The sequence below is a fragment of the Platalea leucorodia genome (genome assembly GCF_965183815.1).
Source record: "Platalea leucorodia genome assembly, chromosome: 2".
Taxonomy (NCBI): Eukaryota; Metazoa; Chordata; class Aves; order Pelecaniformes; family Threskiornithidae; genus Platalea; species Platalea leucorodia.
The window spans coordinates 17,551,496-17,667,859 of NC_138824.1; the positions used below are offsets into that span (position 1 = coordinate 17,551,496).

At 39.5% G+C, this 116,364-nt stretch overlaps 1 protein-coding gene across 3 annotated transcripts; it reads right to left on the reverse strand.

Annotated features, from left to right (window-relative positions):
• Nucleotides 1–7,091: 7,091 nt before the first annotated feature.
• On the reverse strand, nt 7,092–92,258 carry CWF19L2 (CWF19 like cell cycle control factor 2). 3 transcript variants are annotated; one of them, XM_082333461.1, is made up of 19 exons: nt 92,131–92,215; nt 87,391–87,432; nt 78,274–78,384; nt 77,452–77,571; nt 76,020–76,127; nt 73,507–73,626; nt 71,870–71,963; nt 70,624–70,739; nt 68,344–69,062; nt 62,964–63,060; nt 60,255–60,344; nt 36,077–36,202; nt 34,676–34,813; nt 18,973–19,185; nt 17,741–17,857; nt 13,354–13,509; nt 11,888–11,968; nt 8,808–8,909; nt 7,092–7,612 (listed from the first exon to the last, which is right to left on the reverse strand). In XM_082333461.1, exons 2-19 carry the CDS (start codon nt 87,397–87,399, stop codon nt 7,472–7,474), a joined length of 2,658 nt encoding a protein of 885 aa, XP_082189587.1. In that variant the 5' UTR covers nt 87,400–87,432; nt 92,131–92,215; the 3' UTR covers nt 7,092–7,471. The 3 variants fall into 3 exon arrangements, with proteins under 3 accessions (XP_082189587.1, XP_082189586.1, XP_082189588.1); XM_082333460.1 differs by lacking the exon at nt 87,391–87,432 and having other exon boundaries at nt 92,131–92,258; XM_082333462.1 differs by lacking the exons at nt 87,391–87,432; nt 92,131–92,215 and adding an exon at nt 91,840–91,919.
• Nucleotides 92,259–116,364: the final 24,106 nt, after the last annotated feature.

The following is a 116,364-nucleotide window of genomic DNA, read 5'->3' on the forward strand; positions in this document are numbered from 1 at the left end:
ACACACAGCTCACAGGTGGACACATAAAAGTGTTTTAACGTTGTGCTGAATCCCACCTGCAGTGTGTAAAAAAGACCTCTTCCCATTTCAAGAACATTCACGAACAGCAACAGATGGAAACAGAAGAAGTGTTGCTTTGCAGCAAAGGGACACTTGCTTAAGTCTGAGATAGAGAATCTACCACATCCTAAAGCTCCTGAAATGTGGTGACAGCCTTTAAAGGGAGAAAAACAACTCAGGAATTAGAAATTTGCCACCTTACCTTCTGATCCTATACGATTACCAGATAGTCAAGTTATGTGCAAGTCTGAGTACAACCTGACATTCGTTCTTCTCCTAGGGCCCTGCAAAAAATATATGTATCTGTATCGGTTTTGGCTGGGATGGAGTTAATTTTCTTCATATCAGCTCATATGGTGCTGCATTTTAGATTTGAGACCAAAACAATGCTGATAACACACGAATGTTTCAGCTATTGCTGAGCAGTGTTTGCACAGCATCAAGGCCTTCTCTGTTGCTCCCCCTGCCCCCCCCCAGTGAATAGACTGGGGGGGCACAAGAGGTTGGGAGGGGACACAGCCAGGTAGATGATCCAAATGGGAATGGTATTACAGGAACATCTGATTTTTAGCCCATTTTTTCCCCATGGAAACACAAAATATAATCCTGGAGTTCATATCCACCTCACCTTTCCCAGGTGATATCGGCTTCCGACTCTTCTAAAGCCACCCTTCCTATTGCTTTTGCTACTTGCGATGCCCACAGCACCCACATCCATAGCAAGAATAATGGTATCAGAAGTTGCATGCAGCAAATCCATCAGCAACGACCAAAGTGATAGCAGGGAAACAGTTTAGCCGGTGTACACAAATATTCAGGGTGCACATGGATGTTGAATCATGGACAATTCAGATTAAGGAGTAGGAAGACAAACGTTCAATGATTAGAAGAGTGAATACTGGCATAGGTTGTCCAGGAAGGCTGTGGATTTTCCCTCTCAGAGATCTTCATAGAAAAAACAGATCTATGAATGCCACAAATGTAGCTGATCTTGTCTTTGGATCAACTAGATAGTTTTATCTCCTGTCCTCCTCCTCTGATTCTATGAGTGCTACAAACCGGTTATGAAAGGCTTAAGGTTTACTTAATACATTTCATAAATCCAGTGTTAAGTACATGAACAAGTAAAGTTGTCATTCCTTTAATGTACTTAAAACTAACTCCTCCTTATGATAAGGAACGTATTTTGACATGAAGGGTGTAAAGCCCAGTTTAACTCTAGAGAAATCATATTAAGTCTCAGCAGTTGTTCTCTAAATGTGATCAGTACATATCCTAATACATACAGCGACATGGAGAACCCGAGTGCTGGTACTATAACGAACAGTAGCCATGCCAGCTTTTGTACCTTTTTTACTATGAAACAGTAGCAAACCCTCACTGTCAACCATGCGAGAGGGCGATTCAGGCAAAGACCCAGTATTTTAGTACAGACTGGTCAATCCTAGGGGCTGACTGGCTGAACCAGCCAGTCCTGGCAAATACCTGTTAGGTCTTTGCAGGTATTGCCAAGACGATCTACCTAATGAAAGAGCAGCTTGGATAAGGCAATGAAAACCTAATTCCTGCAACAGCAGCCGGGAAAGAAAAGAAAGGGACTGAAAGAGCACAAGGTCACCATTTCTGATTAAACTTGCCCATGTTAACTCTAAAGAGCCTACATACTCATTCCAGTTGGAGATGCCATCATCCACAAAGCCACTATTACTGTCAGTTGTCTTCTTCCACCTCACAGGCAAGTTCTTGGACCTACTAAACTGGGGTCACACATTCAAAGAGTTGTTCAGCACTGAAAGGGAGAACGTTCGAAGAGCTCGAAGAGGTATAATGCTTTCCAGCAACTACAAAGCACGCGCCTGGGGCTGGCTATAAAAAGCATCTAGAGACATGACAGATCAGTTGGCATTCCCAAATGAAGCCTTGTAAACCTGTGACAGCAGCTATGGGGAAGCTGTACAGTCATAACTGTGTATTTATGACACATTAAATACATGTCAGCTCTGTTAGCTGTTCATATCTTGTCTTACAAGTGCTGCTCCAAGCCATTTTCACATAAAGTATCAGAATTAAATAAGATCTTAAAATCACAGAGGAAAGAGCTGGGAGAGACTTTGAAAAGTCATCGTGTCCTGTCTCAGGAACAGACAAACTGTACCCATCTATCATTCCAGATCGACACGGGACCAGTGGTTGTGCATTAATGACCAGAAATCACAAATCAGAAGATCTTGAATAAAAATATCGCCCTCGAAGACACTGGTCCATGAAGAATGCCTTCAACTTTACTCTAAAAGGTTAATTACGCTTGTTGTTTTTTGCCACATTCTTGGTTTTACTGCACGTATGCTCTAAGATACTTGCTTTACAAAAGCCAAAAATTGAAAAAGAATGAATTGATGGATTTTCAAGTCTAAGAAAGAACATAAAGCAGGTTCATCAGAGCCATTTCAGGCCACCAGCTGCCCTCAGACCATATGTACAAAGGCGCACACAGCTTGGGCATTGTGGAATGAGCTTGTTACATCTACCCACACATGAAGAGCTCAGGCTGTGCTTTCTCTAATGCAGCCAACAGACTCATTTCGTGCTGCATGATGTGCCTCTGGGCTCTCTGCATACAGTGCTTAGATCACACCTAGGAGGCAGGACACCAGGGAGGGTAAAGATGCTTGTAGTTAAAGATGCCGTGCAATTAAGCAGTCCTTTTAAATCATAGTTCTAGTACTTCACAGTCACTTTGTTATCAGTCTCTGAATAAACAGAGACAGCGGGGCAATTGAGCAAGATTGATTATTGAGCAGGATACAAAGTTTAAAATACAAATTCATGAACTTCTACAATGATAGGTAACTCTTTTCCAAAGATTTCCTTGGGACAATCCTGGGATTGTATTATTAGCTTCAAAATCTGGGACCTGAGGAGAGCTTTAATGTTCTTTTAGAACCAACTTCCAGTGGTTCTTAACTTGGGGGTAAAATTTACACTAGCCTCCCTGCAAAGGGTGTAGCAGCATGACTTTCTTGCATGTTACCCTTCCTTCTCACTTTTAACAACATAAACAAATGCAACATGTAGAAAAGCAATGTCACCACACAGCTACATCAATATGCATGTGGGAATTACGATGTTAGCAGGCTTGGATTCTAAGGTCTGTTCCTTCATGCTGGATTAGGCTGCCTTGATTTGTAAGGGCTAAAAATGGCACTTTTAGCTAGGATATTAAGGATCTTGTTTCCAAAACAGCTATGCTTAAAGTAAGAGTATAGCAGCCTGGGTCTCCACATATTTTCATCCAGCAGTCCAGCTGGAATTAGAAAGAGAAAACATGCTTTACGATAAAAATACAGATGCAGGAGACAGGAAATGCTGAGGAAATTTTGACCAAAGACAGAACCCTTAAGGGACCCATCAAAATGCTGCTTCTTTCATAGATTGCAAGAGATTTGTGATCTCTTGCCATGAGAGTTACTATTTATTTTAACATGCTATTTTCCAGTCAGAACTTGTATGAAATTTAAAACAAGGTGGTTGAACTCAATATGTAAAATCCCACTAAATCTCATTTGATTAGGACTCTGGGAATAACTCATTCTTTGGATTCACGAACAAACTGGGAAAAAAATCAGCCCAAACAAACCTAAGATTGAATGTCGCTATACTGATTTTCTAGCAAAGCAACAAAAATCCACATTGTTCTCTTTCAGGTATTTTAACAAGTACAAAGCAACAATCCACCACTGTTACACCAGAACTGCACTAAATGCAGCATCTCACTGTCTTACTCCAAAGGAAAACATAAAAGAAGGGAAAAGCAAGTGGAATACGGACATATATGAGAACTACCCATCTGGAAGAACACCAGTAACTAGCAGAAAGCCTTGCTTTCCATTTAAGCTGAGTTTACCGCAGCTTCCATCAACCTCATTTTACATTACCTCAGTTTACATCAACAGATGACTTCAGGCAATCCCCTTGACATCAACCAACCACTGGTTATGGATAAGGATAATGATACCACGTCAGCTTTTGCACTTCATTTTGTAGCTAATGGTGTGGTACAAAATCATGGTGCTTTCCTTCAATTTGAGCAAAAATAACCTCAAAATGTGGGTCCTTAATATGAAGACAACCACCTCATGCATCAGGCAGCTTTCTACAGCAACTGCATGGGCCTGGGGAATACCAGGTTGAATAGTACAGCCTGCGAAAAAGCAAAGAAGAACGTGAATATCCCACAGGAGCCTGTTTAGCTCCTTTTCCCCAAGACAGACCCAGGCTGGGAATCTTCAAGGTATCAAGGCCTGAGGCAGATGATCTGCTTGACTATAGCATCCATCCTGGTTCTCTCTAGAGAGCTTAGTGGCAAACATAATTGAATAAAAAGCTCTGGAGTCTGAGTTCCTGCTCAGACCTCACCCAGGGCTTGCTCGAGCAGCAGCAATGGTGCTGTGCTGACGCAGCACGCCTTCCTTGAAACCGCTTAAAGACCTGGAATGCAGGTAAGAGGACGCAATTTCTTCAGCATAGCAAGGAAACACAAAGGAGGGGAGTACTCTGAGCTGGAAAAAGCTGACTTGATAGAAGGGAAACATGGCATTTTATGCCAGGCCCTGAGCAGAAGAGTAGCAGCACATATTACGTCTAAGAGCCTACCTGTCTGACAGGGCAGGACATGGCCATGTTCTAACACCTGTTAAATCACACACATAGATTCACTTGAAGAGAGAAGTTCTCTTTCCTCCCCAGCTACACCAAAGAGTACATAGGAGCACATTTATAGCAATGTAAGAAATCCAGCTTCCGAACCCTGTTGTCCCTAAAGACACCTGAATTTATATTTCCCACTTCTTAGTGCCAAAAGAATTTAGGTACTGGGTATTCTTCCAGATGAAGGAGGTCTATTTAAAATATTTTAATATTTATAAGAGTGAGGACTGAAGTCTAAGCATACCATGCCTTCCACATAAGTGCCCTAACAAGCTGTGTTCACTCTCATGGCCTCATGAATATTTAGAGATACTTATGAAGAAAAACAGCTTAACCTGAAGATATGCATGCCTGATCTGTGACCAGTTACAAGATAACTATTCTCACTGTATGTGGTAAGCACAGTCCCCCATTCTGAAAACTTCTAATACAGTAAGACACATTTTCCTGTATCACTAGCTTGAGATTGTTACCCTTACTCCATATTTCAGAGTCCTTTCTGGTCCAAAGAATATCAGTAGCTTTGCTGAAACCAGAATAATAAAATGTGCACAGACCATGAGTCAGAGAGGAAGACTGTTCTATGTACAAGCCAGACATCCTTTGTGAAACACAGTGCTTCCCTTGAGGAACACAAATTTTGAGCAGAAGTGATACTTAGAAAAATTGCATCTCCAGCACAGCATTGGATAAAGCCTTTTCCGTGGCCTTAAAAGACAAGTCACCTCTGCTGCTTCCCGGCTATCCTCCAGGGGAGCAGATGAGACTGGAGGCAACATACGCTTTCAGAGAAAACAATTTTCAGTCATGCTTTACACCACCAAAGACTGCACTTTACCTAAACTTGCTTCAGCGTTACCACACTTTAAGCAACTACTAGCAGCTACTATTTTGTGTCCTATTCGCTCTGTAATCTCCCCAGCAGCCTAAGGAAGATCAAAACTTACAGGAGAACAGTAGAACTGGCCCTTTTATCCATGGCTTGCTGGTGAAAAATAGTACAAATCAGACATTAAATTACTACAATTATCATGACAGCTTATTTTTAAGTTATTTCTCTTGCAGTGACACAAATTTACATAGATCCTACAGAAAATAATTCACAACACAGCAGATTTCTACCTCTACCAGACTTATTTTCCAAAATAAAAAAAAAAAAAAAAAGAAAAGTACTAGCTCTTCAGGAAAGTTGCAAAAGGCCACCAAGGGACTAGAAATGAACACTTATTCAACCCTGTCATATTTAGTGATCCATTTCTTAATCTGAGCAGTTCACAATAGGTATAGAGCTGTATAGGGCCACTTGCACAATGCCTTAACCTCTGCTATGCTACAGGTCTTCCACTTGCCACTCAGAGCCTTTCCCTGTAGCACTGCAGTCTTTAGTTTGCAAGTTTGCATCCTTCCCCATGTCCACTCGGAGGACACTGTGGCAATATTTTCATCCTTGTCCTTCTGCCCTTGTTCTGTTCTCCCAGCTCTGCACCTGCAAAGCCCGAGCCTGCTATGTCAGGTTTCCCATGGAAAGTGATTGACTTCGATGTAAGAATCTCCTATTTCCCCCCCTCACCCTTTACTACTCCCATTTTGTAACTTTTACACAAGAGAAAAAACAAAACCTTGTGAATAACACAGTAGACAGTCGTCCTTTAAATAGCAGACAGGCATTTCCCAGTGACATCCAAGCACAACGCTTAACAATCAATTAACGTGCAACTCTTGAGGCTGATCAGCGCGTGCTGCAATCAGCGCTAACAGCATCACAAGCAGGAGCGACCAGCAGGGAGTTTCCCAATGAGAACTATATTGTTACTATCAGAAGAGTACTATGGCGGACCACCTGCCGCACTAGAGAGGGCGCCCAGCGGAGAGGAGTCACCTGGGCAGATCCCTGAGATGATTTTCTTCTTTTCTGGCCATTGGAGAGTGCTTTGCCTTAAGGTTCTTCACTGTTCCTCTCTCTGCCTTTTTTGTTGGGTTTTTGTTTGTTTGTTTGTTTTGGGTTTTTTTTTTTTTATTGTCATCATAAGTAACTGTTACCATAAGTTGTCATTTGCCATCAGCTGTGGACTGTCTCATCATCCTTTGTGCAACAGGTCAGCTTGAAAATACTAATTCATATTGAAAAAAAGTACAGAAAATGGCATTAATTCTTGTGCAGAATTAAGCACAGGTTTATAAAGCAGCAGGTTTATCAATCACACTTGAACATTTGTATTACTGCAATGGCCTCAATGAACACAAGGACTCAAAATCAGAAAATAATTTTCTGTACCGCTTCCTTCTGCAACAATGTATTTGTATTAATCAAAATGTTCTTAAAATTTACACCATTTTCTACAAAGTCACCGTGACAATTAAGCACTGGCTCTATGCTAAATACAATATAAAAAAACCAGTTGCCTCAAAGATACAAGAACTCCAAAAGCAGAAGGTACATTTTGAAGAATTCCAATAGCCATATGGATATTATTTTTTTGGCTCAGTTAAAAAATGAAAAACTAAAAACACTGTACACTTGTGGTTTTGCAGGTTCATGTGATCCACACAGTGTCTAAACCAGAAACAGGTAATCAGCAATTAAACAATATCCTTGGGTTTAAAATATATTAGCAATACATAACACACTGGTGTTATTTTTAACATATGAAATATCCTTTCATATAATTTATGGCTTATATAGTCCTTGACTGCTGGGATGTACTCATTCTTTCTTTTTGGTAAAGTCATATGGTTTCCACCACTGCGCAAACTGCAACACCTTCTTCCTCTGATCCTCAAAATTCTGTCTGATTCCTTTTCTCCAGAGCCGCGGTTCCAAGTCCAGCATGCCACCAATGATTTCCTTTGCAAGTAGAACAAAGATAGATAATGATATATGCAAAATTACCATATCACTTAACACTATTTTACCATAGAATACATCATAGAATCATAGAATACCAAGCTGGAAGGGACCTCAAGGATCATCTGGTCCAACCTTTCTAGCACAATCTAGACGAGATGACCTAGCACCCTGTCCAGCTGAGTCTGAAAAGTGTTCAGCGTAGCAGAGTCAACCACTTCCCTGGGGAGATTATTCCAATGATTGACTGTTCTCATTGTGAAAAATTTACCTCTCGTGTCCAATCGGAATCTCCCTGGGAGTAACTTGTACCCGTTACCCCTTGTCCTCACCATCTGACTCCCATATATAGAAATATATATTTTCAAATGATGAGATTATTTGTCACTGTTTTCTTCAAGTACTAGTTATTAAAACTGGAAATTCTGAAAAATATACTAATTCAAAAATTAGAACTGTAGTTGTTAGATGGTTGCCTCAGCAAAATTCTTTTAAGTACAGCATAGCAATGCACTGCATAAATATCCTAACATTGCAAGACTGTTAATATATTAGTATATTCGTGACTAAAAAGAGAAAAGTTCAGAAAAAAGAAAGCTGACCACTTTGCTCTTCACTCTTCTTGAAATAAGTTGTATTTCTCCCCAATCACTCTTAATGTTTTTGCAATATTGACTCTTTCAATAAATGACTGCTGTGCATAATAAAGAACGGAAGATTTTATTGCAGCTCTTCCTGTATATACTATACTCTATATACATGGAGTAATTCAACGACACATGTATTATACTAGGAGTTGTCTGTGAGTCTGTATGTGTATGCACCCTAATTTATACAAGCAGAAGCCAGTGCACCTATGAGAGAATACTATGGTCATGAAAACCCTTTTTTTTAAATTCTTCTTCTTCTTAAATAAATGCAAGTATTTTCCATCTGTTAGACTATATGTCAAATATTTAGAGTTCCTATTAATTCAAAAGAAACATGGATCTAGATCACATTCTGAGTATCAGCCAGTGAAAAAATCAATTATTCCTTTATTCAACAAGCTAAGTTATATTGACTCACCAAGAAAAGCCAGCTAATAAACTGGGATAAGGTACATCAAAGTGACTGTTCTGGCAGCATTTGTTTTAATTACTTAAATTTACAAAATAGAGTATAATTGGTAAATTGATCTTTTACACGACAATACCTTTCCAAAGTAATGCGGGAACTTGTGTTGATCTTCAATGACATGAGCAAATCCTCCTTGAAGGCCAAAGTCCACAGAAAAGTATGGTAATCCTTTAGGAACCTATACACACAAAACCACATTTTTAGATTTAGTAAGCATTTAGTTAGCATTTAGTAGGCATTTAGTTAACCTCCCTACAACTTAATGAATTTGAAAGTGGTTTTACAGTTGATACTATCACATTTTATTTTAAACCACCTCTCAAACCAAGTATGTATAGTATAAAATTGAAACAGTAAAACAAATAAGCAGGGGAAAGAACAACACACAACAACTAGATAAAAAGACACTGAAAACTGGAAAGATTGCTGGGTGGCAGAACCTCCAGAGGACACCGCTGCAGCAGCTGGTAAGAGACGGGGAGGGAGCAGACAGCAGCATCCACACTGAGCAAATGCCTTCCTGACTCCACGCCTCTGAATTACATGGGTTGAGTAGAAATTTTAAGACAAACACCAGCAAGTTGCATTTATTAAAGATAAGGTGTTGTGTGATAACAGGAAATATTTACCCAGAGGAAACCTTGACGCTCGGGGGGGAGGAGAAACACTGCTATGGAGAATACACTACCAGAAAACCCCACTACATGACTGGAAGTTATCATTAACTTGCCGAATCAGATAATTTAATAATTCAGTCAGCCTACAGAGGAGACACTGGTTATCCTGCCACAAGGAAAGATACTTCAGTCTGACAGAGTGAGAGGTGGATTCATTTATTGCTACAGTATTGCAAGGAATTTCTGCTGTTTCACTGCAACAAGTTATTTTCCACTCTTTTAATTGTTGAGGATGTTTCTGTACAGATAAGATTTACAAAGCCTCAAATTCATAAGTGTTTCCTCTGCTACAGTCCAAATAACTGCGCAATTTTCACAAAGCATACTCCATATATTGCTTGAAAATTCACTCTAAAAATAATTTACAATTTAATACAGAGGGGCAATGTAGCATAGCAAGAAACATAAAACATTTTAAACTAACTAAAAAAAAAAAATCATTAAATAAGGAAAAAATGGCTCAGCGGGTGAGACCTTAAGGAAAAGGTCAGCTTTATCTTATTTGTGTCTAGCAGTGTATCGGGTCTGGCTGGAATGGAGCTCATTTTTGTCCATTTCGTCCATTTTTGTCCACAGCAGCCCATATGGTTCTGCGTTTTGGACTGGTGACTAAACCAGTGTTGATAACAGGCCAGTGTTTTAGCTATTGCTGATGAGTACATGCTGCTAGGTCAGCTCTCCTGGCTGTGTTGACTCCCAGCCCATTGCCCACCCCCACCTCCCTCGCTGCGGGGAGCAGAGGGAGAAGCAGAGAAGGCCTTGATGCTATGCAAGGGCTGGATGCTCAGGCTCTGCCTCTGGACACCATAGTCCCAATTTCTGCATACAATCCGCTCATTAGATGATGTCTCAGCCATGTCTGACCCTCCTTCCAGGCACCACCATCTCCTAATACAGCTCTCCAACTTCCCAGACCTCAGCTTGGTCTCTAACCTATACTCTCATATCTTCCTGAAGGCTATAGGCAGTTCTTTTACCCTAAAATAATGTTAAAATCACACAACTGTGTAACAATTTACACTCACATGCATTTTATTAATTTAAAGAAGTGTTGTGGCTTAATCTGAAAACTGGGCTACTTTCAAATGGGAATATAATACAGCCACAAAAATGTATGGCTAAGATGCTTAAAGAAATCAAATGTTCTGATGCCCTACCATGTCTCAAGAAAATTATACTTCATTTATTTGTGACAGATATTGGCTTTCCCTGTTTTGAAACACCAGTGAGCAGAAGATACCCAAAACATACCTATGTCTGTTTACATCCACCTTAAGTTTAAAGTCCTCCCTAAGTCCTTGCTAAAAAGTAATTGAATTCCTTCGTGTTTGCACCCAACAGTGCTAGCGAACAACTATCTTCTTTAAAGCAGCCTCCTATATACAGAAAACTACCATCACATCCCATTTCAGTCTTTTCTTTCCTAGACTGCACAACCCCTAACCCAGTTTCTTTAGTTAAATTTTCTAACCTATGCTCTCCTGTTCTGTAACTGTCTTAAAATGCTGTGCCCGGAACTAGACACAAATTTTCCAGGTGAAGCCTCACCACTTTGAATAAGGTGACCCATAACTGACTCCCATTACATTTATATGACATTTCAGCTTACGTGGCAGAATAAATTTTGTCTTTTTGCTACATTTGCTGCCACTGTTGGTTTAGTTCAAGAGTCATCACAATATAAAAAAAACTCTCCTACTATACAGCCACCCAATCCCTTACTCTTCTGTATTTAATTTCTCTCTCTCTTTGTCATATCAGGCTTCATGTCTCATTATTAAAACCCGTCTCCTCTTTCTCCTAAACTAGGATTTTTTTAGTGCAAAGGTGCAATATTTACTAAAAGACACTTTCAGAAATTAAGTATTATTACTACATAGTAGTAAACTACTTGTGGTAAAGTCTATGTACCACACATCTTTCACTTTAGTATTAAAAAGATGGAACAATCTTTGAACCTAACAGTTTCAGCATTATTCCTTTAAGATTTGTATATACAAAGATGTTTCAGCTTAGTATCCACAAGGCAGAGAGAGTACTGTTTCCCTGTTTTAGAAAAAAAGACTTATAATAATATTTATATTTTTGCTTCATAAACTTGGCAACACAAAAGGCTGTTCTAGGTCAGTGAAAAAGACACATCATTTTTTTTCCAGGAAAGTAATTTGCAAATCTTTGATCTACCTTAATTCTTAAAGTTAATCAAGAAAATTATGCTGGTACATGTCCTCAAAGTGCCAGGTTTGTTCTCAACCAATGCTTGCAGCTCAGTCCGCCTACTGTTGAAATAAATGGGAATCTTTTCCCTAATGTCAGTTAGGAGTTCAGTCAGACTCTTAATTCTCATCAAGCTTATGCCATCTCCTGATCCACTAATCTAATTGTGTTCCCTTTCTTCTCTCTTTGAAACAGTTAATAACAAAAAAGGATGAGAAGAATTTGCTGAGAAATTCAGCATTCAATACATTTCATTACTTACAGATTTCCGAATATCTTTTGAAGAAAGATCAATTAACTTCTTGTTCACGGACCACTCTTCATCAGACTCCATTATAGCTTTCTGTAAAATCATTTTATCTAAATGTGAAAGTAGTCCTTCATACAGCAAGCAAAGAACTAACTTTTCAATGTAGTGAAGTACATTGCACTGCAAGTACCAATTATTTCTTAACAAAGTAACTTTATTTTTGGCAACCTCTTTGATTTCCAGAACTTACATACTTTATAAAGGCATCATATAATATCCTCACACTCACATAATTCTATTCCTCTTTTTTTTTTTTTTTTAAATTTAACTTTTGCCTGACGCAAATTATCTCTAACAATTCTCAACTAAAAGGTCACATTCTCTTTTTACTAAGCTTATACAAAACCTCTTATGAATTCATTACAGTATATTAGCCTTTTTTCTTTTTTAAACACTAAGAGAAGAATCCAGCTTAGAAGGCTGATTGCGCTTAAAAACCTTTAAAGCTGCCTCTGTATCCCCCATAGTATGGAAGTGGGTACAGTGTAGCATAGTGTAGGTATCTTTTAAATTTCATTTGCTGTGTATTTTAAAGGTGGAAACTTCTGAAAGGAAGTTTTATGCACATGACATTGCATTAAATCTTGTACTTCATCTTTCCTTTAGCATTCAGACAAAACATAAGTTTTACCAGCATTTGAAGCACAGCAATGACATCAACCAGGTGGAGAGTTTCAAATGTGGTAGAAGTTACTGCATTGCTGTTCATCATACTGACTGCTCCACTTCATCAAAAAACAATCACGTTATTTATTTCCCAAACACAAAAATAGTATTTCAAAGAGCAAATAAAATAATTTACTTATAAAAGGCAAATCCAGTTGCTGAAAGCCAAAAGGTTTCAGTTGTAGGCAAAAGGTTCAATGAGCCTTTCCTTACAGGGTCAGTGGAAAGAGACCAGAAAAGCTATAGAAGAAATATCTATCATGCTCTCTAATGTTCATCAGAGACCCAAGACACGTGTAAAATTTGGGCCTACTGAAATAAAATGGGGATGAAACATTATATATTGGTATTTCTTAAAACAGCTGACATTATTCTTCTCATTTTATGGTTGCCAAGGCACACGTATGGGGTTTTAAGTTTATACTACAGGACTTAATTGAGAAGTATTGCAATCCCTACAGCACTTCAAGAAACTACAGTTCTCTCATCTTCTTCCAGTATTTTTCAGTGCAGTCAGACTTGAGGCAACTACACCGTGCCATACAGCTCTTCCACTGAGGACTTGAAAAACAGAATTACCTCACAGGGCTTGTTTTAAGATCAAGGAATAGGATCAAAGAATGGATCAAGGAGTAGGATCAAAGAATCCATCTCTTCAAAAATAGTACTTGAATATCAAAAAAAAGTTTTCCAGAAATAGATGAATTATGATAAATACATTCAAATTACCTAAGAAAAACATTTTCATGTACCTTAAAGTAGATTGGAGCCACATCTCCTACTTCTTTTGGAAGAGGAATGCATTCATATACCATGTGATACCGTTTCCTCATACTCATGTTTGTTTCTAGGAACACACAGTCCAGGTTTTTAGCTTCAAACATTTTCACCAATGCATTTCTGAACATCTGTTTAAGTAAAAAAGTGTAATTTGAGTTAGCTTTTCAAAGCTTTCAGATATAATATTTTATATTATTTCACTATATTATACAATATACATATATACAATATATACATTATATTCATAATAAACTCATAATGAAATGGATAACAGCAGCAATCATACTAGGAAAATTCCATATTATTCAACAATTTAACATGAACTGTATTTCCTAAGATACAAAGATAGGAAGTCTAGAAAACTATTGTGAAATACACATTATAATTAACACTACAGACTCAGTTTTAATAAATACCACATGTTTTTACAGTTGAAATTAAAACTATCTTGAACTTCATAACTGTGATGCTCCATAAAACAGTATGGCTTTAACAGTAGGTCCCAAGCTTACAATTTCTAAGTTAATGTCTTGGTTTGTATTGACTCTAGACACCATTATCCTTCCACCCGTCATTCCAATGACACAGTTTTTAAAAAAAAAAAAAAAAAAAAAAAAAGAAAGAAGAAATTTCCACTAGGCATACTTGACCTTTAAGGAAAATATTAACGTTGCCTCCAAAGAAAGCCATAGCTATAACCACCATCTTCACTGTGTGGAAGCTGACCAAATGCAATACTGTAATACATCTGGCCTCAGTGTTACCAGTTCCCCTTAGAGATTAGGTTCTGCACCTATTCAAAGCGCATTTCAATTTATAATTCTGCTACCTCCAGTGTCAGGGCCCTGCACACACTCAACAGGCTCTGCAGCCTCTCGTACCTGCCCACGCAGATGGGCAGCTCTGACGTGAGGCAGCTATAAGCTGGCGTCAGACACAGCAGAAAGCTGGGAAAAAAAGAGCAGTGAGAAGCGGGGCCCTGGCCCCCCTTCACTCCTGGGCTGCAATTAAGCTCAGGAGCTCACTGTTGGTCTTTCCTGAGCTAAGTTTCAGGGATGCCTGTGCCCAGCCATGTGCCTGGCTGATCTTGACCCTGACTTGCTGACTTGACCTTGAACCTAACTCATCCCTGCAGACTTGTCTGGCCATCACTGGGCTATGGCTGACCCTGCCTACCATCATGGCACCTGCTCTCTTCTCCTGGCTTGGGTACCATGGGACTGCACCTTGTCACTGAGGTGCCTTCCCCCACCTGCCCTGCCCATCACCTTCCACCCACCCCTGCCTTGCCTTCCCTGTGGAGCAGCCCGCTCTTGCCGCTCCCTGACTCTTGGCAGTTGGTATCTGTATCCAAGATATGCAATAGCATCATTCTACAGCTTACAATATCGATGCTGAACTAAACTATCAAGCACAAGAGATTATTTCAGAGACTCATTTGGACTCATCTTCAAATGCACAAAAGATCTGACTTTGTGACCGGGTGAATGTTTCTGAAAGTGTCTCAAGATCTTGAAAACTGCTTTTTTCAAAGGAAGATTTTTATATTATACATGCTCCTTATACCATTTCCACAGTGTAAGCCAAGAAATCACTGAAACTGGATGAGCCTCATAGACCACAGGTACCATAGCTCTACAACTCACATAACTCATAGGTTGTCCTTTTTGCATTGATTTTTTTTTTCAGTTAACAATGCTTACAAGTACAAACAACACAATTAAAAGGCTAATCCCATCTAAAGGTTTAAGATTTCCTATGTAAATGGAAAGTTGATGAATCAAACACGCATAAGCAAATACACATATTCATAAACATCAACAAGTACTGAAGTAAAAGAGATGGAAAACAAATCACTACCAGGTTTTCAATGCAAAAGGACTAGAAATTAAGCTCTCTTCTCCCCACCCCTTTGTCATCTTGTACAATATGAATCAAACTAAACGTCTAAGAAACTTGGCCAAATATATATCTTAACCAGGTATTTAAGCTCTCCAAAGCAGGCCCTTGTACCCTGAATTTTTCCTCACAAAGAAGCTGCTCCATGCTGTGACAAGAAAACGCTACCACCCTCCCCAACACAACCGATGAAACACAGCTTGAAGATACTGCCCAGCGAACAGATCACTGTAGCATGACTGATAGGGGACTTTACTGCGCAGAGCAACAGACAACTCTGAATTAATAGCTCGTTGTCTTCTCCCCCTCACCCCGGCCCCCAGACCTCTGCTTCTGAAATACATCAAAGCAAGCAACTGCAGCGAGATAAGAGAAACATTAAACCAAAGGCTGGGAAGGACTATTACTTAGAGTTGCTACCCTGCAATATCAACTGAAATACAAATCCACTGAAAAGCCTAGAATATCTGCAGATGTTAGCTAACATTTCCCAGACTGCAATTTCTTGTTTTTAAATACATTGCACTTTTCCTCCAAATTCTGAGCGGGCCAAAACATCAAGGATAATTAGCGTTGGAAAGGACAAAACCATCCATAAGAGCAAATAAGAGGGCTTGGCTTATGCTCAGATGCACATGACATTGATACATGTAACAGTTCAGGCAATACAGGACATGTAAAGATTTATCTTTTCATATTAAAAAAGTTACATGCATATTTACTTTAGCAAGTGAGAACGTCAGTCTAAAACACACAATATGTCAAATTCAAGTGCCTGAAGGCATACAGTATAAAAGAACTCTTCCTGCTTTATTCCAACATATCTTAAAAAAAAAATCCCAGCAAAAATAGTTAGCAAAAACATGTGCTCAATACAACATTTTATGAATATTTAAAGTGTGATAATTTTTTTTCCCCTCAACAGCAATATAAAATACTGCTCTGACATCAGAAAGTTAGTTTAGTCTCTGAGTAAATGTATGCTCATACTCCTGCTAAAGTCTTCCAGACTCCTCCTACGGAACTACATAGAAGCTGGAAAAAAAAAAAAAGAAACAAACAAACAAAAAAACCTGTGTCCATCACCTCCCAAAGTACTTTGTTGCAAAGAAATGTTTAAACTGCCTATGAATGTATTCACAGGGTCAATGGATAATGGTTTTACCAACTAGTTGCATTTTCTAGTGCGGACAAGACTAGTGCTGAATACAGGAATTGCATTTGCTTATCTTTTCTTTATCCTATTTTCCTTCTCATGCAAATTTAGAAGAATTATCCTCTATTTAGTTAAAAGAGGTTAGGATAAAGCGAAGACATAGAACAAACACATTTATCACTTTTCCACATGCTCTGTTGTTCCTCCTGATCCCTACTTGTTGTACTTATTTGCTTCTTATCCAACTTTCTTAGGCATTTCTGTCATTTACAAAAGAACTCCTTTCCCTTCCTGCTTGGGAGGAACATAATTACTAGGAACCACTGTATAAAAAAATACATCAGCTATGAGAATCAATGCGGGGAGCAAATGTGGAAAGTCAGAGAATCCATCTTCCAGGCTTGAAGCAAATTACTTAAGCCATTTCAAACTCATGAATTAATCTGCTTTTAAATCTAAGCAACTGCAAGCAACGAAGCCTTTCTCTAGTCTGAAATAGTATCCAATATTTTGATATAAGTGGTTGCAAGTTGTTTTTCCCTTGTAATAATCCTGATGGCAGGGGGGAAGACCAATCACTGTCTATCTCTTAGGCAGAACCTTGTTACATTCCTCCCTTGATTTTCCTTTTCCAAAGAAAACAGAACTCAAAACCTTCAAAATGTCTTCACAAGAGAGTTGGAAAGCATGACCCATCGTGCTTGGCACTTTATTCTAACAATTCTTTTCAAAAAAGTAGGAAATTGGATTCTAACAGGGACCTCACTGATTTGAAGAAGAATGAGAGAGTTCTCTCTCAATTGACATTCACCCAAAACCCAGATTAACTTAAAAAAACTGAAGATATGTAAACAACATATGTTCAGCTTATGTTTCATTATAAGTGATCCTTCTGCCCTGACAATCTTTTTCTTTTCCTTGGCACTCCCAAGGAAACCCTAACTGCCAAGCCAGTTATTCCGCTTTCTGTAAGGGATCAACTGTACCTACGTCACCCCCAAGAGATGTTTCTCTAACCTGGTTTCAAAGACCTTCAACAACAGAGGTTCTGCAGCATTCCAGGCAACTCTTTCTAGTGTTTACTAATGAGAACTTTTCTTCAGTGTTTACCCTGTATCTCCCTTTTTCAATTTTTGACAACTAATTTTCATCCATAATGCGAGAATGTTCTGCCCCTTAGTGGAATCAGAAAAGAGCTGCCAGGCTGGAAAATAGGAAAATAGGTACTTATGACAAGTATATTATTATTCAAAACAACAGTATTTTACAAAAATGTTAGAACATGAGACAGTTTCTCAGCTGACCTGGATTTCTTCCCAGATGTCTTCATCCAAAAGAGTGGCTGCAGTATGGTGCTGCAGAGGGGCTATCAGGCAGTGACCTTCGGTAAGGGACTGGTTGCTTGGTAGAGACAAGTATACCTATAAAAGCAAACAAAAACTGAAATGCCCATTTTTCTAGCGTTAAAAACCTTCCCATTGCTAAGGCTAAGAAACACATAATGTGCTAAAATTCAAACCAATAGAAGCCATTACCTTCTAATTACAGAAAGGTACTAGTAATTTTAGTGTTTTTAAAAAAGGTTCCATTATCCGTCGGTAGCTCCAGTGAACTAGTAGTATCCAGACAGCAGCTCCACTAACAAGGCAGTAATATCAGCCTAATAGACCAACTGGTATCCTAACTATTGTGAAATCGCACTGTTTAGTCCATTACAATACATTTTTTATATAGATATGTATATCTGTATGTATTTTTAATAAAAAATAATTCATATAAAAATGCATACAGATACATCTCTGCATATGTATCTATTAGATATATAAACACATATATATACACACAGATACATATCTGTATGCATATATATATATATATATATATAAAAAAAAATCTATCCATACAAAAAAATAAGTGCAATGTACCATAATACATAGCTATCCGTTTAATTCCTTGGTCTATAAAAAGTTTCAAATCAAATGAAAAACATCAATAATAAAAGAAAACTTAGGAGAAAGAATGACAAAAAAGCCTATACTGAAGCATTTCATATGTTATAAATCCAAATATTTATGCAACTTTTAAAAGCAGTTAACAGAAACAAGAAGGTTCCCCATATCAAACTTCTATTTCAAAGGATTTTAGGCTTAAAAATGGAATTCTCCACTTAATTTTCTTTCATACCACTGAGATACAATTCTTCACCAGTTCAAATTTCCTCCAGTGCAGTGTGATTTAGTCTTCCACAAATCCACCTACAGTCTAATCTCTGCACTCAGATCTTTCATTATTGCTCCTGTCTTCCACAAATCTGAAGTTCTGATATCAAAGATTAGCTTTATAATTCATGACAGATTTATATCTTCTTCTCCCTCACCCTTGAGAATTTGTGAAACCAGTTGGAAGGGCAAGGAAAATAAGATGCAGAACAATAAATCATTTCACAGAAGCAATTTTGTTCTTAATCTAACATTAACACTGCCTACCTTTATTTCTTTTTTATTTTTACATTTGTGTTAAATTGCTATTTTCTTACCTTGGTGCCAATTGCAATAATAAGATGTTTAGAAAGTTCACTGCTATCAAAGCAGTATGGGCACTTTTCCATGCGTGCAGCAAGCTGCTGGTGCTCACGTATTGCTTTTCTTCTTTGTATTTCTTCCTCTTCCCCACTGCGCGCTCTTTTGGCTGCTTTAGAAACAAACATGTCATCCAGAGTGTAGTACTCTCTGTCGGTTTTTTCCATGAGCTGAAAAGGTACACAAAAAAATTGCATGTATATATAAATAAGCAAGAAAAAAATACTTAGCTCTTTGTAGTACCCTTTATTGAGAAAAGTAAGCATTGCTTCTTTCCATATGGCACCTGCAACACATGTAATCATCAGGTACATCTGACAGCAGTCATACACAATCTCAGACAGCATAGGTATTAAAATATAGATGTGTGACAGCAGTGAGAAGAGTATATTACTATATTTCATCTCAAGTTAAGGGCTAGGTATTTCAATATTATCTTGACGTAACTTCAGCTTTAAATAGATGCACAATTTTTTAAATCATATTATCATATATTATTTCGGTCTTCCCCCTCCTCCTCCTCTCCTGTTACGACTATCACTATCCATTAAATCATCTCTTGTGAAATAACTAGACCATGACTCTGCCCCTCATATTCATATTCTGTGAAAACATGCCAACACTTATGCTTATCAAGTGAACAGTACTAAGCCACTTTGTGAAGCAGTCTTTGTCTTCAATATTTAGTCTTTCTTGAGTGCACCTGTTGCTAGATACGGATAACGAACACAACTAGCACATTACCAGAAACAGGGCTGAAAGATCCACAGGTTTTTTGTTTGCTCATTAATTGCTACATTTTAGTTAAATGTGCCACATTTAAAAGGAAACTCAGAAAATAATAAATTTGCTATGAAGACATGCTTGAGGGTCAGTGGTATCTTACAGTATCTTAGTAGTGGAAACCCACACAAACTGTATACATCTCACCTAGACGATATTTGCGAGGGATGGAGTCTGTAGACAGGAATTGGAGGAACTGAAGGTGACACGAGGTGACAAGGTAAGAAGGTGGGCTTACGGCAAGAGCAGCAAGAGAAAATGAATGGAAAGGAAAGCTATAGCATTAGGCTTTATCAATCTTTTTTTATTTTGATAACAAACAAATCCCATGACAGCTTGCCTAAATCAAGACTTAGCAAGTCTTGATTGTAAAGATTAACTTTTTAAAGGACTAACGAAAGTATTTCTCTATTTTCTGCATTGGCTGCTCTACACGGCTTTAAAATGATGTGCCATTAATACCCTAAACATTCGAGACATATAGCTAAAGCAAATGTAAAAAGCATTGAAAAGAATTTTTTCAAGTTTTTCCCTTTAAATGAAATCCCAGTACTGCAGTACTTTTATGCTATACTTGACTGTAATTTTACCTTGAATCGTTTCAGTAATCTCCTTATCAAAATGACAGGGAGAAAAATAAAAAACATTACACTATACAGATTTCTTGATATTGGAGGTGCTGGTCCTTCAGAGTCTTGACAGATTCATGGACGAGTATTTTTGCTCCAAGAATTGCTAAGGAAATGGTAGAGGTGTCTTCACAACAAGTCCTAATATATTTTAGAATACTGACTGGGGTAGCCCTAGCAAAGGACTAATGTCAGCTGAAGGCATTTTGAAGGCGTACTGTCATAATTGAAACACAGTCTCCAAATAAAAGAGAATCTTCCAAATATCCCAGGCATAGTTTGTGTAGATAATCTGCTATGAAAAGAAATTAAGACTTTATTTTGTAACTTTCCCCTCAGAACATAGACAACAGCTCTTGCTTTTCCTGAACACTGCAATTCTCTAACACGGACCAATAGCTTATTTTGTATATGCTCAGTACTTTCATTACCAAACAACTGAGGAGCAGCCTCCTTAATATTACTTTATTCAGTTATAATATGTTTAACTGCTTATGTGCATTTCCTACTGGAAGCCACTGCAGACTAAAATCAACAGTTCAATACTTCAACTCTGTTCTTGTTCTGTTTTACTACAATGCTGTAATCTGTATTTAAAATAAACAGGATATTCCTGAGCTGTAGAAAAACTATTTAGTGGTTTGGGTGTCAAAAATCAAGTCTTTGTTCTTCTGTCATATAATCATAAGAAAGGCAAAACTGGAGCTTCAGTAGAAGAAACACCAATAAGCACTACCTACAGAATGGCACCATTTTGTTATTACCAAAAGTGAAGGTTTACTTTTCTTTTTTTTAAATAAAAAAAAATCTGCCATGAGAATGCAAATACAGATGAAACAAGACAGCTGGCAGACTACAAAGAAAAGAATGGAAATCAAAACACTTTGGATATCAGGAGTATCACATGCAGCACAGCATACCGTTACTATTTTGCTTTGCTTGCACTTTGAAGTAGTCATGGAAATTCCTGGTTTGTTATGCATGATCTCTTTTAAATAGTAGTACTTCTCAAAACACCTTAAAAATACTCTACAGATCCTCTTATGAAAGTCCCTTGTGTCACAGGAACACAAGTCAAGAATTCTGTCTAGTGATGAAATAAATGTTCTTATTAATTAATATATCTTATTAAATGGGCAGGATGATGTCTGTCTTTAACAGTGGATAAAGTGCTATATACAGTGAGACACCTGGGACCCAAAAGAGAATGCTCACCTGAAAAGCAGTGAACTTACTTAAAAAAGTACGTGCTGTCTAAAGACCAGATTTGGTTTCTCCTGGTACAGTTATGACCAACAGAAGATCACTACATTTGAAATGGTAATTCAATAAGACCAAAAAGAAATCAGGTTGCTGTTCTTCAGGAATTGTACTTTTCTGCATTATGTTCGATGCAATATGAAAAAATATTCATAATTCAATGACTTAAACCTAAGAGTAGGTCTGAAGCAATATAAAGTCCAATACATGACCTTGCGTGGAGTCAATGAAAACAAGTACAGCTCAAGAGACTCAAGAAAACATGCTACAAATGCAACAAAAAAAAAAAAAAAAAAAAAAAAAAAAAAAAGGAAACGGAAAAAACCAAACCAACCAACCAGCCACTGGCAAAAGTTGGAGTCACCCAGAAGAATGGTGAAAAAATTCCCAGTTGCACCAGAAAGTTCTCCCAGTTGCTTCCTGGAAATCCAACAGTGATATTAAACAATACCTTCACTTCTTCGCTTCTAAACAGGCTACATATATAAGTGGAATCATGCGTATACACCACTCGTTCAACGTAGGCTCTTAGCGCAGCCTGGATCCCACCCAAGGTCTGTGCATCAGGCTAGAGTAAGTCAGTGGAGAGTCTTAAACAAAATTTTGGATTTTTCCTGGAAATAAAAAGATGCGTAGAAGAGTTCTTCATACAGCTAGAGGCCATGGGAGCAAGACAACATTGCAACTCTGGTTTAAGATGTCATATATGTTGGTAAACAGAATTAGATGAAGCACATTGGGGAAGGAAGTAAAATGAACTTAAGATTACTTTGGAGAAGGAACAAGAAAAGGTAAGTGGCAATGCAGCTTTTTGGGAAGAGAAGCCCTAGTAAATGGATATTTAGAGAACGAGTACTCACAGATCAGGTTCAGACTACCTCTACCAAAGAGTCTCTACCAGCAACAAAATTATAGATCTCACTGTAATACTAACAAATAACAGAAGATAATAAGGAATGCAAAGCAGTTCAAGAAACCAACACCCCAGCTTCAAAGACATTAGATAAGTGCTTGAAATAAGCAGGGTCTAAGAAAAAAGTTATTTTAAGCATTTCAACTCGCTTGTGCAATAAAAAAAGCCTAGTCACTAATAATTCAAGTCCAACTGGATGCTCTTCAAGCATTATACCCTTCCCTTGCTGAAGAAAAACAGAGAAGAAAAAAGTGGAAAAATGAGGGGTTATTTTTTTCCCCTTTTTCACACCTTTAAGGAGAAGTTTATGAGACCTTTATTCAAGTCGTAAGTCCAGCACATCAATGCACAGTGTCATTATATTGCAGTTCTGAGACAAAGAGACCAAGTTATAGATGGCCACCCTGTCCCTGCATCTTCATTTCTTGTTGTGTTTTATCACATCCCTTAGATGACTTTAAAAGAGTGTTAAAATGGGATATATTTTCACCTCTAAAAACAACAGTCATGAAAGGACTAAGAATTTATTTGCAACTCCCATATTACCACAGCGTCCTTCCAACATACCTCAAAACAGTTCAGGAAGTACAGAAACTAAAAAGAGGAAAAAATATCATCCAGCAAGAATTGTGTATTCCTACTGAAATAAGATACAACATGAATGTAAGTGGGAAAATCCATTCAGCAATGTTTTCTGCCTTAAAAACAAACAAAAAACCATGAAAGACATTTAGTCTGCAATATTGGAATAGTAGCAATGAACATCACTAACATATTCTTTGCCAGAAGCAATGAAGAAAAAATGTGGGTTTTTTAAGGGCATAATTCCTTAAATATGATTATCCCTTGAATCCTACAAATGCCAAACATAAATGCGTCAGAACTGAAATAAAATAAAATGTAGCTGCTACCACGGCAGACTAGAGAGTACTCTTCAACTGCTACTCTAAATATTGGCCTTTTTGAAAAGTTATTCAGGAAGAAAATGGAAATGTCTTTCAAAAAATTTATACTCTTACTTTGACAATAAGATGCCCAGTGTGTTCTGCCAATTGCATTATTTGGCTATAACAAAATTTCTCCAAACAAGTTAAAGGGGAATTGAAAGAAGAGAGTGTTCTCCAAAATGTTCGAAGGAAAGCAAGTAATCACTTAAAAACTGATTTCTTTCATACGTATCTTCTTCCATACAAAGGACAGAGCTAGTACAAATCCAAAGAAGGAACTATGCTGATGTATTAGATTTGCTGGAAAGCTGTTGTTCTGCATCAGCTGAAGCATCACACCTGTTAAACCTGAAAGTCAGTGCATCCTGGAGGTTGTGGATTTAATTCCCTCACCGTGCTGGATGCTGTGCTCGCTGTATTTCAGGTGCTGCACAGAGACCGGTAAGAAGCAGGTAGTCACCTTTATATATCAGTTTTAAGTTGGGGTGTCTTAAAAAACCATCACTGAACTGCCTAAAGTTAATATAAGAAATTCAGACATCTATAAAAATAACGCACCTGAAGTCCTTGTTTCTACCAGACACTGGCCAAAACCAAGAGCTAACCGAAACTGATGTTCTCATAAGACTGATCATCTCCACAGCCCCTTGGCTTCTCTTTGCTATTTCATGTTTTTGTTCTGGGCTCATCTGCACCCTTTATTTTCCAACTTTTCCTTCTCTTTTGGCAAGCACCAGTTAACCAGAGAATACACAGGAGGCTTTAACACGCTTAGCACCAGGCAAAATGACATAGCCTCCTACACCTCGCGGTGCAATTGTACAACTGTGAAATTTCTACCATCCATCTGACAGGGGATCCATTTTCCACACCCAGGATGCAGTTTTGGTTTAACCAAGAGGGACGGCTTCACAGTTTTGCTTGCCCTGGCCAAGAAAGGCCTGTAATACACAAACATTTAAACAGCAGCCAGGGAAGGTATCCAAACTTTTTTCAGGAGCAGATAAAAATCATTCTTAAGGCTCTCAGTTAGACAGATCTAATGTGTGCAAATGTGACCAAAACCCAAAAAACAAGGAACTAAATCACTAACCATTCAGCACAGGAATCCAGAAAGAGATCAGCATCTGACTATGCAAAAATGAGAATGATTTGAGAGAGGGAAAAATTACAACGTTATATTTGCTGATGAAATCCTTAACATTATAATTAGCATGAATAATATGAATATATTACAGGAATAATTTCTTTATATATTATTCTTTTCATAAAATAATTGATATCTTTTTTCATTTTTTACATTACTGAAGCCATTAGGCACCTTGGCACGGGGCTACCTCTGAAAGTAACTCTTGTAGATCTGTGTCAGGTACACTCCAGGGTCAGCCTCATTTTCTGCCAAGTATTCAGATTGATGGAACTGTATCTCATAGCTTAATTTTAAACTGATTCTGTTTTTCTTATTGCTACAGTAAAACCCCTAGAGTCTTATACACTGCAGGCTGCCTACACACTCCATCTGAAGCGTGCTGCACGTTGCGTCTCCTCTCTCTCCCTCTGCTGCTATTACTTGCTCTTTGGGTGCGCCCTCTGGAAAGAAAGCCCTACTAAAGAATTTAATATCATTGTGATACTGAAAGGAAACCTCAAGAGACTGAACTCCTAATCACGAAGGATTATTCCTATATAATACCCTGAGTATGCTTTTTCCCCCTCTTCAAATTTCCTCTGAAATTTGAGGATGAAACAGGAAATTCCATTAAACGCAATTAGCACGGTAACAAAATACACCTGCATCTTTCTAATGTGGGTTATTTTCAGCTTTTTTGTACGCATACTTTTCTGCTTATTTTCTTGTTCTATTTTGTATGCAACTATTGAACTTCTGCTTTTCCTTGCTAACGCAATCACAGTTAAAGTTATTTCCATATAAGCTAGTAAAAGTGCATCTGCTTGGAAAATTTGTGAAAAAAAGTCTATAGATTGTATAAAACGTATCAGTTTGGTTTTAAATTGTCATGGCAACACTGACGTCTTCAACTTTAAATGACAGAGTTAATATTTGTGGAATGTTGTACTCATAATATATTTTGGGAAGCTGCAATAAAGAAGAATAAACTATTATTTTAGAATATAAACCTGAGTGACATATGAATACCTCTCATCACATTTAAATTTATTCAGCATTTAGCACTTATTGTTTACAACAAAATCACCTCAGAAAACAGTCTTTCTGATCTCAAATAGCATTTGCTCAAGCCAAATCAAGGCAGAATTTTATCATGTTAATTTTATTACAACTCCAGTCTCCCTATGACCACAGACATCTGAATTTGTAGGTTTAGTTCAACATATAATTCAGCATATAGGCATTTCCCAAACCTATCATCCCAGTGAAATAAATAATATGTTAAACACGTAGTACGAAAGGATTTTAACATATCTATGCACAGACTGCTTTTAAGGCCTATGACAGTGACAGGAAAATATTATGAATCATGTTGATGAGCAAGGTAGTTCAGGATTGCCTTTGAGTAGCAGAAGTCAAGCAATAAACAAACAGCAGAGTACTGCTCAATGGTTAGGGACCCATGCTTCTTTTTGCCTCAGTTATTTGAAATGAAAACCGTAGATTTTGCTATAATTAGTTATTAGGACAGATAAAACTTTATATGCAAGTCAATGAAATGAAATGTAAGCCAAACAAAATACCTTTAGCCACAGAATTCTGCTATTAAAAGTGTGATTAGCATTTAACCTTACAACTATCCCTGGCCATAACTTCAAAGCCTAGAAAAGGCTATCCTGCACAAGTCTTCATTTGCAACGTATCTTGTAATTTTAAGATAATTCATGAATAAAGCAAAATGCTTACGCAGCCATTTAATATGGGCTGCTTCCACACAGTTCCTCCTGTTCCAAGGTTTTCTTTCCTAATCCAGCTGTCACTGCTGTTGATTTGTTTCCACAGGCAGGAACAGCTTTAACTCTGTGTCCACACAATATACACAGAGAGTTGTTTAGTGCATTGAACTGAAATGTAGCGGAACACGCAACAAGGTGCTTGAAATTATTTTCTCTTGGTTTTTCATATTAATTTTTTCCCAGCAAACCACGCACAGCATAGATCTTTAAGTAAAAAGCAACAGTGCACCAGAGCTTTGTTAGTTTTATCCTGTGTATTAAATACTGTGCTAGAATGGCTTCACCATGTGAAGAAAGAGAAGAAAAAGCTTTTAAAATGTTTATAGACTATTATTTTGGTTTCTGGTGATGGAAATGCAAGGATGTGCAACAGGTAGGTTTGCACAGCAAGTAAAAATGATAAGGCTGAAAGCAATTTTCCATTTTACAGACTTCAGAACCAAGGAAAGGCAAAATGCAAATTTCCTTTTTGCAAACCTGTAATACCAGCATACCTCTCTACTAAACCCATAAATGAAGGTCAGCATTACTAATATAGTTCTGTATTTTTCACTGCTTAAATTCATGTTATGGATTGCTGCAGAGATTTTTAAATAAAATGAGTTTATGGCCAAAATTTAAATGGTCTGATGAACAATACAACTTAATCTTTCTCACTTTCTTTTAGTAAAACATAATCAAAAAGAAAAAAAAATGCCCTAGTAGAATTTATGCATACAAACAGAAGGAAATTTCTATTGAGGTAATGTTCTAGAGACTAATTGTCTCTAGACATCCACAAGCATCTATTGACATAAGTGAAAGGATTACATAAGTCTTAACAACATGAATTTGGGAAAATTGAACTACTTGCAATAGTCAAGGGCAGAAGGAACTACAGACAGGGTACTTAAAGTAATCAGTAGTGAAAACCTAAGACTTCACACATATTTTGTACTCTAAAACCAGCAGGAAAAAAAATCATTTTTTAAATAATTTGTTGACTTTTTTGTATCCTATAGTCATGCTTCTGTAGCAGGGAGACCCCAATCTGCTTTCCAAGCTGAAGAAAGAAAAAAGTAGAAATACAGTAACTTCAAACAGGTTTTTTTTCTTTAGGTGATTAGGAAAGAATCAGACTCTATGGCCTGCTTTTTTCCATACATCAATGATTAGTGTTGGGTTTTTAATTTTTATTTTTAAAAAAAAAAAAAGCTTTTTCGCCACTGAAAATTAAAGATTTGAGGCTTTTTCCTTGCGTTCCTAAGTTTGACATAATAGCATGCATGGGACAGCTGTGGGAGTGGCTGTATTTCAAACTGTTTGAGATAACTGATGTCCACATCAACCTGCTGTGAACAGAAGCCAAAAAGTAACAGGAGATAAGAGTCTCAAGTACCACAGGGCTGTATTAGAACCACAACTAGAAGAAAAAGAATGGCCAAGAGGGGAATGACAAATCTGAATTTGCTTTTCATCTAAATTTAAAACATAGGCTCAACAGTCAAACAAATAGCAAGGAGATGCTATATTCCCTCCACTTGATCTCATGGAGCTCTTGAGAAAAGGAAACTTTACAGGTGGGAAAAGACTTGTGAGGACAATTATGGCTTGACCACAACAGATGTTTAGTCTGTGAATCTGAGTGGGAGTCAGGCATGAGATAACGTCATATAGACCTTCATTTACCAAAGGGATTAGACAGAGGTTTCACAGATAGAGATTTTGGATCTACATACTGACATTTCTTCCAAGCCCCATTTAAGAAAGCAAATCCTTTTATGAATTATTTCTTTCTATTTCAACATCCCCAGCTCCCTTACAAAACTGCAATTATGTCATTATCTTCATATTCATAACAACAAGCCTGTATATCACTTGAAATACCATTAAAACACTAAATATCAGGAAAGGAACATTCAGGTGGAGCAGAGCACTCAGCTGTGCAAAAGCCGTAAAATATGCTAGTCTGTCTTTCTCATTCTGTTCCCATTCGTGAGAGCAGTGCCCATTTCCTCCATCCTCAGCAGCCGTGCAGATGGAGTTTTCTTTTTGGCATAGCCTGGGAAAGTGATAAAAGCCCTGGGAAAATCCATAAAGAAAATAATAGTGCTGTAGCCTACATTCTTAGAAGTAACTACAGCTGGCCACAGCCACAACTGCATGGGAAATTACACTGCTGGCTGGTCCAACACATCATGGGAGCAGGAGCAAACACGCTGCCCAAGACGGAGGTGATGGAGACAAGGGAGGGTTTAGGCTCCTCTGTTCACATTGGTAAATTCACACTGGATTAAAGGTGGCAATAAGGGTGATGACACTGCATAACCAAAGAGTTGTAAGGACTGGAGAGCCACCTTGCTGCCAGACACTGAACATTCACTGGACTGAACAAGATACAGACAATACGGAAAAAAATAATCTGACCATAAGACAGAAGCTCAAAACAAAAAAAACCCCACAGACATATTTGGCTATATTATGGCAGTAGAAGCTCCTCAAGTTTGTAGTCTAACTTTTCTTGTTACTTGTGGAGCAGCCAGTAATTTTAAGACAACTAACAAATGCAACAGATTAAAAAAAAATTATTTTTGGTAATTCAAACAAATTTTGGTTTGTTTTTCATTCAGCTGAAAAGAGGCATCCACCTGAACCTAAGGATGAGCCACCCTTCAAACATCCATTTTCCCGCAAATTATGTTGGCATCAGGGTTGACATTAGAACTTACGGAAGCAAAACCAACACTGTAATGAGAAGTAACTGTGCAATAGAGATCCTTAAAGGAAGGCTGTTGGTAAAAATATACCCTGTATTTCATTCTTTAAGAGCACATGCTTTGTCTGCAGTGGATAACTTCTTCTATCCCAGTAGCCACGCCTGAGAAATCACAACACTCACTCAACAAAAGCAGTTCAGACTGATAAGATGAATGAAATTATTCAACAGAATTTAAGGGGTAGGATCTCCCTTCTCTCATCCTAGGTAGGATATAATTTATAGACTTTCAGCAGCTTCCTCCCACTGCTCTTCTGAAAGATGACAGATTCATTTTTGTAGATATGTTTTCTTCCTTCTCAAATGAAGGTACAAAGAGAAAGTAATTCGTATGTGTCAAATTTGCGTACTATGTTATCAAACTAAAACTGAAAAGGAGGTTTGGTTGCTAGACTTTCTGCTGGACGTAAAAACACCTTGATGAGTACTCTCAGATGCAAGATTTTTGAAGATTGTCTCACTGAACTCTGAGATCATAATGCAGATACTCTCTGTAGTATAGGTTTATAAAGTACATGAAGAAACCATCTAGAATATCTGTGATCACACCTAAATTTTTCAGACTGCTTCCAACACTTCAGCGCTAACACTGATCTTGTAATGCTGTGAACAAGAATGCATTCTACAGACATGGAAAGACATGGAAAACTCAGGATGCCTAGGAGCCAGTTTCTTAATTTAGGATCAAGAAACAACCACCATCTGGAGAAGACCATCACATTTTGTGGTGACAAGAGCTGGGAATCACCTGTACAGAAACTATCAAAAGCATTTCAGATTTTAACAGAGAAGAAGAACTGGCATCTATGATTGCTTCTTTTTGTGAAAGCCAAACAAAAATACCTTCAAAACCTAAACGTGACATTGCATGGGACTGGAGAACTTCAGTACCATGAATTAAAATTTGGACAACTAAAAATCCATTGCAACAGATTCCGTGTACAGCCAAAAGAGAACAACCTCTTGAACAGTAATTGACAAAAACATCTACCTTGAGCACATGCTCCAGCACACTTAGCTAGTAAATAAATAATATGGCTCAACCTTAAAAGATTAGTCGAGAGCTAGCTATTCATTCAAGAAGCTTGTTCTAATAAAATAACGTGATGTAGTGCATCTTTGCCCAGTAACAAAAAAGAAACACAGCACGTAGCATCTGACCCAAAGCTTATTGAACTCAGTAGGAACTTCAGAGCCTTCCCAAACTAAAATAAAGCAGTTGCATAAGCCAGGAAACACAATACCTTCTTGTAACATTATTAAAAAATTTTATCATTAAACAAAACAAAACAAAAAACCCCACAGGAAAGACACCTTTAGAATGAAACATACTAAAACTCAGCTGCTTGCTCTAACCCAGTGTCGTCACTTTATATTGCAAAATCCATCTCCAGCGATGGCTAAAACGTGTGGGTAAAAGCATAAACAAGGCACGTAGAACTGATGCTTCTGCTAAACTCTTGAGGCTTTCAGCATTTCACTGTGGAAATCATGAGCCAAAATCCTACCTAGATCGTCCTATTTAATATCTACCAATGAAACTGTACTTCACAAAGGTGCTGTATCCTTTTTCCTCCCACTCACAATTAAGGTCTCCACAGCATCTCATGCTCAGCGCGAGTTCTATAATTTCCTTCTCCACTGAAAAAACAAACAAACAAACAAACCAACCAACCCCTCCTTCATGTTAAACTTTGCTCTGTGACCACTTCACATATGAGAAACAAAACCAGTTGTTTTCTATTAAACTTTTATCTTAATTGTGTGTTCTAGTCTACCAGCTGCCTTTTTTCCCTGACCAAGCTGAAGAAATTTTGGCTTACTTAGGTTTCCTTCAAATGGCCACCATTCTGTAGCTTTGACCACAGGGCATGCTTTACGAGCTTGGGTAGCATTCAAGCTATGGGTGCACCACGAGTGCACTACAGTAGCCTTATGTGTTTTAAACTAGTCCTCAATTCCCTTTTCTCACAATCCCACCTGCACTGAGACGATGTCTGCAGATTCACAATGACTCTCGAATGAAGCAGTAACAGCCTGTTGTGGTATATGCCCAGTTCACTCAGCTTCACGATTACCATCATTTTGCATTCATCAACCCTGACTTTCATCTGAATTTACTGCCTCAATGCCTATGCTGTGATCCCTTTCTCCTTATTTGAGAGGTCTATAGCATAATCTCCTGTTTCTGAGCCAGACATCTTAATTCCTTTTATACCCATAATGTCTGTCACACAGCATTCAAAATAGGACAGATGACTCATACCACTAAAATATATACGTCTCTCCAGCGACTCTCTAAACTGAATCTTAAGAATCAGTTCAGATATAAGTTTCACAGTGTTAGAAAAATCCCAGCTTTGTATTTTGAAATTCTACAATTTACAGCGACCTCTATTTTTGACAGTCCTGGATAATTACAGAAGAATAACAAATTGTCAGGTCATAAAGTATCCCTTCCTCCAGATGGTTTAGGTATGTGTTGAACAGAAGAGATTCCTGATGAATCCACTGGTAACCTCCTTTTGGAATAAAAAATAACCATTTACTCCTGCCCTCTGTTTTCTTTTTAAAGATTGCCATTACACTTGCCTTCTTCTGTTCCTCAGGACGAATAAAGATTACACTCAGCAGTTCATAGTTCAGCATGTCACACCTGACTTCTTTCAGACCACTTAAGTGAGGACCATTCGGTTTTAGTCATTTGTTATTATTCATCTCAAATTCGAGTTTCTTTTTAAAATAATGGATTTCTATAAATTTGAGCTAAAATTAATTTTACTGGCACTGTTAACTTGAGAGTTTTTCACTTATTCCCTGTAAATAATAGCTCATGCAAAAGAATCACTCTGACCTCATTTATGGAGGATATTAATGCAAACAGTTCATTAGTTCTTCTAGCATGCACTTATCTTTCCTAAATGCTCTAATTATACCTTGATCAGGTTTTTTCAACATCACATTCCTGCAGGATTCTTACTTCCAATGAGTTTAACTCCTAGTTTTATGCTTTTAGCAAACTCAAAATAACTACTTAAAGTCATTCCCTCAAGATAATTTTTCAATCTTTCTTATCAAAGTTTACTTCTAAGCCTGCTAGGCTCATGCTCTTTCCCATTCTCCTTACTTGGACATGACAAGTACTTTTTAAATAATGGCTGGGTTCTGGATTTGATTTTTCTTTTAACCTCTGGAAGCTCTTTATTCTTCTGTTCACCCACCCTTGGATTTATTTTTAAATAAAAGCAATTAAATAAAGTTTTATCCCATTTTGGGAGGGTGTTCACTCCCTTAGAATGTTTTCACCAGTGGCAGATGTGTGCAATTAGCACTGAGTACTAAAGAGCCCCTCATAACCTGCAAGCATTTTCTCTTTACATACTCATTTTAAATTCCCACTAAATAAGACTCCACATTTCTTCATCATTGCCTCTTTATGGAAGTTAAACACTATATTGCATTTTCCTCTACTATATGGATGCAGAAGTTCATTTGCCAACGTTCACCCTCATTTTTACAGAATCTTTATTTTTAAAACAGCTACATACCGAGCCAGGCCATTTCTGTACCTAAATGGATCACATGTCACCATTGCCCCCAAAATCCTTACGGTGTAAGTAACTAAAATCTTTGAGGAACTGGATGCAGGTACAAGAATCTAAACCAAAGATGTTATGCATACAGGATTTGGTTTTCTGTTTTCTTCAAATTCAATAATTATAGCTCATGCCTTTTAGCAATAGGTACAGATGATAGAATGGGAGATGAGGAGCCACAGAAAGGAAGAGGGGGTATTCAGTCTAATCCCCAATTAACATAACTATCCATAAACCAAAAGCAGAGAGAAATACCAGGTAAGGAGGTACCATAAAAACTTCCAAATTGCCAAAGGCCAGGAAAGTACATAAAGGCTGCATCATTGGAAATGTGACCTGTTCTTACACTCTTTCTCCTAAGCAGTCACTGTTGGACACACAATACTGGGCTGAGTGAAGCTCTCATATATGCTGCTCTTGCATTAAGTGTCTTAGTCCTCAAGAACTGGGAAAATTCACAGCATTTCAAAATTGAATAGAAAAAAGAACAGAACAAAATAAATTACAAAGAAAAATTATCAGTATTTTCCCTTTAAAGACTTACGAAACTAAATAATACAGAAATCTTTGATCTCCCTTCAAGTTTTCTAGTCTTCATTGCATTAATAATTACTTAATATAATGTCAAAAATACAAAAACTAAACCAAGGATAACTGAACATGCTCTAAGAGTCGAATGTTATTTCCAGTTTAAAGTGAAGAAACTTGGAATCAATAAATATATGAATACACAAGCAGCCAACAAGACATGTTTATTTAACTGGACCCCAAGGGCATAATTTTTTTGAGTACGCCAGTGGGAGAGAATGAGAACTTCTACCAGAAGCAGCTGAATGAGAAGATGCATAAACCACACTACTTTCTAAAGTTCTGATAATCTCTCCAGAAGAACTTCCTGCCAGATGGTTTATAGCATCAGGTTAAATATTTTCTACCGGGCATTATTACGGCTTTTCCAATTCTTTCAAGTGTCACCTGAAGAAAGAGAATTTTAAAAAGAAAACAAACAAAAAAAAACCCAACCGAAACCTACTTTCCAGGATCTTGTCTGCCTTCTAGATAAATGGAAAAACAAATTTGGTCTGTGATGATACTAATTCCATGCTAACAAGCTTTTCTAAAACCTGCACAGTGTTGCACAAAATACTGGAGCAGTAACCTAGTAAAATTTGAAGCATGCTAGAGAAACTGTATGTTGTAGCTATTGGAAGTTATCTCTGTCAAACACTTCCACATCAAGCACAGAAAGTATCCTTTATTATTCAGTTTGGATGACAGAAATTAATCATTCCATTTCCACTGCAGTATCTGTCTGCGAGCTGGCCGCTCTTTTAAGTGGAATCAGTCATGAAACCATAATGTATAAATCTGTGTGGACTGCAAGCATAAGTTATCTCATTATCCAGGACATCCTGGTGGAATTTCAGGTAGTTTGCTTCAAATCTCATTGATTCTTGTAACTTGTAGATGGAAGAGACATTCTAAACACTAAGAAAATGCTGCTTTTATTCGTCACTAATTTGGAGAAAACCTGCTTTGTTGGGCATAAGTAACCTATTAATGTACAACAGACTCTAAAAGTGTTCACCTCAAAAGCATCAAATTCTACAGGCAGAGGAACAGCACAATCACCTCTATGAAGGAACTGAACGCACCACATTTTCTGCATGCATGCAGGTTTCTATCATTTTGATAACATCTACCAGGATCATCTTACAACAGACTTTATTATTCAAGACAATCAGAATTCTCAACCAAAAGCAACATACCTAGAGCGCTGAGGCCTCATGTCCTCCCTGGTATTTGTAATAATAAAATGCTTAATTAAGAAGCCATACACATGACACCTTACCTTTGATGCCATACGCATGAACAGTGAGTTTTGATCCTCTGCTGTTCTCATCTTCTCATTTTTGACCAAATCCTGCAGGTTCATAGTATCATCATCCTGAAAATACCTTACTCTTTCTTTATCTACATGAGTAGGAACCTGGAAACAAACATATTGAAAATAAATATTAACCTAGTGAGAAAGATCAACTATAAAATTCAAATCCTAATAATTTCAACAAGTTTGAAGAATTATGAATCAAGCTAAGCACATCTGAAACAATTGGGCTTGTTGCTTCATTTGAAAAGAACATCTTCGCCTTTCTTCAATTGCATCAGTAGGTCTAAATAAAAATATAGCCTCTTCCCACAATTGGTATATCCTTTATATCCTTAAGCTATCAGAGCTACAACATTACCACTCAGGAAAGATGCACAGTAATTCACTGAAACAGTTAATCAGTTCACAAAATTGGAATATTCCAAAAAGTAATCTTCATTATTTACAGAAGCTTTTGAATTGTCAAGTCACAGACGCTACTGAAACACAGCAATCACAGACACTACTGAAAACTTGTATAAATGTGGTACCTCTGCTGGGAAATGTTGCCATCTTAGAGCGCACAAGAGAACAGAGTTTGTCCTTTAGGGCAGGACTAAACTAAATCCTGAAGGAGCATAGGGAATGGTCACTAACATAAAGCAGAGATGGCATTTTCCAAAATGGAAACAACAGGAAGATGACAACCAATTCCTCACCCTCTTGTGCCTTTCACTCCTCCATAGCAGTATTACAAACTGAGCTGTCTTACTAATCAAGAATATACTTGCTAGAAATATGAGGCATTGTCATCTCCTCTTACCCCAAGAGGATCAAAATATTAGTTTATTTACTGTTGCAAGCAAATATCCTAATAAAACACTGCTGCAGCCTCCAAGCTTCTCACTGTTCCCCAAAGCACTTTGTTACAAAGATTAGGTCATAATTTTTATTATCAGCAGTAGCAGTATTTTTGATCAGGAGAAAAGAAAAGGAAAATTAGCCCCTGAGGCCTGAGTATCTCAGTAAAGTCTTTCTTATTTTGGAAATATTCACCTCGGCTAATCTTCATTATTTACATAACTTTATGCAATATAAACTACTTGGCTGAGAGACTGTGATGATTTGAAAAACTTACTTTTCCTTGAATGTGCATTTAAATAAACCCTGAAGTGATCACTAGGGAAACGTAGTCTGAAAATAAACTCAATATATGCTTAATAAATATGTACTCTAACGCTTAGTTACAATCATCTTCTGAAAGGAACTTTTTAACTACCTATTGACATTCTGATCAGACACATATTAATTATGGCATCATGAAAGTAAAACTCCAAAATCATTTCAGAATTACACTTTAATACTCACATTTGTAAAACTTACCATCTGTCGCTTTCTCCGTCCTCCTTTTGGCTCCTGTGGTTCAGCTGGTGCGGTCACAGGCCATGCCCTTCCACTTTGATCTGTTCTGACAAGGACCACTTGTTCATCTTCTTGACGGCTTGAAGTCTGTGACAGGTTTTAAGATATATTTTAAAACGGGTGATACAGACAAAACCAAAAGAAACACCTACTTCACACTAAATAAATCTTTAAAATCCTAAAGATTAAATAACAGATTTTTTGTTTTGCGTGTTCATTATTATTCAAAGCAGACGGTATTACCTTACAAAAGGCATTATTTTCCACATTCAAAAAGAACAGAATATTAAAAATATAATCAGCTAGTTAAGTGCAGAGTTAACAAATCCTTTCCAAAAAGAACCAAGTTTGTATTCTTGGTTCTTTCTCATAAAGCATCATAAAGCATCATAAAGCAAAGAAGAAATACAACGCTTCTAAAGACCTAAATAGATAATATTGAATTAATATACACCACCACCATTATAACAGTGTATTCCTGAAAACCATCTGAAAAGCTGCAGCACATTACCAGCTCTGGGCTTTTTGTGAATTGGGGGTTTTGGAGTTTTTTTCATGTTTGTTTGGTGTATTTTTTTCCTTTCAAAACTTGGCTAACAAACTAGCCAAAACATTAGCTATTGCTTTTCAACACATTCCATTAGATCAGACTTTTCTTTCCTACACTGCACCTACCACCAGTACAGATCACTTTTATCACAATGTAATACTGAAAATTTTTTAATCTTGATTCTAGGATATGCAGAATAGGAGATAAAAACAGCTCAAGTATCTCTCTCTCTGTGGTGAAGAAGAAACAGATGAGTAGATTGTACATTGATTATTTAGGTCAAATTAAATTATACTGAGGTAGAAATGACAACATCTAAATCATCTGTTTGTGTGCTGAAATATATGGAAACAAAAACAAGCATTTACCTTATATATGCCAAATAAGTCATTTGCCTTTGGATGGCAAACACATTCAGTCTCACATAAACTACACTTGTAATTAATTACTGCTTCTACATACCAAAAGAAATTTGGGAATCATGAGGAAGATATATTCCAAACCTGACTAAACCAAGTTCTTGAGGTGCTGGAGATGTGAGATAAGAGGCAGACGCAGGAGTGGGCAACTAGGGAAGCTTTCACACACCTACCCTTGGTCCTCATGGTGGAACAGAACCACCAGTTCATCTGCTGGAAGAGGAACACAGTAGGGCACGCGCAATGCAGAGTTCAAATGCACTGAGGACAAGTACTGACACAAACGCCAAACAAACTGACTAGGAGTGTTGCTCTACTGAATTTTCTACTCATAAATTTAAAAAAAAAAGTCTAATCAGGAACATGGAAGTCAGAAGCTGCCTTGGCTGCAGCAATCGTGAGGTACTGGAGCTTAAGATTTTAAGGGAAGTGAGGAAAGCAAGTAACAGAACAAAGAAAAACCCTGCATTGCAGGAAAATAGACTTCAGTTTATTCAGGGATCTGCTTGGCTCATGGATCTCAAGGGAGATGGTCATGAACAACAAAGGTGCCCACGAGAGCTGGCTGATCTTCAAGGACAACCTCCACAGAGGATGAGAATGATCCATTTGATCGGCTATTTGGCTAAATGGGGAACTTCTAACAAAAATAAAAGGAAGCTTACAGAAGATGGAACCTGAGACAAATTACTCAGGAGAAACACAGAAGCACTTGCCAGGCATACAGGGACAGAATTGGGAAAACCACAGCTGAAGCTGAAACTAGCAAGAGATGCAAAGGACAAAAAGAAGGGATTCTATGAGCATACTGGATGTCCTCATGGAAGCCCCTTCCAAGCACAGCAGCAGCAAGGTGACTGGGAACAGCCAACATGGATTTGCAAATGGAAAATCATGCCTGACAAATCTGCCCTCTGCGGTGAGATGACTGGTTCAGTGCACAAGGAAAGTACCAGCGACTTGCTTATCTTGATGTTTGCAAGGTTTTCAATGCAGTCTCATAGTATTTTTATTGACAAACTGGAGGGATGTGCAGACTGCAAAACGGGTGGGAAATTGTCTGGATTACCAGGCTCAAAGAGTAGTTGTCAATACTTCAAAGTCTAACTGGCACTCCTCATAGTTTAACCAGGACATTGTTACAGATGCCATTCCTCGGGGGTTGATAGAGGGATCAACATAATTTAACTTCAACACCCTGGACAATGGAACAAAATGCGCTCTCGGCGAGTTTGCTGAGACACCAAATAGGTGGGATGGGGACATGGCTGATAGACTTGAGGGTCGCGTTGTCATTGAGAGGGAGCTCAACAAACTGAGATAACAGGCTGACAGAAACCTTAAACAAATGCTAAGTCTTGCACTTGGGGACAAATTCATGTGTTCGCAAAGGGTAAAGACAGACTAGGGGGCGCCTCTGTAGAAAAAAAACTTGCGATCCTTGGTTGACAGCAAGTCATAAAACGAGTTTGTGAGCCAGCTAATCACATCCTGAGCTGTGTTTTCCATCCTGTAGATTACACAAAGTAATGAGAATTCTAGAGGCCAAAATGCTACACCCTTAATCATGCACATGCAATTTATTACACCAACTTACTACCCAAAGAATTGCAAAGAAGTCATTTTCAAAAGATCCCATAAACTAGTAAGGTTACAGAGGAAAATGAGCAACTGAAACAAGCTTAAAGCATTCATTCTCCCAAAACTGCTCTAGCACTGGACAAAATACAGTAGAAAAACATTCTGAAATAACTCTTATTTTTTTAATGATATAAGTATGTAGCCTTGAAACATGGTTGAGTGAAATAATCAGTTTTGTCAAATACTAAAAAAATATATAAAGTTACCATTTCCCCCTCCACAAAACTAACCAGAAATTAATGTCTTGTAAATGTATTTTCAGATTAACATCTTTTGTATTATCAGCTAGAAGTTTTTCAGCAATTTTCTACTCTATATTTTAATATTTAACATTGTTACAGATACAAAACAGTCTTCAAGCAGACTTGCTGTGTTCTTTATATAGAACATAATACAATTGCTTATTTCCAATGGATGTAGGGCTTTGCAAGTCTCCACATTGCCTCTGCTTTCCTTGTAATCAACAGATATCAGCAAGAATTCTTTTATTCTTAGCAAAAACCAGTTTGCTTACTGTTATTATTGCAGTCAACAAGTTCTAACCTGTTCTCTTTAATGAGACAGAGCTAAGCACACATCTTAACAGCTATTTCACAATTACTATTCCTTGACAAAGCATGGAGACCTTTTTATGACCTATGATCCAAAAAAAAAAAATGACTATGTATTTTCTTTTTTCTTTAATATGCTTATTATAACTGGTGTAAGAGTTCAAAACTTCTAAACAGGAGCTACTTGATCTAGAAAAAGTGCAATCAGTCAACTGAATCCTTTGTCTGACACACATACATCTTTTATTTAAACTGAATAAAGACCAATAGGAAACCAAAAGATAAACAGTGTCATTTTCCTTTCATTATTTCTATCAGCATTCTGAACACAATTTTATTTTGCAATACTGGATTTCACAAAGCACTGTGTCCCAGGACCCAAACTAATACAAGACCCAGAACTAGTCCTCTGGTTTGAGTTTTTTACTTTCATTTCAAACTTGAAAGGCAGATCACTACTGAAGAGGTATCATAAGATCCATCTCACAACTTAAACAGGGATGCTCTCAAAAAAAAGTGCATGTCCACTCTGCATTATGCTCCTAATCTCTACTTCAGTTGAAGGGGGAAAAAGAAAAAAAACATCAACAAAAAACCCTATTAGCTATGACTGACAGTTCTTCCAAGATTATTTTACAAAGAGGAAAAACGTAACAGCTATGAACACATTAACTGCTGGATATCAGAAAAAAAGAAGTTCACAGAGTGGTCCTTACCATTAGACATAGATACTTTCATAGATAGAAGGTTAATATAAAAAATACTGGTAATGTTGATTTTTCTTTATCAGAACCCAAGAAGCAAGCTGGCAATTGCCTGGCTTCAGTTTAATCTGTCAGCCAGTGACAGGTGAATGGATAGTAAAATCACTATGAGTTGTACGAGCACAGAGTAGCTCCCTCAGTTTCCTTGTACAATAGGAACATTTTGCCAAATAGTGTAAATCCTTATTATATTGGGCATCTTCAGAACTGTAAGACCAGAAGCAAACACCTGCCTCAAGGAACTACCTACAAGTGAGGTCATCTTAGTTTGGACAAAAGAGTGTAATCCCTGAACTTCTAGTCTACCCTTCAGCACTTAACATCTTATGGGCACCTAAGTTTTTCTCAGTGGAGTTCTAGAGTCATATTGGGTTATGCTTCTGAGCATTTACAAAACTGCTCCCATTTTGCCAGAGATGGATGGCTTAACATCTATTCCATATCCAAACTCAATCAGAACGCCTGGACTAAGCACCCTTATCCCTGAGTTTCACCCCTGGTTGATTTAGTTCTGATCCAGTGCTCATTAACACTCGAGTTCATTACAAAAGGCTGCAGCCACAGATTTAATTCAGAAAAATATACCCTTTTGTAAAAATATTCTGGAGGAATATCATTCATTCATCTAAACTTCAATGCAGCTCAGGAAGATTACAGATCTATCTCGCATGACTTCTCTACCCACCGAGCAGAGAGAGGAGGAGGAGGCCTGGAATACCTGCACAGCAGGAGTGAAGAATAGACATGGAGGACTCGTTAAGCTAGACAGAATTTATCAGCACGTATGAAAATGGAGCACTATCATACAGTTCAGTGATGAAGGCACTCCCATGGATTCCGGTCCTTCAGACAAAATACCAGGGAGTAGAATGAATATATCCATTTCCTGGATGACTGCTTAAATACTTCATTACACCTCAGCTCTTGCAAACTCCATTTGTAGGTACTTACAGTTGCAGCTTACACTGTTGTTGCCAGCTGCCTACAAGCAAAGCATGGGAGTGCTAAGTGCTGTTCCATACCACTCCCTTTGTGTGCCCAGCCCCCAGTCTTCCCATACCTTCACATGTTCCCACCAACTACCTTCTCGTTTGGAATGGAAGTTACTACCTTTTCAGCTGATGAACGTCTGTTCAGATGATGGACGTCCCATCAAGAGCCAGGTCAGCTCAGCTCCCTCCAAAACAGGAACAATACTACATCCCCACTTCACAGAGGTATTCTCAGACTTAAATAAAGACAGACGTGTGTACACACACACACACACACACAAAATTTTTTAAAAAAGGCAGAAATTCTTCACCAGAAAAATAAGTATTGAACTTTCTGGAAAGATTAAGAATAATAATTAAAAAAAAAAAAATTAAAAAGCCTGAGAGCTTCTTGATTACACTACAAAGTTGTTTAGATAAATCGGTTGATTAAATTAGAGCAAATAATGGGGACATTGCTAAATCTGGTGATTTCATCCATTTAGGACAGCCTTTGTCAAATTTTATAAATGACTTTATTAATTTCAATTTAAAGCTATTTTCCAACAAACAACTGATGGCTGTTTTATATCTGCCATCCTTGCCTAATGAAGGCTTGTCCCAGAAACCCCAATAAAGTCTGCAAATTCTGAAGATACTGAAGTATGCTAGCTTCAACAACTTAAATTATATTTTTCCAAGAAAAGTCACATGAAGGTAGAAGTTACGGACTAAAAAGCTGTCTAGGTAAGCCAAACTTCTCTCTTCTGTATCACCAAAGGCAAATCTCATTTTGCAAAGCAAACCAAGATGTCCAACACTGGTCTGGCTCCAATAACAATAATGATATTTTCAGATAATACACATATAACCCTACTTATTTCCAGCATCAGCCAGATACCTGCCTCAGCTGTTACCTTTTCACAAGATAAGGTGTATTCTCTCTGTTGGGAGGGAGAGAAGAGGTGATTCATTGCCACAGGATAAAAAGTGCATAAGCCTCCACCCCACACTTGCCATGGGGTGAAGGTCAAACCTGGCTAGACACAGAGACCACCAGAGGCAGGGGGGGATGACGATACCGTGTTTTCATGTCATCACTATGCTGTTCAGACGGTGTGAGACCGAGCTATCGCTACAGCATTAAAAGCACTATTAATTTGAAAACATAACAACAACAACAAAAAAACCCAATCAGCATTAGATGAGCAAAGACAAAGGACAACAGGGTTGACAAAGAATACAACATGCAGGAAAAGCAGCATCAGGATGTACACCACATTTTTAAATGGGATATAAATGCAAATGGAGTATTCTGGATATAATAATGAAGAGGTAACCTATGCAAGTTGCTAGGGCACTGGTCATTTCCTTCTGCGTATGAAAACAAAAAAGGTGGACATTTGTGAATATTGTAATGCTTAAACAACCTATGACTTAACAAGGCTCAGTACTGTAGCAGACAGTAGAAACAATTTTAACAGTTGAAGGAGCTGGGGAAAAAGAAAAGTCAAAGAAAAAGCAAAGTTTTAAAAACCAGAGGGGCTGGAACATTTCTAAGCAGCACGTCACTTGATAACAAGAAACTTGCCCATCTGCAACATTTGGTTGAAATAAGCACAAAATTTTGTTTGAAATGGTGGAAAAGACAAATACAGTCACAGGCTAAATATTTTGGACTGAACACAAGATAATCATGTAGAGGAAAACCATAAAAAGAGCATTATGAAAAGGTAGAAAGGAAATAGGGAATAATTTTAAAAATTTATACACAGCAGACAGGCAAAGCAAAGATGAAGTTAACAACAACAGAACATATCATAGGAAACATGACAAATGCCCTAGTTCTTTAAAGACTTGGATAACTCTACAAGTTTGGAAGCTGAAGACATAACCACAGATGTTGCAGTGAAAACTCAAAAATCCAGGGCATTGCTAATTAGTCTGAAATGAAACAGACCTTTGTAGAGGAAAAAAACCCACCTTATCCCAAACCTACCAAACCTACGTGGCCAAGCCGGGATACGACAGCTCTCCCAGGAGGACTAGTCGAAGCAACACGCAGAAGGGGCAGCAAGTACAGGAGTTGAATGAGTAGAAGGACGTGCCTGACTGGGGATTTCACACAACCAGGACCCTTCAGAAATGGTTACTTGTTAGATTATTCACTGAAAACTGTGAAGGGGCCTGGTGCCCCTATGGAGTCTGCAAAAAGATGCTGACTTCAGGTGAATCAGGTCCCTCCTTCCCCACATTTTTGTGTTGCTGAGACAAGAAAAGGGATGGAAATTTTCCACAAGGAATGGCTGCATCTTTTCCATTTCTGGTCTCTAAAATTTCACCTCATTGTATACACGACTTTTCAAAAAGACAAATCACTAAAGACAATAGACATTACAACAGCAATGCTGTTTTGCTCAGCAACTGCACAGAATAGTAAACATCAGATTCTTATGTCAACTTACAAGCATCCAATTCCTTTTTAAAACATCCATTCCAAGATTTAAGTGTCTTCACTAAAATTTTTAAAACACCAACATTTCAAAAAGGATGCCCTTGTTGAGCAGCCTATTATTTTCCCAAAATGAATAGAATTCACAAGGTGTTCTACGTGTCAGAAAAACAGACTTCATGTGTCTTTGAAGACAGGCTCCAAAATGTTAGATCCTAACAACAGTTGCACTTTCTTTTTTCTTCTCGTTTCTGCATGCCATCACACTAACATACAAGCAGTAGAAGACTATCTTCTGGATCTGAACCATGGAATGAGTTAGGGCGGGGGTGGAACTTAGTGAAATAGAGCTGCCTCTGTACCCACTCAAATGCTTCCCCTTTCTCTTAATGCATCTGATAATCAAATTCTTCACTAAGTTTCCATACTCAGGTGGGTCAACTGTTTCGCTTCAAATATTACACTCCCCGTAGGCTGCTACCAAACTTTAAAACATCTGGCTGAAGATCAAGCAAAAATCCAATACAGTAATCAAACACCTAAAACTTTTTTTTTTTTTTTTTTTTTTTTTTTTTTTTTTTTTTTGCAAAAGCCTTTTATAGACTGATAGAAGAAAAATGACCAAATCTGCCCATAAACAATGATTAACTTCTGACTTAGAAGTATGATTTCGGACATGCTTCTGGAATGTTTTTAAGTAAAAGTATCACGTTTGATACAGGCATCAATGGTTTATTTCCATGTTTAATGATCATCCACCTAGGTAGGCATATGTTTCTTTCCCACCTTTTTACTGTTTAAAGGTGCTCTAGTTCTGCCTCAAAAATCACTTCCTCAGCTTCCCGATAGATATCATCCTGTGAGGTCCTTCAAAGTTGTCTATTTATTCTAGCAATAAGCAATTCACAATTTAACATACCACTAGAACAACTCATTATTTTAGCATGATATAAAACTCAGTAGCTGCCACCAAATACTAAGCTGCTGCTAAGCTGCTATTAAGCTTCTGTTTTAGAAGTAGTCCTCTCTAGATATGAACTTTTCTCCAGGTGAATGCTCTGATCTTGGAGACACAGAATGGTTCGCAAACCAAGTAAACTTATGTTTTGTGGAAAAAACCAAGCATTATACTGGAGCATACACACAAGATGTATACCTGTATAAGCTGATTTCTGTGGATATACTTCCATTTTTCCACATGCAAGACTTCAGATGGCCTTACACCCTATTTGGGGCATTACGCTTCAAGAAAGATGCAAACTTAACCGGAGAGAAACTGGAAAAAAGCAAGAAGAATTACTAGAGGACAAGAAAAAGTTCTTTTTAAAAAAAACAGTTGGAAGAGAAGGAAGACAAAATTAGGGAACACATGCCGGTAGGTTGCAAAAACTCAAAGGGTTTTGGCAAACAGAGTATGTGATGAATAAGAGGAAAAACAAAAAGTATTAAATTGCAGAAGAAATGCAAGTTAGGTATTAGAAAGGTTCTTCTAACATTAAGGACTGTAGAACAACAGTACAGTTGCCTAAAAAGGATACATACTGAATTCTTTGAGTCCAAACCCTACAGCTGGCAGGTTTTAGGGTTTTTTGTGAGGGTTTGTTCCCCCCCCAGTTTTGAAAAATCCAGAGTCCTGGCACAAGGCATATGAGACTGACTATAACATATTTAGATTTAATATTCCAGAGAAAAGGAAAAGGCAAAAAATTTTATTAATATTTAGCTTTAGAAGACAAAGTGCAAAAAAGAAGTGGCCCATCAAAGAGAAATTAAAAGGAGCAGATAAAAGGATAAAATAATTATGGTCAGCATGAAGACTAATGTGAAGTCATGTTAGAGACTCAAAGTAAATGCATAGTATGAATAAAGATAAATCCAATGGATCAAATACGCCAGACATGATTATTCAGAAGATTAAAGATGTTATTAGAGGTAAAGACATCTTTCAGAAGTCAAAATCCTGTCTAAATAGAACTGAATTAAAAACATTGCATAAATATAGAAAGGTAATTGTATTAACATAAAAAGGCATGGTAAAAGTTGATTCTGAAGAGGATCTTACTAACAATAAATACCAAAGCTATTTCTAAACACATCAGAAGCAGAAAGCTTTCTAGCAGGAAAAAAAAAAGATGATCAAATCCTTATAGCAGTATCAGAAGATGACACTTGAATAATAAATTAATTATTTGCATTCCAAATATAAGATTTTCCTATTCCACAAAATTTTTTTTTTTAAAAAACAGAATAAACTTTAGGAATCATCTTTAAATTGAAATGTCAGTAAAAGGAGTTTTCAAGCAAGTTGCCATGAAGAGATGATTTTCACTAGAGGTCCCAAAAAGAATTCCAATACATAATGTCCACATCCTTCACCATGCATTACATCACTTAAACAGGCCTCAGTACAAAAATAATGGAGGGTGGCAAGTACAACATAAACCTTTGAAATGTGCCAAAGGCTTATTCTGGGAATTAGGGGGCGATGCATCGAGCACTTGTAACGGACAAATTCACACAAATATAATAAAGAACAGAATTCCTCTGTACTTGAACAAATGTGGCATACTGGGAAAGAGCCTTTGCAGGGAAAAGCCATGACTCACGGAAATATTATACTTTTCTGAAGTATTTAAAGGAGTGTCGATACTGGTCTAACTGAAAGAGTGTACTTAAAACTCATTTTTTCTGTTGATATTTTCTTTACGCATTTATAGGCTTGCACTCCTACGACTACATGACATAGTATACAGTAACACCTATGTGCCATTCAGCATCGCACAAGAATGGAGTAACTACTTTCCTTCCTACTAATAAACTGTGAAATCATCTAGGAGACCTTACAAATATTCCCAGGAACTGTTACCATCTTTCATAAAAGAGGCAATAATTATCTTTTTGTGCTTTATGTAGAGATTCACTTGAGTCCAGCTTTTTGCTTCTGTTTTAACTTGCTTTTAATATCTGGGGAGCGTATCATTTCTTCACACAGTGGCATGGCATTACAGAGTTTACTTGAATTAATGTTCTCAAGTTTCTGAATTAATGACTTCTCTTATTAAATAAATATTAAATATTAAACATATTAAGCTATATTATAAGCAGAAGTGTTGCTGATAATAATATAATAATTATTAATAATTATAATGAGATAAATATTATCTCTATTTATAGAAGTAGAATATAAGTTTAAAATATATATTAAAGTACTTTAAATATGATACATGTTTTTAAATGTTAAAATTGAAACCAGAGGAGAAGAGGCTCGGTCACCATCCCTGAATCTTGCAATGACTGCTACACAAACAGTACAATTTACAGTCTGAAAAGAACAATGATAGCATGTATTTACAGAATGAGAGGGGAATTTTTTGTTGCCATTAATTAAGGAACATGAATTTTTACGTCAGGCCAATTAAATATGCAAAGTACACAGTTGTTCTCACCAAACGTACAAACCACTATACAGCGATTAACACCCAACTGAACAAAACAAGACAAGTCTGGTTTTGAAAGATAAATGGTTTAAATTAGGCACATAAATAAATAAAACACACTTCTAAAAAAGATTTTTGAACTCCCCAGAGATGATGTCTGTTCCATAACCCAGCAGGAGGAAATGGAAAAGCTCGGCCACCAGGTGTGTGGCTTAATTTGAGGAACAGACACTGGAGTAGCTGAACAAAGAGAGGAAGCAGGCCAACATCTGAGATAGGATCTACTCAACTGGAAGTTATTTTCAACGCTAATAGCTAAAGAGAATAAAACATATTTTAACAGTGAGTAGTTGAGTCTCCATCCCTGGAGGTATTTAAAGGACAGGTAGACGTGGTGCTCGAGGACATGGTATAGTGATGGACTTGGCAGTGCTAGGTTAACGGTTGGACTCGATGATCCTAAGGGTCTTTTTCCAACCTTAACAACTCTATGATTCTATGATATTGTGGGATGTAGAGCTAGGAAAAACAAACTTTTTTTTTTTTAATTACTGAGCCAGCAAAAAGATGCATGCTGCATGACTTGAGAGATGTCTGCAAATGCTTACTGAGAACTACACTGAAGTAGTACAACCCAGTATAATGAAGGAATAACAAAGCTCAGCAACAGTCTTCAGCAAAGAACAAACTTCTACAACCAAACACTATGGACAAATTAGATGCTGAACTAAGCATACAACCTGTTTCCTTTCTCTTACAGTCTATGGCCAATGGAAATGCTTTAAATATTGCCTTATTCCTCTATTGGAAAAGTCTGTCCTTACACTGTAAGATCAAATAAGTGTCTAGAAGACAGAATCATAGAATCGTTTAGGTGGGAGAAGACGTTTAAGATCGTCAAGTCCAACCATTAAACATCTAGCACTTCGTAGCTTCCATCCACTGTTTCCTGCTCTTTTCAATTACTCTTTCTTCTCTCATTTCAGTTACCCTTTTCTTCAGTTCTCAGGTTGCATTTACACAGGACCACCACAGTTATCGGAAGGATGAGTCAATCCCATTTAGAAGGAGCAGCCTGCCTCCTGAAGTGCTGGCTGCTTGTAAGAGCACATCTCATCAGTGAGGAGTTCAGTGTAGTCACTACCTGGAGTCCCCACGTAACACAAGTTTCAAAGCATCTAAGCTACCCTTCAGGGCCTGCCATTTGTTGTAAATAATGGAACTGTCCACTTCAAGGTAATGCCTATAAAATCAGTAGGCAGATCATTCTCCATAGCAAGACCAAGGCTTGGATCTCACAGCAAGATGAAACTAAAATGGTCACGGGTCTGTAACAGTAGTCCAGTGTATAAAACTTGTCTCTTTGATTTGGGTTTCTTATAGTGGAAAAATTAAGGGATATAGCAGCGTGAGGAAGGGAAGCAAGAACAAACTTCAATCTAGGTTAAAAATTTAGTATTTCAAGAAAGACTCGGTAAACACAGTAATAAGTATCACTATTACAACTGCAAAAGGGATTAAGCTAATATAGAAATTAGATTAAAAAAAAAGCTTTTACAAGATCAAAAAGTTGGTCTGTCATAATCAGGACCTTGCACTTAACAGTGAGGAGAAGCACTAAAAAAATCTAATGCAGGCTGTAACACAGAAATGAGCTAGCCTACATAAGAGTATCTTCATCAGGTAGTGCTAAGCTTATGTATAAAACATAAGACAAAAAAAAGGCACCAAAAAAACCCATAGCTCCTATTTATAAATGAAAACATTCATTATTACAAAAGGATTAGATACTTGGATAACCACTAATTGTTTGGTCTCCTTTCGTTCCCCCAGTCAGCAAGTGACACAGGTTAATAACATGTTATGTAAAAACATAATTTCATCTTATTGATATAAGATTGATTGCCCTTTAAATTCAACAATTCTTTGTTCTTATATTATGAAAAAGGGTATTTTAGCTAAACTGTTTATTATGCAGAATAACTAACCTGACCTTCTTATTAATCTCCTCTTTACACCGAATGCCTCCAATCATCCCAGCATTCAAAAATCTATTCGCTCTCAGTACTTATTTTCTTAGAGATAGGGCTATCAGCATAATATCTCATGAGTAGAATGGACACGTACACAAACCTCAAATCAAATTCAGTAACAGCCGTACTGCCAGTCTGTGGAAGTAAGACTAGAACTAGTAATGTGTAATTTACAGCAGCTTGTAATGTGTCCAGCAATATGACTAGCAACAGGGGAAAACTGAAGTGATTAAGTCTAACTTAACAATAATACTGAATGTCAGCAAGCCACATAACCTTGCAAATACCACTTTAAAAAAAGGTCTGAAGATGCAGTTTGGTATTTTAAGTTGTTAGCTACACTTTGAAATGGTTAGTCAATTAACCATACCATCAGTGAGCCACTACAGATATAAGATGTAAGAAAATTTAAAAATGCAATGATTAGAAGGATTGCTTCTACAGCAAGCAATCAAATACAAAACATATATACTCAGACCATAAAAAAAGAAAGGTATTGCAGCATGTCCGCTCTTAATATGAAACAAGAATTTGTGGACTTATCAAAGACAAATGTAATACAAGAACGAGAAGGCAATAAGCAGAAATTCGGCATATGTAAATAAAAATAGCATTTACTTAAGTAAATACAAAAATTTAGTAACAAGTAAATATAAAAGTCCAGTAAAAATATTGCAAGAAGTTTCAAAAATGTTCAGGACTTAATAGTCACTATTTAGGAAAGATATTTACCCTAGCTCTGGTATATGAGGTATTTTCAGAGAGTGCAGTATCAGAAAAGGCAATTTTACAAACTGAAAGCAACAGATTAACCCAACCAAAAATAGTAATTCAGGCATATGAGGGAGCTTAATAATGTATTTTTATTAGAAAGAGAAGCAGTCCAATCTAAAAAATTATTATTAAAGGTGTATATGTAGAAAAGGGTCTTCAAAAAAAAAAAAAAAAAAAGGTAGAGGAAGAATGTGGACAATTAGATGTTGCAGAACAAAGATTCAACTCTGCATCCTTTTAAGCTTCTACTCATGAATATCTATACCCTTAAGTCATTATCACTGCTGTTACTTTGGGAGACATCAGAAGACAGCCAAAGACTTGAAAAAGCAATGAGCCTATAACATCATCTTACCTAGAAGCAATTCCTCTGGGCTCACAGGCAGAACAGAAAGGGAAAGCTGATATTGATATTGACATTGGTAGTGGCGCATCCATTCCAGACACTAGTGGAGAGCCCCACTCTCCACAGCCATTAGTGCAGCGCCCATGAAGAACCTCTGCAAAAATCCCACGTGCACAAATATGCAAGCCATGCTGCTAGCTGAAAGTATCCCATTATCCAGATGTGCTGGCCAAAAGCCAAATGTCTTAATTCCTTTCAGAAGGATGGGTGTATAGTTTAATTGCTCCTCTTAAACAGCCTGTTTCTATAAAATGCTTCTACTTTTTGTTGGTAGCAATGGCTAATGAGACCTAACTTGTGGTGACACTAAAGACCAGGTGGTCCAAACACTCACTGGCTGATCAAATTCTCCTTTCAAAACCTCATTTTGAACACAGTCATTGTGCTTCATTGCTTTAAACATACAAAATACATTATTAATTCATGGTTCACACTTTTCTAATTGGTTTTACATGTAAATTATTTCAAATCCAAAAAGGTATAATACCATGCATTTACTAAGGCTGTTCAAGGACCAAGAGAAGCATCAGCAAGGTTCTACCTTTCCATTTCAAATTGGAAGTATCTACTGCACCAAAAAGGCTTTCCAGGGATGTTTTTGCTTACTTTTTTTCTTGGTACAGGGGTGTCAAATTTGTTAAGAAAAACAGAATTCACTCTGAGCAAACAGAGTAATAGGGTGTCACAGAATCACAGAATATCAGGTTGGAAGGGACCTCAAGGATCATCCGGTCCAACCTTTCTCAGCAAAAGCAGGGTCTAGACAAGATGGCCCAGCACCCTGTCCAGCTAAGTCTTAAAAGTGCCCAATGTTGGGGAATCCACCACTTCCCTGGGGAGATTATTCCAATGGCTGATTGTTCTCATTGTGACAAACACAACAGTAAAAATATGCAGAAATTCTACTTGGTGTTGGGAGAAAAACAGAGCCAGAAAAACTGGCAGCATCAGCTACAAATGCTGCATGGCACTTGGAAAGGGCTTTTGCTTCCAGTGTCAAAGCATACTCCAGAGCTTTCGTATTTTCAGTTTGAACTCTTAAGAAGTTTTATCTGCTCTGTCTTTTTATACCTGTTACATGTACTGAAACCAGTAAGAACTTTTATATCATTTAGTTGCTGATACAATTTCTCCCATATTTTTTAATTGCAAAAACCAATTTCCTATAAATTACATTCAGGAAGTTACGACAGTTTGTCTTAATCTGCTTCTGTCTTATAAATAATTGTGTAATCTTCTCCTACTGACATAAACAAGAGTGTTCAGGAAATACACTCACCAGAAACTGCATATACTTATTATTTTTAAACAGTATGCACCAATGATATTAAAGCTGTTCTGCAAAAGCATGCCCACTTTATTATGCCCTGTTCCAGTTAGAGCTAGTCAACTCTGTACGGAAAACACAAACTTTTGCTGAAGAAAGAATGGCACAGCCATCCTGCAGACAAGATTCAAGAGTGATGGAACAGCAGGAATTAGAAATTATGATAAGATGAAAACATCTGAGAGTAAACAGGCGAAGAGCCAACTGTTGCTGTCTCTCCCCACCATCTGAAGTTCCAAATGAAATCACAATTTTTATTGTGCACTTAGAGAGGATCATTAATCCCCAGCATTCCAGTTTTCATACAAGTACCTCGGCTATATTTTTCTGAGAAGCAGTTTTAAATATTTTTTAAAATTATTCTTTACATATTTTAAGTCTAAAAGCATTACTACAACTGTATTTAAGTTCTGCACTGGTACATCACAATGAAAGGCCATGTGTCATTAAAACATATTACAGGTAAATTTTGACAACCAAATACTGTGTTTATAGTCTCAATCCCCAAACCTAAAATTAAACATGCTGGCACACCTGCAATTTTGAATGTTAATTTTCAGGGTGTTCTTTTGTTTGTTTGTTTGGTGTTGGGTTTGGGTTTTTTAAAAGAAAAAAAAAAAAACACATCAGAACCACTGATTATTTTTCTTCTTTCTTTCACTTCCTATCCCGAAGTATTAATCACTAGCTACATTTTACATGTATACACATATATACACAAACACACCGCTTTACTTTTAGATAATTGTCTCTTTTTCCAAGGAATCACTGTCATTTTTAAGCTATTTTTGAAAAGGCCAATCTTGAAAACACGTGAAAAATAAAGAAACATTCCCATTTTTCCCTATTATCATTATTGGAATCAATAGAATATTATTTCAGATTTGTTCCACAACTGATTCCTTTCAGCTGCTCCTAATGTCATATACTTTACTTGTCTCAGGATAATAACCATGCTGCAAATAATTTGTCTGGATAAAGAGCCAGCGTGTTCCATCTTAATGCAGAACTATATGTAATGGTATACAATGGATGATATTTTATCATAAATAAGATCTGAGGTATAAGCCAAGCTGTTGTATTCAGTTTACTTTCTGAAAAATGGTGCTAATTCTTCAAAAATAAGGAAAAAAAAAAAATCACTTATACTGAGCTAGGTTCTCCAGAATTCTCTCTCAGTCTGGACTCTAATGCATTTTGGGGATCCAAATTAAACATCAGACTTTCAATACATTAAAATTTGTGTTCAGATGTAGTTGTAAGAGGAGGTATTGGAAACATAATCATCCTTATTATTTATACTCAGGAAGAATAATTAAATTAAAAAAAGCAGAAGCATTTTAAGTACACAAAGCTCTTGATATTATGAAGGTTTTCACTAAAAGATGAGCCTTACTTAGGCCATAAAGCTCTAGCTAAGTTAACTTTTCCTTGCACTGTAAACCTTCTCCACCAGAGATGCACAAGCAATGGACTGGAGAGTGTTACTCTTACAGAGGCAACAGGTAGCCTAGAAAAAGTTTTCTCCTTTAAAGCATCATTACATCAGTCAGATGTCTACTGTAAAGTGAAATACAGCGTCTGCCAAAATTGAAGACTATTGCTCTACAGATATCTTTCATGCCCAAGAGGCTTCACAGAAGCACAAAATAACCTTCATTACAAAAACTTTGGCAGATTTCTTCTGAGTTTTTTTGCTCTATCTTGAGGAATATATCTATCTTGTGGAATACATGTGTATGGAATTTTATGTGTGTGTACATATCTCTATATCTATCTCAACCACTGTTTTCTTCCTTATGCTTTAAATATATTTATTAAATGAATCATACTAGACTGAAGGCTGATGGACTTTCATAAAAAATTCAGTTATTCAAATGAAGATTTGTTATGCTGAAATCATTTGTTTTCCTTACAATTTCTCAAATGCATGACAGAAAAGCCTGTATTTGTTTCTCTCTACTTTTTCAGAACTTCAGTCTCTTCTTTTAAATACTCTATGATAGTATATAGTTATATAGTATAACCTCTACCATGTTATTTTGCTTTAAGTACCACCTTCTACCCTTCATTCAATTTTGTATTGATTTTGTATTTTAAGCACAATTCATCATTATTAAGAACTGTCTCTAGCAATCGCTCAGCAGAGACTACTTTCTGTCTCCTGCATACTGATTAAGTGCTATGGAACCCAGTAACGGGCTTAGCGTTGAGGTTTTTTCTTACAGGCCATACAGTTTTAAAAGATGCATACACTTATATTTTATTCATCTACCACCATGAACTTGAGTTTAGAAGTACCTCGTTTTGTATCATTCAATATGTTTCCTGATTAAAAAACACAAACAGAATCAAGTCAGTCTAAATGCTAAAGCAAATGAAAAACTCTAATTCTTAGGCAGGGACCATATTGATGTAAATATGGTAAAAGATGGGAAAAAAATCTGAAAAAAAAAATCAAAAAGGCAAAGCACACAAATAATACACATCATAAATTATTTAGAATCATCATAAAGAAGATGTTCTACGTGCGGATTAAAATATAAAAGCAGCTATACTGACTGGATCAAACCAAAGCCCAACATGCCGTCTCCAGCAGTAGCCAAAAGTGAATGCGTAATGAAGAGTACAAAAAGAAAGGATGCCTCCAAGCATTTGCAACTCAGCAATTAAGAGCCACACATAATTTCTGTACAATCCTCAAGGGATTTATTTTTCATGAACTTGTGCAGTCTCTCCTTAAATGTACCTAAGCTTCCAATATCCACAACATCCTGGAGCAACCATTCTGTGCAGAATCACCTTTTCCCCATTTGTTTTCAATCTGCCTCTTGCTCATTTAATCTTTTACCTCCCAATTTTTGTACCACAAAAGCCACTGCAAATGATCTGCCTCAAAGGAGTGCTAATGTTCCAGATATATTTTGTTAAGTAAAAATACAGAACAAAAGTATAAATGACATACTGACAATGGAAGAGGCAGCATCCTCATAACCAATGCACTCAAATCAAGAGTTGTGTAGCACTTTCAGATAACAGAAATACAAACTGTACTTAGAGGTAAACAGTGCACACACGGGAGTTATTTTTTAAATGCTGAAGTCTCCACAATTTTCTGCTGTCTCCTTACATTCAGTAAGTACTCATCTTCATCACCTATCCTAACCCAGAAACGCTATGGTATAGCGGCCTTCTCTTATATAGTTTCACTAGGGCTCGAAGTATAACTTTGCTTTTTTCAAAATACCCATGAAAATTTAGACATAAATGGTGCTTATGTTCAGATGCTTAATTCTATCACAAATGAAATGAAAATATTTAATTCAGGGTTAGTCCCTTCATACAGTCCAAATGCCACTTTTGCATATTCACCCAGTTTTTTGATTTCCATATACTCTGAAGGTTGCCTCTTGCTCAAACGTAAAGACAGAACAAGCACAATCTACATTTTAATTCATCTTTTTAAAAAGGGTCTTTGCATATGCATTTATTGTAGCTGTATATATGTGACCCAAGTATTTAAGCATGATAGCCTTTAAGGCCCAAAATTCCACTTAACAGATGCCCTAATTTAACCGTAACCCTACTAAAATTTAGAGAACTACACGCTTAAGGTAGCCTGTGGTGAACAACAGAGGGGCTCTACCCAAGCTGAGACATCCACGCAGCAAGAGACACACCACACAGGTAGCTTCTGTGTGTGGACTTCGAGGATGCTACATTCATACAAGTCAATGTCTCTCTCACTGAAGCTGAGTACACGAAACCAGTTGAGACAGCTATACATTTTGCAATTCTAGGCATTTTGCGCTTTTAGGTACAGACTTTCCCTTTACAATACACACACAGTCTCTACCCCATGAGAGCCATCTAATCCCATGTGGCAAAAGTCAGGCTTGTTCGGCGTTAGAGTGCTTAAACTGTTATTCTGATCTAATTTCATGATTCAAAATAGAAAAAAATAGGATCGGAATGTTTATTTAATGTTACCAATATAGAAAATATTCTGTGATGCACTGAAGGATATCAGATATTGACACATTTAGAGGTGCGAAGAGAAGAAATATTAATAAATCTACCTTTTACCTCCAATTATCTTCCTGTCTAGTCTGGTGTTCTGTTTCACAAAGCCTTGTTACTGAGGACCTTTCCCAACTTACAGCAGCCTGATACACAGTGGTGTCCTCTCACAGTCCTTCTGCTCACTGCAGAGCAGAAAACTTGTTTCTTCTTAACTGCACATTCAGGCATTAAGCCTGACAACAGCAATGCTTCTTAGCTCTCCTAGCACAACTAATTAGGAAAATACTTACGATAGCCCACCAGTTCAGAGGCTATTAAAAAAAAACACTTACCTTCTTATTTAGGTTTCATATATACGTGTGTGTGTATACATATATATTTGTATTTATAGATATAGATATTTTATTTTAAAAATTAGCTACAGGAAAGAAGTAGGAAAAAGTGCAATTAAGAAATGAAATATTTTAGATGAAGTGGAAACGATGTGGGGAAAAAAAAGATAATGTGGAAAAAATTAAACCGCTTCAGTAAAACAATATCCCGAAACAACATTCCCTAGTATTTTTCATGAAGTACCAAATAAGTAAGACAACAGCTACTCATACGCTTTCAAGAGGAATATATATAAAGTCAAACCTCTTCAACCACACAAATTTTATTGAAAAATTCATATCTCAATTCACGCAAAAGAATTTCATTTATAAAGCTACTCAAAAGCCAAAAACAATTCAAGAACAACTCAACTAATAAATTTTCATCTTTTCTGAACTTTGGACACATGGAAGGCTAGCAGTTGAAAACAAATCAAATGTTAAGACATGCAAAATGAGGGCTGGTAATGAATAAAATAAATGCTTCAATACCATTGAAATATGGTTTAAGACAAAATTACTAATTTTTTTTTCCCCAATATCAAGAAAATCCAAACATGTTTTAGCCTGCACTGAATTTTAATCTGGGGTGCCTTCATACACAGAAAACCTACAACATTATCATTCATGGCTGTTCACTTTATTTACTAGAAACATCACACTAACTGCCAAGAACAAAGAAGGAAAAAAAAAAAAGAAAACAACAACAATCCTCTTCCTCAAGGTAAATTTTTGCTATAGAATTACCCAAGTGGGCTTACTCAGGATGCAGCTATGGAATTCTCTCCTACTTCAGTACCTTTTACAATTTTCTTGCTATTCTAGGTTCAGAAAGATGTATACATTCATGCTTTTTGGCTTCTTTCAGCTGGAAAGCTCTACTTGCAACATCTAAATGCATCACAAACAGCAGGTCTTAAAACCACAGATTACTTTGGCCAAAAGAAAAACTAGTAAAAAAATAGTTTTACGAGGATCTGTACACTTGGTGAAATATCTCAGCTGATAAACGTAAGGTTTTTAAACACCAAACATCAGTAGTCGAAAACTGTACTTCAAACCCACAATTTTGGGGTTGCTTGGGGTAGAATTCTTGTCTAAATCAAATGAACTATAAAAGCTAGGTTTGCCTCTATTCTCACTTAGAAACAAACAAATAAATAAAACCAGGATTTAAGCCACCACTTCGCAGTCCCTTCAGTCTGTAACTTCTTGATCACTTTAAGGCAGAATAAACCAGCACTGCTGTCAGAAGAATTGATCGTGTCCTCTGTACAAACCCCAGCCGCCCATGCACACCCCCTTGTACTAGCACGAGTTTTCATTCAGTCACACAGCGAACTGAATTAGGAAATTGATCCATGTTCAATTAATCAAGAAGAAAAAAAAAAAACCTTCCTAGGGAGATGCATTCAGAATTGCCTTCACTGCTTCCTGATTTATCTCCCCAATTCTCCCAACAAAAGTGAAAATAAGGCAAAGTCACGTTTCAGGACCTTTCAGCATGACATTGGCCATGCTGCTCCAAGGAACCAGAGGCAGACCTGCCCGAAACAAAATGCTTCGTGTTTGTTATGGTAGTGGAGGCAAAGCTATCAAACTTCGGGATCAATGGGACATCCATTGGAAAACTGCTTCTGCGGAAACCGCTTCAGGTATCTTACTTGGAATACAGCTGGCTGAACTGATTGAGGCTGTCACTTCGGTGGTCAATGTTACAGAAAAACTGATTCGTACAGTGTCAAATACACCTTCAAAAATCAGCCTCTCTTCTGTTACAAGATGGTTTCTGAACATCTGTGTTGTTTAGACACACGATGTGATACAGTTGGCCCTTGACACACAGGAGCACCCAACACATTCTGCCTGTGTCCCAATAGTCCAAAATCAGTTTGAAGCTGTGAAACCAGTAAGACTACCCTGGCGACTATCACCGGGGACAGGGCTTAGGACAGAGCAACTGTCAGCTTTGCTGGACTGCTCACACTCAAAAGCCACGTAACACAGGCCAGAAGTAGCCATGAAACTGGCACAGGCAAGGCACATCCATAAAGACAAGACAGTAAGCCTCTAAAATGTACAGGAAGCCTTTCACCCTCTGGAAAGCAAGCCCTAGCAGTAATTAAAACCTGAGTGACTTCAAGTGAACTTGAAGGCTTTCACCGTGGTTTGGGGCGTCTGCCAATTTACTGCAAGCCTAAGAAGTTGAGCAACTTTACAGCAAGTTGTAAAGAGGCTGATACTGTTCTGGCATGATGCAGTTCAAGAACTAACCATCTGCAGAACTACAGACATCAGCCATGTTGTATCTGTAAGGGACTATTTGCATTGGCAAACCATGTAAAGTCCAAAACAGCAGGACTGTCCACAGTCCTTGTTCCCACAAACTAAAGGTTATTTCTGCAAGACAGTTGGACTCTAACATAAAAATAAGCATTCTGAGATAAATAGACCTAAAAACCAAGCTTCTATGTCTGAAATTATGTAAGAAACTGATCCTGAGCTTCAGAGAAAGCCAACATGAAGCTCACAAGGGTAGACATCCCGCACCCGAGACACTTCAGAGAGGAAAGAGCCCTGGTTTTAAATCCCTTCAATCTTCCAAAAAAGCTTATATCAATCACAACACTGAAGTGGTCAATGGGGGCTTAGTCAAGCTTCCACAGAAGAGGAAGAAAAAGAGGGGGCAGCCTAGGGTTATTCACGACTTTTTCCACCATGTTTAAAGGGAATGCAGGACAAGGAGTGGAGGTGCCCTGTTAGGTCCCCAGACCCAGCTTGAGTAAATACGCACACAAGAGTGCAAAACGGAATATGGACAGGCACACAAAAGATAAAAGAAAAATCATAACTATCTTATAGCATATTCATGAAAACAAATTACTAAGTTAACCCCTTTGAGGCTTTAGGACAGCAAGATGGTATTTCCAATCTAGCCAAGTCTATAATACACCTTTCTTTTTCAGTAAGGCTCCTCCTGGACTACTCATGCATTTTTCAGATGCCAGTCCAGAGACAGAATAGGACCCATGTCAGGCCAGAAGGATGCAGACTATTTCTTCTTTGTCAGTTCATCCTTCTGAAACCCCAAACTCTTGCACCACTGAGCTTGGTGTTGCTACATGCAGGGAGGAATCTCCCTGTTGCAGAGCAGCCTATCACTTAGTAAAAGCACAGGCTGTGAGGTCAATTGCCCTCAGAATGAAGAAAGCTGGGTTTTTTTTAATTATTTTTCCCTTCTGAAAATTCAAGTAATATTTACGTTTGGTACTTTTGCAATGACTATAAGCTGTTAGTTTTGAAAATCCTTTAATTAAAAATTAAGATAAAAATCAGACTATGGTTAAGACTAAGGCTGACCAAAATTGTTTCTAAGGTACAGATCTTTATCAACATTTTTGAGGACCACCCATAACATACCCTCTACTTTCCAATTTTAAAATCGGAATGGACTTTTTCCTGTGTAATTACACAACTCCAATCTGCTTTATTCAGGTTTTTTTGTATACACATTATAAACATGCCTAAGAATTGCACTGCAATGAAGCAGAGTCTACCTACACAGAGCTTTTGTAACCTTAAATTCTTGTGAATTCAAGGACTAAGACTTTATACTTCAATACAACTGTAACAATGCAGTCAGCAAGAGGCCACACATGAACTTCCAGTTCAGTCTGTCTTCTAAAGATTGGAGAAATACTAGTCAATGTATGAGGTCTGAGATGAAACCTTTTTGAAAAAAATATTAGTGACTTTTCAAACTCAGCTGAGTTGCAGCTGAATTTTTACTGTGGAATTGGGGTCAAATTGGACAAGAACATTAGTTTTTGCCTAAAAGTCTCCTCTCCATCATGAGGACAGAGCCCATAAATGAAGATATTGATCCTGTTTCCTTGTAGCTATACCAAATTGGTATGGAAAAAGATTACTATACATTTCTTGAATACCACCCTTTAAAAGGAACAACATTTGAAGTGTCAGCTTCTTCACAGACATCAGAGTTATGCAACAGCCAGCACCAAATCCTGGCAAGCTAAGCAAGATGCAGATCACCTGCTTTGGTGCCTACATTAGTCACTGCACAGCTTGAAAGGCAAGACAGCCTAGGTTGCAGATCACAAGGTCTAGGCCTCCTGGGCAAACAGTCAACAACATGACACACATCAGTTTTACTCTTAATGGAAGATATATATCATTGCTGAGGAAATATTACCAGTAAAAAAATCCTGTGGAAGTTGCTAAAGTACAATGGAGAAAGTTTTGTTTACCACCAGAAAATACAATTTAATTTCAACAGTAACTCATCTAAAGTCACACCTTGTAATTTTCCTAAGTACATTTCATGTTCTCTATAATTCAGCTGCTACCTGTATTATACCACTGTGTTAGCACAAAGAAAAGAAGAATATTTTCCCCTTACCTCTCTGCCAGACTTTGCTGGAATCTGCCCTTGAGTCTCCCTCAATTTGCGTGCGTTCTCAAGTTCTGCTTGAAGTTCTGAAGCTAACTCCTTCAAAGAAAGTGGTAGTACTCCATTAGTTTAACCATTTTAAACTTCTAGAGACTTTTATATCAGAATTAACTATTCATTCCATTTCTTCATGTTTTGATTTTTTTTTAAACTCTAATGACACAAAAGACTAAAGAAACCATGTCAATATAGTTCACACAATTCTGTAATGGAAATGAAATAAAAAAAAATTGTTCAGAACAAAGGTATCTAAAGTATAGAAACCTATATTGTCATAAAACCAGAAAAATTATGCTTAAACATTATTCAATTATACTAATAACTGCTTTGTGTAGCTAAGCTTAGATGCTATTTTATGTATAGGAAGCTAAGTAAGAAAGCCTGAACACATCAAGTGTATAACCTTTCCAGGTTATGGCACATACCCTTTTATTTATTTTTATATATACACACACATACACACACATGCACACAATGGGTCTAGGGAAATCTCTCTCATACATTTTTGCCATGCAGTTTCAAATCTCTCTACACCCACCACGTGTCCAACTTTGGCACTTAAGATCTTACTTTGGGTATGAAAATGGACAAGAAGTAGAAAATGAGAACTGTTTTCAGTCTTGTGTAAATTGTTTCTGATGCTCCTGCTCTCTCATCCATCTCTTTATTAAATAAATACAAGCATTTTAGAATATCCTGGTTTACTAAGAATTGCCAGGTGACCCCCTATCAACCTATAAGAAATACAACCATTTATACTCTGACCATTTTGCCAGTTGCATTGATTGGACTCCAACAATCACGCCTATACTTGTCACCCCAAAACTGAGTCATGTGATCAACACCAAGCAGCAAGCCAGTAACAAAAATAGGTTCAGAATTCAGTTGTCCCACATGGTCAACCTTCAGCTCCGGCCACCAGGACGTGCCGTTACATAACCGTCTGTTCTAGTGTGGGGATGAACTTGTTTACAAGCTGCACTTTCAATCTGATCAGAGAAAGTCCGTGAAAAAAAATAACATTTAAAGAACAAGAAGGCAAAGATTAGTTATTTTATTATTTATACTGTGGTTATTTTTTTTTAACTAGGCCAATTCAGAGTGTATCTGTAGAAAAACGTATATATAAAATTAACAGTAAAATTGTAATGTTGGCTTCTGCTACATGATTTTCGTCAAAACGAAACTGTAGAATAATAAAAGAATCACACTCTCCGCACAGAACACTTGTATATTTTTATTCAAATTATTCTTATTTGGTTACTGTCAGGTTGAAAAGAAAAAAAAAAACAAAAACAAACACTTGTGCCCAAACTTTTGTTTGGACAATGCTATTGAAGCTGAGCAGTAGGGAAAAAAAAAAAGTTTTCAAATTTTTGCTGCTCTCCATGAGAGTCTTTGGAAAACTTTCTCCTCCCCAATACTTTATAGCAACTAGTGTATAGATAGCTTCAGTTTTCCCCTGTAGGACGATGTCTTAAAATAATATCTTAAGTGACTAACACCAGTCCCTCACAAACCTATCATACAATTACATTCATAAACATATTTTTTCCTCACTAGTGTATTTTTTCATATTAGCTAGGAAAACTACAGATTAAAACATGGAGACATCTACTTAAATCATTAATACTCATTACGTCTTAGTAGGAAATACACTGCTTGAAGTTACTTTTAATTCACTTTTGAAGTCGATAATACTTCAAATGGACAGGATTTCTAGAAAAGGTGTATTTGTTCAGACTTTGTAAAGCTACATACACACATTTGTGTCTAAAGTATTTTGAAAAAGAATCCATAATATAAAATTGGTTTGAAAAGAAAATATTTATAAAATGAACACTTTCTCCTAACAAAATTTAAATTATGCGATAAGGGCTTTGACAAAGATCAACGCCATGTCCTAATCCAGCAATAAATTCATATGCCAAACATCCTAAAACTTCCCACAAATCAAAGAATCAATGGTTCTCAGGAAATACTGATTTGGCACTTGAAGTCGTAACGTCTTATTTATTACTTCTTAGTGATGTAGATTTTGCTGCAAATATTCTATCACAAGAGGCAAGGTAAGCAGGTGCAATAAAAATTAATCTTTTAAAAAAAATACAAAGGCCCATAGTGATAAGATTCACTTCTAAAAAAATGTTATTTTATTATATCTTTCAAAAAATTTCAGTAACGCTTCCTTAAGAGCAGCTATTCAGAGCAAGCACTTGTAAAACACAGCTTAAAAACTAAGACTATGACCTTGTTATAGTTGAAACTTCCAGGCAGTACTACTGAATGCTATTAACTCACTACAGCCATACTTAATGTAACAAAAAAAAAAAAAAAAAAAAACCAAAAAAACAACTTCCAGAGTTTAGAGTGTTCCACAAGAACAAGAAAAAAAAAAAAGCAGAGAACAACTGGTTTTGGATATGCTGCCTAGCCTACAAAACCTGGGGACCTGAATCCCCTATTCTAGTCTATGAACCATTGCATTTAAAGCAGAAGTTACAGTAAAAGCAGTATCTTCAACTCCTACCTGATCAAATTCTGCAGGACTTTATTTGCTTGAATCAATACCTTTTTTTTTTTTTGTTTAGTAACTAAATCACCATGAGCTTTAAAGAAAAACAGCAGTAAATCATGACAATTTTTCAAAGACATTACCATGTCTCCCATGAGCTCTGCCTTCACAATCCTCGCTCCCAGTCTGTTCATCTCATCTTCACTAAGGACCCGAGGCGGCTCAGCTGTTGATGTATGTCTGTAAAACACCAGCAGCACTAAACCCATAGAAAAACAATGCAGTATTCACCTGTGTAATTAAGTATTATATGCCTACTGTACTGGTACATATGTTCCTATTGTCAAAATAATTGATAACAACATATTATAAAAATATATTTGCAGTCAGAAGCTGCCAAGGACTTTGAAACCAAAAATCTTGAATAAAACTTTTGAGGCATGTTTCCTTTTACTTTTGAGATCAATTAAAATGAAAAGCACTATCTATGAACACTTTCTCAGCATGAAAAAAGAGCCATTCAAGAGCCAGTAGCAGGTACAAGCACAGAAAGCAAGGAAAAGAGGAGCCGAAAGAGTAATTTAAACCCACCCAGTTACTGTCCTTTCTGGCTTTGGTCATGCTTTTACTTCTCAGCTCCACCAAAATCACCTATTTCCCAGTTGTTCTCCTGTACACCAAGTGGCCTTCCATCTCTTGAAAACTACTTATGTGCCCATACTTATCTGCTCACAGTACAATCTTTGCTTCTAAAGACATTATGGCTGATATGGTAGTTTCCATGGAAAATTAACGAGTACCGTTTTTAAAATATGAAGTCTCCCTAGAGAAGCTACAGCTAGTAATAAATGGTATTGTATCTTAATTTTAATATTAAAAGGTCAGTGTATGAATTCTTATGATAATAAATAAGGTCTCTAAGAGTTATTGCAAAGAGGCATCAAACAAGTTTGGCTCTTTAACTCTAGGAAAGACAAAAACCAACTAACTCTGAAAGTAAAATATCTAACACAAAAGAGACATAAGAATACAGTTATGATGTTGGTCCCTACTATCAAAAGGGGGGGGGGAGAGGGAGAGAGAGAGAGAGAGAGTTCACTCACTACTCAATATGGTTAAACCCTGTAGGATTTGAAGAACAGGAGAACGCTGAAGACTGGGTCATCTTTAACTGCCAGATCTCCCCAGCCCTGAGGAAATTACCAAAGTTACTTTCATCTGTTTTGAAGATGCCCAATCCAAAACCCAAAAACTCAGCAGAAACATTTACATTAACTTCATGTGAAACAGAATCTTCAAAGATGAAGTTCTCACTTCTCCTTAACCTATGTTTTTCAAAACAAGGCAGACTACTTCAGTAAAGGAAGCAAGAGATGTTTATTACTTCAGACATGCTTTTTTTAAGCGGCGTTAGCACTTGAATCATCATCTGAACTTTTTGAGACTAGAGACATTGGTTTTTGTTTTGCTTTTTATCTTGTCTCAAATTAAACTCTGAAGCAGTCACATTATTAAGTGTGATTTTCAGCAAATGCTAGCTGGATGGACTTTTCCTCTGGGGAGATCCCTTGGACATCCAATCAGCACTTTTAATTAACCTGTGTCATAACTGTCCAAAACACTTCGATTTATAGGCTGAAGAAACTCTCTCTGTGTTTTAGAGGGGATAAAACTTAAAAGGCACATTGTCAGCGTGAGAGATGAGGAACTGAACCAGCAACACCTATTAATCCAAGCCTTCACGTCAATGAAGAAAACTTTACTTTTTGTAACTGACTGAACACTACTGAAAGAGTACATGTATTACAAGACTTGAAACTTCAGGAAGAAGAAGAAAGTAGCAGCATATAAATTATTCCCAACAGATAACTACCCCACATATCCAAACCTTAAATGTTCCAAGAGCCAGAACAAAAACAGACAATTCCCACTGAAGGAAATGGGAAAACAGGTCATAAACCATCTCAAACACACAGAAGCTTAGAGAGAAGAGTCAGCTTAAAAGAACTTGGAAATAAATAAGTCAATAAGCAGAGGCTATATGGTTTTCCAGACCTAAGTAATCTCCACTTTACTAATAAATCAGCTCAGTAATTGTATTGGCTAACAAACAGAATTAAAATATCAAAGGAGATGCACAATCGGTTTTAACAGTACTAAAGCAGAAAACACATGCAAAAGAAAATATCAGCTAAATAGTTTCTAAGCTTAGTTCTCTTCTGTGAGGAAAAGAAAATAATTATCTTTTCTATCATAATAATTGAATTCTTTGAACTTGAATAAGCAAACCACTTCCGTACACAATCTACTTTCCCCAAATTTGCAGCTCTGTCCAGTTACAATTAGCGTTGCACTTACTACATGTGGTAACCAAAAGCTAAAAGGTAGTTTTTGTACTTGGAATACAAAAGTGATTCACCATTATTTAATAAAAACAAAAAACAAACAAACAAAAAAAAAAGACTAAAGGAGTAGTTGCTTCTTTTAAGATAACAATAACGAGGCAAGGGTATCACTAACTTCTGCTCAATAACTACATGCTCCACTAGGTCTGGCTGGGATGGAGTTTACGTTCTTCGTAGCAGCCGGTATGGTGCTGTGCTTTGGACTTAACTGGTGACAGTGTTGATAACACACCAGTGTCTTGTCTGTTGCTGAACAGTGCTTACACAGCCTCAAGGCTTTCTCCGTTTCTCACTCTGCACCCCCAGCAAGTGGGCTGGGGTGGGCCAGAGGCTGGGAGGAGACACAGCCAGGACAGCCGACCCAGACTGGCCAAAGGGCTATTCCATGCCACATAACGCCATATTCAGCAACAAAAGCTGGGGAGTGCAGGCCTCCAAAGTAGCTGCTGCTCAGAGACTGGTTAGGCATCAGTCTGCCCATGGGAGATGGTGAGCGACTGCCTGCCTCTGCACCACTTGTTTTTGTCTCTTTCATTCATTTGTTAAACTGTCTTTATCTGATACATGAGTTTTTCCTCCCTTTTGCTCTTCTGATTCCCTCCGCAGGGGCGGGAATGAGTGAGCAGCTGGGTACACAGTTGCTTGATGAGGTCAACCCATCACACATGGAAAGCAACACCCAGCTCCCCCCACCCTCCCAAAAAATAATAAATAAATAAATAAATCAAATAAGAACATGGTGCAGGGTCTTCACACGGTATGCCTCACTCAGTCTCTGCATTCTGGATGATCACCAAAACTCTCCTATTGTTAGTAGTTCACTACAGTTAAATAAGTTTCCTGGGTGTCAGAGCTCCTGCTTGCCATCAGCTGTACAACACAGCTGTTAGATCTTGCTTTCTCCTTCTGGAAGTCAAGAAGGAAACAAAACTGAGAATAAAGGTAGACTTACTAAAGGATAATATGTCATTTACACAGATTATTTGCTGTTAATCAGTGAAGTATTTGTTTTGGGGTTTTTTTTGGTTTTGTTTGGGTTGGTTTGTTTGTTTGTTTTTTTAAAAGTGCATGATATCTAAGATGAAGGATAAGACTCTAACCTCTAACCACACGTAATCATGTCTTTTTATGTGTGCAAAAAAGAAACTTCTTAACAGGGTGGGGTTTTTCCAGACATATAGTTCTAAGTGCATATTTTTATTTTCATGGAGTCTGTGCCTGAACTGCAGTGCAGACGCACTCTCCCAGCTCACCACAGCATCCCCCCTTACATGAATATCTACGCCTCCTTATGGAAACCGATGCGCTACCCACAGCAGGCAGGAAACAACTGAGGATTGTGCAGGCCTTGTACCTCAACAAAGTCATGAATAAACCAGGACTCAAGAGCCGAGGAAGTCTCATAGGCTCTAGCTCAGACACACCATGAATCATTCTAATCAAAGGTTACAAAAAGTGCACTTAAGTGATAAAGCCCAGGCACTTCAGGGAAATAACTATTTGGGCAATATCTAGAAAAACAAACAACAAAAAAAGAGGATCGCTAAATTTGAATGTCTAATAATGTCTCACACATCACAGGTTTAATGCCACAAGATCTTTTTTTCAGAGCAACTAAAACAACTATAAAGATATATATTCCTCATTTTCCAGCAAAATAACACCTAGGCAAATACTAAAATAAACAACAAAACAAGACATGACAAACCCTTATGAGTGGGATTTCTCATATTCCATAAAAACTATTTGTGCCAGAATTGGGAACTACTCCTGCCATGATGTGTATTCAAACTCATGCTTTTTAAAATAAATAAATAAATTAGATTAAGTGAACATCATGCAAACAGTTTATCTTCCTGCTAGCCAAGAAAACGTAAATTTCATTGGCTCCTATCAAAGTAGAAAATATAGCAAGTAAAATCTGGAAAAACTACCCCACTATATTGTATACAATATAAAGAATTGTGTAGACTAAGCTGGCTGTTTCTGGTTAGCCATGCAGTACTCATTTAATCAACAATTTTTCCTCGCAAATACACAGTGAGGTATCTGCAAGTACTACACGTAGGAACAGTTATAAATAAAATAAATAATTTTAAGGTATTGTCTTGTCGTTAGAATCCAACAATTAAACATTAAAAGTAAATTCATAACCCCGCTATAAGAAGACTTCTTTCTGCAAATAACTGACATAAGCATATAAGAAAGAAGGCATTACACTTGATTATATTTCATCAAATGCTGTTTCCAACTAAATCATATCCTCCTTCTTACATACTCCAACCAAGAATATTTACTTGTCCAGCTTTCCCAAGCAATTAAATAACACCATCCTGACTCTAGAAGACTTTTGCACATGCCTACCTATTATTGGGAAGATCTGAAGGAAAGCATTCAGAGTAATAACCGCACTATTCCTCTCACTGGAAGAACCAGCAAGCTGGTAATACTGGAGAACAGGTGGCATTGAGTAAAGCAAAAGCACAGTTGTCTACAACTTACTTTTCTGGCCACCTCTCCTTACAACGTCTCCATGGTCTCTCACTAAAGCAAATCAGGCAAACTGAAATTCCTGCCACATATTAGTTTGCCTTTCCTTTCCCACTCCTATTCATCTTTCTTCTTTTCCACAGAAAATGCACTTTTCTAATCAATACCTTCTACTATTTTTCATATGCTACTACTTCAGCATATGAGTTCATCTCACAGGTGGCAAACCTATCCCTGCTGTATTCATTATTTCAGTTTTTAGTCAGCATTTTCTAACATTTCAAGTTTGTCTTGTATAAATTCAACAACAGTTAAGACATTGCTTTGCAGGTTTTTTGCCTAAGAGGCCAATTTTGCTGCAGTGTGAACTAACATTAGAAAGAAGCAGAAAATAATCTATCATTAGCAATTCTCAAATATGCTGAGGAGAGAGGACAAGTAGGGGGTGTTCATTCCTTCTACAGTGGTCTGTTTTAGCTGCTCCTAGCCAGGAAGTTAGCCTCCTCCTAACTAAAGAGACTTGATATGATCAGATCTAATACTGTCACAAAGAAGATAGAGTTTCTGGTATACTTTGCCATGAAAAATACAGCAAACAAAAGACAAATAAAGATGTTTTGTAAAATACCTAGAACACAATGTTTTACTGTCAGATGACGTTTGTTTCTTCTCAGGGATATTGCTTGGGTACTCCTGTTGCAACTTCTCTTTTTCATCACTTGGAGTTCTTTCCCAACTACTGTCATCAATTTGTTCCCTAGTACCTGATGATTTTTGATCAGACATGAATTTCTCATTGTTATCTTCTGCATGTGTTTTGGTCCACAGTGCAGTATCCTCACTAGGTTTTTGGAAACAGCTGCTCAAAGAGCTATGAACCTGCAGTTTGGAAGAGGACTGCTGTGACTTGTAGTCTCTAGGTGCACTGTAAGATGATAAATCGTCTTCAGAAGGTTTCAGAAATTTGTGTTTCACATTGCTTAGAGATGAACTCTTTTCCTGACTTCGTTTTTCATCGGAGTGTTTTTCTGCTTTGGAGCTGTAGCCTCTCAATACTGAGTCCATGCTACTGTGTCCACGTTCTTGGTCTTCTCTTGACATCTCTCTTTTGCAACCTTTGTCTTCTTGCGCCCATCCCTTGCCATACTTGTCCCTAGTATAGCCCCCAAACACGTTCCTGTTTCTATCATCTTCATCTCGTGTCTCCTTTTTCATATGCCGTTCGTTCTTCTCTTTCTCGCTTTCTGAATAGTCAGTTTTCCTCCATCTTCCACTTCTATAACAATTTTCCCTTCTGGATGCAACTTTTTCAGCTTCTTCTAACCGTGACTGAAATACCTCCATTGACTATAAGAAAGAATAAAAAAAAGTCATACTGCTTTTAAGGGTATTGTGAAGCTCCCTACGAAGTATTACAAAAAAGGCACCATTCTGTGAAAATGAGTCACTGTGCAAAGGGCAAGGCATGAGCCATGGAGTGGAAAGGAAGACCAGTATGAAAAAGGGAACTTACAGCCTCATGTCTAAGATGCTCTGTTGGGAAGGCTTTCTGATCCTTTCTCTTGGACTACTTCTAACTTTCATCCCATGGCTCTAAAGCAAAGTGCTAAAGCACTCCCGGGAACAGGGATGAGAGCCTCAGGACTGTCTTCTCCTGGCAACCTGGAGACTGGGGGCTTGAGCCAGGGAGAGAAGCTTCCTCTTTCTTACTTATGAACTTTGCATTTATGCTTACCAGATGCTCAGTTTCTATAGAACCAATGGACGTACCCACTAAACCATTTTACAACCTAGATAAACTCTTAAAAACACAGGAGAGTGGGTTCAAAAGCTTTAGCTTGAACCAGGCTTTGAACCCCTGTCTGGCTTTCTGGACAAATACTCTATCCATTAGGCAATTATGCAAAATGTGGACTGTTCCTCTTCCTTCTTCTGAGCTGAATTAAAAGCCACCAATTACTTCCCCCCCGCCCCCTCAAAACATTACATACTGAAGCAAATCAGGCAGGGATCTCTTTCAGTCACTATCCTGTACTTCAGCAGCCAGAGTTGTTCATGCTGTTTGAACTCTAGTTTCTTGAGAAAGATTCTTAAAAATAATATTCTTTACAATCACTGGCACTGAATAATTTCTACCAGCACTGACCATGTTGGTTTCATCACTCAGGAGTGACTACAATTCAGTTCAAAGACAATAGTATGAAGTCATACTGTCTTATCCAAGATTTCCACAATCAAACCAGCCTAATCAAAAAAACCACAAAAAACTCAAATGTAACGCTATGGCAAAGATTTAATATCCCACACCTTTGACTAATGCTTTTAAAGACAATAATATAATATGTAGGGGAGGCAGGCTTTAAAAGAGTTAATATTGTTATGGCACACTGTTCTATTAAAAATACATTTTGAAGACTTTTAAACCCTTCAGAAGCAAGCAGCTTTCTCAATATATCTCAACTGAGCAGATCACAAGTGACCAGAAGATTCATATTTCGTAAAATTTGACACAGCTCTCCAAATTACCTTGGCATTATTATTATTCACAATGTGCATTATTATCTGCTACATGCAGGAGAATAAAATATATTTTCTAGTATACACCATAATTTTGGAAGCAGTTACTTTGTAACTGGGATCATTTGAACCTCCTTATGTAGAGGATAAGTACTGTAAATTTGCTATAGGATCCCATATATTAAAAAATATTAAAAAATATTTAACAAAAAAGATCTAGAAGGCTGGGTAGCTTTAAACTCTTCATCACTTGAGAGAAGCTTCAGAAGCTGCTTTTTCCTTCTTCTTTCCTAATATCTTACACTACACATTAAGTATTTGTGCCTTTACGTGAAAGTAACCTTTTCCAAGCATCTATTAGTATGAAAAAAATTTAACTGAATATCCTTACCCCATATCTCTCAGCTACAATTTCCTCAAAATTTCGTTTCTCTCTCTCAGCCTGCTCCTTCATCCTTTGGTATGATTTTCGTAACCAACTTAATCCAGCATCTTCTACCATTGTAACTAAAGTAGAAAACAATGAGAGGTCATAGTTTTATATCTCAGTAGTTATTCCTGTTTAACCTTACTCTGTATGTGACATTAAACCTTCACCTAAACTTAATGTAAAAATTCAAGGGGTGCAAAAGAAAAATAGAAAGAATATAATAATACAATTACATGTTTTTATAAGTTAATGCTGGATATACCTCAGAAATACCACTGATTTAATTTAAGCTTCTCCATTTTATCATAGAACACAACAAGCAGTTTCCAAGACAGGAGTGGCATATGACAAGTGGTGGGGTTTTTTATGAAATTAAAGAACCTTCTTATTGTGTCCCTTCTTTGGCATACCCCTTACATACAAACAAGCGCATTCCCCTTCTCAGAAAATTAATGAGTATCCCATTGCTTTCCATCTGAGAAGCTAGCAGAGGTCTTAACATTCAGGACACATATTCACTGATGCCTGTCACCTCTTACAGATCGCTGAGCTCTGTGACTCCTAAAGTGGGCATGAGGCTAATGGTTTGCAGGACAGACTGTCCACAGGGAAAGGCTCCCAAAGAGAAAAGCCAGGGACCCTACTGTTCCCTGTTGACAGAATACAAGGACCCTTCTTATCACATAATAAATGCTTCATGACATTATGAAAAACGTTTTTCTAACTGCTCTTGCTGGAAATAGGCAGAATAACCCTAGGGTAAGGAAAGAAGTGAAAAGGTTACAGAAATAGTATTTTTCACAAACTGCATCTGTAATGTACTTCATTTTAATGTGACTCAGAATTCTGTGGCTGAATATTTCAAAACTATAATTTGTGTAATGGAATGAAAGGAACCAAATGAGATGACAACAATTTATCTTGTCTTGGTTAAATCATGCTTTCCTTTAATTAGTTCAAAATAGAGAATTTCTGTAAAGATACTGAAGGTCAAACCGCTCAAGATTAAAAACCAGTGAAGAGAAATTCTGCAAAACAGCATACTATGATATTAACCCAATATTCAATACCGAATTTTCATGCAAATTTTACTTCATTACATGTTATTCATAATCCCTTTACATCAACATTAGTAGTAACTTGTTAGCAACAGAGACCAGCGACTGGAGACAGAAATTTAAGATTATTACTAAAAGTTGCTGTTTACCTTTTTTAACTGAAGCTGCTTCATCCTTCTCTGGTGGCAAACCTGTACCACCATCTTTCCAATAGGGATTGAGTTCTCTCTCAGACAGCATGGCCTAAAACAGAAATTATTTTAATGTACGCATAGCATATGGTTTGTATTTTCTGGAATATTTGAAAAATTTTATGAGACCTGTGTGGGACTAGAACAGCTTACTCCCAACTTGTGCTATCTAAAGTCAGGTAGAAATAAACACAACTCTCCATCCTGAGTCAAAGCTCTCAAACATCTGCTTAGTTGGCACCCCTATTACAAAGAAGCAGTTTTACTGTTTGACTCCATTGCCAGTGCAGCAGTAATACACACTTGCGTCTGAAGCACTGCTGTTATGGGGGCTCTTAGTTTTACCTTGAGTTACTGCTTTTCTCCCTCAAACTAGATTGCTAATTGTGGTTCTGTCAACTGACTTCTCTGGAAGCAGGCAAGGAAGTCCACTGGAGAAAAAAGGGTTGATCAGGTATCCCAGCACTGACAAAATTTTGAATTTGTCTATGTTATATCGTCAACTCATCACCACCACTGGCATGCTGTATGCATCTGTTGTGCACATGGTTTTGGGTATCAAAGAAAGGACAGACATTCTGGTGTGGAAAACACAAAAGTATAAACCTGCATGGAGAGCAAGTGGTTGGGTGGGAGAGTCTATAAAAATCATATTCTTCTAGGATCAAGAATACACGTAAATTGTCATTAACCATATAATACATGCTGACATTCTGGTGATTTAAGATCTCCACATTAAGTGGTCCTTTAACAGTTCAGAAAAAGCGTTCAGCAAAAAAATATGTGGGGGAAAAAAAAAAAAGAGATTAATTCCTTCTCAAAAGACAATAACCAAAGTGCCAGATACTACACAAGAAAAGCGCTCCAGGTCACTCTGGTTCCTAGCCACAACACAACTAATTGGAAAACCTAACAGCAACAAATGGCCTACTGTGAGATGTGAGGACAAGTAAATAGTAGATAGTGATCAGCAACTATGTTTTCAGATCAGACTAATTGCATTTAAGGAGCTGAATGAACAAATGAAGCAGCCAGCAACTGTATGTAAACAGAACTAATTTAATGACAGCAACCCCTTCCCCAGGTGGACCCTGATCCACCCATGTGTTCATGCACAACTGCGGCATGAAAGGCACAGCAACTGCTCTGAATTCTTTCTTCAGGAAAAAACAAGCCTCAGCACCCTACGCTTTAACACAGTAACTTACGTAAGCTTTTATCACACAGAACAATGGTGCTCCTTTTACACACACCATGGGGAAGAAGGACAGACCAACAGTCTGTAATTGTTAAGTAAAATATTTAAGAAGCACTTCAAATATTACCTAACTCACTACTAACAAAACTGGCTTTCTCCTTACCTAGAAGACAGTTTAAAAGCTTTTCTCCACAAGATAAGCCTGTTGAATGAACACTTCCCATCCCAAACAGAACAAATAACTGACCAATTTAATTAAAGTCACTATCACACAACACGTTAGGCATTAGTTTAAAAACTATACAAGAACTTATGTATTTGAACCAACTCATTGGTTCATTCATCACACAAAATTTAGTAAGATGCAGAAAAAAGCTGATACATTAATTCCTCGTACCTGCTCAAGTTCTTGAGCTTTCTGTCGTTCCAATATTTTTTCTTTGTGTCTTTCACCTCTGACAGCTGCTAATGACGTGGTTTTCAATGACGTGAAGTCTAAATTCATCCATTCTTCTCTCTTTAAAATAAACACAAAGAAGACACTAGTAAACATGCAAACCGTACAGACTACTTATTTGCTTAAACGAACACTGTACATCTAGGCCAATTCCTTTTCATCTTGCCAATTCTGACTTCATGACCTCTTACATCTCTTTTAGTGTATACAAAATCTGCAATCGCTAATTGAGCATAGTTCATATCTCAGATATCCAGGCACTGACTGCACCCTCAAATTAAACAGTTACACATGTAAAGTCTTTGAGCTGTACCCACAGTAAAAGGTAGAAAACTGCATTTACAAAACCTAAGCCAGACCAAGGACATTTTAAAAATGAGGACTACTCTCTAAAGAAAAACAGACTATAAAAAGCCTATATATACACCTACTACCTTTATACACACAAAACCTGAAGCCTCAAAAGAAAGCAGTGACATACACATTATAAACAACTACTCTACAAAAACAAGTATTTGGAACACTTCTGTGGATAGTATAGGAACCAAAATGACAAGATTATGCCTATTTTGAAACATGCCCTTGCAGAAGAGTCTTCATATCTTCAGTAGGGTTCAAGTCTGAGTTGTCAATCTGAATAGATCCTGTATGTCACACTTTCTCTGTTATTTAAAAATTATATTAGGCAACACACCAGAGAGTTTCAAGAGGTGAAACACAGCATTTCACTTCTCAGATCTCCTCTGAGAAAGAGAAGGAACTGAAAAATAATCTATCTTCCAGTGATTCAATAGTATCTATGCCCACATTAGCAAGCAATGTGGATCGACAGAAGCGGATGTGCATGGGACCTCTGGAGGTCATCTGGTCCAAACCCGCACTCAAGCAGGGCTACCTAGAGCCAGTTGCCCAGGACCACATCCAGACAGCTTGTAAATATACCCAAGGATGGAGATTCCACAACCTCTCTGGGTAACCTGTGCCAGTGCCTGGTCACCGTCACAGTACAACACTGTTTGCTGCTGTTCAGACAGCACCTCCTGTGGTTCAGTTTGTGCCCATTGCCTCTGGTCCTGTCACTGGGCACCACTGAAAAGAGCCTGACTCTGGCTTCTACATAGGCTTCAGATCTGCGGTTTGCAGATTTTCTTTGTTTCTCTTTTTTTCTTTTTTCCTTCCCCCTCAAGTAAGCACTCTGGACTAGTCCGAGACTGGTCCCCTTGAGCGCCTTAGGTGCACTTTGAGAATGTACCTTCTAATTTAGTTTAATCCAACAGGAAACGAGCTTACGTGCTCCAAGACTTCTCCATAATGTGAGCCAAAATACAAAAATGGATGACCAGGAAATTCCTTTCAAAAGCACACCCTTCATCCAAAAATAGACAAGCCCAGGGCACACGTTATACAAGAAATGCTTGGAAAAAACTGGTTTTGCAGTATAAATTATCATGACATACATAAGGATTTATATTTCATTACTTTATACTTTTCCAAGAAGATAGATATGATTCAGAGATCCTTTTTATACCTCTTAACAAGATGCACAAATTCAGAACAAGAAACAGGGATTTTTTCAGGAGTGGAATTAGACACTAAATTAAAAATCATCATTTCATACAACTGAGGATGACATGTAACTACATTTATGTTACTAAAATCACAGCAGTTCATTTCAGAATGACTCCATTTTCCAGAATAAACACTGCTTACCAGGCACAGAATTCACCTAGGGAGATCAAAAGAAGCACTGATTCCATAAATATTGTGGCTGAAAAGTTCTACACCTCTCTTCCTTATATCGGTTTAAGCACCACAGGAGCAAAAATTCATTCAACTGTAGAACAGCCACCGAAATTATGCAGAAAAAATAACACATCTAGTCAAGATCTTTAAGATGACCTCTTCAAGAAAATCCAACTAAGTTGCTAGAGCCTCAAAACATGATGAAAGGAATCGGTGCTAGGTAACTTTAAGTGTACTGCCTTGTTAAATACTAAGCAACTATTATCATAGAATCATAGAATGTCCTGAGTTGGAAGGGACCCACAAGGACCATCGAGTCCAACTCCTGTCCCTGCACAGGACAACCCTCAAATTCACACCATGTGTCTGAGGGCATTGTCCAAATGCTTCTTGAATATTGTCAGGCTTGGTGCCATGACTGCCTCCCGGGGGAGCCTCTTCCAGTGCTCTGCCACCCTCTGGGTGAAGAACCTTTTCCTAATGTCCAACCTAAACCTCCCCTGGCATATCTTCCTGACGTTCCCTTGGGGTCTATTAGATAGAGAAGTCTTCCAATGAATGAAATGTAACATTTACCTAGTTAAACAAAGACATTTGTCTGTAAAATAGGTTTAGTTCAACACATTGCAAAAGAGCTGTCAAGAAACCTAAGCACGTTTCACATTTGGTCATGCCGAATTTATTTCTGGAGTAGTTATCAGACTGCTCACCTGCAGGGAGGGTTCTTTCACAGCATCTGATTGCTTGTTGACCTTCCAAGCCTTTTCTGTGTTATCTGACTGTGACACATTTGACTCAACCCATTCAACTGAAGAATCCTAAAAACAGAGTTTAATGTAAAGAATAATAATGACACCTTAACATACTATTATATGTTGATAAAATGCAATACTTACCAAGTATATTGATAACCAAAATTGATGCTGATTGCTAAGCATTACTGATATAATACTGTTTATTATTTTAAAATACTGATAATAAAAATAGAATATTGATATTCCCATAGGAGATTGTTACTTCATGATCAAAACATTCCACCATACTTCATGAGCACATCACAGTATGTAACACTTGTTCATACTGGCAGTTTATTAGCATAACACTGCTAAAGTTAAAACTATCAGAATAAAACCAAAACTAATTGTTTTTATGGCATTACAAAAACAAAATTTAAAAAAATCTAAATTCTTTACTATGTTTTACATTAGAAAAGTAAAATCAGTAACACAGTACAATATAAAGCACTGTACATGCTATCTTCCCCTCTTTTCATATCCAACTTCTTACACTTGCACTTGCAAACAGTGTACTGAGATTTTACACTTGAAGCAAATAGGACTCCGTTGAAGAGAGTTTCTTTGGTATTTACATGAACCTGTCATGGGAATAACAAGACTTTGGATCAAAGGTATCAGCCAGAACTGTGCTGTATCCAGGGACTCACTGATGTGATCTGAGGGGTTTTGAAGACTCCCATGGGAAGTGTGGGACATTTGTGGCTTAGGTTACTTCCCACACTGAAGAGCATAGTTCAAGTCTGATATCAGTCCCTGGAAAATAAATCTCATCATGCTGCATGTTCCTTCACTCAATAAAAGAGACTCTCTGAAAAGAAAAAAAATCACAGTGCTACCTGACTTGTACCACAATGCTCTGAGGATGTTTTACACACAACATGGCCAGAAAGCAGCGCCCAGATTTCTAATGCAGTCTCTGTACTGTTTTGCCAGAGTGCCCCTCAATATGAAGGCATCTGTTTATAGATTCAAATGCACAAGTTGGAGCCTTCCTTCAGACCCACGTACAACTCCCATATTGTTGGGAGTTTCCACGGTTGAACATCCAAGGAAAAAGGCAGCAGTAACTCATGCTTAAAGTCAAAGTCAAGTATTTGCAATTTTAGACACATCCTTCTACCATATATCACTGACCGCAGGGAACCTATGAATTTTTCCACTCTATCATAGAATAATGATTTTTTTCAATTTCTTTCTGCTGAGAAACTATAAATCCCTTAGTTCCTAATAAGTGAATTCAATATTATAAAATTCACAAGCACTCACATAACAGCATCTTTTAAATTGATTAAATGGTGCCGGTTTTAAAGATGTCATTTGAAGCATTTTAAAGTTTCTTACTTACCGAAGAATTATCAAGTAAGTCATCCTTCTTTTCAGATTTTTGTTTCTTATTTTTCTTCTTTTCTTTCTTAGCTTTTTTTGAATGCTTATCCTTTTTCTTTTTTTTCTGCACAGAATGTTCCTACAAGTAAATGTTTGTAAATGAGATCCAGTAAACCAAATGACCCACATACAAGAAAAACAATCACAATCTACTTACCAAACCACACTGAAAAAGGTAAAATACGCACAGCTGGACATAGCTACATTTTACTTCTACTACCCTCTCTCTCTTCTATTGGGGGGGGGGGGGGGGGGTGTGCAGGCATGCCTCACATTTATAATCAACTTTTCTTCCCCCTCTCAATATTTTTTTCACTGGAACTAACGCACTATAAGTATACATAGACTATCTTCTACTCTACATTTATTTTGGTCAAATCTATTTCCTCAGGAATCACTGCATCATCAATACACATCTGTCCTTTGTTGAAATAGCTGCAAAGATTTCCACGCTAAAAGGATGAGACATTCAGATGTTCCATTAAGGCTTCTCCTGTGAATGACCACAAACAGGACTGCTATGAAGCCTTGGATCCTCCAGATTTCTTCCCATCAGACTATTCTTTGCTCTTCTGCATTTGGTAGAAATTAAAGTGGGAATTGAATGACAGAAATTTTTCCCTCTTTGTGAGTAAAAGATTATTTCCACTTAAAAAAAGCTAATATTGATGCATAGAGAATTCAGAAATTGGGAGGTTTTTAAAGATCATCTTAAAGCCCTTGTTCATACAAATATGCTGTACAGCTAACAACATAATTCAATGATTTACAGCTCCGTCACCTTTTCCAGTTGTTCCACACGTTCGTTCACATCAGCAAGCATCCATGTATCTTCACCTCGTAGATGTTTTAGCAGCTTGCGCCTCTGCTCCTTTTCATAACTAATTTTGGCCTATGACAAACAGAGAAGAAAAATAACTAGGCAGAGTTCAGTAGCATTTACTTACAGACGCACCTGCGTAAGCCACACTGACACAACCATACACAATGTTGAGAACTGTGCTTGAGAACTTTTCCTTTTAGAGGACTGCAATAAAAATACTTTTGGATTATACGTTAAAGGGGAAATTCAGCTAAAACGTATTATGCACCCTCCTTCCTCAAGCTACAGTTTTGCAGCTCCTCTAGCACTGATTTCATCCTATCATCCTAAGTAAGAGTGACATGAAGACATTCAACTTCCATTCTTCATTCTGAGAAGTCTTCTGTTCTTACAACCTTCATGAACCGCATATGATATGATATAGTGGACTTCTGATTTTCTATTACAAAAAATTCTCTGGGCAATTACTCCATTGCAAAGCGCAGCTCACTATCTGTTAGCTTGAGAAGTTAGCAAGCCCATCTTAGTGCACATTCAACTTGGAAAACATCTCAGCCACGTGCAAAACTTGGAACTGCAGAAGTCCATGCTCTCAAGGACTATACAATTATATAAGGATTAGCATTTGGGGCTGCAGAACGTTCTTCCCTTTCTAGTTATGGAGATAAAACTAGAAATACTAATACTTCTGAAAACATAATAATCACTGCAGGCAGTTTCAATTCATGAAAAGGATTTTTATAAAACACATCAATAAAATAACAACCTTTTCAGCCTCTGAAGTTCCCTCTATTACTTTCAGCAGAAACATGACTTTCACAAACAAGTTTACTTAAATATAACTTGCCATTAGAAAACTCTTTATCCCAAAGCGTAATATATCACCACACTTGATTAAACAGGAGGATAGTTATTTTATATTATTACAACCCTAATTTTGCGTGAGATAAGTCTTGCAAGTTTGAGCTTGCTTTTGGGTTTTTGTTAAATAACTAAAGTCAAAGCAAAAACTAAAGGTGGAGTTTGGTTTTCATCCTGAAACATCAAGTTTTACCAGAAAGTATTTTCAATCACAAACCAAGAGATTACATACAAGTTTAAAAAAACCCAATAATTTAAAAAAAAAAAAAAAAATCTCAGGAAATTAGACAACCAGTTGAAATCTTCCATGCTGGTCAACTGTTAGTTCTCTGTAACAAACTCTAGACACAAGCCTGTGCACTGCGCAAGACAGGAACCTCCCTACCACGGGCCAGTTTCTCTTTTTTGATACAGCCAAGAAGGAAATCTGCAGCTTTTGTACTGATAGAAAACAAGACTTACAGGAGGATGACCGGTACACCATAAGGGTTCACTGAACAGAAATACATGCTAAAAAACAATATTAAGAGTTAAAAAAAAAAAAAAGCTAACTCATAAGGTAGGAGTGCTGCTGTATTTTTGAACATTGTCATTAGCAATATTGAAAGCAGCACAAAGAACAACAGGAAAAAAAAAAAAAAAAAAAACCACCACAACAAAAAAACTACACATCTGTGCCCAAACAAAGCATCCTTTTAAACCTGTATCATCTACTTTCTTAGAAGCCCAGGTGATAAACTTCCTAATGCACTTAAATGCAAGCAAAGCAAGGCTGCTACCCAGACTTCTTAATTTTAAAAGAAGGGACTTTGCAAAACAACAACAACAAAAAATAGTTTAAGTCACCTCAAATAAAGAAGCCAAGACTGGGAAGTCCATCTCTAGAATGAAGCTGACAGGCTACAAGGGTGAATGCTACATCTTAAAATTCAGCAGGCAGAAATAAAGAAAGAATGAGTTAAGAGCACATTGAAACATTTATTCTGATATCAAAACAGTTTTCCATTTTATAAATGAACAAAAGAATGAAAGAATAAGCAGGACTATAATTCAGCAATAGTGAAATAGTTGTTAAGCGTAACATAGGGTCTCCAAAACCACCCAGGACTCCAAAAAACGCAGGTATGTTTCCTGCTACCTCTCCACGATCCAGAGAGCTCACTGGCTAACCCTGCCCACCCTACGAAACCTATCCATCTGGGACAACACCACTGAAAGTTCACGCGGAAATCACTGACTGATATTTTCTGTTCTAGTCCATAGAGACGACGATGGCCCTTCTGTCTTAAAAATATATTCATCTGACTAAAATAAAGTAACTAAGCATGCCACGTTAACGGACAAGTGAAGGGTAATAACCTCAGCTATGCAACTCACAAAACGTCTACAAGCCACACACACACACAAAACTTAAGCTTATAATTGGACAGAGATGAAACAGCAGAGATAAAGGGAATTTGAATATAGTTCTAGATGGGAAAAACACAACAAAACCAGACCAAACTTGTTTGCTCCACAAGTAAACACGAGACATGTTGCCAGGATTTAGACTGGGAAAAGCACAGGCTTTCTGCATGCTCCATTTCACTTTTGGTTTAGAAAAGACCTGCAGCTGGAGTCAACAGTTCCCTTCCACCCCTTCAGCAGCTCTTGGGCATATAAATCTATAAAAACCTCAAATAAAGGCCAATCAAGATCAGCTTGTCAACATGTCTTAATTTAATATGCTCTTTGCCTGTCTAGGAAGATTTACTCTCTTATGCTTCTCTATAATAACAGGTATATTTTAAATAAAATTACTATTTCCTTCATGTTACCAAAGTTACAAATATATATTTCATAAAATGAAGTTAACATTATAAAGGAGCTTTTATACTTTTTATTAGATCTAAGAATAAACAGAAAAAAAACCAGACAAGTATTTAGGTAATTAAGATACACAATCCTAACAAAAGAGGTGGATCATCATTTTGGCTGAAGTATACAAATACATATTCAGAACACAGAATGACTAGAAATCATTCATCTTCAAACTGCAGACTGTTGTCTCCTGAATACTAAATGAAACAGGACTGGGCAAGATGAATCTGTAGTGGCAATACCACCAGACTGTTAAAAAGAGAGAGACAGATAGAAAAGCATCAGGCTAAAATTTGTTTCTTCTTAGACAAAGATACAAAATACAGAAGATTCTTAACATATATCCATATGTAAAAGAAAAAAAGAGAAAGCTGCCTAGAGATTTAAAAATATGAAAGAAGTTGTATTTTCACCTAAATTATCATTTTAACACAAGACTAGAAAGTTAGCAGCGATACCCTCTGATCCTTTCTATCTCTAAAAAATATCTAGCTCCCTCTACCATCAAATTACAGTATTCATTTTTATTCTTGGTGAATGGTTTCCCTCACACCCCACACCCCCCCAATTATTTCAAGTCAGGGGGAGGAGGAAAATCTGTCTGCACTACCTTATTAACTTCAAACCTTACCTTTCTATTCTACTTGTCTTTTATAATGATTCAGGGCTTACTAGCATCTAACTAGTTTTTCTTTCTTTTCTACATTTTATAATTAAGTCCCCTGTCAGACTTATCGTTCTATGCTATGAAGGCCAACTCTAATAGTTTCACATCTCTCAATCCACATTAGTTCAAGCATTTAATTCACATTAAGGTTCATTTATACTTTATGATACCATAAAAATATCCAACAATTTATCCTTTCCCCTTTACAGATGAGTACTTAATATTAGGTACATTTTAGGTCACCACTGAAATATTTTTATGGTTTTCGTCCATAAATAAAGGATGCTACATTTCTGAAATACCTCTATTTCAAAGTAATGCATTAATTATGCAAATGGCATGCTACACACAAACACAGAGGACCACTACAAACAACAACCTGTCAAGAAGGGCAAGCATCATGCTACGTTATGTACCTCTGCGACACCCTAATAAAGTTGCCCACAGTCTCCTTTGCAACAAGTATGAGGTGAAGTATAATGCTGCCAAAGCACTCTGAAAGGTCTGTTGGTAAGGTGCTATAAAAACAATAATTATTCTACAGCACTATGTTAGCAACGTTTGCCAAAGTGAACAGAGCCAAACTTTGTAGTCTTTACCACAAGCAGGCCAAAAGGTCTTGGATTTCACAGCCCCATCTGAATGAGGAAGGAAACGAAGATCAGGGAAAGTGCTTTCTGGTTTTCATTAGGCAGGTCATTAAGGCCAGCCTGCGTGGTTGCTGACAACAGTATCTGCTAAATGAAGAATAAAACTTGCTCCAAACAGCCTGTAATACACTGCAGACACAAACACCAAAAGCTGTAAAAATGACACCATGCCACCCCAGGAAGAAGCAGAAAAGATCAAAGACACTGCCAATGGCCAAGGTCTAGGTCACACAATAAATGGGGGTTGTTACATGACAGTCCCCCAAAGATGTCCAGAAGCGGACGTGCCTCACCTAGGGATGGAGGCTAAAACACTCCCTTCCCCAGCCCACAGAAACACTGACCAACCCTCTTTCCTGACCCCAACTCTATGTACCATTTCAGCTCTCACCCAGGCCAGAGAAAATTTTCCATATCACTACAGAGACCATGTAATTTCCTATCTTTAACTGTGGTCAACCTCTAGCTCTTCAGATTACAATCATCATCATTCAAAAGCCAACTTCTCCATCCAAAAGAAGAAAAATTCTTCTCATTGCTTTTTGGAGAAAAAAAAAAAAAAAAAAAAAAAAGGGAAACACCACAGCACAACACCAGATCAATACAGCCAGACAAAAACCTCCAACACAGAGTAGCAGATAAGCTGCTCTAATGGCTACCTGCCACTGAAGGGCAGGGCTCCATTCCCGTACCTCTCCTCTCTGCACAGGACTATCCCTGCACTCTGGCCTCGCGGGACTTCAAGGACTACCCTGACACAAAACGAATCCCACCAAGAGAGGGGTGCAGCTTCCTGCAGATCAAGCTTCCAAGCTGGTCCTCTGGAAAGGTCATCAAAGCTACCAGCTTAAGCACAAGGAATGAGGAAAATAAAATGTGCACCTGGGGGAGGAAGGGAACAGGAGGAAGAAGTGTGGAAAAACTCCTTTTGGCAACAGCTTTCTGCTAGATAAATTCAAGACGTAACAACTCGCTCAGTCCTTCAGACATTAACATAAGGCACCCAAAATCTAAACAATGAGCTTCTATTTCTAATGTCAGGACCACCTCCCATCCTACCAGACAATCCATTCCACTCATTTACCAGTTCCGATATTCAGCTATCAGAAAGGCTGCTGTGGCATGTATTACCCTCCCAGCTTCCATCACCCCAAAGCTCAGGGAACCTGAACATACCCTTCCTTGCAGTTCTGATGCTCTTATACCAATTCTCTACCTGAATAACACACTTATTTTCCTGAATGCTTAGACTGTTTTTTCTACCCTCAATATTCCAATTATTGTTACATTCACGAAGCTTTCCCAAGGAGGACAGCAGTGGAAACACAAGAAAGGGCTTAGCTTCCACCCCAGCTTGCCAAATCACAACTGAGCGAGAGTGCTGCCTGTACCCCTACCTCCCCCAGACATGGCTGTGCCAGCTGGAAATGTCACTGCTCTCTGTCATTTTCACCTGCCAAAAGACACAGAAGACAGGTCACTGAAATGACCATCACTTAAATCATTTAAGCTTCTTGTGATCAATAATCATCACAGAACAGTCACACATGCAATCCAAAGAGCAGACTGCAGGAGATGTCAACCTTCAGCCAGACACATTTGGGAGGCAGTAACTGGTTCTGCTGGCACAGCTGCAGACACAACAGCTAAACAGATGCAGGATGGTAGCTACGACTGCTAGGAAACTGTAGGCAAATACTTCGTGTTAATGTAGGACCTCTCCACACCTGTGGCAGAGCAAGCTCTGGAGGAAGGACTTACAGAATATAAAAATGAAGACGTGTCCTCATCACTTGCCTTCTAGAATGACCTGTCTGTTAAATCAAAGATGTTGCTTGCAAAAATGCATACAGAGGTACTTTGTCAAAAGTCTGAAAACCTTTTGTGAAAAGGCACTATTAATTTCTCAGTGCTATTACTCTCCTAATATCACTCAAAGATTTAAATGAGTATAGTAATACTGACATACTTATTTCCTTTGACAGAGAGAGTCAGGGATGAACACTTCATAAAGGATTTAAAAGGGAAAGAACAAAAAGGACGAGCTTAGTATTACAGCACAGAAGCAACTTCCAACAAATAACAGCTCTATAACCCCAACAGTGATATGTTTTGCTATTAATTTCTGTCTAAGGAGAAAGTCCTGTAATTTTCCACTGAAAACTGAAGTGTAAAATACTGCCAAAGCATTCCATCACCTCGGTAAATACTAATCACTGCAACAACCCAATGGTTAGGCTTTTATGAGGAAATACCTGACCAAACTTCACCGGGAAAACCCGCTGACTTCACATCTTGTTTAGAGCTCAAATACAGTGAACTCAGTGATACTGTTACACATTGGGTTTTTTTAATTTTTAGGTTGTATTTTCAAAGAAAATAAATCAAAAAAAATGTAAAACAAAAATAAAGATAGAGGTCTAAGTCAAAAGTATCAAACAAGATGTTTCCAAAAATAACAGCTTGCACATCTCATATTAATTTTTTCAGAAACCTAAATAAGTAAAACTAAACACACAATTTCTTGTTTGTGCAACGAACCTGTTTCAAGGTATCATTTTATTTACATTGTTTCAAGAACATATCTTAGATGTTTGAAATACTGAGTGAAGTCTTATTTACCTACACTCAACTTTTTTTTTTAAATCAATACGTACTGCTACCAAGAGAAACTTGTAATCTGTCAGTAATCCTTAACAATTAAAAGACAGGATTTTCTGCACAAGGAATGGTCATGTCATATCACGTCACCCTCAGAGACCAAAGAGTGAAAGTCCATGAAAAAACCCAAGTAACAGAAGAGCAACCCTGAAGTACAGAAATGCCTTGTCATAGCACAGATGCAAGAATAATTCAAAACTGAATTATTGCTACTTTTTACCAAAAAAAAAAAAACAAACCACATTCATGCCTAGGAAAAGTACACATCTCTGCACTTACCAAAACACCCATCAGATTATTTTCTCATTCTAAACTTGCAAACTAAAACAGTAGTGTCATGAACTATCACACTCATCAAAACAAGATGCTATTTCTGGAGCTTAATAACAATTTGCATGTCAACACTTAATTATTTGATTACTGATCATTATCATAAACATCCCCAGCTGCTAGGTTTTACCAACACAGTTGGGAGGACAGACTACACAAATAAAAGAATACGTTTCCAAAATTTAAAAGAGAAATCTCAGTCACTGAGTTGGGTGATATTTTGGTTCTTCAAAAGAAGTGCAAGTTCATAACTGGCAAAAAACATGACACAGTGAATAAATTTTTAAAAATATCAACAAGAAGCAACTTCTTCTGTTCAGCTTCTTTTAAAAGTAAAAAAAACCATTCTATCTCTATAACTGTTTCAAAATCTACTATATATTTAATCTCTTGATTTTTGTGGATACGGAATCTGCAAGAGTAAGCTAATCCCAGATTCCTCTACTGAGCTCGGTGATTTGAGGAGCATTACTTCTGAAGAGATAGTGAAGGTTCTCTCAGACTCCTCATTGTCCTAACTATCGAGAACCAGAGTTAAAGAGCTCCCTTTTATCTTAGCCCCAACTACATATTCTATAGAACAGAAGACAGACTAATAATTTCAAATATTTTATAACTAAAAGCTCCTTAAGGTGAGTTGGTTGAACATCTCATCTTTCCAGAAACAGAACCGCTGAAGTACAGTCATTTCTGCAAACTTCTCAGATTATCAGAAGCAAAGACCTACACAGCTTCCCAAGCGTCCTTCCCAAAGCAAAAAGCAGGAGCTTCCAAGATTGCAACGAGCAAATAACTGTCTCAACTATGTTAGCCACATGTGAAATATCCCTGCGCATCTTTTTTTGCCTTTGCAAGCAAGACAGTCAAAATGCACTGAGATAAAGGCTTGTAGTAGTTTTCTCCCAATTCTGTTCCACCACTATAGCACCAAGCAGTCTAACCTTAATCAAAGTAACCTATGTAAAGCACAGAAAGTCAATACACTTAAGACATTAATCTGCTCTCACTTACTGATATTATCAATAATATACATACTTTAATGAACAGATGAACATCTTTAGGAGTTCATAAACTTCAGAAATACTTCATTTTCTTCAAATGAGGACTGGTTTTCCTTCCCCCAGTAAGAAGAAGGGAAGTAAAAAAACCCTACCAACTAATTTGCCATTTGCAACTTTTTTCCTGCATAAAACTTCAGACAGAGTACCCCCCAAGGGGAGGTTGTTTTTTTTAATTTGTCTGATTTCTGCTTTCTTCTTTTTCTGAATGGACAGAGGAAGAGAAAGATTTTCATGCCCACTCATGACAAAACTTGTTTTTAACTTAATTCAAAAGAGAGTTTATTAAGAAAAGTTCAAAACATAAAAACAAAAATAGAGTTCAAACATAGCTAAGTACTGACTACTGCTAGATGCGTGATACTTAATAGGGACAACATCAATTACTTAAGCTAAATATAGAAGATTAACCACTTTATCAAATGCTGGTTTAAGTGGTACTATGTCACCGCATGTCTGAAGTACTAGTACATATGACTTATATATCTATATTCTTATATATATATATATATATAAATCTACAGCCTTTGCAAGTTACAGTGTCTCTCAAATTCAAGGAAGACAGAAATGTTATTCTGTCAGCAAAAAAGGTGGCAGCAAGTCAGTTCCATTTCTGAAAAGCAGACAGCAGAGTACTGACATGGCAACTACGACATCCTCATGCTTCCATGTTACAAAATGCTATATGATTTTGCACAGAAATAACAAGAGTAGCTACACGAGAAGTCTTAAAAATGTTGCCATTTTACATATCTTAATGTTAAGTTACTCAGTCCAGAAATGGGAAAAATAAACATGCTGTGAGTTTTAAAAAAAAAAAAAAAGTTTCATTCCTAAATTTCTCTATCAGCCAAGATAGGGATAAAGGAAACTACATAGCCTCCTTTGTCCCACATCAACTTAAACAGGATAAAATGCTTATTGTACATTTTTGCTAACACATTCTAAAACTCTGGTACAGAAAGGGGGTGGGGAGGAAACTACCAACCTTCAACATGTCCTCTCTCCTTACTTCAACTTTTAGTTCTTACTGCAAGGAAAAAGAAATAGTTCAAGGACATACATATGATGATCATTGCACAAGCAACAGCAATGAAAAATATCTGATCATTAAAGTACATTTCAGTGCTACCCAATGCACACAAAGGAATCCCTGAAAGTCATGGAATCTGACTTTGCTTTAGGTTGCTCGGAAGTGGAAAGGCAACACCATGGAAAAATAACACAGACTCTAGAATGTGCACTTTCAGTAAGAAGCCGGAAAGTCACATTGCAAATGTTTCTCAATGGCCATATAGGGACCAAGCACCTCTAATGGTTAAATCCTGTAGAAAACCATGACATTGTCTCAAGACCCCTTCCTACACTCCACAAAAAATGGGACTTGTAAAACCATAGTGCCTAGTATTTCACAAATTATACTCCATCCTGCTTTCCTGTATTGAATCTCTCAGCACTCTGTCATTCTCAGAACCGAGAATCTAAGCTAGTACCCCACTGAAAAATGCCCGGTAACGTCCAGGGAAGCTGATGAAAGTGGGTAAGCCCAAAGTGAGACATCGCCAAAATATTCCTGTATCCTCCAGCAATTTGAGGCTCAGCAGCTTTCAATCAATAACTTTCAGCATGTATCTTTGCTTTTAGGCTATTCTTGTCTGGATAGAAGTGAAGTGTCAGAATTTGCAACATGCTATACAAGATGCACTACAAGTTCTCTGTGCATCATCTGAAAGTTCATTTCTTTTGTCTGCTCTGAGCTGGCTACTTGTAAATCCCTTAATATGACCTAGTTCTTGTGTTGAAAGAAAGAGCAGACCGCAATTCTCTATTCCCTTCTCCATATCACTTATGATTTTATAGAACACTCTCATATTAACTTTTTTTCAGCCTATTTTTCCCCCATCTCAAAACCTTTAGTCTCCTTGGACAGTCTGTACCAAGATCATCTCTGACACCTTTCTTCCCACCTTCTCCAAGGCTGTTCAGTTCTCCTTGAGATGCTGGGACCAGGACTGCATACGCTATTTCATATTATACAGAAATCAGTAATATGTCTCTGTAACCATTTCCTTTGTTCCTTTCCCAGTAACTTCTAACACTTGATCAGCTTTTGTCTGAGCAATGATATAGCTTCTTTATAGAGCTATTTACTCCCCAGTTGTTAGTCTTGAGTCAAAAAGTCAACTCTGAGCCCACTGTTGTACACAGAAAATTAGGGTTGCCTTCCTCCAGAAAATTAGGGCTGTGCATTTCGTTTTATTTAGTATTGCACAAAAGTTGCAGATATGTTTTTAAGATTTCCATCTAGGAGTAATTTGTAGTCATGGCATTTAAAAAACATGCCGAACAATAAAATGATGGGCTGTTTCCTGCTCAAATCAAAGAAAAAAAAAAAAAAAATCACAAAATTCAACACAGATCCTGTATACATTACTGTTGTAATACAGCACATCTTATTGATAAAGAAAAAATACGAGATTTAGTTTCATTCTAAAACCTCCAAACTTGTTTTTCTAATATTCTTCAAGAAGGCTGATGAGCAACATCTAAACCTACAAGAACACATTAACACTGGCCTATGAAGCTACATTACCATCAAAGACCTCTTGAGACGTATCCTAAGTCAGAAGCATAGCCCCTACACTCAAGATACCATGCTTTCTAGTACCAACTCACACTCTGCCAAAACCAACCTTCGTCCCTTTTTCCCCCACATCCCTGTATGAATAAGTGCTTTCATCCCCGACTTCAACCTTTTCTCTACGAGAGTAGCTTTGGCACATTACTGTAGCATTTTTCCAACAGTACCGCAACTAAACCTCCTTTCTCAGCTTTCCTGCCCCCCTGAATTGAGACTTACCTAAACATGAGGAGAGGTTAAATACAAATTCATTACCTTTCCACAGATTGCAGCATATTTAATACCACAATCCAGTTGCTATAAAAGCATCATAAAGGTGTTTAATGCTACATCTCTCACTTCAACAGTATTTGAGAGATATGAACAAAAGAAGTAAAAAACTTCCACAGATGTTTCCAAAGAATAAGTTATACCAAAATTTTTAAGCTACATCTTCACAGGACACTTTTTATTTCATGTTAAGGTGCTGATGCAAGTAGAAGCTAATAAGAAAGTAGGAAAATTATTATTTGAACTACTGCAACAATGCCTGACTCTGTAAAAGGCTTTTACAAAAGGTAGCCATTTATCAATGTTTTTTACCTAGGCTAGCAGCCTGTCACAAGTGGGGTGCCCTAGGATCAATACTGGACATCCCACTGCTCAACATCTTCATAAATGATCTGGATGATGGGACTGAAAGCACCCTCACCAAGTTTGCCGATGATACCAAAATGGGTGGTGAGGCGGACACGTCAGAAGGGTGAGACATCTTACGGAGACACTTGGACAGGCTGGAAGAGCAGGCCAGCAAGAACTGTATGAAGTTTAACAAAAACAAGTGCAAGGTCCTGCACCAGGGACAGAATAACCCAAGAGCCCGGTACAGGCTAGGATCTGTGTGGCTGAGGAGCAGCCTTGCTGGCTGGGGGTCCTGGTGGACCAGCAGCTGCACGGGGGCCAGCAGTGCGCCGCTGCAGCAACAAAGGCAAATCGGATCCTGGGCTGCATCTGCAGGGGCATCACTAGCAGAGACGGAGATGTGATCGTCCCGCTCTACTCAGCGCTTGTCAGGCTGCTCCTGGAGTACTGTGTCCAGTGCTGGCCCCCACAATTCAAGAAAGATGCAGGCAAACTGGAAAGGGTCCAAAGGGGGGCCAGGAAGATGATCAAAGGGCTGGAGAACCTGCCCTATGAGGAAAGGCTGAAGGAGTTAGGTCTTTTCTCCCTAGAGACGTCTAAAGGGGGACCACATCACAGTATTCCAGTACTTAAAGGGTGCCTGCAAAGAGGACAGAGGCTCTCTCTTCACAAGGAGCCCCACGGAGAGGACGAGGGGCAAGAGGCACAATTTGCACCAGGAGAGGTTTCATCTTGACATAAGAAATTTTTTACAGTGAGAACAATCAGCCACTGCAACAACCTCCCCAGGGACGTGCTGGAGTCCCCATCACTGGAGGTTTTCAAGACACGACTGGACAGGGCACTAGATAATCTCATCCGGGCTTCCTCTCCCGCAAAAGGTTGGACCAGCTGATCTTTCAAGGTCCTTCCAACCTGGGCTGTTCTATGATTCTGAAAGTGTGGCACTGCCCCAGATATCTTGCTGTACAAGTGGCACCAACTGAGAAGAGGTAAAGTAGGATAACGGTGTCCTACATAAGTTTCACTTTCTTCCAGTTAAGAGTATTTTCTGAACATCCAAGAGGTTGAACTGAGCAAAGGAACACTCTTAAACATATACAGCAGTTCAAGCAGAGCAAAAGACATCTTAACAACAAACTTTTGCAGGATAGTACGATTCACTATTAATAAGTTAAAGGAATTTCCCTTCAACTGCTTGCCAAAAAGGGGGAAGCACACAGTGCAGAATCATCCCACACTTGTGAAGTCACTGAAGGGATCTTCTATTGCCTAGAAACAGTTCCACAACTGTGCAAGAGAGACACCCACACAATATATTACCTGAAATCCTCTCTCTGTCTTCCTGCTTTGCCTTAAGAAAAGACATCATTACTGTGTAAGCCTCAGGCTATTCAGGCCATTTTCCCATTACTTTTTTCCTGAAAATATCTTTGCCCAGTAAGATTCAGTTGCTGTTTATTTGGCCTTCCTTCTCTCAAAAGCCCATCATCACAACCTCATACTTCTTCCACACCCTGTCCTCCTCTTACACTGTTCTTTCCATACAGTTATCCCCCATTCCTTAAACTTCAAAACAAGTCATATCATCTAATTGATGTGCCATTTACTATCTTATCTTTCACTCTACCTATGAGTTACAACAAGAATCAGCAGCTTACTGCACAAATACCAAACACGGCATATAGGCAGACTTTGAATAAAATGCATCAGGATTAGCACACGTCTCCGAGTCACAGCAACTCTACCAAAGCATCCACGAGTGGGAGCCTCCTAGTTCTTGCCTAACACTACAGCAAGATATAACCAAGCAAGTAACACCAAAACAGGCTGTCCCACTTCTGCTCCAGTTATTACTACTCCATGACCAGAGTGTTGTAATGGATGTATACTGACTCTTTAGGAAAGACAAGCTGGGAAGGCAAGGAGGAGTTGCCTTTTATGTCTCACTTAAGGAAAGCCTGAGAGCTGGGACAGTTTAGCCTAGAGAAGGCCAGGGAGTGGGGTGGTGTCATCTTATCAATGTGTACAAATATCTGAAGACAGGGTGTAAAGAAGACCGACCCTAGCTCTTTCCAAAGGTGTAAGGACAGAAACACGTAATAAGTGAAATACCAAGCGGATCAATACCACCACAAGTGGCAAAACACGTGAACTCAGGTGGCTGTCACTCACTAAGTTCCCGGTTGCTTTCTGCCACTCCCGGTACCGCGGCCCAGCTCCCCTGGGGGCAGAAGGGGCTCTCCCCAGGGCGTCCCCCTCCTCCAGCTGCCGCTGGCGGCCCTGCGGGCGGGAGGCCGCGGCCAGGGCGGCCTCAGGAGCGCACCGACCCGCGCAAGACGAGGCCTCCCCAGCACCCGGCCTGACGGAGAGAGGGAGGGAGGGAGGGAGTGAGGGAGGGAGGAAGGGGGCTAACCGGCCCCCGGGGAAAGGCCGGGCCGGGCCGGGCCGGGCCGGACACCCCACCTCCGCCAGCACCGCCTCCCGCTGCCGCTGCCGCTCTTCCCTGCGCGCCGCCAGGCTCCGCTCGCTCTCAAACCCGGACGCCATCGCCAGGCCCCACCGGAAATCAACCGCCGCGCAGCGGCCGTGCAGCAACCCCGCCGTACTGCGAGTCCGGCAGACTGTCGTAAACGGCGTCCTGGGCAACGGCGAGCGGGACGGGGGGGATGGGGACTGTCGTAAACCGCCGCTCCCTAGAGCGAGCGTGGCCGCCTCCCGGCGGCGGGGGAGGCGGCGGGGCCCTGCTCCCCCCGGAGGCCGGCTCTCGGCCCCGCCGGGCTCGCCGGTGCCCCGCCGTAACGCTCTCAGGCTCACGGCAGAGTTTCCCCAACATCTCTCGTAGCTTCAGAGTTAAAGGCAGCTTGCGGGAGGCGTCCCGCGGCCTCGCGGGGGAAGGTCACGGCAGATACCGTGTCGCGGCAAAGCCGCTCGGCGGGCGCCGGCGCTGCCTGGCTGACAGGACCACGAAGTCCCGGGGTGGGGATGCTGACCTCCAGGCTCACCCCTCGCGCTGGGCCGAAATCGCCCCGCGCGGGCCGGGGCCCGCTCGCCTGGACCAGCGTTGATGAGGGGCGAAGACGGGGGAGGCGGCCTCACCCACGCTCGCGCGCTCCGGGGCCGCGCGGGGCTCCGCGCTGCCGCCGCGCGCCCGCCCTCCCGGCGGCCCCCCCGCCGCGCGCTGCGCCGCTCGCAGCCGGTCCGGTGCCAAGGGCCGGGCGGCGGCGGCTCGGCGCGCGCCTGGGTGCGGGCAGGGAGAGCAAAGAAATGTGTGCGTTCAAGCGGTTAGGAGTTGCAGTTGGCCAACAGCGTTTGACAGGGCTGCTGCATCGCCGGCGAAGCAAATGTCTGTCTGAGACATAATTCTTTGGAATGAGATCAGAGCATTACTCACGGGTCTGACACCAAATGTGTTCGCAATTGCCGAGGAACAACGTTATTTAGGTAACGTTCTGAAAAGTGCTTGGGTAATTTCTTAGCTACTTGCATTGGACAGTATGTTTTCAAAGTGATAACTGTAATTGAATCATCTCCATGGTAGTATTAAATGCGTAAATTGCATTTGCATCTTTGTTCAATTTATACTATGACAGTTAATAACATCTCAAGAAAAACCTGTCGTAGATCCCCACTAGGTAGAGAATGATGACTGATACAGCTTAACAGGCACTGTTCGGAAACGCAGCGGGTGAACCCCCTTTGGGGAGCGACTTACAAAGCCAACAGCTGGATACAAAAGATGTTCCAGCAGGACTGACCATTGCAATGCTTGGTCCTTAGCTATATGCAGCACTATACACTGGTTGAGAGAGGAGAAGCAAGAAAAGCGCGTATTTGGCCCAGTAAGGAAAGCCTCGCCTCTGATCACGAGGTGCTCTTCTTACCAACAAACTGTTTTCTTTCCATCCCAGTGTTTACCACTTGCTCCAGGCGGCCAGCAGAGCAGTTCAGGTGGGTGCTCCCTAATTTGCTCCATGCACAGTTAGGTGGATTGGCTTAATAGATTTAATATAAATCTAAACAGCAAATTGATAGTCTATGAGCTGACCCAACTAGTTGTGACTGAATCAGTTTAGGAAGTACTCGGAAGAGCTGCATGAGAACAGAGCACCTGGCAACTGTGGCAGAGCAAGGTTAGCGACAGCTGTGGGCAGTTTTGTCCTCCAGGACGGGAGCGAGAGCAGGGAATGTGTGTTCTACGGCAGGAAGTTACAGACGAAGAAGAGGAGTCAAAGCAGCCTGTGAGCTTTTGCAGTATTTGGTGTTATTCTTGATATCTGTGACCCTCCACCATCATTAATAAGGTGGTACTGTAAATTTTCATTTAAAAACACATTTCTAATACTCCTGCTTTTAGGACAGAAACCATGATGCAAATACACTCTAGAATCTCAAAAACTGAAGAACAATGAAAACTAGAAAGCTATTTTATAAATATGATCATTCTGCTATTGGGGTTTTTGAGAGTTAACTTTAATTTTGCGGTCAGCAGTTCAGGAAAAGATGACATAATTTTATCTTATTTCCTCTTCTCATCCAAGAAAAGGTAGCAGGCAAAAACGAAAGTTTAGTCTTATTTTTTTTCAAGATATTCAAGATATTTCAAGCATGTGAGAGCTCCTCATATGCTCAGAAATCTCCAGTGAGCCTAGAGCGCAAGTCCTTGGTACACTGCTTTTAACGGTCAGCTGGGCAGCTCTCTTCAGTCGTCTCATTCTCAGTGCCAAAATTAAACAAGCTAATAAACCAATAATGCTTCGGAGATACTGATCTTTGCTGAACTCCTACAGGGAGGTGCTGACCTTGCAGAGTGAATTATTATTTCCCATTCGATGGCACATTTTACACTTTCTCTGAAAGGAGCTGGTGACTCTCCAACTGACCTGTGTTATAAACCTCCATCCTGCTAGCCTTCACTGCTTGCATTCAGCACTCTGATATTTTATTTTTATATGAAAACGGTTGAAAAAAATCCTCTCCACTCAGTGTGATCCTGTGCGGTTTTCTTTAAGTGAAAGGCTATGTTTCACTAGGGAAAAGGTGTTCTTTACTTTGAGAATATGAAACTTTTTTCCCACAGGGCAGCTGAGGTGAGTTTCTTACCTCAATTTTAACAACACGTTCTGAGGTGTTCCTACTAAAGAAGCATAATATCCAGTAGGGTGCTGGGGAGGGGACAGCGAGGGGGTACACCCAAGTCAAAATGTACTTAATTTCAGTTAATTCTCATTCTGTTCATTTTTAAAACCACCTGGGTTTCAATTGCCATTGGGACTGCTGAGCAGTCATTTACATTTGATTCTGAGGGATCACTTAGACTGGGATGGGAATTTTCAATGACTTGTCTAAGAAATAAAAATGTTGGTCCCTGGAGAAATTGCAGAGGAAAAAAAACCCAAAGAATGACACAATTATAGGGAAAAGCATATTTCTTTCATAGAAATTCCATTATGTTTCCTCAGGAGAAAATTAAAGCAACTCTGTCTAAACTCAGTGCTATAAAATGATAGAACACCTTGCCCAGAAATCAATGCAGTAGAAATGCCTGGGTTATTAGTTGCTCGTGCGTGAATTGTGCAGTGAGGGCCTGGATTGGAAAACCAGACAACTTTCTACTGTCCATCAAAAAGAGTGCTCCTGGCAGCAATAAAAGAGCCCCCGTGACACTGAGGGTCCTGACAGCCTGCCTTGGAAATGAGAGCTCAGCTTGCAATGAAAATGAGCGAGGAGGCTGCGGTGGATCGAAGAATGATTCACCCATTGTTCCATATTCAATAGCAAATCGTGTGTTGTCTGCCCCTGAGTGATACTTATTTGGTTCATTTGCTCAGCTACTTTGAGAACAAGTGATCTCTTCAGCTGTAGTTCGGCAGACCAGGGGAATGGGGTTTAGAAACATCCATTTCCCTCTCCCCACCCCAGATTCATGACTGTAATAATGAGAATCGTTCATCTGGGAAGTCCTGTAGTGACAACTACTACTAATAAATGTTTTTTGAGGAAGCTGTTACACACGTGAAATGATAACTCCTTCAGTTCTTGTGAGGCTTTTACATGTTTGGTTTTTTCCTTGAAGAAGCTGAAAACAAAGACAGTTATCAGACAGGAAGCTCACCACAGTGATAACACCCGTCCTGTCCTTGCTTTACTGAGTCTGGTAACACACCTTTTTAGAACCTGTTTGAGAGAAATGGGTAAGTCTTTTCTGGTGCCTGCTCAACTTGAAGAAGTTCAGAGGTGCACATGTCAGGGAGCTTCAAATCAGCTGCTTCCAAAATGAGACACAAATACTGACTCAGATCACCTGGCTGGGGCAGGAATTAAAACCCTGGGGCTTTAGTTTATCTGTCCTTATGCATCAGACCAATGCAATAATAAATCAAACAATCTTAGGCAGAGCTTCAATGCAGCGCAACGGGTTGGGTTTGTTTTTAAAGTGAGATTAAAGCATATTTTTGCTTTTTAAAGGTATGTCAGTTCCAGAAGCCAGGTTGTAGCCTAGTCCTGCAGACAGTTGTATCAGCCCGGTGGTTACAAGAGCAGCAGTACCTTAAGCTGATGTTGCAGCCATTGTACAGAGAAACCACAGCCTTTGGCTGCTCCAGAGACCTTGGGGCTGTCTTTTCCCTTTTCTCCTGCGGAGCTGTTGCTCAGTCCCACTCACACGCACGTGGGCAGCACCCAGCAAACTAAAGGAAGCTGCCGCAACACTCCCAGCTGGACTCCATGTGTAGAGTTTTGTTGGAGAGTCTCCTCCTTTCATTGCAATAGAGAATCAAAAACCACACGGGGATGGGAGCATGTCTTTCTCTAATCAGATGGTGAACAGTCACAGAAAAAAATTGTTGAGACCAGCGAGGTCTTGCTCCGTGGAAAGGGCTCCAAGGCACTACAGCACTGTAATGATAATTGTAAAGAGAATTTGACTGCCTCAAAGAGTGTCCATAATTGTCTCTTTTGGCAGCAACTTGAACAATTTACTTCTCTCCAATTTTCACCCCACAATTCCTGAAATTGCTTTTCATTTTTCTTTATTTTACAGCACTGTGTTAAGAGGGAAGGGTAATTTCATATCCAATTCTTGTCTCAGCCCTTGACCCAGAAATAGCTGTAAATACTGTCTGAGTAATGTGCCTGACATCCCAAGCCACCGTCTTTGTCACTGTTCTTGACAGCAAACCCTCTAAGGAGGGTAACACTACCAGCTTGTCTTGCCGCTCACCTCATTTTCAAGCACAAATGCCCCTCCAGGCCCCTGTTACTGCAAACACACAGGCAACACCAAGCAAGCATATCTTCAAGCATATGTCACGGTGTAGGATACCACCGAGTCAGAAAAGAGACCATACAGTGGAAGGACCTTGGATTTCTTTTAATGTGTGCTTTGGCTTCTTCTGTCCTAGGAGTTTCAGAGTGGGAAAGACCAAACATCATCTATTTCGTAGTCAAGATCCACTTGATATTTTTCTGTGATGTGGTTTCAAGCTCTCACATTGACTGTCAGAAGCATCTGCTGACATGGCCAGAGATACACACATCCCTGCAGGGTACCCTGCCTGGACGGTGGATTCAGAAAGGGATTGGTTACACAGGAATAATGCCTTATTATAACGCCTTTATGCCTTATAAAGCCAAGCACATATTAGACAGGGTAGCTGGGTGAGAAGTGATTTCTGCCCCTGTATTTTCCCCTGCCTGTTCCCCGAGGAGCCTGCCTAGCATGCCGGCCTGGCCAAGTGATTGACTCAACTGAGAGGATTATTTGGGAAGAGCAGACGTGAGGCAAGAGCCCTGGCCATCCTAACACCACTCCTACGAGGGATCCTGGTGTGATAAATGTACCTGGGGCCTGCAAGCTGGCTCCATGTCTCTCAGGTTTTGTAACATAAGATGAGAGAGAACAGGAATAGTACCACAGATTGCCAGACTTTCTGTTTATTTAATCTGTGAGACATCAACAGAAAGAGGCAGACTAATCACAGTAATTCCTCTAACTCAAAGCATATAGATATGCCAAATCTTCACGATCAGCATTGCTTCATTAAAAGGAACCGGTACAAATGTGTTTCACTGCAGATCACCTTCTCATTTACATCCTTGCCACATACAGCCTGACACCCAAGAAACGTGCACGATAAATAAACATGCTTTTTTTATTACCTTCTTAATAGCACTGCCTCAGAAAGAAAGGTTAGAGATCTTTTACAGTAAAAACAAGAAACAAAACTCAAGCCCATATTCAAAAATGTGCCTCCCATATGCTGACACAGGAACCATTCATGCGAGGAAAGGTTCAGCTTTAATGAATGGCGTGGTAAATCACTACTTTCACTGAGCATGTTTGCAATGCAGAATAAGGTGGTATGGGCTAGAGGTATCTTAGTATGCATTTCAGTCTCTTTTCATTTAATTTTAATTGAATACAGGCAATGTGATGCTCTGACTCCCTTAGAAACTTTGTTTCTTTGTCTGATGCTTAAGTTAATCTAGATGAGAAGACCTTGTTGCTTTGTGAGGAAGCAGAGGGGACAGTACAGTAAGAGAAGTTTTCCTCTGGTCTGTGTAACCATGAAACCCAGTCGAGCCCAGGGGCAGGACTCCTGCATCCCTCTCCGATCTTAGGTACCACCAAAAGTGCTGGCTGCACGTAGCCAGAAGCAGTAGCCATTTGCTTTCTGACAGGAGCCTCACACGGTGACCAGGCTTCCTCTGGCCTCCACTGTGGAGCCTTGAAATAGGCACTGCCTTTAGGCCCACATGCACTGTTAAAAGCTGCAGGTGGCAGCCCTGTCTTGCCAGTGCCATAGAAGGTCTTAAACCAAACCACCTGCCAGAACCAGATGCCTTTTAATGCCCCATCGGAGGTGCTCTCTGCAAATCCCAGTTCACACAGGCCAGAGTAGAGAGCTCTGATGCTAAAGGAGAGTGAAATTCATTTCTTTTTAATTTAAAAATATACTAGACTGGTTGGAGGACTCAAAAATATTTCTTATGCTCTGAATATGGATGCGAGTTCCCAGTGTCTTTGCAGTAATTTAACTTCAAGGCAATTTGAGAGGAAGCAATCTGAAGGAAGATGGGGAACCAAACAATTGGGCCAGATGAAATATATTCTCTCAGTCTGGTGGCCTGGTGAGAGGCAGTGATGAACTCTAAATAAAACATCCTCTGATCCTTCCTCAGAATATGCGATGCAGCGTGAGGGGAGTGAGATGTGAAGTGAGTACATGCAACAGAAATCATTAGAGTAGCAATAAAAAAATGAGGTAGGAAGCATTCCTCAAAGGAACCATGCTCTCTTGAAGGGCATAACCCTTCAAGGGCATAACCCTTCAAGAAAAGGGTCATGCTAGAAACTGGTTCTTACTGTAAATTAAAAACAGCATCAGGCTAGTTACCAGACAGGCTATTTACTAAAGGGCTTTATGTCCAAGTTTCCCAGCCTGAGATCCCTAAAAAGCATCTATTTTTCAGGAACCAAAAATTGCTCTCTGAAAATTCATGTAGACTTAAAGCTTAATCATTAAATTCTATGAGTAATTCCTTTAAGCTCTGTGGAAGTCAGGTCTTTGGTCATGCTCCTCCTCTGTGGATACCGAAGACAGAGAGAGAGTTCAAGGACTCATGCAAAAAGTGAGCAGCATTTGGCCAGGGTTGAGGCTTGTGAGTAATCCACACCCCGGAGGAGTGCAGACCTGATGATGAGATGGCCTCTTCTTTGGGACTCGAGGGTTCACATCTCTCAGAATTCCTTCACATGCAGCCCTCCCCAGGATGGCCAATATCCTTTCAAAAACCAGCAGGTGTTTAAAAAAGAGCCATAAAAGGAGGTGGTTAGAAGTACAAAAATGCAGATATGCGAAAGATTGCATAATGTCCTGCAGTGAGGAGCAAGTAGTCTGAGAACAGTATTTGAATGGGAAATATAAAGTATCAGGATTTTCAAGGGGCTCGGGCATGGCATTACTTGTGAGTCAAGGGATTATTTCACTATTGGTGTATTAGGAAATCTGATGTGGGTGAGGGTTTGGAGGCTGTGAGGCCAGAGAGAGGAAATGTGTACATTAATGAACATGAAAAGATGGACAGCACACACAAACAAGGCCTCAGAAAGGGAGGTTGTGCACAGAAGATTGATTTGGAAAAGAAGAAAAAGGGAAAGAAAACCAGCAGATTTGTGTTGCTAGATTTAGAGAGAACAAAAGAATGCATCGAGTCTATATACTGTGCAAATCACTTTTGGAAACTAAGCAAGAGGCAAGGAGAAAAAAAGAACAATCAATCTCTTCTCTGTTTCTCATCCTTGCCATCTTTATCTAGAAGAATAAGGCAGTCTGAAAAGCTGGGGAGCTTTGAAAATGGAAAACGGAAAGCAGGATTTGCCTTCCAATAGCAGGAGTGCAGGATTCACTGTAATTGTTCTAACAGAGCTTTAGATATTGTCAGATTGCAACTGGAATGATTGCTGAGGAGAGCTGCAGGATACTGTAAAGGACTCTGCCGCCCTGAGATGAATGCTTTAGCAGTTCCTTGGTTGCAAGTTTATACTTTGAACTCATCCAAGGGTATGAGAAGTCCGACATCAAGGACTGATGTGTGTTTGAGCAGTGGAATGTGATGAGAAATGTGCTTCTCCATCTTCTGCTCTGCACAAGGCATCAAAGATGAACAAGCTGAGGAGACGGGATGGCTCAGCAACAGAATATGAGCTTTTTTTAATGTTAATAATTTCTAAACTCTGTCTAGACCTTGGAATCACTATTTCAGTTTTGATCTAGATTCTGAACAAGTCATCACATGAAGAAGCACAAAATCATTTGTATATTTCATATATATATGTTATTAAAATATATATTTCACACTAATTTATTCTACCGTCTTATGCTTTGGCTCAGTAGTTTTCCTTTTAATTTAAATTTCAGTAGGATGATAAGACAAAGACATAGTTAAGAATAAATACGTTTATATCATTGATTGTTGTGACAGAAGATTGATTTTATTTTTTAGATAAAGGGCATTGTTTTACAACAAAGGTAAAAGATTGCCATCATGTTAGAATGATAATACAGAGCATTTCTGCATTGGAAGGAGAAATCTAATTACTAATATTGCAACGACACATCTCACATTATTTGCTTGTGAACTGGAAATTTCTTGCCTTTGCTTTTGTAAAATCAACGGAAAAACTACTGCTGTCATTGGGGTTGCTGTTTTGTAATGGTAAAGCATAGGCATAGCCGGCTTAGGGGGGAAAGTTTCGTGTCAGAGAGCTGTCTCTGCATCCCTGATCCAGTCAGTGCCCCGATGTACCTCCATGAAGCTGCCGATATGGAGGGGCTGCCCGCAGGGAGGTCCTGATGCCCTCAGGCCTAGGAGAACTCCACTCCTCTCCCATGCTACATCAGAGCTGGCGCCTCCAGCCCTGCTGGCTAAGCCACCTTCCCCAGAGCCTGATCCAGAGCTCGCACAAGTCAAGGCAACTCTCCGTCAGTTCCCAGGAGGCTTTAGATAAAGCCCTAAAATAAAATGGTTAGACCACCTTATTTACTGGAAGCGAAGGGAAGAAGTAACAGACAGGACAAGAAATCCCACTGGATTGTCTCTAGCTTCCTCCTTGTGTTATCCTCGGCTCTTCAAAGCCACAGCTATGGTTGACAGGAAAAATGTCTAGTTTTGAGAGTCAACTCACACAATACCAGATATTTGATATTATGACAGAGTCACAGGTTAGACTAATTTAAACAAGGCTACCTGTAAAATAACTTAAAATCATTGCAAAGTTTCTAATAATTTTACAGTATTTACACCCCAGTAATGGCTTGCTGCAAGTGCAGAAGTACAACAGGGATACTGCAACCTTAAACCCCCTCTTCCTTTGAACAAATAAAAAACAAATGATGTTTTGTGAAAGGTCTTAGTCTTCCTTGCAGCCCATGATTTTACTTATGACTCTTATCCCTGGTTACGTTAGCTCAGGTATGTACTAACCACAGCAACCCACCTGCATGCAAAAACTTCCTATTAAAATCATAGCAAACAACAAATGCAGGGCTTCAGTGACCAAATGCATTGACACGAATGACTACAATCTGTGCAACTCGCTGGAGTAAGAGAACTGGGGTTTAGATGACCCATACAGAAATTACATTGATATTTCACTGTAGCTCAGACATCATCTAGCCTAGTTAGGCCCACACGTTCATACTACTCACATACAGGTTGGGTAGGCTGGTGAATCAAGATGACCACAGGGCAAGTTGCTTATTTCACAGTTCAAAACTAGGCTTTTCTTTCCCCCCAATTTCAGCCCAGAAAGGAGTAACACTGATGCAAGGGTGGCTCTTACCTTGGGAACAGTGGGCTCCGTCTCCACCAGAACTTCAAAGCCATCAGTAAAACCTTTCGGAGTCTTATTTACCTCTTGCACCAAGCACAGAGAGTGCACACGTGAGCGCCAGGCCGAGCAGCACAGCACCCTGAGCTGATGCCTGCTGCCCCCGCACAGGAGCCCTTAGCGGCGGGAGGTCCCTGCCAGCTATAAAGCACGAGAGCTGCTTCTGCACGACTGGGTGCATCAGAGCTCTGAAAGTTGAGTAGAGTGCTCTCCCCCTTTACTGGGAAAGCAAGTGAGATAGGGGCATCTTCTCAGTGTAAGAGCAGCTCCTGAGAAGGTGTGAAGGAAGAAGCTCAAGGAGAGTGGTACTGAAGGGTTCCCTCAGTGCCCAGAAAAGGACGAGGACATAAGAAGTGGTCTGAAGTACAGCAGCGATCAGATGAGCCTGGAGGAGCCTGTCACTCTCATCTATGGTCCTGCATGCACAGACACCCCCCCACACACACCGGGCAAGAACAGGAGTCCCCCTGGAAGCCTTAGACACAGAAAGCTGGTATTGCTGGCCGTTGCATCACATCATACATTATTTTTCATTTCCAGGACTTCTTATGACCTCCTTTATCTTTCACGTTGGTTCACGATCCATCCCAAAGACCTTGAAAACAATGGAAAGCAGGATGTGACAGAGAGAGGGTCGGTAGCGGAGCATAAAGAGAGTGGCAAGACAGTGAAAGTGGGAAGCTGGGAAGAGAACCTCTGCAGTAACACAGTGGAGAGAGGTATCTAACCAGATATAAATGTGGTAAGATTACATTGCTGAGGCCAAAGGAAAATAAATGTTGCAGCAAGCAAGCCATAAAAACCTACAGCTGGAGAAAGGCTAACAAACATCGTTTTAGCCATGGTGAGTTGTGTCTGCCAGATAGCCACAGGAAAGAACCATGATTTTAATCTTTTGTAAGGAAACATGGCTGAAATGGAGACTTTGACTTGCAGCTTGTCTACATACAAATGATAACTAATTTTGTATTTGTGGATGAGACTACATCAAGATAAGGAGAAGAGAGGAACAAGGGCAGAGCCTTATGGATTCTACCGGGCGGAAGGGTGGGAGGAAGGAAGGAAGGCAGGAGGGCAGGAAGGAAAACTCAAGGACCTACACAAAGTTATTAGAAATGCAGGAAACTCGGGAGGGAAAAGCATCACAGGAGCAAGGGGAGGACAAGATTTCAAAAGAAGAAGAGCTGGCATTCTCAAAGGTAAAATGAAAGTCAGTGAAGACAAGGCTTCAAAATCTTGGCTAAGAAAAAGTCTTAATTTTGTAACCATCTGGCAGGAGACGTATTGAATATTTTGTACAAAATGAAGTCAGTCAGATAAATAACGCTATAAAGTCCCTATTTGTCTCTGATAACTATTCAGAGAGTTTTGCTCTTGACCTGAGATGTAGGCATCAACATCAATGTCTTTTAAAGTTAGGTGAGGTGGCTGAGCCTAGAAACCTGTATCTAGCTTGTGGGCGAGAGCACCATCAGGCACAGGAACAAGCTGCCTGCATTCAACAGGCATCCCTGTGGCAAATACCTGGTCAGGAGGCAGGCAAGAGAAGGAAAAGGACTCGTTTGCGTCAAGTAGGGGCTTTCAGAGCAGTTTGGACAAAGCCATGCAATTCTGATTCTGCCCCAGGAGGACACATATTAGTTAATGCAGGGCAAGTTATTTGCATAATAAATTAGGGGCCAAATGCGGCTGTTGTCAGTGTAATGACTTCATATAAAACACATTAACACACATAAAAGAGATTTGCCATGATGAATGAAATGTCTTTCCCTCTTTTCTCCCCAATAAATTACAGAAAACCATAGTGACACACAGAAAGTGATAATGACAAGAAATTCTTAATTGTAGCAGCAAGAAGAATACACAAAACAAAGTACACTGGAGACAGTAACTATTAATCTTCTTTAGTATTTCTAGACAAATCTTTACCATTTTCTCTTTGCAAATGGAAACTGTTTCTGTGATATTTACAGGTATAACATATCTGAACTGGAATTCTGAGACTAAAACTCATCCAGACTCTGGTAAATCTGAAAATCTTGTAATGTATGGAAAATGTTATCACTCTAAATCGCTCATAATGTAAGTGTTTGGGATAGCTCCCCATCCGCTCAGTACTTCCCGTACTGTCAGGGGGACACTTCGTCCAATTCAGAACATTTGCTGTATGCAGTGACAGCTGCATGACATTCATTTCTGGCACAGGGTTCCCCAAACGTGCTCATTGCCGTTCCCTTCCTATGGAGCATGTCTGAGCTCTGCTCAGGAGAGACTTACCTACGCAGCTGACTTCTCTCCATCATTTTCAGAAGTTCTCTTCATCCTGTATGCACGCCAGCAGCTTGCTATCACTCAGACTGATTGCTGTTTTTCTAGCCTGTGTTTAATATCTCTGATAGACGTTTACTTTAATTGTTCCCACTAGGATCATGCCATTTAACTGATCACTATTAGTCTCCACTCTCTGCTGTCATGCTCTATTGATATTAAGTTGTAGTTTCTATTCGCCAAGCTCTGCCCTGTAACCTGTTCTTATAATCTCTCTGCTTTTCCATCTCTCAGTGCGTTAAAGCAACTTCCTGACTTCCTACACTGCCTTATACTTCTTAAAGACTGAAATGTCAGTTAGTTACCTTATATCCAGTATCAGCATGGATGTGATGGAAATCAACTCTCTCGGTCAAAAGCCACTAGCAAGATGAGCACTTTAATCTTATTTGTACATATGAAGCATATCTATATTTGTATTTATATGGACTAGAAGGTTCAGCACATGTGAAAGTTTCATATTCATAATGGTTCTGTCACTGGAAGGAGATGCCTAGTCCTGGCATAAGAACAGGACATTGCCATTTCCCAAGGGGGTCGGTCTCTTCTCCCTAGTAACAAGCAATAGGACGAGAGGAAACGGCCTCAAGCTGCACCAGGGGAAGTTCAGGTTGGATATTAGGAAAAACTTCACCGAAAGGGTAGTCAGGCATTGGAACAGGCTGCCCAGGGAAGTGGTTGAGTCTCCATCCCTGGAGGTATTTAAAAGAAAGGTAGACGTGGTGCTCAAGGACATGGTTTAGCAGTGGACTTGGCAGTGCTAGGTTAACGGTTGGATTTGATGATCTTAAGGGTCTTTTCCAACCTTAATGATTCTATGATTCTATGATTTTATTCTATGAAAGACAGAGGAACAAATATTAAAAGTCAGGGAAATCAAAAGGTAAAAGTCCAGTGAGTAAAGGGAGGGAGATTATTTCAATGAAGACCAAAGCAAGTCCCAAATAAGATTTGGGGCATAAAAGTTAGCACTGTTCTTCATGGTCCTTTCCTCAAAAGGAGAACTCGGAACTCAAGTGGTCCATGGCCACGTGGGTGAGGTAAACACTTCTAAGAGAAGAGGACAGAAATTTTTCAGGTTTGAATTTGGGAAAGTACATCAAATGTGGTTTCTTCCTTCTGGCATTAACACCTTCATTGTTTATATTTTATAAATAAACACTTAGCATTTAATGCTGTTTGAGTTAAGGGTGACTTCAATGTAGATAGCTAACACCAAGTTATTACACTCCATTCAAGTCTTCAGACAAGGGAACAGGAACATTTTCACAACACCCATCACTAGCCACCCTTTAGGATACAGAGCAATGGAACAGAACGTGCATCCTCTGAGCTGCACGGATTACTTCAGGAACTGGTAATACAAAGGCCTCCATGGAAGAAGTTTTTTACTGATAGTCAGCACTAGCAAAAATACCTCCTTGGCCTGCATCAAGGTTAGTGGAGAAATACCCAGAGAAGTTATGGTATCACAACTTTTGAAAAAAATCTTTGAAAAAAAATGTAAGTTATTTGGACAAAGCCCTGAGCATCTTGCTCTAACTTTGAATTTAAGCATGGTTTGAGCAGTAGGTTAGACTACATGGTTCCAGAGGTCCCTTCCAGCCTGATTCTTTCTATGCTCCCATGCCTGACCCTCAGGCACTTTGTAACCCCCCCATCACCCATTTGCATTGTTTTGCTATTTCTACCTTCCCAGCTACACAAGTTTCATTCCTGGCTCTGACTCAGAGTTTTCATCTCCACCTCCTTTTTGACCCCTACCTCCCCCTCTTTGTTACACCATGTTGGGCAAGAAGAGCCTGGTAACCTATGTTCAGCATTGCTCTTCATGCCCTGACCACCTGCTTTCTCCTTTCCAATCTCTAACGCGCAGTTTTTTGAGCACAAAGTGCCCACCATGCTTAGGATCACATTTTGGATCTTTCCACCTCAGTGGCTCCATTGCTCATCAATTTTTGAGGGAGCCTGTGCAGCTACCTTCTTTAAACACACTTGCCTACTCTTAACCTTCTTCTTGTCATCATTCCTCCTACCCTGGCCTATTTTGCTCTTTCATATTCTTCCAGCACAGGAAGCTCACTACTACCAGCATATGAAACAATTTCTCCACTAGTTTCTCTTCCAAATTATTTTTTTCCATGGAGTCTATCAGCCAGTGCCCCCCTTCCCCACCTTCCTTTGCTTCCTCTAGGGTCCCCCATAGACAGCTGATCAAGCGACACCCAATCTTTATAAGCTTACTGTATTGTATAGGAAACGGCCTGAACTGGGCATGCCTTCCAACATGCCAGGGATCTCAGGGGAGGGTCAGCTGCGAGGGATATTGCTATATCATCTACTATTGTCAAGCTGCTGAAAGGAAATCTCCTCTTTTTTGACCAGAAGAACCATGATTTCTCTACACCCAGCTGTCCAGGCGGGTGGCAGAGGTGCCAGTGGTGGACACACTCTTAGTCCATGCTCTGGACAGCAGTAGGACACATCACTGGCAGAAAGACTTAGCCTTTTCTGTGTCAAGTGGCAGAGATCTCTGACTCCCACCGAAGCTGTACTGAAGTGTTTCGGTATTGAGAGATCCCAAAACCTGACTGCATAAATAGTCCAGAGTTTAAGCAGAAGAGGAAAATCCTTGGCTATCCTGTCAGTTTCTGTAGGGCAGGGATGTGGGAGAGTTCAGAGGGGCAGGCTGCACATTTGCGTTACCAGAACTCCTGCTCACCAGCCCAGTTCAGCACCGACTCCCCCCCGCTGTGGCTGTGCAGGCAGAACAGGCCGGCCACAGGATCGTGCAGACCAGTTTGCAGGCACAAAACCCCATGGTTGCTGCAGTCCAAGCTGGACAGGGAGGAAAAGCAAAGTACAGTATTGCCTGCAACAAATTAATTATTCATTTTTCCAGCCCATAAGACAGTGACATTTGGAGATTGTGGCTTTGTAGCAACCGTGTAGTTATTTGATTAAAATAGCCCTTTAAGAACAAAGAAAGGGGGGTGGAAAGGGCAGAAGAGTAATATGGCATAAAACTATGTTCTCTTTCCTCTTTCACCCTCAAGTTGTGGCAACACAATCCTCTACTGCATTTCAGAAACTAACACTAAGTCAAAACTAGCAGAATCTTTGCCCATTCCTTATTCTCCCAGTCTCTATTCAAAGACGTCTTTAAAAAATAAAACATCTCCCCAGTGAGAGGTGAGTCCAAGAAAGTGAGCAGCAGCAGCCTGAAGAATTTTAAAAAAGGATCTACAACCACATGCCTAAGTCAAAACCTGAGCATGTAGTTGAGCTATTTCATTTGGTTTTTGAATCCCCCTGAAACTGCACCGAGACCCAGGGCACCGCTGAAGCATGTAGCCGCAATGCAAAGTGCTACATCTAGTTCAGTTGACAGCATCCAGATGTGGTGGTAACTTTTGACGTAGCACCTTGCAAACGCATCTGGTAAGAGTTGCCAGGGATGTTTTCTCTAACCACTTAAGAAAAAGATGCACACAAACACCCACTGAAACTTTGTTTTTACCTTAAGTCTGCAAAACCACAGTCTGTATTAGACGAGGTAAACGCCGAGTTCTTTGCTGTCTTCTCATTTTTTCTGGTCACAGCAGGAAGGGTCTGGGGAACACGACACCATACGGATTCTAATCTCTTTTTATAAACTGTTTGTATCTTCAACCATTGTCCTGGTGGCTTTACTCTTTATGCAAAGCAGCACCACTGTGTCTGTTTAAAGGAGGCAGTAAGTGATGGCCATCGGCTGGCACACGGACCAGACCCGGACAAATGGGATGAAACAGAGGGAAAGCAATTTTGTGCCAGCTTTCCTGCAGTGGGACAGGAACACTACAGTTGCCTCAGGAGCAAAGCAAGGAATCAAGTCATAATGGGAGAATCTGCAATCATAGAAAGGCTGGGGTTGGAAGGGACCTTCAAAGATCATCTGGTCCAACCCCCTGCCATGGGCAGGGACATCTTTCCCTAGATCAGGTGGCTCAAAGTCCCTTCCGACCTGGCCCTGAACACAATTCAGTCTCAGATCAGGGACAGGGAATGAGGGGGATGTGTTTGTCCAGCACAGCAGGCTGGGTTTGTCTGCACAGTAACATACGTGTTTCTGTAGAGCAGAAAACCACGCAAACTTTTCCTGCCGGATGACGGTTTGGAGGACTTTGCCCTAAATTCTGAAAACGTGCTATAGCAGTGAAAGGATCTGTTGCCAAGAAAAAGGATTCTATTTTTCCTTCTACTTCTCACATAATTCAATGAAATATGGGTGTCAAGAAACCCTTGCAAAGTCTGTGGCTCCATTACCTGAACTACCACATGTCCCTGCAGAACTACAAACTGTGAAGGCCAGGTCCTCAACCAGCCGGCCCCAGAGATGCAGCAGAACCCTGGCGGCCCATGGCAAATGGCCACACTTCCTAAAGAGACATCAGAGGGCTCAAGTCAGATGGTGTCTTGACCCTGCGCTTGGGAGACACAGACATCTAACTTAATGCCATACGGGACATCTCTCTCCCTGTGGGATTTTCAGCCATTTTCCCTCTCCTAGGGTTAAATCAGGCAGAAGGGGTCGGGCAGCCCACTGCGGATGGCAGTCTTGGGTAGTGCCAGGCTGGGTCTCAAACCTACCTGCCTGATTTCCCCAAGGATTAGTGTGGCAGCTGCCTGGCTGGGGGAGATCCTGCGCTTTCCCGGGAAGCTGGGCCACCTGGTGTACGTGCTGGCTGCGCTAACACAGGGCTGCTTCATGGCTTGGTGATTTTAGGGCCAGCGGAAGGCTTGCTTACAGCCCCACCACAAATCAATCTCCTCAGCCTAGGAGGAACTCGGAGGCACACAGGTCCAGCCCGGTGGCATCCAAGCCGACCCTAAGCACTTAGACAAAGTAGTGGGTGAAATTCCCCGCACCAAGGGCTATCATGGGTATTTACACCCATAGGAAATTAGAAAGAGCCAGGTAAAACCAGAAGTTTCTGGCTTTATCCTTGTGAATTGATTTCAGAGAAAGATGCATTTAGCAATATTAGAAGTAGCCATTTCTTTCCACAGTTTTTAAGTCTGGATATCTTCACACGAGAAAAGTGCAAAGATGAGGGGCAGGATGAAATTGCAGTAAGCTGCACTGCTTCACTCAGTATGTGCCACCTGTGCCCGCCTGTTCCAGAGGCTTGGGATGTGACAGCAGGTGACAATAAGGGGAGAGAAGCAGACAGAGGAGGTGTCACCTCTTCCCTCCCACTACTCCATGATATTTCTCTTTCCCTTCCTTGACTTCAGAACAATCCCCTTCAAACCCTGGTCCTGTGCCGGCCTGCCAGCGCCTGTCCCCTGCGGCAGGGAAGGACCTTTGCAGGGAATCAGACCACGAGCAGCACGGGAAGCTCTTGGCCCCATTCTGCTGCTCCCTGCGGTGTCCCCTCCCTGCTGCAGCAAACAGCCGTGCCGGCAGCACGGACACTGGAAGAACATCAGTCTGAAGCACGGGAAATAGAGACACAGAGGGAGCAGTGAGGGAACCACATGGGTGAGCAATTTGCTGACAAGGGTCAGAGAAAAAATAACGAGAAAAAGTAGGAGGTTAGTTGTGGTCACAGAGTCACAGAACAATTTGGGTTGGAAGGGGCCTCAGGAGCTCACGCAGTCCTAGTACACTCGAAGTGGAACAAATTTCAAAGTCCAACCAAGTGGCTCAGGCCTTTGCCCAACTCAATTTTCAAAATCTCTAAGGACAGAGATTGCACAAGCTCTCTGGGCCGCGTCCCAGGGCTGACACGGGTGCAGCTTGTTGTCAACCAGGAACCCAGCTTCTTTTCTGCAGAAATGCCACCTAGCCAGTCAGTCCCTCGCCTGTGCCGATGCACGGGGTTGTTCTGCCCCATGGAACTGGACTTTGCTAAATTTGACCAGTTCCCTTTGAGCACATCTGTTCATGACCCCTTAACACCAGGGAACAAAGTAACTCAAGTACTGAAGTCAGGCAACCTAGCAGTAGCAAGGGTTGTCTTTCCAAATTCCGCTACTCTCAATTTTCCTTCCACACCTGAAGGTAAGTCCTCCCCTTCCCAAAACGTGAAAAGGATTCCCACTGATAGCATCACACCACTTCCCCGACCATCTCTCTTAGACAGCTAGGCTGCCAGCTCAGCCTTTAAAATATTCCAGGAAAATGAAAGATGCAATCCTGCGGGAAGTCCTTCTGCCTGAGAGCCGCTCTCTTTCAGACCACTGAGCTAACAGACCCTGCTGGGAGCCCCTCTCTACAAGCTGCTTCATTTTCAGGGAATCCCACCAGTCCTGCCCTTTCTGTCGTATTGCATCCCTGCACAACTAGAAAGTGAGCGAAGGTCCCTGTCGACCACCTGACTTCAAGCAGAGACAGAAGCATCACAAGAGTAACGACGGTGTTTCTGTGTCTCCGTCTGCGCACACCAGCACCGTGGCCTTCCCCACGGCACCCCGGTGAGCTCAAAAGAGCGCAGCTCTCCATGCGCGTTCCTGCAGGTCCTCCCCCTCGTTGGTGCTTAAAGAGAAAACATCAAAGCAACTCCACAGAGCCCTCATACATATCCTTTCCTTCTGTCAGTTTTGAAATATGATGTACTCTTTCTTCTAAAGCCTTTATTTCACAGCCACTGCAGAGCCCAAATGTGCTTCCTGGAGCCTTTGACTTGACCACCTCTGACTGATACAAAACACAAGCTGGTCCCAGGACACCCGACCCTTGTCAGCAAGCACGTGTTGCACTTTCATTCCTAGCAACATGGAGATAGGGAAGATGGAGACAGATCCAAGATAAAGCACATCTAAAATTGCAATGAGAAAATTTCCCATACAATAGCTTTGTAGGCCTGAGCATTTGCACAAGGTACTTGCAGTTCTGGTCTGTGCATTCCCATCACTAAGCAGCTCTTCACCTACCTCCTATCTATGTTTCAAAGCTGTGCCCAGGCCGCAGGAGGTGGCCCTTTCTCAAGGCATCCTTATCACAGCTCCACGGGACTAAGCCCCTCCTGCCAAGTGTGGTCCACTTCTCTTTTCACCACGTGAGATGCTGTAGAAATACATGCCAGGAGACAGGAGACCAAGCTCCTATGTCAAGAACTTCTCAGAGCTCTTGACCCCAAACACTCATCTGCATCTAGAAGTACACTGCCTGTTTACTGCCCCTTGTGTTGAAACCGTGCCTCTGAGTTGCAGGGAGCACAGAAGGATACATGGGACTGAAAATTCTGCTCTTGAGCTCAGCGACTTACAAGTTTGGCACAGAAGAGTTTTACTTCACATGAATCTCCTGAGCCACAGAGAGCTGAGGCCATGGCTGTGCCCATAAGAACTCATAACCCGACACCAAAGCAGGTGTCCTCGGCCTCCCTGAAGCTCAGAGATACGTTGAGCTTTTCTGGATCAAATCATGAATCGGTCATAGCATGGACAGACGCGAGAGACCTGGCCCTGTTCAGGCTGGAGAGATGCACCCATCAGCGGCCAGGCCTGATTTGGACCCATCATGCAGGTGCAGCATAAATAGCGTCATCCTGCCCAGGAAATCCTTTATTTTCAACATGAGCTACCGCTGCCTTCTCTCTGCATTGGCATCGGACTACCGTGCTGTTTGTCAAACCCTCACTAGAATACCGCCCCTTTGAACAAGTCTGCGATGTGTCTGAGACAAGATGAATTATCCTCAGTTCCAGACATTTTGTTCTTGTACCTCTCGAACCATTCTGCGTACATAAATTGTGAGAAAAGACCTTGACCTAATATCTGCATCCCTTGTACAGATTAATTGCTTTGTCTGCTAAGAGCAGACTGACGGTCTGCAGGATTAAAGGCTGAATACCTGGCAGATTCGCCTGTAGTGCACATCTTCCTAAGCTCTCACCCTGCTTCATCATTTCCTATCATGCAATAGCTTTTCCAGAAGACTGGAATGCTGTTTGCTAACACAACAATGTGTGGATTTTGTATCGTGTTGGTTTGTAATTCAGCTGTCCTTTTTTGAATAAGCTTATTATAAACATGCCAATATACTTCTAAAAAAAATAAGAGATAGGCAAAGCAAAAACTTGGGAGGGGGTCAAATACTATCTCCTGCCATCTGGACCCTCAGTACAGATCTGCATGGGTCCACGGAAGAACCTTGAGCGGGGGTAATCTCATCTGTCTCAAGCCTCTTTCCTCCTACAAATCATGTACCTCATGTGATTTTTCTCTGTGCAGCCATCTCAAACAGTTTTCAGCATAGCTTAGGGATGGGGTCTGCAGCTGAAGAGAGGACACGTCTCCATCTGCCTTTGCTGGTGAGGAATGTGCCTGTGGAACCAAACCCTATGTGAAATACAGCTGCAGAGAAGGAGCCAGCTGCACTCACACTACACAAACACAAAGAGCACACGCCTCAGAGAATGTACAAAATAAGGCAGAAGGAAACAGGGATACAGACAACGGGAGCACGGAGTCACCCGGCTGTGGGACAGGCAGTAGCTATTGATAGCGCGCTGCTCCAGCATTTTCTAGGCATCACTGCAAAGGAGAGACATAAGGGGGCAAGATAGTACATACTATTAACCACACAGAAGGCAAGGCAGAAAAGTTAACCAAACCCTGTTTTTGGAATGTGCAGAAAGATGGACCCCAGTAACAAGGGAAATTTGGGGGCTGCACATTGAGACTCCTTCTCAGATTCACATAAAATGGGAAAAAAGAGACTAACCAGCCAGTCCAATGGCTGAAGCGTGGCTTGCCACAGGCGAGAGTACTTGGGATTTTTCTGTATCGGCTTTTTATTTTCATGTTTGATAAACAAGGAATTTACTTAAAATCAAAGGTTTCTGTATTGTTTCTTCCATGTGGAAATGGCATTTTTTTCACACACGCAGAACTTCTCTAAACACATCTACAAATTTTTCATCACAGATTTCAATAAAATCGTGTTGGAAATTGTTGTGCAAACAAAAATAAAGATCTTGACAAACTCCACTAAAAATATAGAAGCAGTTCTGAAAAAACAAACAAACACCAAACAGAAAAAAAACCCATGCAAGTAGCAAACTTGAGACTTCTATTGCTCAGTAGAGACCTAAATATTCTCTTAGAACAATCATTTGGAAGCTTCACCAGAAATAGGTTCTCAAGTAGATTTTGATGCTTTGATCAAGGACTGACATATAAATCTATCAAGAATTCTTCCATCACATTGAAATCGTTGGAGAAGTTCCAAAACAGGGAAAATTGCCTTTCCCACTGCATTCTCCTCTATGCCGAGTTCGCATAGCCTTGAGGAGCAGTGTAAGAGCTCATCTTCTGCTCACTCTGCCGAGGCCAGTCCTCCAAGCTCTCTGAAGAGAAGCTGTGGTCCCCATGCAGCTTTTCAGGGCTCTCAGTCAGCAAAGCAACACAGTCAGCGTGTTGTCCCTTGCCATCTGCTGTCCTAAGCCTCTTCGCACTAAGCTTAAGTTGAGCACTTCCAGGGAAATCCAGCCTCTCTGAGGTCGGGGGGAGTTTTGCCACTGGCATCGCTGCACCAGGATATCAGTCTGAAGGACCTCTATGAAGTTAAGAGAAGCCCTCAGTGCTTTCCAGGTTTCATTTTTTTGTCTGCCCCAGGGAAAACAAATCACACGATTTGTGTACTTAGCTTTAAGCATGCAAATGCTCTGAAGCACTTGTTTTCTCAGGGCAGGACAGTGCAACACATCAGTGGACAGGTCTGTCTGATGTAGGGTCAGGTGGGGTGGCCTGGGGGTGCCTGGAACAGGAGACTGGGAACAAGGGGGACAGTGACCCCCAAAACAAAGAGCCCCCCCGGTCACACCACCAGACATTTGCCTGCAGATGCCCAGAGCTAAACTAACAGTTGGATTTGGGCCGGAGCAGGAATTGCCACCTCCCTACTCCTGGGTGCACTGAGGCAGTTTGAGGATGACTGGGACACGGGGGAGGGCTGCCGCAGGACAGGCATCGGCATTCACAGCACAGGTCATACCCACATGGAGCTCTGCTTTCCCTTTATCTTCTAGACTGCAAATGAATAACCATTTAAGCACATTTGTTATTTAAATAAGGCCAAAAAAGGAACATAATTATTATGAAAACCACTGCACTGTGAAACCTGTAACATTTAAATCCAACTGTTGACCTTAAAGAGTTTCAGCTCATTACACTTCCAGGAGGTAAAATGGGGCAAGCGAGTACTGCAGAGGGCAGCTGTGGTGGCACGTAATTCTGTGTTGTAATGAGCTCCTCCACAAACCTCTGCAATACATTGTTAACATCTACCTGCCGTCCTCCCTTGTCATTTTCTCCTTCACCCCTTGATTCCTCTCTGAGCATCTGAAGAGACTGCCTGACTTTGATCAAAGAAATATTTCATAACGTTTCCAGGCCTCGGAGGATGTCAGAGTTCTTTCAGCTCTTCTAATGTCTTTGAAGAGCTGACGTGCTCCTGGGACCAGCCTCCGGCTCACAGCCCTCGAGAATGCCGGGAAAACCCCCTCTGGTAACGAGTTATGTAGTGCACATTCAACCCACACATCAGCATTGGCCAAGCCGGTGTTCTCCATGCCAGAAGCCCCTTCCACAACAAGGACCAGCTGAGACCTATCACCGCCGGCCTGCCTGGGACAGGGTGAGCAACACTTTCTACTCTGGGGCAGGGTGAAATGGATGAGAAGTGCTGCTGTGACTTAGCTAAAAGCAGTTGGCTGAAAGGAGTACCTCGCAGCAGGAATACCGACGGTCTTTGAAGGCTGATAGCAAAGTCTGACCCTTCCTGAGATATCCCAGGTGCTTCACCGTAGAACTGGTGAACTGGAATCTGACCTCTTCATTTATGCAGCAGTCAAGAAACGATGTTAATCAGCGTTGGCAGTCAAGAAGTGTTTAGTGCCACACCAGACACTGCCTAATGCTGCCTCTGCCGGGGAAGCGGAGGGAAGCAGCAGAGCTCTGGGGGAGCCACAGGGCCTGAGAAAAAATAGATCACTTTGTTACATGAAGTCCACATTCGACTGTTCAGGGTTTATGTCTACTTGGTGCATTCGCGCCCTAGGTTAGAACAGCGCTTAACCCCATGCCCAGCTCAGAGCCAGCGGTTAATGCGGAGGCAGCACCTCTGTGCTCTCCCCGGTCGGAACAAGAGTGCGTTGAGTAATTGAGCACTACCACAGACCCGATTCCTAATTTGTCACGCAAGGTCAAGACAGGCCAGCACTTCGGACTGTTTCAAGCAGTGCTTGCGTTTCTGGCCAGCACACTGTATATCCTTACGGAAAATGCACCTACAGGCAAATGGAACAGCGGCTGCTGTCTGCTCAGCAGGAATCCAGGCACCGACAAACACATGGCCATGCAGATAAAGAGCTTAAGAAATGTGGTCCTCCTGCTTTCTTCTATGTGAATGCAATCCATAGTAATCAGAAATAACAGGCAGCCCCATATAGTGAGTTAGTCACTGCACAGACACCCAACAGAGGCTGTCCCTGCCCTCCGTCACCAGTGACACACCGGCGCCGTGTGGCACTGCGCCGGGGAGCCGTCCCGGCTAGCTCGTCCCACAGCCCACCTGGGAACTGGGGGCACGGCGTCCCAGTACTGAAGCCAGCTCAGGGGCCTCGATGCAAAACTGTGTCATGCAGGGCCCTTCTGAAAATCAGTCTCCAGTGGGAAATGCAACTTTCTGGGAAGTATCCCAGAGGGAAGAGAGCATGCTGGGGCACCCCTGCAAAACACGATGCAGTCCTAGTAACTGGTAGGCAGGTTTCTCAGCAGTATGTATGTAATGCCAAGTAAAAGTAAACTAACAAGCCAGGTCTCACAGCTGATTTTCCACATTTCCTTAAGTCTTCTTAGCTTGAATATACATTACTCAGTGTTGCTATTTACTCATGGTAACTATCAGCATAGCACCCTCCTGCATGTCTTCCCAGGGCCACCCTCTGCCCATAGCACGTCAGCTGGGAGCAGAAGCAAGGACA

What these genes read in the sequence shown, in the direction of transcription:
- CWF19L2 (XM_082333460.1), bottom strand. Translation starts at nt 92,214, where the DNA reads ATGGCGTCCGGGTTTGAGAGCGAGCGGAGCCTGGCGGCGCGCAGGGAA. An exon ending in CAGCAAAGTCTGGCAGAGAG is followed by an intron (nt 36,203 to 60,254) that starts GTAAGGGGAAAA and finishes AACCTGTCACAG; the next exon opens with ACTTCAAGCCGTCAAGAAGA. An exon ending in ACATCTGGGAAGAAATCCAG is followed by an intron (nt 13,510 to 17,740) that starts GTCAGCTGAGAA and finishes TTACTTAAACAG; the next exon opens with ATGTTCAGAAATGCATTGGT.